This window comes from Athene noctua, chromosome 1, assembly GCF_965140245.1.
Source record: "Athene noctua chromosome 1, bAthNoc1.hap1.1, whole genome shotgun sequence".
NCBI classification, from domain to species: domain Eukaryota; kingdom Metazoa; phylum Chordata; class Aves; order Strigiformes; family Strigidae; genus Athene; species Athene noctua.
Genome location: NC_134037.1, coordinates 75,612,655 through 75,756,833, shown reverse-complemented (window position 1 = coordinate 75,756,833; position 144,179 = coordinate 75,612,655). Strand labels below are relative to the sequence as shown.

At 39.6% G+C, this 144,179-nt stretch overlaps 1 protein-coding gene across 7 annotated transcripts; it reads right to left on the bottom strand.

Annotated features, from left to right (window-relative positions):
* Positions 1-87,723: 87,723 nt before the first annotated feature.
* On the bottom strand, positions 87,724-130,270 carry EPM2A (EPM2A glucan phosphatase, laforin). 7 transcript variants are annotated; one of them, XM_074896610.1, is made up of 6 exons: positions 129,380-129,710; positions 129,231-129,290; positions 128,398-128,587; positions 115,280-115,454; positions 91,032-91,273; positions 87,724-89,618 (listed from the first exon to the last, which is right to left on the bottom strand). In XM_074896610.1, exons 3-6 carry the CDS (start codon positions 128,489-128,491, stop codon positions 89,338-89,340), a joined length of 792 nt encoding a protein of 263 aa, XP_074752711.1. In that variant the 5' UTR covers positions 128,492-128,587; positions 129,231-129,290; positions 129,380-129,710; the 3' UTR covers positions 87,724-89,337. The 7 variants fall into 7 exon arrangements, with proteins under 7 accessions (XP_074752711.1, XP_074752713.1, XP_074752709.1 ...); XM_074896612.1 differs by lacking the exons at positions 129,231-129,290; positions 129,380-129,710 and adding an exon at positions 129,943-130,049; XM_074896608.1 differs by lacking the exons at positions 129,231-129,290; positions 129,380-129,710 and adding an exon at positions 129,943-130,043 and having other exon boundaries at positions 128,398-129,229.
* Between the last annotated feature and the right edge of the window lie 13,909 nt (positions 130,271-144,179).

Here is a 144,179-nt window from a genome sequence, read left to right as displayed (position 1 = left end):
CAAATACGCTGTGCTGGGAAGACTGGACCTTCATTCCAGGACCCCTGGCATCTGTATTTCTTTTTATAGTCTGCCTGAATTCAGCCTGGGTTCAGGATGCCCACAAAACTCTCTGGTCGTCTTCTGTCCCTCCCACATTCTGCACCAGGAGGATGGGGAGATCTTCAAAGGGGAGCCATGAGTCCTTGTGACTGCTTGAGGTGGTGACCTCAAAAATGGGGGTGACAAAGCCTTCTCCAGAGGAGAACTATGAAGGAAGGTTGCTGCAGTGCTGGCCCTCATAGTGCCCTTCTTGTTAGGAGTGCAGACAGGCAGCAGCCTCAGGGTTGAATGTGTCCTCTGGACCAGACCACACTCAGAGCAGATACCACTTAGAGAAACTTTCTGGAGCCATGCCTGATGCTAACAGAGACTGCAGTTGTCCCAGAAAGAAAAAAACTGTTGCTTGAAGGTAGAAGGATAACGTGGAGAGAGTCGAAAATGAGGTTTCTGTCTGAAAAGGACAGTGCTTGCATGTCCTCTGATTAAAAGAGCACCAACCCACAAGTCAGACACCCAGTGTGACTGTTACCACAATACTTGGGGTAACTTTTCCCGGAGTAGGCGCAATACTTTGGGCATTCATATCCATTGATATCTATGGAGATACTCAAAACCTGACTGGACATGGTCCTGGGCAACCTGCTCTTGGTGACTCTGACTGAGCAGGGGATTGGACTAGGGGAGATCTAGAGGGCCCTTGCAATCTCAACCTTTCAAATTCTTAGTTTAGAAGCAGAAATAAAGTATAGTGACAAAACACCATATGCAACTTTTAAAGGGTTTGTAAAATGCTTTGAAAAACAGAGTAGATGAAGTGCCAGGTGGTCAGAGTGATAATCCAAGACCAGATTTATGACATCATATATTTGAAATGAGACTTCTCTATGTCTGCCTAACTGAAAGTACAAATTCTGCCATCAAGTCCTCTACAAAAAGATAAATTACTTTCTATGGCACAGAGCAGATAATCTTCAAGTTCATTTCTGAAACTGGAATCTTGGATCAAAGCAAATACAAACCTCATGATTTAATCTCTTTCAATCTGAACAGGAGAATACTGTCTAACATGCTATTACATGAAAACTTTGAGAAAACAGGATTGTACTAATCAGTATCTTTAAACAAAAAGGTATTGTCAAAAGAGCAGCAAATTATGGAGCCAACAGAAGATATGTCAATACAAAATCAGAGTTCAATATTATTCATACCTATACTTAGGATTTATCCTTTCACTCTGGAATATGCTATCATTATTTCTCTTTCTACCACTAACTTGCTGTGTGATATTCATCATGTAACAACTTCACTGAGGTGAAAGCAACCTAAGACACCCTGTACATATTTCGGGTCAGTTTATGCATTGTTGTACTATTACTTTTTTACTTAATGTTTATCCAGCTTCGTAGGCCTTCTCTAAGTGTGCTTAATTTTAATTATCAGTACAAATGAAAGGAGATTTTGGAGTCTTGGCTTTTTTTGTAGTTATCTATTCATAACAAATATGTAAACTAATACTATATAACTAATATGTATCCCTCTTCTAAAGACTTCCTACAGACCCATCAGAGGGCTGTTTTTCAGATAATCAGAATTTTCTCTCCCAATGACAATTTACTTTGAAACATAAAAAAAACCCCAACAAACCAACAGATAAGCAGTAAATACAAATGAAAAAGACAAGAATTTAAGGTAGCTCTTAAATTTCATGGCATAACAGGTTTCTTTCATACATGTGACAACATTAATTATCATGACTGCTTAACCTTGAGACTCAGTTAAGGCTTTCAAAGTGCTTTTAAATTATTGATGGAAAGGCAGCAAGGAGCAACCTATGATTGAATATGACTTTACACTACAAAAGTTACAGTAATTTAAACTGCAACCCACAAATTAATGTTTAAAAAGAGTATTTTACTGAGCGAGGGCTTTCCAAATAAGGAGGCAGCTCCCAACCCTGCAAATCACTGATTTTTCTCTCATCTGAAACACTCTTTGTCCCCAGTGCTCAAAATGACATACACAATCATTGCTGTCAGACAGTAATGAAGTTTCTGTTCAACACACTCCTTGACATGAGAAAGTCAATGCAACAGCATTTGTCAAAGGAAAACGAGATGCTACTAAATCCTTTGAAGCAGCATCTGACCTCTTCTCTATCCATAGAAAGTGAACAAAGGAATGTGGTCTAAGGAAACTGGAGGACAGCTAGTACTGTTAAGGTCTAATGATACATAATTTTAAAAATCAGCACTTTTTATTCTGGGTATGATTGCAGTTACCATTACTTTGGGGTTAAGGTTGGGAAATTCAGATCATTGAGTGCTCTGTTTATTTCTGAATCTTGTGAGACCTTTACCCAAGGGTACAAGTTAGCATTAGGATTGTGGTTACATTTCAGCAAGTTAATATTCTGATGAAGGTCCAAAAATCAGGAAAACAACGAATTGGGATTCGGCATTTTATTCTGGTTTACAATAGGCTTTGATACCCTGGGGGTAATAATGTTAGTACCAACAATGCAATTAAGGTTAGGGATTGTAAAATAGAAATTATCAGCCATTCAATTTATTGAATGGTTCTGCACATTCTGAAAAGACAGAAAGAAAATAGATATAAAATTAAGTTCAAGCCCTTAATCACATGCATTTACATGGAGTGTCTGTAGCTTAAATTCAGAGCTAGAGTCAGGGTTCAGGCTTTAGACCATGTAGCATAAAATGTTTGTTTCTGGGTTAGTTAAAGCCCTTGGCATTGGAAAGAAAGCTCATAAACACCATAGTACAATATTACTGTACTCTTTGATTTCCTAGGCATCTTGGCTTACTAAATAAAAGATGACAAGAGAGTGAACTCCAGCATTGGTCCCTGAACCATACTTATGCCTTATCAGCAGCTTCTTAACTCTTTCCTCACCTGCTCCAAATAACACTCTTCAAGAAAAAAATTCATGTGTGATTCTAGAGATAGATTACTCCATGGCAATTCCCCAAAGGGCAGAATGGGCAGGACTTCAGAGGACAGCAAGTCTGTCTATTTCTGCCTACATAGTCCTCCAAAATCATCTCCTTAGCCTTTGCACTCACTCCTGTTTTCATTCCTGAGCACACAACACATGAATTGCATTGCTGTTACAAAAACACCAGCTCTAAACATTGCTAGTGTAAGCCTAGAGAGTTATAGTTCTCGAATGGAAAGCGCATAGCTACATGTAATCTAATACTGATGAACCTTTCATACTAGAATTAGGTCTGCTATTTTTATCTCATCTGCGTCATTGAAATATCAAACATTTTGAAGAAGAATCTTGGGGGAAAGAGTCTGAAAAGTCTGTCAAATTAATATGATGGCAAAAGCTGTGTGAAGATATGATAGCTTAAAGTAATTCAATGGAAAGCATGCCCTTAGAACAAGGATGTGACTACTTAAATTACTTTCTTGGTTTAATAGCCTAGAGCACCTCAGAAATGCCCCAAAACTCAATTTCAGCAAAATCCCTCCTTGCCCCAACAAGTTGATTTTGAGATGTCCTGAAGGGCTCAGATGGTGAAGAGAGCTCTGCACTGAACAAATGTAAAGGGAAAAAGAATAAAACCTGGGTTCATACCTCCAATTCTTAATATATAGATGGAAGACCCTGAGGTTACTCAGCAAAAAGCTAACCCAAAATGTAACCTTCGTAAGTGCTCTAAATGTTTTCACCTCAGGAAAAAAGATCCTGGCATTTGCAATACTAAGGTCATTAGAAAAACATAGAAATTCAGATGAATGCCTCGAGGTATTTTTCAGTGTATGATCTGCTTTCTGCTTTTCACAGCTGAATGAGATATTGAAATCACAGAGGTACAGCTGCAGCAAAGCTATCCCAGTAGCACTAGCTACAAAACCAACACAATTTATAAATACATTGTACCCGTTATTGTAATCCCCCACATTTAAAACAAAATTTAAGTATTCCAGCATAACTACTCCATGAAATCTGTCCTCAAATTCTGTATCATCTGACAACAAATTGTCTTCGTTGTGCTATAGATGTAATTGAGCAGTTGTTCTTAGACTGTGTGCTTGAACAAAAAAGAGTCAAAAACATTTTTCAGACAGCCAGCTATTTCAACACCCAGCACTACCCTTCCTTATGGTGAAAACTCTTTCTGAGCTACAAGTACAGACCGTATATCTAGTACCATATACCAAGTCACCCTACAGCGGGAGAAACCTCTAATCTTACTATGATACAGACAGCATCTTAGTGGTGGCAGTAGCAGTTGCTCAGAGGGTGGATAGAGTGAAGGCATTTTTCAACCTCTTGAAAGTCTCAAAACACTACATTTGCGTTGTGATGGAAATTCATTATCGTCAGATGATTGTAGACTGTTGGTACTGTATGTGACAAAGGTTGGTATTAATCAGTTTCTATCACACTGAATCCTTCACTATGGTTACACAGCAGCAGAAATGCTAAGGGCCAAAGGATTATTGAGGATAAAGTACCTACATGCCTAGAACTTGCGTTGTAGCTCTTCAGTATCAAAGCTGAGCTGCTCTGAGAGAGCAAAATGAAGGCTTTTCCATGGTCAGGTCCTACGGGACAGAGGTTCTGCAACTTGGTGGAGTATTATGATGGCATAAAGCATTAATTTTTGCACTTTGTGCACAGATTTCACAATGCCTTTGCAAGCATTCAAATTCACAAATATGAATAGTTATCTATTTCTGTGAATATGCTACCAGCACTGTACCCATTAATCCTTCAGTGTCCATATATGTGACTAGATGGCTACCTAGCTTTGTGGATAAGCAGGATGGAAAATAATCTGCTGTGTACATGGTCCATACTGAACAAGTAAAATAAGCACATTTTTATGACTTAGTAATAGGCTGAGCAGTCAGTTTTGTACTCATCTGAAACCTTCAGAAATGCTGAGCAAGATGTCTAGCTCTCTAGACCATTTTATGCATTATGAAAACAGCGAACCACCCACCTGCTTGCAGCTGTCTGCATGTCACTGTTGCAAGTTCACTTCTGTTGCAGAATCAATAAAGGCTCCAAGCACCTAGATCAGAATTTTTGAGATACACTGAGAAGGTTAAATAAGCAAAGCATATTTTTACTCCTTTTGTCTAAACTGAGGAGATATTTTACAGCCTTCATTACTGCAGCTGCACTACCACCCACATATGGGGGCTGTAGTCACCCAACAGAGGATTCTCCAGAGAAATATTTCTATTGCCCTTGCGGGCAGCTCGCATTTCACTCTGCATCGCAGAGGAGTTACACATCCGTGGGGTTCACCCTGCATCTCTCCCCAGTGTGCCATTTAGCTGCCCAGCACAGAGAGGAAATCTTAACAGTGTTACAGCAATTCTGAAACGGCTGGTAAATACCATACTGTCTCAGTGTTAATGCATTTTCATATGCAGCCCCAACAGAGTCTACTACACGTATCCATATTTACCTACTGAGCTACTTGGGACCTTTTTTTCCTCAGTTTTGCTTGCCCCTTGTTTTCCTTCTTCTCTTCTTGCATTCTCCCCTTTGCCATCTCCTCTTCCTACCCTGTGAAACACTTCTTTCTTCTTCACTCACCACACTCTCCATTGTGAATGTCTCTAATTTTTTAAGTGATTGTTGCAAACAACCCTAATTCATAAATTGTGTTGACTGTCCTGAGAATTCAGTTCTCAAACTCTGTGCATAATTTCCAACTTTGTTGTAATGAAATATAATCATAATGTAAATGTTATCCCCACTGTGTTACTTATTTAACATTTTTCCATCCACCTTAAACTATTATTTTAAAGGGAGAATACATACAACTTTAATATAATTTATTCAAAAACTAGCTTAATCTGACCTATTTCACTCATGAAAAGTTTTTGGGCAAATTAATTATTGGCTATGAAGTTCTCTCAAACATTTACCTTAATAATGCCAGATAGCTCTCTTGAACCTATTTCAATTCTGTCTCTATTCTGACTCTTTTAGTTTAACCTTCTACTCTACTCACAAACTATTTTTTCTGTTACTGATACTTCCTTGTATGAGACAAAGGAGAGTCACAGAAGAGACACTGACCTTCTAAATATTACCCCTTGATCGATCTTTCTATAAATTAACCATATTTTATCAAGGTTCAGCCAATGCTTTTGTTTCCCACTTTTCCTCTGGTCATGTGGGAAGGGCAGAGCACAAAACCTGTGTCTCCTTTATGTGAGAGATGTAGCCATTAGGTCAGTGGGAAATCCTTTCCTGCAGGCTTCTCCTCCCAGCTCCTGGCCCCAGAATTCCCATTTTAGCCACAAAAGTGATCCATCTTCAACCAGTTTGGCTAGTTCTGCTCCAGGGGAAGAGCAGAGGTGGCCATGATACTCTTCAGGCAGACAAGGGAAATGAACTTCAGACTCCTGTTTCCCACAGAGAAATTATTACTGTCTTGTTACACACCAGTGGGGGGTTAAAAGCAGCTCTTTCTGTTCTTTCCAGCTGTGTTTGGTACTGCTACTGGTTGCAGAGGGATTGCAGTCCTATCAGTATGTTTCACATGCTTTGAAGATACCTTATGAAAACGTGTTTCTCAGATCAAAACAATTTTTTTTTCCACTCCAGTCAGATGTTGATGGAACCTTACAAGACTGAGAGACACCATAATCAACAGTGGTCTACATGAGCCTTAAAAGCACAACACAGTTAAGCTGAATTTTGGGAATAACCCGGGATGCTTCAAAAATTGTTCAATGTTTATTTGCATGTAGCAAAGGAAAAAATAAACCAAGAAGAAATTCATACCTCACCCCTTTCCTAGTTATCAGCATGTCTTACTATTCTAGGGTGCCTGCTTGCAGGAAATTGCCTTCTGTCCTTGTTCAAACTCTCTTCTCACTACAACGGACCATTGGTTTTGAACATTATTCTGTAAAGTGAGAAGAATTTACAGGTATTTTTATAGTAGTTAAACAAAAGAGAATCCCTCTATGAGTTGTACCTTAAGTCAAGGAGATACCCCAGAAGTTTCTAACGTCTTCTGTTATTAAAGAAGAATAATATTTTACCATGTGGGATGATGAAGAATTATGTATTTAATAATATTTATTTCAAATCAAAAGAAAAATAATTCCATAATAATAGAGAAGGAAATAATTCATAATGATAATAATTATAGAAGAAATAGATGTAAAATTCTACACAAGCTTCCAGCAGTGCATAAACCCAGTACACTGGGAGTTTACTAGTGCAATGGGAGACATTTGTTAAAACTTTCATGTATCGGTATGATATACCATAATTACTTTGAGAAGAACGGTATCTCATTACAGATAATTATTCCCATTTCAAGTAGCTGTAGGCTATTGAAACTATCAAGGACAACTCTGTGGGTGCTGAGTGTAACCTGGTGATGCACAGGTTTCATCACTAGTTGTGAGGTGCTCCATGGCACAAAGGACCTTATGGCCTTGGGTCCTCACTACCCAAAGGAAACTGATGACAGGGGTTGATGAGTGTCACTCACATACACCAGTTCTCTGCATGTGAGTTGGTGGTATGCAAACATCTGAACAGTCAGCTTTTGTAACTATATATTTGTGACAACAGTGCTAAATTATCTGTACACATTTTGTTCAACTAATTGTGTTCATAGAGAAAAATAGTCCTCAGAAGCTGTTTTCCATCCATGTGCCATTAATAAGCTATGTCTGGAAATGCATTATTGAGCTTCACGCCATGCAGTTGTTCTAAGACATGCTCCACTAGCCCATTGATGCTAGCAATTTGGGCCTTAATGCTTAATTACATCACAGGCATGAGCAGTGGCTGAAGTAACTGGATAGAACCGTGGACAAAATCTTGACACAGCAACGTGAGGTTAATTAGGTAGGACTATAAAAAAAAAAATTAGTCAAATAAAGAAGCATCATAGTTTAAATGTTTTTGGGTTTTTGTTTTGTTTTGTTTTTTTTTTTTAAGTGTCAGTTCAATGAGGTTGGCTGCAATCACTTCTCTGTCCTCATTTCTGAAAAGGAAAAGGCTCAAGGGAGCTAGGCACTGTATCAGTTGAGTATCAGGCTACTTGGATGCCACCTCATACTCGTTTGACCACAGAAAGCAATCATAAGCATACAGTGCCAAATTTAACAGTCCATTAAACTGTTACTGAAGAGAAGGAGGCAAATTCACTGCGAAATGCATGCTTGCTGTCAGCCTCAGAGATGTGACATCCCCCTCCACTGGCATAGGCTAAGAGGGCTGTCAGCTATAAGAGCTCTTTCCAGAGAACTGTTTCTGTTAGACTTGTTACAGCATATGTAAAGAAAACTTCTAGATTATATGTATGGCTGCGGTACAGAGAGCTACTTCCTTGTGAGTCTTGATTTTTCAGTGTTTATAAAGTATGTGGAAATCCTCAGAGAAAAATTTTAAGCAGTGCAAGATAATCCTTGTAAGAATCGACAGGGGGAAGGAGAGTTGTATTACCCTGATTTCTCTTAGAGCCTCCTATCTTCAGCTCACACATCAGAATATTCTGATTACTCCCACTTAGCTCTTTGTTGTATTCTAAAAACATTTCAATATTATAACAACTTCAAATATTTCATCTGTATTTCCTCAGTGTACACCTAGACACATTTCAGCAGACTTAACTTCAATGCTTAGTTTCCCACCTCTTACAGGAAAGGTTGCTGTGTATTTTAACGTTTGCTACACCTACCTCAGTAATATGTCTAAGAAAGTCACCAAAGGGCAGAGAGGTGCCAGATTTACCAATTCAGAAGGCATTGGATTCAAGGACTCTTGTCTTTAATATATATTAAGAGTATGGAATAAATCACCTAGTGGAGCAACTGTCTTACACTGATCTAAGGGAGGCTAAATAGGGTGTTGGTAGGTAGTGATAAATTGGAACCTGAGTTTGTGCTAGTACTACCTACAGAAAAAAATAGAAAAGTGAAAGACTGAAACTTCTGAGTCTTGTTGCACTCATTCACTAATCCTGGCTGCCTACTTACCTGCAGTGAAAAATGTAATCCCTGGGGGACAGGATCTGATTGTAGTTCAAGTGCATTACTATATATTCACTGAGAAGCAGAAGTAATATGATTACCTCAAAATGTGCTAAAAGTGCTTCTGTAATAGGATAATCACTAAGCATAGTTTAATTCTCCCTCCCATCTGTTTTTACTTGCCATCCAATTCAGACCATGTTTCCTGAGAAAAAAACATGGTTTCTCTGGCAGATCTATTAGAATGAGACACCATTAAGGACCACTTCTTCCTCTATAGCTGACCAAAACCTGGTAATTTCTCTGAAGCCACAGAGCATAACCTGTCCACCCCCTCACCCCCAAGGGACAGGAAAATACATACAGAAAACCATAAAAGCTCACTAACACCTGAAATCTGGTGTGTTTTAGAGAATTCTACATGACATACACGTTTGACAAACACATCAAAAATTGACATGTTTAACAAAAAGCACATTTAAAAACAGCAGGAAGCAAGCAAACATACTGTGAAGGAAAGAGAAGCCCACTTTCCCTTTTTCTGAAGTACAAAAAACTGAGTTTGGTTGTGATTGCAGAAAGAAGAACATTTGTTTTCCTACAACAATTAAAATTATCAAATTGTAAGTAAGGCAAAAGTACTACTAAACAAATGGAAACCAATATATTTTATCTGAATAGTTTAGTCAGTCTGTGTGCTTAATAATTCCATAGAGCAACTATATCACACTGATATTGTCAATGAAAGGATATCTTTGTAGGGAGCCTAAAATCAGTGTTTCTCAAGGTAACCTTGGATGAACCTATTGTGCTCCAAAGAGAAAACTTCACTCTTCAGAATTAATCAATGAGTTCAGAGAAAAAACAAAGTCTTAGGCAAGCACAAAAAAAGCTCAAAAAAAAAAACAACCCCAACAAAAAAAACCCCTCTACACAGAAGAGAAGAATCAAATAAGATGAAGAGAAAAATCACCTTTGATTTATCCTTTAATTTGGTTGCAGAAATCTGGCAGGAAGTTTCTGAGATGCCAGTGTAGTTCACAGAGATAATTAAAATATACCTTTTCTTCTAACCCAAGCTCATTGAAACAGCTAAAAAAAGTTAAAACCAAGCCAAAACACTTCCATGAAGATCAATTCAGCCAGAAAGCAACAATTCTTTGCTTTGCTAGCAAAATAACTGTGAAGGGTTCAGCTGAAATGACACACTTCCATAAATTTCTGGGCTGTAGCACCTACAGTTTCTGCCCAAAAAAACCCAAAGAAGTAGCAATGTTTGGGCTTTGGTCCTAAAGCGTATCAGGTACCATTGCAACAATCTTATAGTACAGGTAATTGAATTACAGCCTGTAGGAATCTTCCTTTTTCAATTACTAGTATCGATATAGCCAAATTGTCCAAGGGTTGTTCATATCGAAGCTCAATGTTCTGGAAAGGCAGGCTACACTTATTACAAGGCTGACTTGCTGTCCTAGGATATTACAGTGAACTAATTCATCCGAGTTAAGCACATCTCTGTTTCTTTTAGTAAATAGTCTCGGTGAACTACTAATTCCATATAATCCCACTCATGACAGAAAATTTGACTTGCTCAAAATTAGACTCCCTCCCTTTCAGAGATACATATATAGTTTTTAAAGTCATGGGGTTTTTTTCCCAATCCTCTTTTAAATAATGAGATCAGACTTGCTCTGGCTGATTTTTCTGAAGTAACAGATTCTGACATTCTAATATGCTGAAACTGTAAAATGCTACATTCTAACATTCATCCAAGTCTTTGCTGAGTTTCATCCCATTCATGTTAGATGGGCACCGTTTGAATCACTTGACTTGTTCATCCTGTTATACAGTGTTTATTCACTTCAAACAGTTTTATTCTCTTCTAGTAACCAGTTTCTTGATGTGTGGTTTTATTAGTCTCCTATCATGCCACTATAAAAGAACTATTTTGTCGCTCCTCTCCAAATCTTATTGAAGTCTTTCTGGTGTTAATTTAATTAATATTGTTGCTTAGGTGAGGACTAGACTTAGACATGTGAAAGGAAAAAGTGGGCAATGAAAAAATGTTTCTGGGAATTCTGTCCAAATTCATCAATTCCTCCTTGGCTGCAATTCTGATACACTATTTTAAGTCTTTCTTGGATCAGCAAAGCTGCCAACTATTTTCATTCTAGTGAATTTTGAATTTTTTGTACTGACTTCTCTTAAAGTATTCAGCAGAGGTGTTTTTCTAATTTTGTCACACTTTTGTCACACAAAAATTTGACTTCACATTAAGATCAATAATGTAGAGTTTCCACATGTTCCTTGGAAGATGTTATTTTACAGTAAGGCAATGTATACACAGATATACAATTGTGGCTTGGATGAAGTTTAGTAAAATAAATTTTCATATCTAGGTTTATGTTTTCCTCCATTCTATTTCACAAAACTGTTACCTAAGCTTTAAAATAAAAACACAGCCATTATAAAAGAGAAAAAAAATTCTGATACCCTTTCAAAATAATTTTTTTTTCTGCTTCTGCGGATGTGTGGGTTTTAGTGTCAGGTTCCATTTTCATTCCTGACTATCCTACAAGAAGGAACAGCTCTAAGAACAGCAAAGTAATTCCGCAGTGCCCGAAGGTGAGAACTTCCCACCGCATCTCATCTGACCTCTAGAAATAGCAGGCTATTTCTATCAAAGACTGCAATTCAGCCTCCTCTAATTTTAGTGCACAGCTGCCAGAACACTGCTGGTCAATGGGAAGGTCCAGCCATCCCATCATGTCTATGAAATGGAAGGGACTGGACTGACTTGTGAAATTAGACAAAAAACTGGTGTGAAGGACAGAGAGAACAAACAACAATAAAAGCTGGTGCCATTCCCCCTTGTTGCAATTCCCCCACCCCTTCCAAGTTTTTCAGGATGTTCTGAAGAAACAACTAAATGGTAGCTGGCAACCCAACTGCAACGTATCAGGTGCGGAGTGACAAGACAGAAGAGCTATCAGATATGTAAACAATGTGTTTATATTTCTTGAGATGTAAATATAATTTATAAAACTTGTTGCCCAGAAGTTCAAAACCTAGCAAAGGACAGTAATGACCATCTTCAAAACCGAACCACTAAATTAAATATGACATTAATGGGAACAATTTAATGCAGTTCAGCTCTGCTTTGATGGCCCTTTTAATTAGACTGCTGCTGTGCTGAACTGAAAAGCTGCTGATAGCATCAGAAAACCATAGCTTGCAGTACAGTACCCTATAAGATGTTGCTGGATCCCAATTTGCATGTATAATTAATGAGATACATTTCTCTCTGGGAACCTCTTGCAAGAGCATAATTTGACTCAAGTGTCAGGCAAACACATGGGTGTTCATCAGCAAACCTCTGGCCTATGATCTGAGGACAAGGGCCTTTTCCTCTGTTGGGCTCCAGTGGTGGGATGCTGCGACTGCTGTGACAGCCTTTCCCTGATTACAGGGCTTGTAGGTAACTGGTCTGTTGATTTAAAGTCAGTTTGTCACTGCATGTGTGGATAAGAAGGTCAGATTAATTTAATGGCAAGAAAAGGAAGGGTTACAAATACTTCTCAGAAGCAAACAATGGCTTTTTACTATAAAGCCCCTCTACTGCAATAAGCATGGTTTAAGGAACTCCATATTCTTCCACACATACATAGGAAAGCAAAGATCAGCTCACTAATAAATAACAATGAGACTGAAAATAAAATTAGTCATTTCAGAGGGTCATTTATATGTTCAGCTCTCTGCCTTGTACTTGTTGTCCAGCTTCAGGAAGGGCTCAGTAGGATTTATGAGCAAAGACTTTTGGAGGATAAAGGTGGTGATACAGCGGAAATCTACAAAAAATATCCTAAATGCTATTTCATTAGAAAAAACAATGGAAATATGGCATGATCTATTCATTCAAATGAGAATTAAGTCCATTTCAAATGCAGTATAAATAGCAAGAGCTTCAAACTTCCCTTCAATATTGTCTTATGGAAGATACTGGATAAAATGTCCAAAATAAGTGGCAACATAGAGAAGTTTGTCTGGAAAATTCCATTAAAGCTCTCTCATAAAACAGAAACAAAGGAAAGGGTCATGAAATTGAAAAAATGTAAATGAGAGACAATGCAAAGAAGTTGTTGGCTTGTTTTTTAAATACAATGCTTAATTAAGTTGTGGAACTCCTTATCATAAGATACAAAGAGCTAGTTAGGATTCAGATAAAAGAATTGAGCTTTTATAGCTAAGTCCCTTAAGTCTCATGAGATAAATCAGAATATCATTCCATATGTAAGGGAAGAGGAAAACCAAAATAACTACCCAATATGTATCATCAAATATGGTCTATATGATTTACTGGTTTGAGCAACTCATTATTGCTTCTTGTCCTTTGTCTACATCCTCTAACAGTCTCTTTCTTCTCAAACTTGTATTCTGTGGGTGTTTTTATGTTGTTTAGTATTTCATTTCAGGCTTGGAGGACATTTTTGATGCAAATGTCCCCATCACCTTCAGAACACCACTACACACCTCCTTCTGTAACTAGTGACACCAAGATCCTCTCCATTTTTATGGAGTGCACTTGACAGCATTTGACTGTGTCTGTGTATCTATCATCCCAAGTTCCTCTATCATGTGAACAGACCTCAGATGTTAGGAAAAGACATGTTGAGGAAGGGTCTTCAGAGCAGACGGCAACGGGGGCCAGCGGGATGAACTGCTTGTCATGCCATGGGCAGAGGTTTAAACATGCCCATAGTGGGTTAAGAAAAAGAGTGATCTTTTGGAGGTGTACTGGGGCAGGAGTTCCAGCTTTTGCATATCCAACATCAAAGATCCTGTTTATAAAATGCATCACTATCATTCTGCTAGCAGCTTGCCACATAATACAAGTCTGGTTATTTAGTCTATTGGTCCCTGTCAGGTACTCCTCTTTCTTCTTTTTTCCCATTCATTGCCTTTCTTCTTGTTCATTGGCATGTGCCTCTGCCAGAAGCCTGCTTGCTTTCTGATTTTCTTGTCTCTTTTCCATTCACTGTTCTTCTGCAGAGGATGCAGAGAGGAAGGAAATGTGTGAGGTACACAGGTCACTATAATGTGACCCTCAGAAAGAAATGGAAGTAGTCGTTTGCTTCTCATAATTATTGTTCTGTGAGTAAAACTGAAGTAAAGGCTTGAATTGCCTTGTAATCATTAAGACAAAAGAATTTGTGCACAGCAACTGATATTTTGATTGGATAAAACCCTAGACCCTCCAAAGAAAGCATCAACATGAAGTGCATTATAAACCCAACCAAATAACACTTGAACTACTGAAAGGAGTAAGAGGTGCGTGGTCATCAGACTAGCAGCTGTCTAGCACTGTTCATTTAGAAGCTGTGTACATTATACCATTGATGTAAATTATCTGAACACTTAGATCCACATTTTGACCCACATCTCAGCCCAGAGAAGGGATTGCTAAAAAAGATGAACTAGCATGGAAGCATATCACATAAATACTTACATTATTACAATAAAATATTTTAGATTTAAAATAATCTGTCAGCATCATTTAAAAAAAGGCAGAGGAAAATGAAAACGTCAGGCTGCCATACTTCAGATTTCTTCAGTTCATAGTCTGGCTATCTAAACTAAAACTTTGTTATTATTTAATTTGCTTTCTTTCATTTAAATGACAGTATCTGCATGTGTGGTGTAAGTTAGATTAGAGGTTCAGGAGAAAATTTTTGTTCCCCTCGTACTTCCTTTTTCCAAGAAGGGTTTCACTCTATATGCTGTTTTAGCTGGAGAAGTTGTGTAACCTGGTTTAAGCCTACCAGCAACTGAAGGCACAGGTGGCAACAAGGCAAATGATGAGGCAAATGCATTTGACCAATGCTGAAGAAGGTTGGACAGTGTTAATCCCAATAAATAAAATGACTGACAGTTTGGGGGACAGGATTGTTAATCCCAAAGAAAAGCATTTACTAACCCTATATGAGCATGTAGTCATGCACTTTCCGTGTCTGGAGGAGAATGGAGGCTGATGTTGCGAATGACTGGAAGAGGTTTTTGTGGCCTGCAGGTGCAAACCAAGAATTTCAGAGGAAGCAGCCTGTAAAACAGCACAGGTTTCTGGGCAATCCCCTGAAAAAGCTCAGCAATCATCCCTCTCAGTGCCATTTGTGTTTACAGGCAGACACTTTGGTAAAGAGGACTGAAAATACACCTACCTCAGAAAGTGACTTCCACCTCTCAGCTACCTTTCCTGACAAGTGCTGATGTGTTGTAAACTATACTCCAACAATGTTTGCTGAAGAAACACAGCAATAGGTGGCAGTAGTTCGTGGGGTTTAACACTTGTACATTTAGTTTAATTGGGTCCATTTTGGAGCATCTGCAATAAGTGAGGAAAAGTATCTACATCTGGCATCTAACACAGGATCTAATCATGTAACTACAAACTTCTGCCAGGAGATGAATACTTGTTGCTCAATATATACATATGCATATATACACATATACATATACTTCAAGGCATGTTTTAGTAAGCTGGTTTGTCACATTGACATAATTAGAGGAAGCTATGAAAGCTCTGAGCTAGGAATTGTCTATTTTCTCTAAAAGCTGCAAACCTATGCAAAATTCAGGAAAATCTTTCTTGATTAGGCTTTCCTGATAATTATGGTGAATTATGAGCATTCCACATCTGAAAAATGCCCTTCAAGATAAACTGTTATCTAACAATTTTATCCAAACGGAATATGTTTATTTCTGACCAGTGTCAGCCTATTGATAAATTTAATGCTCCAGATTGTAAGAAACAGAGAAATATAAACATATCTCTGTGTGTGTGGCCCTGAATACACAGAATCAACTGGGTTGGAAAGGACCTTGAAGATCATCTAGTCCAACCGTTAACCTAGCACTGACAGTTCCCAGCTACACCATGTCCTTAAGTGCTATGTTGACACAACTCTTGAACACCTCCAGGGATGGGGACTCCACCACCTCCCTGGGCAGCCCATTCCAACGCCTAACAACCCCTTCTGCAAAGAAATGCTTCCTGACATCTAGTCTAACACATATCTTTTCAAGTAACAGCACTGTCATATGAAGTTTAACAATAAAAAAATAGATCCTTTTAATCTATGTTCAACACCAGTATCAACAGACAGTCATATTTTAAAAGCTTTAAAAATTCCCTTAGTGATGAGTACCTAGAAACTATTGCATATATGGGTATTGAGAGATTTAGCAAAGGAGAAAGACAGAATAATGCCTGTCTGACCACCCCACTGGCCTACAGAGGGACTGGTTCATTATGGCTGATAAAGCTCCTGAAGCATAAACCATCTTTCAGTTAGATGGCTTTCTCCTGTTTCTTCATCTCTCCTTTACACCTTGTACTCCCAGTGGGCTCCTGCCCATAGTGAGGGTATTCTACTTTGAAGTTTCTTTTCCCTCCCACTGCTGTCTTGTACAAAACCAGTTCAGAGAGAAGAAAAATCACTATATTGGGTTGACAGCAGCTCAGTAAACAACCAGCAAATCCCAGTTTTGGTAAAGTGGGCAGTCCAGTGGAGCCCCGAGGGTCAATGTGAGACAATGCTTTCATCACTGTTTGCACTTGCTTACAAAAATACATGAACAGGAATAATTGGGCAGTGATTGTTTCTACTCATGCATACAGTCAGCAGGAGGCACAGGACAGTAAATTAAACAAAATGTGTAGCCTGTGATCTCTACTCCCTGCCTCAGGATAAGGCTTACAGAAGGTTTTTATTGATAGGGTATATGTACACATGGAGAAACTCTGCATTTTGGTTACACATTCCTTTGAGCATCTCAGAGAAGTCTACAGATATTGACTAAGCTTCATAATGCCCCTAAAGTATCTCAGATTTCTGTTCTTATATAACAGATGAGTAGCCCGAAGGGCAGAGAGAAATTTTGCCTAAGGTCATAAAATGAGACCTTGACAGGATTAAGAATAGGTCTCAGGAATCATGGTATGAGTCTTGCTTAAATACACTGTCTCTCAAGAGCAAGAGTGCATATACTGCAATCATGGTTTACATTTCCCAAAGATTTTCTATATGAAATATACTATAACAACTGTCTGAATGCAGAAGAAAATGTGCAGTATAATGCAGAGGCATTTTATGAGATTGTGAGAGGTTTTCCAAGCCAATTGTTTTTATTCTTTTCAAATAAGATGGAAAGATCAGCAGGAAAAAAAAAAAAAAAAAGAATGAAAAACAATCAAGCAGTTCTGTTCCAGCTAATAAATGACAATAAGAATTGGGAAAGGACATGTCACTTTCATCTGCCACAATTTTTCTTTTATTTGCCAAACATCGTACCTAGGGAAACGTGAACGATATGAGGATATCTATCTTCCTGTTCATGATAGAATTACCTTAGGCAATTTCCAGCTAAACAGCTAGAGCTGGTTGAAATGTTTTCGATAAAGAAATTGAAAATGTTTGCAGAATATTTTTATACCTATACAGAGAATTTAAAGTGGATTTACTGTTTTTCACCTTGTCCCTTATACTCTTTCCCTCTCCTCTCTCCCCTTTCTACTTGGAAGTTGGATGAGAGAAGATAAAAAGGGTAAAGAAAGTGAGGAAGAAGTAAGAGAATTTGTATAAAAAAGGGGCACTGGATTTGAACATTATAACTAGCAGTCAAAAAAAAACCCTCCAGAAATGAAATATTCCTGAAATTAATGTCTTGAAGACATGTTTTTCAATTGCATTGATACCTAAACCTGACAAAAAGTGTCAGGCTATATTAATCTCAAGCCAAAAATGTAAATCATTAATGTTACAAGTTTTCTTTTTCTTGCTATACAATGTTTTCAGAAAATTTTTATTTTTATAATAAAATAGCACAGTGAAAAATTTTCTATTACCCCCTTCATTATGATGATTGGGTATTATTGTCTTAAATTTAAATGTAGATTCTTATCTTAAAATATACATAATGTATATTAAAGCTTATGAATTGAGAGTTCTACTAATGCTTCTAAGTTTTTGAAAATTTTGGATGTGATTTGCCACTCTATTAAATCTTTATAACAGCATGATGAATCAGGCCCAGTGTTTTAAATAAGGCACTGTTTCTGAAAAATACAAACAACTTGTGCACATCTGAGTTTGGATAAGTCCAGTAAGCGATTTCCTTTAGTTTTAGGTCAGACCAACCTGCAGCCTCCTGGAGGGCTGTACACTGCCTTTATGAGGGGCTGAATCCCCCTGGTATCATGTTGCAGGATCTCTCACCCAGCAGCAGCTAGAGTCAGTGCTTCACACCCTCCACTGCTCTCCAGCTATGTTTGGGGTATTCCAAAAAAGTAAGCTGCAGTGAATCTGCAGTGCTTTATTATGTTCATGGCTTCTCAGGGATAGTGCAGGAGAGCAGGACTTAAAGGCTAGTGGGACACAGTGACACTCCTGCTCCCTCCTGCCCTTGTATTTCCATGACCAATTTCCTTATTTGTGTTATTTTCTATTCAAGTGTGCACAAAAGCACTACAAAACCGATTGACTCTTTATTTTAAACCAACTGGGAAAAAAAAAAAATAAATGTTCTTCTTCACATTACCCAGGCCACTTGCAAAAAAAATTTGGTTTGCATTACTTATTTATTGTATCGCTTGTGATAAAGTTGTGAGGACCATCAAGAGGACTAGAGATTGGAGCACATGGTGTAGGCTGAAAGACTGTAGCTGCTGGGTTTGCGTAGCTTGGAGAAGAGACATATAAGGGAGATCTAATTGATATCCTCAGCTCCCTAAAGGGGAGGCTATGGAGAATCAGACTCTTCCCAAAAGTGCACAATGAAAAGTCAAGAGGTGACAGTCACAAGTTTCAGGGAAATTTCAACTGAATGCAAGGAAAAATTTCACAATAAGAGTGGTTCAATGTGGGAACAGATTGCCTAGTGAGTCTGGGTATCTCCATCCTTGGAGGTTTTCAAAGCTTGACTAGGAATGGCTCTGTGGAACCTGCTCTGACACTGAAATGAACTCTGCTTTGAGCAGTGGTGGGGCAAGATGACCTCCAAAGAGTTCCTTCAATGTAAATTATGCTCTAATTATTCTACAGGAATGAACCTGAGCATCATTCTGAACCTGAAATAAAGGTAAATACACTTTTAAAGTCCCCTGTGTTTTCCCCTCATACCACGAATATAATTTCTTGCAAAGAGCCGAGTAGTAAGAAAAGTTATTTTGTAAAGTGTTAGAAGGAGCAGTGAAGGTTGTTGGGCATTTCCTAAGCCCAAGTGTTATCTATCTGGATTTCAAAATAGAGATTCACAAAGCAAAAACATTGCTACTTTGAAACTTCCCTTGACTACCATTGCCTTTTATTTCTAATCAACATAAGAAGCTTATCAAAATTTAACAATAAAACAGGTAATGAAATCCCATGCAAAGTATAATGCAAGCAGGGGTTAATTAGAAAAGGAAAAGGTGAGCTTGCAAAGCTGCCCTCATGAAAATCCACGTCTGACTGTAAATGAGGGCTCTGGAAGCATCACCTGCAGTTTTAGCTATAAGCTAAGCTGTACACTGCTTTTCAATTATTGCAAAATCTGTAGGCAGAAAGGTTTGGAAGGCAGTGCTCAGCAAGACTTTCTGAAGAAAGAACATTCTGGAACTATGCAGATAGGAGGAAAATTGGGATTTGGATAACGGAGCAACCATCTGTCATAGGCTGTAAAAAACACACCCCAAGGGACATCCACCACAGCTTTTATCTGGATGTTATTCCAAGTGCTCACAGAGAAGAATTTATTCTGATCAAGGATTTTTATTGCCATTGCTAGTATTATCCCTGTAGCCAGGAGGTGGCAAGAGATACAGGATATTTACAGAGAATAATTGCAATATGAGGAAACTCAGGAAAATACAACATGAGCTGCAGATGGGTAATGAGAATGAGACAAGCCAAAGTCTTTGGGAAAGAACTCTGTCAATATTATTTTATATTATCCTTAATCTTAAAAAACTTCCAAATGACAGCCACTGTAATGCGAACTAGCTTTCCCTCGTGTGACATCCTCCTAGACTGTAAATGTGTGAGAAACTAAGATTTAGTAAGTAATTTTCTGGCTCTAACTGGACATAGCTGGGACATAAACAGAAATGCCAAGCCTAGCTCAGGGTTTTATGTAAAATTAAATATAGGTTGGAATTGATTGGGACTATTATCAGAAGAAATCCCAGAGACCTGTTCAGTCCCACTAGAAATACATAGACTTGCATAACCCTAAGGGTATACATAACCTTAAGTGACCTAGAGTCTTTGATGCTTCTCACTGACATTATCCTACGCTGATGCAAATCCATAAATGTGAATTCGTGAAGTGAATTAATTGGTGACATTACTGCTGATTTATTGCTGCTTTATGAAAAAGCTAAGGTCCCTAGCTAGATTTAAATGGCCTCTAGGAGTTCCTCCTTATGCTTCTGCTACAGGGCAAGCAGTGTGAGAGTTCACAGCATCTGTATCACCCTCAGCAGTCAGCAAAAGTTGGGGGAATATATGAATATATAAAAAATTAACAATATCAAGAAAATATATGAAGTGTATTGTCCAAGTGCTTGTTCTTCTGGACTGAGGATAGTAAACTATGGCCAGTAACTCTTTTAAACCCTTCTTAGATTGCTTAGGACTCTCCATACCCATGCTAGCTGGAAGCAAGGTTTCAACATGGGGGTCATTCCAATTAGATGCTTCTTTACTTGCAGCAGCCCATACAAACTGGAATTAATTGTGAGTCTTGCCATCAATTCAACGTACTCAAGTGTATTTCAATGTTTAATGTTGGCCTCATTCCATACATAGCACATCAGTGAGATGGGTTGTTGGTGGAAAAGTAGAGAAAAGACAGTTTGAGGAAGACCTCTGTCTCAAAGATATCACAGTCTAAGGAATTATGATTGAAAATGAGTATTCTTATGCCATATAAACTGTTCTACTACATATATTTTAATATAAGTACATGAATGTACAGACATAATGCTTGTTCATTAAAATCACCCTCACCTGAAGTCCTAAATCCCTGTGTAGCCCTGCCTCTATGCAGCTTTACTCCTTTTCAGTTCCTCCAAGTGAGATGATGAATAGGATTGTGCTAGACTGATATATGTCACTTCTCAATCACCTTCACACAACCAGTTGTCTCCATTTTCACGGGAGATAAATAAAGGAATTTGGACTTGTCTTAAACGTCCTCAATCACAGCTCTATTTGATTCAGTTCTTTACACGTCACAGCCCTCACTCTTTCTGCTCCAGACTGTAAAGTGTTTCCTTCCTAAGGAGAGTCAGTGTTGCCTCAGTATGGGTGGACATCACAGAAAGATTTTACAGAGAGTTTACAGCTTACACTTTAGACAAGTTTTCCGGGAGGATTTAATCTCTTTTCACATAGTTCAGGCTGCCTTTTTCTGCAGTAAACACCAGCTCAGTTTAACAATTTCTCATTGTTCTGATTTTAGGTGATTTCAAAGCAAAGGTATCTTGATAAGCCTGAGTACTCCATACACATAGCTACGAGCTATGTTTTTAAAATTACAGCCATCATTGGAAGTCCACCTCTCAATCAATGTTTGTCAGTATAATGTGACAGAACAACTCTGCAGACATTTATCATTCTAATTATTGATCAGTAGTACATTATCCTGTGCGCAGTCCTTTGGTACAAGGAAAAATAAGCATTATATAGTGTGCCTTTCCTTGGGAATGTTAATATTACGGTTGATGGCATATTATTAAAATAAGTTAATGGATTTTTCTTTTTTCATACAAGTCTTGATTTTGAATACAGATTTCCATAATGAGGTTTTCTGAAATCACATAAAGCACATCAGACCATAAATAAGAGTAATATTTCTGTTACTGTTTTCTATTCTATAGTTGTGACCAAATTATGAAGTTCCTTAGACTTTCAGGGCTAAACCTACAGCAGCCTTCCTGCAACTGACTTCGTCCAGGTTCTGGACTGATTTTAATCTAACATTTAACCATTCGGTTCGCGTGTCTGCAGTGGGGCTGCGTAATTTTCTATGGAAGATGGAAGAATAGTTGGTCCAAATAAGGATTTGCATTTAAAAATATGGACATCATAAACAACTATTAATAGGAGGAAGAATAGACAGAGTTTAAAAAGAAAACAAACTCACACATAAAAATCATTGTGCCTGCATGGAGGCTTTTGCTTGGACTCCCTTCCCCTTCAAGCCCTCAAGTCTCTGAAGGTGAAAGATCTTCCAGAGTAGTCTGTGCTTCTTTTTGTATCGAGCGCACTTAGGGTAGCAATACAATGCCTGTAATAAACATAGCAAAAGTCTGTGTTTGGTTCTGCAAAGTGCATCCAGCAACGTCAAGACAATAAGGGGTTTGTTTCCTTCCTTCTTCCCCCCTCCAAGGGCCTTTGTATGGAATTTGTAGCACTATCTTGGACTTTCATTTTAATAAGTATCAGCAAAATCTATTGTGAAGATTAACATAAGTGATCACATTGATTTTTTTTTTTTTCGATTTAGTAGTTGACATTTTTAATAGGTTCATCTTTTCATGAAGATTTTTGGGTCTTTATGGATGGAGGGACTCTTGGCTTATTCCAGGGAGGACTGGATCTGTTTGCTTAATTTGCTGGAAAGAAATCTCATATAATCCCATTTTAATATTCCAGGAAAGGTTTTGACTGTCTATCAAGGTATCCTTATCAGTCAGAAAGTCTCCTTTGTCTTTCCTTTTGAATTAACATAACTAATGACAGGTAGCTGCAAAGCTTTGAAGACAGAAGTTACTTCAATCCTTTTTAGTTAGCAATACTTCTTCCTTCATACACTCATTCAGGAAGTTCAAAGACACTCACAACACAAAAAATGTTGACATCTAGGAGGTGTGATTCACTCCTGGCTCCTGCATTGATCAGCTGTCAGGCTCAGAAGATGTTTGCAGCTGCAACTTTCAAGACACAAATTAGCTGCAAAGTCTTTACCAAAGACTCCCAGCTAAGAGGCCGGAGAGGCTGGGGAGCTGGGCAGGGAGCATGGAGCAGTGGATCTGGAAAGGCAGAGGAAACCTGGCAAGAGACTGGTGGCTTTTAAATATCGCAGCTTGTTGGGGGAAATAGAGATAACAAATCACTCATAGATGATTCCACTCTTCTCTCCAACAAGCTATTGCTGTAACTTTCTCATAGTTTGAAAGAGTTGACAAAAGTTCTTAAAACTTTGTATCTGCACATGAACAACATAATGGATATGTCTGAAGTCTGAAGAGTTGTGCCAGATAGTCTCAACAGGGTATGTTTCACAGTGCCTGGTTTGTACTAAACATGAGTTATTGATACAACGTATATTGAATACAGAAAGAGCTGCATAAATTGTCCCTTAAAAAAAAGGAACTTCATCTAACAAATATGGAGAAATGGTTTGGAGAAGGACCGTGTAAGAGAATGAAGACCTAGACCTAGAATCCAAAGGAGGATTCCTTTGCCAAGGTCTGTGGTAAGCTGGGGGCACTGAGCAAGCCTTTGTGACTTACTGCAGAAATGGTCTTTCTGTCACAACAGTCCTGGGGGCCCACCTTGTTGTGAGAAGCTGTCACGTTGCAGCACAGTGCAGCACCTGGGTAAGCAAGGCTGACAGGTGCATTGGCTGAGCAAAAGTGTTCTGGCACTAGCTTCCTTATAGTGCATTTAAGAGTATTTCTCAATGCCCTTGGACATCCACCCCAAGAAGGGCCCTCATGCTTCTTGTCATTGTAGATTGCTAAACTATAATAAAATACATGCATACACAAGCAAAATAAATGATTTTGTCCTTTCTTCCTCCTTTGTCCCTCCCCAACTTATTTCCCTCTTACTTACCTTCCAATTCTTCCTTTACCTTTCCATTTCCAAAAAAAATTCCCATTAAACAAGTATTCAGTATGTGGCAAGTGTTACCCTGGAAATACCAAACACCCACACACCAACAATCAGGTGAAATTAAATCAGAGCAGGCAAGAAAAATCATAAAAGTTTCAGACATTGAATGCTTACGGGGAAGTTGCAGAGACCTGGATATATTAAATCTGAAGAAAGATGAAAGAGAAAACACAGAGTTTACAAACAAGTATGGGATGTTGTGAAAGGAAGAGAAATCCATTAATCTGTCAAACAAGCAGAACTGAAGCTGCAACCTACATGATCATAAAGAAAATGGATGTTAATATTTTCCCTCAAAGGGAAAAAAATATTTGGAAATATTTTTTGCTCATATTCAGAGCAAATCACATCTCAGAAACTGCATTGAGAACTCCTTTTAAGGTAGCAAGAGATTAAAATCTTAAGTAGTCAGAGTATGTATTTGTATCCCAGACTGGCAAGTACTGGTGATGATAATAGGAAAGCATCAGCCTTTTCTGCAGTGGGAGGTGCCATCAATTTTTTAGAATCATTTCAAGCATTTCCACTTAAAATATTTCCTTGCTACTGAAGGGACCTAGGACACTCTCAGCACACCCTTGAACTATCCTGCTCTTTTCTTATGTGATGCAGAAGCTTTTTATGGCTGAATTGAGGTTTATAGCAGAGTGCAAAAAATACTCTGGATGGATTTCTGAGAGTGAGTATGGAATCTATATTCTGTGGACTTGTCTGGGCTAAGCAGCTACCTACCCCATGGTCATTTGTAGTAGTGAGGGACAGGACTGGATAATCCTTCCTGTCTGAAATCCACAGTAGAGAATCATGCACTGATCTGGGAAGGGAATTTTCATCATCCTCTCCAAGGCTTGTAAGTGTTCCACCACTGAACATACAAACATTTTGTTGACTTTATATAAAGACATTCTCTCAACAGAGAGGCAACAAAGAACTAATGCAATACACAACTCTAAAAGCTGTTGCCATGGGTTTTGGTGAAGGTTAGAGCTGAGTTCCATTGCACTGCCATGGGTTAGCACACAGGCACACTGGGAAATACGGACAGGGAGCTGCACCTTGTGGCATCGTTAAATACCTACGCTTGTTGACCTCACAAGGAGCTGTAAGAAAGCAAGACTTCTAAAAGGTTAGCAGCAAGCATTGACTACAAATCCAGTCTCTGATAAACAGCTCACAGAAGGTTTTATGAAGAGTGGTATGCCATAGTCAGACAGATATGAAAGTCTTGCCGCTTTCAGGATCTGGAAGTCACCACCAAACCACTTGGCTCTCTACATGTTTTAATTTATAAAAAGAGATATATTCCTCAAGACTGACTTGTAATCAGACATTTTTTGCTTGCTATGCTATTGTTGAGAAGAAGAAGAGTCCCATGGCTACATCTCAACACATCAAGGACAGAACACTAACTTCTTTTTATTTTAACACTATAGATATGAATCATCTGTAGAAGAACTCTTACACAGAGAATGAAAACTTAAAGGATTCGATATTCGCTATAGTTTAAGTTTCATTCCATGCATGTTCAAAATCTGAACCGGGCCACTAGAGGAATGTATGTTTTCATTGATAGATGGGGAAACAGCTCAGGGACTCCCTGAACTTTAATATCAGCACATGAAATTTCAGTCACGTGTCATTCTTTGGATGCTTTCCATTTTTTCACAAGCTGTATAAAGAACTAATTTGATTTCTCTTTCTTTCTTCTGGTGCAGACATTTAGGCTTCTGAAAATCAGTTAATGGCATAAAGCACTTTCTTTTAAATTCTACCAGTTCAAATCATCATGGGTATGTGCAAACAAAGGACAAGAGGCACAGAAGAGCTAGCATGCTGTACACTGTGAAACTTACTGTTAGGCAATATTAACCCATGGAAAGTGCCATTTTGTTCCACAGAGACACTTTAATAAAAAATTCATTCTCTCACTTTTTTTTTAATAGGATTTATTTCCAGTGCACTACTTATGATAAACTGTTTCAGATAATCTCTTCCTTTTCTCTTTCACAAGCCTAACATGGTTATTTTCTTCATAAAACTTATTCTCCTGGCTTAACTCATCCTCTTTCTTATTGTCAGTGTTCATTGTAACAGGTTATTGAAATATTTAGTCTGCTGAAAAATTGGGTGTACAGTCAGACCTGTGCTGACCCTTTTAGTGCAAAAATTCTTCTGTCCTGGGATGAAAGGAAAGCTGTCATGGACTGGCAAAATTTTCCTTTTGTAACCCTGGAAGCTTCTAACAAGCTAACATCCTCAGTACTGCACTAATAAACTTCTGAAAGTCCTCCCTGTGCTGTTATCATGTAATAGGGCAGTTGTCAGAGCATCTTCCAGAAGACATTGTTGAGTCTTGGTTTGTTGTTTCACTTTATCTAAAATAAGGGAGATCAAGCTGAAATTATATAATTAGTCTCCCTTCAAGAGAAGATGTTGTTGGGCATACAAATTCATAAAGTGGAACTGCTGGAAACAGATGAGGCCAAGAAGTTTTAGGGGAAAAAAAAAAAAAAAAAAAAAGGTCTCTAAATAGAGCAAGCAGCTGCAAAACCAGCCCTAGGTGAGGCTACACTGGCAAAATGAGTCAGGCAAGACTCTGACCACCCACCATCCCATGCCACAGCACCAAAATTTGGGCTTGAGAATTCAAATAGTGCTTTCTCCTTCCCTGCCACATGGACTTGTACAAAGAATTTATCCATGAAAATTACATAAATAACCGAGCCACTAAAATCTGACATGGAACTTTGGGGTGCGTGTGGGTTGAGTGAGTGAATCCATGATGCACTCATGTGGCTGAATGTCTAGGAGAGGAAAAGGTTAGAAAAATCTACACATCCACATTTTGTGTTTTAGGAGACAAGCGTTGGGTTGTGCTTTTTTCCCACTCTAATATATAGATCGTGATAAGAAAGACTGAGAAAATTAGATTCAACGTGAGGAGTAAAGAATCTGTTACTATGAAGAGTAAAGAATCTGTTACCGGGTAGCTGATCAGAGGGGATGAGAAGTGACATTTCTCCAACTCAAAGATCAAGGAACCCAGCAGTTCCACTGAAGGAAAAGAGTGGCCAGAGAGAAGAATGGAAAGTGGGTAAGAGTTGATAGAAAGCATTTAAAGGCTTCTATATATCACTGTATTCAGGAAAAGAAAATAAAAATAAAAACTTAGAGGCTTTCTAAAAGCTCCAGAATTAAAGACACTGCCTGAAGTGTTTGGTTACTGTCATAATGGTGTAAGACACAGAAATTCTATCACTTAAGTAAAAGCAGCTCTCAGGGATCCAGTGAAGAATTGTATATATATCTAAACGTGCCTCTGGGGGGGGGTGGGGTGGGTGGGGGGGGTGAGGGGAGAGAGAAAGAGTCTATTTTACAATCCTTTGAAGTTCTACAAAGGAACTTTGATTTTATTAAGAGGAATTACTCCCAGTGGACCTGACATTTCAGCTTGCAGGTCTGACATCCGCTGACAACAGGTAGACTGGAGAACATAGTTAAGCGGGGGTAGAAGAAGTACCCAACGCACAGAACAGAAGAACTTCTAAAGATAAATACCAGCTAAGCACAATGCCACAGGAGAAAAAATAATGCCAAGGGATGTCAGTGTGTGTTTGTGTAAGAAAGCACCAGTAAGTTTCCTAATGGAAGTCTCTCCACTGTTTTCATGCTACAGGGATGGCTGCTATTTTGTTCCATCTGTATTGGCCCTTGACACAAGACTCAGTCAAAATGCTGACCCCTGTACAGTCAGTGGCTTATTCAGTCTATGTTACAACTGTTTAGTTACGGTGCTGCTCTTGGGACCCACTGTGGCCCTGGTCTGAGGGATGAGGGGAGGAGAGAAAAGGAGGGACTGCACAGCTGCATGGTCATGCACAGCAGCAAGAAGCCCTGGAGGGAAGAGGACTGCAGCTTTCTGGGACCCACTTATATGTACAGTGATTGATGGTTTCGTGGTTGCCTCTCAAAAATGTTGGCTGAGTGGCAGCTGCACCAGCGCCAGAAGCAGCCCCAGGACCTCAGCACAGACATGGCAGGCAGGGGCCATGTTGATGGTTCACAACATGGTCCCTCTGCTCCTTGGTGGCAGAGCTCTGCTCCCTTGTATTCTGCATTGCTTGACTCCTAGTGGGTTCCCATGTACAGAGCATATGATAAAGGACAGAGATTTCCACCAATGTTGTGGCCCTCATGCTTAACATATACAAGCCTGGAGATCCTATCAGAGTTGTCCTCTTAAGTAGTATGTCTTTGAAAAGAGTCTTGAAAAGATCTGTATTAATTCTGTATTACAGATACAATTATTTAGTGTGCAAGGATGAATGCCAGTGTGCGAAAGAGACTCCCCCTGAGTGCAGGTGTTAGGGGGAGCACAGCAGAGTCAGGGCAGACAAGACTGAAGTCAAGAGCTGGAGAGCTGGAAGGACACACTGTGCTGAGGACCTTGGCAAGAGCATGCTTGGGACTTCAGATGAGGGATCATAGCCCTTGGTGTAGCAGGTCATGGCATGAAAGGGCAAGGTGAGAGCATGGGCACAGGCAGGGGTGTGAGGCCAGGGGGGCCAACTCTGCCCAGGGGTACCCGGGCCCCAGGGCAGATGGTGTCCAGATCTGGGTGCATCCAGGGCCCCACTGATCCTGGGGATGCAATCACTGTTGTGAGGGAAAGGGGAAAAGTGCTCAAGGTACCAGCAGAAGAGCAGGAACTGTCATCTAAATTTTTTGTGCTGTCTTCAGAAATCTACTCCACTCCTCAGTATCCTGACCTGCAGACCTAAAATGATGCTGCTTACCTTCCTCACTGGAGCACTGCAAAGCTCAATTCATTAACATTTGTAGCCTGTTTTAAAATCCTTAACGGAAATGTGCTAAAGAAGTGAAACACATTAGGTACAAAGCATGCGGATAATATTGATGCTCATACTAAATATGCTTCAATAAAAGCTTAATAACTTACCAAGAGGCAATAAACCTGAGTGTTACCTCAAATGCACTACACATGGTTAATTTACAATTCCTGGCATGTTTCTACCTTGAAGAGACAATCAGCACACGCTATTTCAGAAAAGGGCTTTAGAGATAAGCAAAATGAATATAATGGTGTCCTTAGCCAGTATAAATCAGCATCACTCCTGTGACTGCTGAGACAGTTTACACTAGCTGCGTAGCTGGGACAGTCGTTCTTGGTGTGACCAAAATGACCAAAATGACCAATTTTGCTCACCTGCTGGAATCTTTTAGCATCAGGGCTCAGAGAGGGAGCTGCTGGGGGACTGCAGTTCCCCAGACCGATTTACATACTCAATTTCAGTCAGAAAGATTATGCCACGTTTGTAATCTTTTTCTGAATTAAAAGAAATTCTTTGAGAGAGCCCTTGGGAATTGAGGGCACAGTGGTATTGTGATCATTTGGAAAACTGCCATAATTACTTTTTCTATAAAAAGAATCTCCCTATCATATATTGTGGAGCATAGAATTTTTAAAAAGCTGAGAAAAACTGACCTGAGTGGATTAAAGCTGAAGGGTAGATGTTTTTAAAGGAATGAGGTAGAACTGGATAAAGTGGGTTTACTCTTGTTGCACTGAAATATTCATTGTAGGCAGCCCTTGTTCGTGCAGTGACTTGAAAACTCTAGGTCCTGCTTGTAGAGGTAGTTCTCTGCTCTCTTAACAGCCTTTTAATGGGCATAAATGATGGAAATACTTTTCAGCATGTTCTTGCGTGGTGAGAGGTCATAAATAATTGCAACCGTATTTTGTGAAGTATGTTCGACTAATCTGCAGGAAGACATCCTGAGAGTTTTTTAGCCTGTTTAAGCTAAAAAAAGAAAAAACAGCAAAGAGAATTGTGCCAATTTCCTCTAAAGATTTGTTGGTTTTATGGTAGGTTTTTTAATATTTTCTTCTTTACTTCACATTGTTTTAACCATTTTTAAAATACAACTGAAATAGAGTTAAGCAAAAACAGTTCAGAAAATTGTTCATCTGTCCTATATAGATTTTCATATATGTTTTTAACTTTCTGTGCTCTGAGCAAGCCTCATGACCTGGGTGAAAGTTAAATACATAAGTGTGCAAAGGCAAAGAACTGCTACCCCCCCTTGTTTTTCTCTCATCCCAGGAAGAATTTCTTCCAATAGTTTTATAGGCCCTCTTTTGGATAGTTGCTTTTCTATACACAACATCCCCCTCCCCCCCAAGTTCCTCTTACTACACGAACTTGCTTCAGAGTCCTTGGTTTTTGGAAGTAGTTCAATGAGCACATCCTGGAGTCTCCCATCCGAGTGTCCTGCTTACTTCCCACTCCCAGCAGCTCATTCTCAGGCCCAGACTACCTATTCCTTGCAGCAATTTGCAATCACACTGTGAAGTCACTTAGAAAACAAACCTATCTGGGAGCAAGCCATTTCTTGAGTTATTTTTCACCCAGTTCAGTCCCATAGTTAGTTCACTGAATGATGGCACAAATAATTTGGCAACCCTAAAGGAAAGGTGATTGATTGGGAAGGGATGAGTGATATCACCTCTTTCGTAGCAGCACTGAGTTATGTCACCCTAAGGTGATCTTCCAGCTACCCATGATATACCAAATGAGATACCAGCATCAAGGTATTTTCATCCTGTCAGAGCGCCAGGTTTTCAAGAAGATGAGGTCTTATCCAAATGTATATTTCTTATGCTCCTGCAATGCTGAATGGCTCAGCCCTGGTATGTGCAGTGGGTTGCAGGAGAAAGGGGCCATCACCATATCCTCATGCAGGGGCTTGCCTCATCATTCCCAGCTTTCTATCAGATCTAACAAACTGATATGCAGCTGATATGCCAGAGACTTCATTTTCAGTCAGATCATTAAACTATGTATACTGTGTGTTTTAATTGAATTAAGCTTGGAAATGGAAGGTCTGGGATCTCAGATGCACAAGAAAGTCCATGGAATTCACTTCAACACCAATCCAATTGTGAGAGACGAAAAACCAGGCCTGCGAGAAACTAAGAAAAACAGCCTGACAAAGCTGTTTAAGCTGAACTGCATCAGTGCTATGAGCCAAGTATATCCAAATGCTGCATACTCCTCTCCAAATTCATTCTCATATCAACTGAGAATTTCATGCTATTTTCCAGAGAAACATATTTTAATCACCATAATTGATAAAATGAAGGAATATGCCACAAAAACGAAAAACATAATCCTCTGAATGTCATAGCTCAGCAGGCAAATGAGCAGGATGCTATTTAAACTGTGAAGTAATGGGCATACCTACAGTACAAATGTTCTTTATCAAGCATCATATCATCATGAAGTTGATGGCAGGCAAAATATGTTGTATAACCTCTTGTAATAAGTGAGACACAAATCCCAACATAAGGAAACAAAAGGATAAGAATTCTTTATTTTCCCTCGAGTCTGATTTTCTTCTCTTTTCCAAATGGAGAAGTGGAGACGGAAGAAAATTTCATTTGAAGGATAAGAAAATTTGTGGAAAGTTAGAATAAGTACCACAAAATTAAATAAGAAATTTAACTCTGTGTCCTAATGAATGAATAAATAAAAATACCAGCAGCACATGCTGGAAAGCAGTAGAAAATTGCTGTGTGGCAAGTTGTGACATTACAAAATAGAGAAGCAAAAATAATGGGGATATCCTTACATTTCACATTGCTGTATTTTTGTTCAAGTCATTTATGTCAATTCATAGCCAAGAAAGACCATAGGTAATATGACTGGTGATATTATTCAGCATCTTCCAGGTAAGGGGATATTTATTATTGTTATTATTATTGTTACTATTAATTACTATTACTATTTATGACTGTCCACAGATATGCCAGAAGAACAAGGGCAAGAATTGTGTGTGTGCATATGTGTGTGTGTGTCTTTAAAATTAAATCTGACTGCATTTTGGGTCATTTAGTAACACCAATAACTTCATACATGGTAACTAAGCATGTAAAAAAGATATATAAAAGAAGAATATAATATGAGTTTTATGGGTTTTGTAACAGGTGACAAAACTGGTTGTAACGGTGACCCAAAAGTCAGTAAGTCAAAACAAAATCATCATGCAAATTCTTTGCAGTATGAAGTTCCTCATGTCATTGGTAAGCAAACTCAATAACTTATTTAATGAACTCAGTCACAGATGGAGACTACACTGGAGACTTTTCAGAAGCAATTCTAAGTCCTTCTCAAAAAGTAACTGTGTCAGGCATTTGGGGACTAAAATTCACATACGATCCCACCTTGAGAGGACACAGAATTGATTGCACATAGCTGTGCCTCATGCAGCTGTTTGTCAAAGCAGAGAGAGCAGGGAGGAGGAACGATGGTTTGCACCTGAAACACCACTGCTTGTTAATTCCTATTGGTTTCATTCTGGGGGAAAACAATCCCATTTCAGGCAGTGTCCTAAACAGTGAGACAAAAATGGCAGTAAATAGACTGGGCTACAGTCTTTTTCTTGATAATCTGTTTTTTTTTCTCAATAAACTGCTCCCAAAATGGGTTTGTGGGGAGATGCTTACACTGAGCTCCCATCCCTCTGCCAGGTGCTCACCGTGGGGGCCTCTCCTTCCCACTGTATCATAGCACGGACAGCATGCTGCTTGCCGAGGAACAGGCCTTTTCCAGACCCTTGGTTCTAATTCGGGTTTAAGATCCTCTGCAGTCTAGAAGGCGCCCCATTGCTGGCTGGGAAAGGAGGTGTCCCAGAGAGAGGGGGCATTGCTGGCTAAGTGCTCCCATCACTGGCTAAGCTGCCTGACGGGCAGAGATGGAAACGAGCCATGAGCTGTGTTTCCTGCAGCAGTTGGTCCCATTCAGGGACACAATTTCAGCCACCCCATGAGCTGCACCCTCAGGGGACTCCAGTGCCCCATGCCCCAGTCCCAGCTCTCACAGAGATTTTGGCAGAAGCCAGGCCAGCACCCTGCTGTCCCTGCTGCAGAGCTGCTGCTGTGCTGAGGACAGCCTTAGACGGGCTTGACCACAAACTTTGATCTGAATGCCCAAAGTCTACTGACAACTCATTTCAGGCTCCCTTGTCTGATAAACTATTCTGAGCCCAGATATTCTGACTCCTAGTTCAGCCGTCCTTTCTAATAAATTTTAAAACAACATTTATATTGCTGTTGTCATTATTTAGAAGGTTTCATTTAATCCTCACAGTTTTCCCTGAAACTTTCACATCAGTCAGTCTTTGAACTCTTTTTGTCAGGGAAATTACAGCTGATGCCTTGGGTTTTTTCTTCTTGAACAAATGAGCTCCGCTCTTTTTTTTTTTTTTTTATTGATAAGGATGTTCCACATATAACTGGTGATACAGGCCTGAAGTCCAGATCCAGCATAGAGAAATGGCTCCTATCCTTCGTACAAGATGATGCTTTGGATTAAGGAACTCTCCACCAAATCACAGGCACACCAGTAAAAATCCCTTTCCTGTGATTTTGCTGAAGTGAAATAATTTACTCCCATTAAGAGTGATAGGATGATCCCATATATGATAAAATATCAGGTTATTTTTATTATAAATTGTATTTTATATGAGGTGATCATAAGCAAAGTGAGGATCCAACTATTTCAGTGTTTAAAGCCACAAAGAATCATTAGATCGTCTAGTCAGGCTTCTGAAATATCATAGGCAATTAAGTTTCATGCCAGTGTCTTATATTAGATCCAAAAGCTTTAAAAAAAAAAAAAAAAGAATTTCAGACATTTGCATCTTTTGAGGAGATTAAACTGCAGGTTGCAGGAGGAATACTGGAGAGACCAAGTTGATGCCAGAGGAGTCATGAACAGCAGAGAATTGATTAGGTGCAGGATGCTCCTTGAAAGCAAATAGTGCCCTCATCACTGAGGAAAGTAAAAACATCTGTCAGTCTTCACTGAGAGTTAAACTGCATTTCTGACTCCCAGCCTGAGCATGTTGTGGGCATAGTAAACAATCTGTATCAGCAAAACAAGGGTTAACAGGGAAACCCAGTCCCACTGACTTGAGAAACAAGAGAGACCGCCATTACAGTCAGCCTAACTGTCCCACAGAAACTGTAGCATTTTGTTAAGACACAACGTTAAAGCCTCTCTTTTAAGAACAGTTTCTAGATGATCCTTTTTCTGATGTGAAATCAAGTCTGCATGAAGAAAGTTGATTGAAAGACTTGACTGCACTTCCTCAGTGGCACTGGCTGGCAGGATGGGTCAGCTCCAGAATTGAATGAGAGGCAACTGGATGAGAACACAGTCCTCAGCCAGGACCCAACAGTCCCACTGGCTGGGTCCTTCTCCAGCTACAACTCTCTAGTAATGGTGAACCTGGAGTTCAGATCACGCTTTAAAGAAAATCCCATTAATATTCACAGCCTTTATTATCTCTGGACATTTTAAAGTTTAAGAAACCTGAATATAATTAACAGTCATCAACCACAGGCTTTGGAATAGCATAAAGTGCGTGGGAAAATGTACAGGAGAATTATTCCCTAGGGAGGGCAGCAGAGAAATGAGCATCTTGTTGAAGTGCCCAAGACAACTAAAAATTAGGGTACATTTATCAAATATTCATTGACTCCATCCTGCTATAAGCTTCAAATATTTAGCATGAAACTGTGACCTACCTTTTAGTGATTCTGAAGGGATTGAAAGATCCCCAAAATCCAGAAGACAGGTAAGGCATCAGGAAGTCAAATGCAATCCAGATGGATATGGGCAAACCTTCATTATAATCATCTCACAGTGAGGCAGCTGTATTCAAGAGAATTGCTCAAGGGAAGAACTGTGAAGAGCTATTCTGTCATCTCACTGCATCAAGACACATTTTCTTTGATTACAGCTAAAATCTATATGCTCTGCTGATTCAGGAACTCTCAATGTATTTAAGTGCTACATTTTGATTACTGAGCAAGGATAAATTAAACAGTGAATGTTCTTGGAGTAGCAAAGACATCCTTCTGGATTGTAAGTGAGCAGTAGTCACCAAAGTCTGGCAGGCACCCATGGGATGCATAAAATGGAATATTCAATATTCTGTTGAATATCCCCTTGCCTTCAAGGGATCCTCCTGCACACTTGCAATTGGTCATCCCCCACTTTACTTGCTGTCTTGAAGTAGAGTGGTAACCCATCCAAAAGCAAACTACGGCAGGATTCAAGTTCCTTAAAGAACAGAGGAGCAAAGTTTCTACCTGATACATTGAACATCCTCAGTCTTTACTCAATTCATTTCTCAGGGTTGGCAGGATGTAGTTTATGCTATCGGAGAAGTGACCTTAACACCTCTTATCACTGTCTCTGTAGAGATCAGCTCTTGATTTGAACGTTTGTCTCATTTGTCAGCTCTGTACATGTTGCAGGAAATTACTCCGGGCAGCTACACCGGTGGGCTGCAGTATCATGTGAATTCAGTCTCCAAGCTCCCAGAGCAACACGGTACACTGAAACAAGGGTGTGACTGGTATTTGGTTCAGCCTGCAAATGAATAAAAGCAAAATGTCATCCAGTGCTTCAGAATGAAAGAAAATAATTCCTTTGGACAGACTGATCTAATTTTATCAGCATTGACTTAAGTGGCAGGCCAGGGTGAAAGTCTTTTGAAATTTCTGTGTTGGATCAGGAGAGATTTGCCAGTCAATACAGAAATAAACTCTTCCCAAGATTTATCTTCCTTGACAGATTATTAGACAGTGGAATCCATAGGTGAAATTTCATGGCTTGTGCTTTCCAAGAGGTCAGACTAGATGATGATAATGGGTCTGTTCTGAACCAAAAAAATATCCATGACTGTTATCACAGACAATATGTTATTTTAAAATTGATTTTAAAAATGGTGAATTGGGTGAAGAAAGAATATTGCATAAAAGTGGAACAGATAATTTAATCTTTGTTAATATTTCTCTACTCTCGCCAGATTTTGTCTCTGCTTTGCAAGAAAAGAAAACATCACAATCCTCTCCTTTCTCCCACACATTTTCTGTTTCAGCATGAAGCTCTGCACAGCTGGATCCAAGGACTGGGATTGCAGGTTGGAAACTCATAAACCAGTAAAGCTATTTTAGTTGTGATATATACTAAAAAAAGAACATATTTGAATAGCCTTTTACACTGTAACACCTCTTAAATATTGTTCCATATTTTCCAGAGCTTTGGTTAAATAGATAATGTATTTGATACATTTCCATGAATCCTATCCATAATTTTTCTGCACAAAATGCAATCAAATATTTTGTTTCATTTATTACTTGACATTATTTAGAACTATCTGATTTGGGTCTTTCATGGTATTTATGTGCATACATTGCAGGCCACACTCAGTACTATATATAAATTCTGAGGATTATTTCCCTTTCATATGTGATCAGGGAGTGACTGAACTCTTCATACCCTGCTACTGTGAAATGGAGTAAGAACTTGCCTCTGATGCACAGACAGTGAAGAATACTAGCAGAGAAGTGCAGGGCCATTTCAGAACTGGTCTTCCATATCATCCCCCTACCCACCAAAAATGAGTCCCATGGTGCAGATCTGGCTTGCCACAGATGAAACTCTCTATCCTCACTTACTGGCTCCAGCCACCTTCAAACACAATTGGTGAACCTCTTAGCCTAGAGCATCGACAAAGCAGACTGCTACCTTAATAACAGAGCTGGTGTAAATTATACTTTTCTGCAAATAAACTCTTTTCATCCTAACTTTTTAAAAGTTCCTATGTTGTTAGAAAGCTACCTAGAACTTGAAAACCAGCATTTCTTTTGTGTCAAGAAGAAAAAAATAATTGTTTTTCAGAGATCCCTCCTTCATGTTCCCAGTTGGCAGTAAGAGCCTGGGCTGTGACAGCATAGCTTAGACTCACAGACTACCTCCTATTCTACAGGTGATGAGTGAAAAAATGGTTATTAAAATAGCAAGTATAAAGCAATAGTGTATTTTCACCCTGTTCAAAGAAAGGCATTAAGAACATAAGACTAACTCTTTGTCATTCCAGGCAACTGTAGAAGAGAGTTCCAGCTTACAATGGTCCACAGCATCCCTGTCCTACATCTATCACCCTAGGCACTGAGACAAACCTCACCAAGCTTTGGATCTGTAAGAACAGATCAGAAGCTACTAGGAGAGCGGGTCATAGGAAATCAAACCACCTTCCCCACTTTCATCTGCAAAAACAAGCTATGCATCAAAGCACTCCTCACTCCCTCCAGGTGACCAGCAGAAGCCTTAAAGCAATGGGAAAGCAATGATAGTTGTAACAGGACAGACACTCCCAGAGCAGGGTTTGATCCAGCTAGAGACTGAGGAGCTCAAAGCCAATTCTGTGAGCACAGCTCAGAAATGCTTGCAGCGAACTTAATGAGAGGCTTTTCTTAATGAAAATTGGCAGCTGGTGACAAGTTCAGTGATTTTGAAGGCATGAATTGTGAGGGAATATGCAAACAGCATTAACAAGAGCCTACTCAGCTTTTATGTGTGTCTCTGTCTACACAACAACCCTGATTAGGTAAAGACAATAATAGCTGTTTGTCTTTGAAGTTACACATCTTGATAGAACAAGGGTTAATGGCTTTAAACTGAAAAAGGGCAGATTTAGATTAGATGCAAGGAAGAAATTCTTTATTGTGAGGGTGGTGAGACCCTGGAATAGGTTTCCCAGAGAAGTTCTAGGGGCACTCTCCCTGGCAGTGTTCAAGGCCAGGCTGAATGGGGCTTTGAGCAACCTGGTCTAGTGGAAGGTGTCCCTGCCCATGGCAGGGGGGTTGGAACGAGGTGATCTTTAAGATCCCTTCCAACCCAAACCAGTCTGTGATTCTATGATCTCAGCTGGGAGATTTGTATCTTTGCAACAGCACAGCATAATTTCTTTTAAGAGGGTTAAGCATCAGTCCTTCCAAAACTAGAAGAGATAGATACCTATTTACTCTGATGCCACTAAAATCCTTGTGAAAAATTGGTGACAGGTTCTTTTTTTTTTTTTTTTTTTAAAGGCAGTAAGATGTAGCACTGATATCACAACCTTGGGCTCCCACTCATTTCAAAGGATCCATTGACTTCATAACTCCTATAGAGAAAAAGGGATCTTAACACACTTCATTTTAGCTAAAGTGAAAAAGCAGCTAAAAAATGACAAATATTATGTTCCTAAAAATGGAAATTGAGTCATTTGGACAAACTGTGACACTCTTGTCTCTCTCCCTGGCAGTCAGAAGACAAAATGTCAGCCTTTTTCTCTAAAAAAGGACAGGCTAGGTGTTAATTCTTGACCCCTATGGCTCACCAGGGATTGTCTTACTGCAGATGACTCATATGACAGACAACTTTATCAGTGCCAGCTCTAAGTTGTCTTTCAGCAGCTTGTTGTCAAGGATCACGGTCAAAATCACATCCTTACTCCTTTTTATTCCCAAAGTTGTGCATTTGTAGTGTCCTTGGAATAGCCTGCTCATGCTCCAGAGCAAGGCTTCTAAACCACCCAAGCAGAGCTCCCAGACAGTCCATTTCACTTTTACTGAACACAAGGTAAACTGGGCTTGTTGCTCTCCTCTTCCAGTGCAAAATGAACAATAAAGATTTGATTATGTTGTGCCATTTTTTCCTAGTGACCAGAACTCTCTGGTTTCCCACTTCTGCATCTGGAGAAATAAAAGAAGATACACGTAACTGCATTTGAAAACTAAGTTATGTGCTACTTTAGTCATTTTACACTAATGTTGTGTTTTCTAAAGGATATTATGGCGAGATGCTGTGTGCTCTTGGGAAGAAGAAACCTTTATACAAAACATGTAATCCATAGAATGTGTATGTTAAGCCATAATCAGCGTGTTTTACTTTTTTCATTCCAGCTCTCCCTCTCATAAAAATCTTGGTTTGCACATAGTTTAAGAACAATCATATTTGAGCATCAAAAACCAGAGTGAGCTAGAAACCCAGCATAGGTGGTCCCAGGTTGAGCCACATCATCACCAGTTACATTTCAAAAGACTAAAATTTGTGCTAACAAGTTTTAGTTAGCACAAGGACACAGCAAGCCAAAAGTAAAAGCAGTATCACATGTGGGATTACTGTTACCACAGGCCCCAGAGACTGCATCAGTACTCATGTACAGCTGAAGTCAGAAAGGGTTCTTGGGGTGTTTGAAGGACTCTTTTTAATGTTTTGTTCATTAGGATGCTTTCCAGTAGCAAGGTTTGCTCTCTTCTCCTGTGGCACCAAGGTCTGCTCATCAAAAGCGTAGGGAAGAGCACCTGGTGTTCAGCCCCCAAGCTTTTTGTGTTTTTTAACATTTTAAAGCTAAAGTTGTAGCAGGTACAGTGTCACCACAGTGGGGGAATGTTTGACTTGGAGGGTTTCATATCTTTAATTATTTCTTCCTTCAGAGAAATGTGTTTGATTTCTAATGTAAGACATGCACTATACAAAAACACATATACAACAGCACGTTGCTTCTGACTTCAGGTAGCAGTGTTTCTAATCTTGTTTCTTTATAAGCACCCTCCAGTGCATGTGATCGGCAGTGATTAACAGTCAGGTTTGTGTCAGACAGTGACAGTGCTCTTGCCTGCCTGTTTCTCCCCAAAACCTTCAAATGGACTTGGGCTGGGATCTGCAACAATTACTGTTACTCCCATCCAGAGCATTGGTTTTGCCAGGTCTGCAAAAGGAAATTAGGAAAATGTGTCCAATGCACTCACTATCTGTTAAAGCTTCAAACAAAACTGAATTTCTCTTTAGGAGAATGACAAAGGTCCAGACCACAGCATCAGAGCAGTCCTTAGCAGAGATTTCTCCCATTCCTTCTATCCTTTCAGGAAGTAAAACATCTGTATCAGCTTGGAAGATGGAAGGACACCCATCAAAGAGAGGTCTGCTTTGAATGAAGTGCAGGAAATAGAGTTATCTCAGGACTCATCTCCCTGACTTTAGACACCTACTTGCCTGGATGTGAGCTGCTTGTCCTTGGCTCTGTTTCAGTCATTGAAACTGTAGTGTGAGTTGCACTCCATTGAGAATGTCTGCACCAGAATCAATTTGGTTCATCCTAAGATGGTTAAGAGTGGTGGCCTGAACTTGAATAGTGGTTGTCTCTTTGCATCAGCCACTCAGGGAGTGCAGACAACTAGTCTATTCTATATGCTTTATTTTGTACAGCTAAACTAAGATGAATTCCACCAAATATTGCTTCTGTTTCATACTAGCTGCTCTGTGAACAATATTAAAAGCCCTTGCCCAAGCATCAGCCCGGGACCCTCAAAATTGTTGAGGTGATTACTAATGTGTTCTGCTGGCTTTCTGTTAGGGTTATGCTTCTAGATCACCTGGTACTTGTGAAAATCCCACCTAGTTTCAAGCCTATTCCCAGACTGGAATAGTTTTTGTAATTTAAAAACATTTTCAGAACTTTCGAAAAAAGCCTTCAATTATTATGCTGTTGGGACAGATTCAAAATCCCAGGTCCAATGTCGGTGACAGTTCCAGCTATGTAAACCAGTGGATTGACACTTGCCTGGCTGAGATCTGCATCTTCATTTTATCAGAGCTGCAACCCCGTTTGCCACAGTTTCTCATAATGACCTCAATTTTTTTTTCCTTCATCTGATTATTTAGTATGTCTCATATACTAGAAAAAGAAGGCCTTCCGCCCCGCCTGTAAAAACGTGCTACACTGTTCTGGTATATTTTACATGTGAACAATCCTGGAGGCAGAAAAACTTTGGTCAGCCTCTTTCTTCTCAGTTTAAATATCATGTCTTCAATTATCACAATATGCAATCAATCATTGATGGAAACATTTCATTTTAATTACATTCAATAACTCCTGTAATTTCTGTATTAATTTTCTTCCAGGCATTATTTGAAACACAGATTTAGTGTTGTGACAAAAGTATGACGTCAATAAGCTCCACAGAAAGCGAAGACTGCAGGAAGCTAAAGAAAGACTTTTTTTGCCTCTTTTTTCTGAGTACAAGCCTTAGGCAATTTTTTGGTTGGCTCTTTGATGAATTTCACTTAACTCCTTTGAACATGAACACCTTCGAACATGAACACCTTCACTCATTTTCTGCTCATGAACCACAAACACTCTAACTTCAAACCATGAGTGTCCTGGTCAAGACTGAAAACTTAATAGCCATTTACCATGTAAAATACACTTGCAGGGGAAATGTGGATAGACTCCCAACATCAAAGAAAACTTTACTGAGACAGAATTGAGAAAGAAGAGTAACAGAGACTTTTCAGATAAAACTGGGAGCTGTTCATGTGGCCAAATTATTAAAACCAACATGTCATTTCCCAAATCAGGAAATTTCATAATCTCACACTTGAGGTTCCATACATCTATAAGAGCTGTGGATGCCTATGAGGCTTGCTTTAGGTGCTTTTCTGAGTAGGAATGGGGTTTCTTCCATCCGTGATGTTAGAAAATCTTTAAAACTTCCAGTGAGAATTGGTGAGAAGTCAAATGATAAGTGAGGTCCTGTTCAATAAGGTAGTTGCCATCTTTGGAAAAAGGTCTTGAAACACTCCAGTGTTGTGATAACAGCTGCCTGAATATTTACAGCAATGCTTGTTGTTGTATAGAGGGCAACAAGGAACAGTTTTGTGTTAAAATGGGCCTCACATAAAAACAGTACAAAGTTTGTGGTCCAGGCTAAAGAAGTACGTGATACTGCATAAACAAATCCTGTGGCTGAGTTTATTCAAGAACTGCCTGATGTTTTGCACAAGGTTGTTCCTGTGCCAGAGGATGCCAGCAGCGTTGCTGAACTAGTGATGCTAGTGATCTTCAGATTATTGGGAGAAAAAGGGAATTTCAAAAGTGCAACAATAATATATATTAAAAAAAATAGGTTGTTGTCAGTAACAGTGGACTCCCTTTGTGTTTTCCTCGTGTGCAAGCACAAACACTTCTACTGCCTCTACTTACTGTGCCAGCCAACAGAACCATGAGCTAGCTGTTCAGGGACAGATCCTGCTACAGAGGAAAATACTTTTTTGGGGTGTACAAAGGTAAAATTACCTTGTGTTAAAAAGCACAGATTGTCCTCTCTGAATACTAGTTTGCATCTTTGTCCTTCCTGAGAAAGTGTTGTTCCATTAAGTATTGTTTTTGCAGATAATTGAAGCAATCTCTATGAATCAATCAAGAAGGCCATGAAGAAGTTGCTAAACTTGGGAAAGGTGAAATGCGAGAGACAGGAAAACCTCAGGTTCACATCTACGGAGGAGTCAGATAACAGCAGGTGGGTCATCGGTTGCAAGAACATGTTTATCGATACTAAGATGTTTTGCCAATTAATTCTCTGAGCATTACCTAAGATCAGAGGGTCACAGAAACTTGGCAGAGACCAACAGGAAGAAAAGGAAAGCATGTGAAACAGGCTAAGTATATCACTGAAAAGCTGATAATCTCATTGACACACAGAGAATCAGAACAGATAAGACTGCCTCTTTCTACCTAAAGTGGAGTTAGCTGAACAGACATAAACCAAAACCAATGGTACCCACATTAGCTTTTTAACTGCTTTTAACCATTTGCCTTAAGCGGTAATCACTTGATACCAAGTGGTTGCTATTTGTGAAAGCAGACATCAAGATCCCCAATGCCTCAGTGTCCCACTTATAAAAGAGATAACACTTATATTAGTGATGGAGAAGACCTCAGGGATGATACACATCATACCCCTTCTCTGTGCAGATTGCCTCTGCATCATACCACTTTTGATACCCCTCTCTTTGCTGAGCGAGTACAAACAGTAGCATACCTGGAGCTGGACTTGCAGATAAAAAGGCAGTACGAGACGCTGACATGCTTTGGAATATTTGGATGAAAGAGACTGTAGGAGTACAAGCAATTACTTTTGCTGTATATTTTGGCTTTTGATTCTATTGAAATGTTCAGATGAAGTGTGTCCTCTGTTACTTGCTGGCTTGTGTTTCTAAATGAATCAGCTGGCATAGGGTCTCCAGGTCAAGGCACATTTTCCTTCTTGTGTGAATAGAGGGTCAGTGTTTAGTTTTGCACTTGGTAGCTGTTTAGCTCCTATGTCTTTCTCACTCAGCAGAGTATCTATACTAATTAAGTATCACATGGTAAGCTGGTTATAAAACACATATTGTCTCTTCCATGAATGTACACTGTATGTGTTTCCCATGGCAGCATATTCAGGTGCTTTGGCATTTCCACACCTGTATGCTAATGACACATTTTAAGTGAGACTTCTTCCTGTTTTCTTCCATTAGTCACTTTACAATGCTTTGAAAAGACAGGCTTTCAGTGCACTCCCATGGGCACAGGGGGTCACAGACACTAATAATGGCTTCAACAACTTTCAAACAGGAGTCACTCACCAGTACTAGTAAACCCAAATGTCCATGGTATGTCTCTTATCACAAGATGACACTACAACTTTCCTGTGCAAAGCAGCTTCATATGGTAATTTTCTTAAACATTCTCATTTTTCTACTATGGAGTCATTATTTGGGATATGACTTGTCTCTTCTGCTGAAATAAAAATATTAGGTAAGACTTATTTTTGGATGTAAAATTACCCCCACCACTCCAAATTAGAAGAAAGTTTCAAAACAAGCAGGCATGGGAACAGCACAGTGGATCCATAGACAGCTAAGTCACAGGAACTTTTCCACAGAGCTGCTTTATGTTGATGTAAATTTCCTCTGCACATTTCTTCTCCAGCAAATATAAATGTTCATGCAGAAAGGACTGGGCAAGACACTAGTTTGGACACAAGCATCCTGTCCACACCACAAGTCATTGATGCTCTCATTAGTTGTACTATATTGGTTCTATGACCTTGATGGGAAAGGAAAAGAAAGATGCAGATGCAAAGGGTCAAGCAAAGTTTGATAATCATGTATGTGAGTAAAATTTACAGTGTTTATTCTAAAGCCAGGACAAAATTAGGTATGCACTATGAAAACAATAACCATCCTATAACCTAATGAAAAGATATAAATTTGTGGTGAATCTGTGGTCTGGTATGTTATAAACCAACTGGAAAATGCTGATGAGAGATGAGTTCTTTCTCTGCTGTTGCAGCTATTTACAGTGTGTGTTTTAATTAATCTCTTCTCTTCATTACCCCTGCCTTTCATTGCAGAACTGACTTATTTTCTCATTTAACAAAATCCAGCCCTCAAACATCCCACTGGCCTCTGGAAAAGGATTAGCCCATTTGAAGTCAGCACTAGGGGCTTCAAGCAGGTGTCCAGAAGCAGGTGTGTACTGCTCTCAGTAATTACTTTCAGCTCTCAATTTGTCCTTCAATGTCTATTTGAAATGTAACCTTAAAAGAATCAAATGACATGTACTCCACATCATCTTCAAAGCATGTCAAACTCAAAGCAAGAGAGGTTACAACACAGTAACTCCTTCAACTTTTCTTGTCGCTGAAAGCCCTTGCAGATGTTTCTGAGATGTAAGAGATTAGGAGGGGTGGAGGTTTTACCTGAGGCATAAGAGTGCTCTTGAGAGAGGCTATGACATGGGTCCATATCAGGATCGCAGCTGAGGAGGCTGTGCTTGGCCAGAATTTGTGAACAGGGCAGCCAGCATCACCTGGCTACAGAAAGATCCAGGAGAAAAAGACTTTCATGCAAGCCATAATGAACCCATATTTCCTTTCTATATCAGGTGGGAATATATCTCAAGTTATTTTAACAATAATACTGTTACTTCACAGTTACTTCACAATAGGTGGTAGTCTCAGACAGATTTTCTTACTTTGGCAAATACATTCTAGTAGTAAAAATTACAAGGGAAAAAGAAATAAATTACAGCTCTGAGCAAACTGATTACAGCAAAGATAGACAGGAATTAGACCATCCAAATTATGCAATTTTAAGTTTTTATGATCACAGGCTAGATGTTGCAAAATGTCTATGACAGATTAGACAGATTATGACATCTTGGCTGCACACAAAGAACTGTGCTGTCCCATCCTCCTGGCCACAGTTGGGTTCGAATCTTTCTTCCACACTAAGTTGGCACATTTTTGAGGACACCTTTGTAACTGTAAAATGGTATCTTGGTTTTGTATTTGCTTATTTGATACTTTTTAGAAAGCATTTTTATTGAAGAAAATTATAAAATTCTCCCTGGGGCCACAGTTAGAGTTTTACTGGGTTTCTACCATCCTGCTCTGAAGTTTTGCAGCTTATTTGGCTTCTCCTACTTTAAATCCATGAAGTCTGTTTTTGCATAGGAAAATTAGGCGGTCTTCATAAGCTTAAAAACAGTTGATCAGGCTTTCTAATTTAAGGGATCCTAATTTGTCACCCCTGTGGGATTCCTGAATATTATGCTAAAAGGATTTTTCAAAATTCTTTACGTTTCTTTATAACTGTGTACAATTCTAAAAAATATCCAGTCAGAACTGTCTTAAATTCAGATGCATTAACCTTTCAAGTAATTTCTTTCACTGCCCTTTTTTTATAGTTACACATTAACCTTTCAAGTAATCTTTTTCACTGCCCTTTTTTTATAGTTTATGCTTTCTAAACACTGATCCAATAAAATGAAAAAGTATTTACTGAGAAATCCATCATTTGCAGTTCTATTTTACCTTAAATTGCCTATACAATCTCCAGTTCCATGATTAAATACCCATGGGGAAGTTAAACCAAGCAGGGCACCAGCTCTGTAGCTGACTTGAATGTGTGGCCACACATGTGCATGGCAATTCCCCACCACTGAATACCAAGAACATGGTTCAGCCCAGGTCTGGGCTGTGCCTGGGCTCATCCTCCCAAATGGGCCTCTGTAAATCTTTAATGTCTCTCTCCAACAGTGAGCAGCTTTTGTTTCCACATGTAGGAAAAATGACTGAGACAAGCAAGTGAAACCCTCGAAGAGTAGTGGATAGCCAGTCAGTTTTCAAAGGACAGCACTCTGAAGCACAGAGAGAGCTCTGCCAGGACTTGTCCATTTAAAAGGCCATTAACTAGCCTGGCCTGGATTTTTAAGCCTATGGTGGACAGCAGCACTGCCAGATATACAAAGTGAGTTATGACGACAGCTGTTGAACAGTGTGCATTTTCACAGCGTCTAAGCCCAGCACAATTTAGCATACGTGTTTCTCTAATCACAATGTGTTGCAAAAATTCACCACATTCAATCACCCACAGGAATCTAGCGCAACTAGTGCAGCAAGGCAAAAAGGAGGGAGGGGGCACCAGGAAGGCTGGCAAGTCCCAATACACACACATAAGCACTAACAAAGACTGCTAGGCCTTGGTATTGCTGACGGGACATCCCTCCTCCCAGGCATCGTGTTGTCTTTTTTTCATCAGTTGGACACTCCTGCTGCTGCAGATGAAATCTCTTCTTGGAAGCAAACCTTCTGCAGGTTTTTGAGGAAGCAATGTTTTATAGTTTTAATAACAGGAGCAGTCAGGCTGTACAATATTTGGTACTACAGAATGACGTGTAGGTAAGGTCACCACAAGAGGAACAAGTATTTCAGAGGATATGGCACTTCAGCAGTCAAAGCCAGGTGCTCGGTGGGTTTTGGTTGAATTTTTGTATAAATGGAGAGGTTGCGCTTTCAAATTGGTCTGACTGGTTGTGACAGAGTGCTCTCGTTCCTTCTCAGAGAGAAATACTACAGGCACTTATAGTGTTATGGGAAGGCTCAATTTCCAAAATACTGGCTCAAGAACAAATGTAATATCAAGGTATTTATGGATATATTAGCCAACACATCTCTTCATCACAGTTACAGACAGTCAATGAGATGTTACACTGTAGGATCTGAACAAGTGAAAAGGGCATTAAAAGAGAGATGGTTAATGGAACAGAATAATAGAAAGCTGCAGAATGATCACAAATTGATTCAGCTTATATTTAAAATCAAAAAATAAACAGGAGTAGGTCTTTAGAGAAGGATTTGGATTTCAGAAGCCAAAATTTATACAATCTAAAGAAGCTAATTAGTAAAATCAGTTGGACTGAGATGATACAGCAACTTGACTGTGGAGGGAAAAAAGAATTTTCTACTGTCTGAAGAGCTAAAAGTAACAGAAATCTTTACCCTCAGCCAGAAAAAGAACTGATAGAAATTGATTCCACTTATGTAAATAAATATCTACCTTTAAAATGTTATAAAAAAAACACTGTATATATTGTACCCTTTAAAAAAGCATTAAAAAAGATTACAAGAGTTAGAAAGGCAAAAGGACAGATCAGTAAGTAAAGCTAGATTTCACAGGTTAAGACATACAAGGGTGAAAAACAGGAACTGCCAAAAATTGATCTAAGCCAGATCCTGCAAGGGATACAAAACCAGACAACAAAACACCCTTTGGCAATATACAGCAGAAGGAGCAAGGGTAAAAGTTGGATTGCTTAGTCCTGATGATTGGGTAACCTGTAGATTAAAGGTTGTCTAGGTGTGATCCCAAAACTAAAGGAACAATTTAACCAGATTTTCAATAAAGATGGATACACTGATGGCAAAAGCAATATATAAAATGGGAATGAGGATATGGAAATTAAAGCTAGCCCCCTGAAGAAAAGAGCAGAACTTGAGGAGGGTTGCAAACGAGTGTGGCAAGGGAAGAAGTGGGAGTAGCCTTCACACCATTAATGAGGTCTGGTACATGATGTAGGTGTATGTGAGCTATTTTTAGGAAATCCCTCAAATCAAATCCAGTACTTTCTAGATGGAAACTACTCAAAAGAAGGAGGAAAGGGGAATACAAGATCAGAAAACTTCTCCAAAAATGATCACAACAAGTATCATTATTTGACTTCAGTAGTATGGCTTTACAACAACTTTGGAAGGAAAAGAGAACAAAATACATGGAGATAAACACAAAGTCACTTACTAATACCCTGATCTCAACAGGAACTACCCACTAAATATGTGTCTCAGGCTGGTTTTCTTGTTGCTCCTGACTCTGCTCAAGTCCAGCCAGTTCCATGAAAAGCCCCGAAACAAGGAGAGCACAGGAAGCAAAGCCATCAAGTACGTATTTTCTGGTTGTATTTATACAGTAAAAGCATACTCTGCAATCACTTAACCTTTCTTTTTCCGTTTCATTCATCATTTTCTATTCTCCTACAGACTGTCTCATTCTCTGACTAGCTGGACAGAATTTTTTAACTTCTTCTGTTTTCAGTTCAATTTTCTTGAAAACAGATGACGAAATTCCTGACTACTGCATTTCAGGTGAGGACTCATCAGGACATTGCCCGGTATTTAAAATTCCCTAACCGAGAAACATCTTTCCCGAAGAATCCTAGGGGTATGTTTTCCTATCTCTATCTCTCTTATGTGTGTCTTGCCAGTTGTCACTGACAAGCACATTGAATTTATCTCAGTCACTTCTTCCTGATCAGCAGAAGTTTATAGCAAGGACTCTCTTGACCTAAAGGGTTTATTTAATGTCCTGTAGTCAAATATTCAGCCACACCTACAATCCTTCTTCCGTCCTTTCCTGCTGATTTTCTTATATTGTTCTGTATGATGATGCTTCCCAATTCTGTCAGTGCTGCACTCATCCTGTATGTGTAAATGTCATTAATGGAAATGAACAGGGTCAGATCTTCTAGGAACCTCCTGCTACTTCATCTTTAAAACTAGCTATTTCCCCTGCAGCCAGTTTCTGGCTGTGCTATAGCTCCCTATGGTAATTTCCACATCTCCAACCCAGCAGTGGTACTGAACTCTAAAATAAATGTCATTCAGAAGTGGTGTGGAGCATCTACACTCATACTGAAACTGTCAAATGCTTTCCAGTCTTTATCAGGACTGTCTGCAAACATGTTTCCAGCCCATGTGAAACGTCTAACCTTGCAAACTATTAAATGCTTTGGTAGCCAGAGGGGGACAGAGGAAGAGGTTTAAAATACAGACACCTGGCTGTTTTGTAAGGGAAGAAACTAATTTCTACCCTAAGAGCAATGCACCATGATAAAGGTTGCAGAGTGAATTATAACAAAGTATATATAGGCAAACACTTAACAGAAAAAAATTTCAGGGCTTTTCACTAAAGGAATTTTCTGTTGATTTTTATGTCACAGTTTCCTGAAAATATTACTGCTTTCAGAAAAGAAGACAGAAGTGCCTTGTTTGTCACACATGGCAAGAGTCTGTCTGGCAATAATCCTGGATAGGATGCCTGAGCATCCTGATCTGACCTCAGCTGACCCTGCTGTGAGCACGTGGGTTGGCGTAGAGCCCTCCTGATGCCTCTTCCAATCTGAATTATCCAATGGTCCTGTGAGGCTAAATTGCCTCTATGCAGCCCTGCAACACAAGCAGAAAGGCTGAACTTACACAGAAGGGGTGTGCCCGCTGCCCAAGTGCACAAGGTGAGCCCCCTCTCAGGCACTGCTGTCTAATTTCTGTCCCACCTCTCCAGGGAAGGATGCCTACCAGGTTTTTAACGGGTTCTATCACAGCTGTGTGAGACTCAACTAAAGTGCTCTGCAGAGGTTTTAATTTGAACAAAGTGAGCAGCAAGAGCTGTGACACCAAGCAAATCTGACCTCTATCAGACACCTACTCTCTGAGTACAGCAGAGTATTCAAGGAAAAGCAACCTTCAGGCTATTCTGATTACCATGCAGTCCCCTGCCAGGACAAAAAATAGACAGTAGAAGTAACTTGCACTTCTTCTTCTTATTGTAGACATGTGTTCCCACCCTGAGCACAGAAAGGGGGGATGAGGAACAGAACACTGCCTGTCTCCTTCCTGAAGCTGCCCTGCCATCCCTGCTTTAGAAAGCAAGAAAAGCAAATAAAGAAATCAAATAAACTCCAGGCCATAGCCCTACTGACCCCCAGGCATAATGTGCTACAACAGAATAAACCTGAAAGAATTGTTGCCAAAGTGTGGTTCCCTGCCTGCTGCTTCTCCAGGACTGCTTTGAGTGATCTGATGAGAGGATGAAAAGAGAAAACGCCACTTGGGTCAGCGTAGCTCCCCTCCAGTGAGTAGTCGTACACCTGAAGTATCCCCTAACAATCCACTGTTGTACACTGGCTAGACAGATGCTGAAAGAAAGCTGAAAAAATACTACAATACACTAAAAAGGTTCAAAAAAACATATTCTGAAAGAGCCAGTAAACTCTACCTCCTGCATTAGAGAATACTTAGAATCAGAGAATCATAGAATCATTCAAGTGGGAAAGACCCTTGGGATCATCGAGTCCAACCACCAGCCCTACTGTACAAAGTTCTCCCCTACACCACATCCCCCAGCATCTCATCTAAACGACCCTTAAACACATCCAGGGATGGTGACTCCACCACCTCCCTGGGCAGCCTATTCCACTGTCTGACCACTCTTTTCTGTGAAAAAATTTTTCCTAATGTCCAGTCTAAACCTTTCCTGTTGCAGTTTAAAGCCATTCCCCCTTGTCCTGTCACTAATTCCCTGTGAGAAGAGACCAGCACCAACCTCTCTACAATGCCCTTTCAGGTAGCTCTAGGGAGTAGTGAGGTCTCCCCTCAGCCTTCCTCAAACTGAACAGTCCCAGCTCCTTCAATCTCTCCTCATAGGATTGTTCTCCAGGCCCTTCCCCAGATTCGTTGTCCTCCTCTGCACTGGCTCCAGCACCTCGATATCTCTCTTGTATTGAGGTGCCCAAAACTGGACACAATACTCCAGGTGTGGCCTCACCAGTGCAGAGTACGGTAGGATTATCACCTCCCTACTTCTGCTGGTCACACCATTTCTAATACAAGCCAGGATGCCGTTGGCTTTCTTGTCCCCCTGGGCACACTGCCGGCTCATGTTCAGCTGCTTGTCAATTAGAACCTCCAGATCTCTTTCTTCCAGTGAGCTCTCCAGCCACACCTCCCCAAGCCTGTAGCGATGCAGGGGGTTGTTTTGGCCCAAGTGCAGGACCTGGCATTTGGCCTTGTTGAAGTTCATCTCATTAATGTTGGCCTACTTCACTGCATGTATTCAACAAGAGATGGCTTGGTCGCATTTTCTAGAGATGATTGGTCTCCAAGATGGGTACTAAGTCCCAAAACTGTGTCCAAAGAGCCAAGAAAGAAATGAAGACCAAGACCTTTGTGACAAAGAAAAAGGCCCTGACTGAGTGTGTGGTATGGGATCTGCCACAGCAAGTGTTTCTTTCTCTCTTGAGGGTAGGCTCTCTCTTGAGGGAATACAGGGAAGACTTGTTCTCCTGGAGCATGTCAAAGAAAAGGGTAACATGCTTCTTAACTGAACAGGAAAAAATATTTAAAACCAACTATTTTTCCAATGAGATGTGGAGCTGCCACAGAGTTGAAAGCTTCTTTAATCAAATTCTGGGGTTTTTTTTCTGTTTTATTCTTCTACCAGAAGACCTAAATTAAACTTCTGTGTCTTTTTCAGCTGTTCAGCATTTCATGGGTGCTGTTATTAGGTACTTGATGACCCCATGGTCTCTGGACCTGCTGGCTAAACCGTATATCTGATGACACAGATATATAGCTTAGTCACTCTTTCTGGCTGTATGTGATAGCACAGCCAGAAGCAGTCATTGCTCCAAAATTTCTGAGTCCATTTCGGGACCATCTTTTATGACCAACATTTTTATTTCACCTTTTAATATGTTTGAAGGTAAAAAACAAAACCCGAGATACTGGAAATTCCCTCCAGATAAAAATTCTGCTTTCCTATCACCTCTACCTTAGTCGGATAAACAGAAAATGAAAATTAAAACATCTCTGCAAAGTCCTCTCAGTTTGGCACAAAGGCAGGATTGAAGCAGGTTAATTTTGAGCTTATTTTATTCTTCCATGTGGAATGCTATGGAACCACCCAAGACCCTCGAGGTTCCTTACCCAGTGGAGCTGACCCAGTGAAGATGTCTCCGGCAGTGTTTGGGACAGCAGGGTCAGCCGTGACTTGTGGCAGCTGTTGGGAAGTCTGAAAGTGTACAAGCTGCTTAGCAAAGAAATATCTGGTAAAAAATAGAATTAGCTTGGGATCGTGCCAGCAGCCTAGAGCTCCCCCACGACCTGCTTTGATTAAGCTGTCAAAACATATTCTTTGAGCATATAGTGTCCTGATACCATGGTGTTTGTCTATGGCTCAGTGGTGCTGGGACAAAAGGATTTAGCTGTCTGCAAAACAAACACACAAATAAAATCACAAAGCAATAGCAGGTGAGACCAAAGGCACAAAACCTTCTTTTCCAGTCGATAACTCTACAGTGCTCACAAACATGTGCCAGGAACCAGGCTATGGAGGAGACACCTGTGTTACTGATTACACTTTGGGATTGAGAATCATTCCCCTCTTGCCAGCAATAGGGTAAATCCGCCTCACTGATTTCCACAGAGGGTTATTCCTATTTATCCCATTATTTATCAGAAGACAGTTGGGATCTTGCTGTGCCATTGACATCCTCTGCTTCCTGTCATCCTCACTAAGTGTACCATGGCTATTCTTAGACAGAAGTTGTTTCCTGATAAACAATAAAAAGAATTTAAGTTAGAAGTACCTTTCTGACGACTTTGCATACCCACACCCTCTCACCAGCCAAGGAAATGCACTGATCTTGGGGCTGGCATAGGAGGTCACAGCAGTGCCATGGGCAGTCTCACTATATCACAGAGCCACAGGGCTCAGGAAAGTGGCTAAAGCCGTAGGTCAGGCTAGATTAGCTGAAGTGGAGCCCAGCCAGAATACAAAGGCTAAGACTAAGATTGTAGGAAATGTCATTGGATTTTTAATTTTTAAAGGTAGGCCCTGTCTTGATCCCTTGTTGTTGTGAAAGGCAGATTATACACATGCATGCAGAGATGGCAGTTATACCTCTGTGTCAAATTCAGTTGCATTCACAATAAATTTTAAAAAACTGTCAGCTAGTTACTATTACTCCCCTCCTAGAGCCCCTGATTGTGTCAAGTTATCAGATTTAGAGAGGACATTTGGTAATTATATTCCAAATCTAATGCTTATTTCTTTTTAAAATTTACAAGCTCACCTTAACATAAAAATTCTCCCGTTAGGGTTTTCTTGCAGAATTAGAAACATAAAAAATGATTTTATAGCTGCAGGAAGGTGTGCTTTCCAAGATGACACTGGTTTATGTAAAGAGATTATTCAAATACAGTAGCAGTGTCTCAAATAACTGGAAGGTTACATTCAGGAAACAAGATCCTAAGACTGCTTAACATCTTTGGAGTAAAGAGATATCACCACCTCCCTGAAACACACTGCTCCCCCTCAGCCTTTTCAACAGCATGCAGTTGAGTGGTGGAGGAAGGTGCAAGGAAAGGGAGCACGAGAAGGAGCAGTCTTTCATTGTTATGCTGAACCATGTGCCCCAAAACATGGTATAGTGCAGGATCATATGAGTTAGTAAACGTACACAACATACAGGTGAGAGGAAGGATGAATATAGTTAACCATGACCTGCAGTCTGCAATCCATTGCTCTTTCCAAGTGATTTCTATTGCTGCAAAATGGGGGAGGGAGACACCATGCCCATGTGGGTATGCTTTAACCTCATCTCCTCATGGTGCAGATGACCCCACAGACCACAGAGGAACGCAGTGCTCTGGTAGAGAAACTCACATGCTTCAAGCTGGTCCCTCAGAATTGTACTTACAAGACCCTATTCGTGCTTACCTGTTTTCTGAAATTTTCTCTAGGAAAGCAAATGTTACCATTGCCAAATGAAGTACGTTGAGGTAAGCAGACTGTCATGGTCCTTCCAAGAAAAAAGTAATTCACTTAGAAGGACTTTTGCCTTATTCCAGCTGTTTGCTGAAACACTTCACATTAGCTGTTTGCTGTCTCAGGCCTTGGTTTTGTTATCCAAGCTGGGAAATGGCAGAGAGTTAAGTGTCTGTAGCATTTTCTGGCATGAAAGGACTCAGCAACAGGGGAAACATATTGTTGAAAGGACCGTTATTTTCTGGTTAGTTTGCTTGGTTTTTAATTGCTTTCAATCACTTCTTTAAAAAAAAAGACACAACTAAAAGTTTACTTCCTAGTGCACTTGTTGCCTCTGCGGAGAACTGGAGGATTCAAAGAAATTTTCTGGACGTTAAGCTTATTCTTTTTCCTTTAGTATTTTATCATATGTAATTACAATAGAGAAATGCTTCCTTCTCCCTCTTCTTCTGTAAGAGTCACCCAGCTCAAAACGTTGCACTGAATCTAGGGAATGAGACACCATTAATGAGCTCTGTAACCACAAAAAAAGAAAGTTCAACTCTCTAGGTGGAGAATTCAGAAGTTTCACAGTACCTTCTAGGACAGCCTCTGCTTTCTGACCTCAAATCTTCAGAATCTGAAACCTTCAAAATTGAACCGGGATTTTGGTGTAGAGTAGAGAGTGCATATTGGCCTTAGGAGGAAAGCAAACTGTGTACAATTGTCTATATCTGCTACCTGGGGTCTACAATATGGTGTTTCCATCAGCTGGGTCAAACAGCTAGAACTAACATACAGGTTTTTGACCTTTTGCCATCTCTGTTTATAACTGCCTCCTAGGCTGGTATCACGGTTGCTATACTGCTGGCTGGAATGGTGGAAACCTGTTTACCTCAGTCCAAACTCAAGCAGTAGCAGAATAGTTAGGTGAGTTACAAGTTTCACTTGTGGCCACATTAGAGACACAATATCAGGATACGAGAGAGGAAACAACTGGAAATTGCATTCTATTTTACTCTGAATATCAGGACTGGCTGAAACATTAAGGTAGGGTTGTTATAGCAACAGGATAGTTATCTCAAAACAACCCTGAAGTCTGATTTCTGCAGAGATTGCTTCAACAAAGCTTGAGGAGTGAGGTAGTGTCTTTCTGCAAAATAACTGATGCAATGCAAAAAACTCAAACAAGCTTTTGGAGATATCAGCCTTCCTGAAGAATTGTTTATGTTCTTGAAAGTTTTTCTGCTTTATCCAATTATTTCAGTTGCCCTCAGAAGAACTTCATATCAAATGCTTCTTATGTCTTTGTCCTGGCTACAATAGTCCTGTGACAGACAGACTGACACACTGAGACACACAAGTGCTTTCAGTGGGACACCACAGTTACCTATCAAACAGAGCATCTGGACAGAACTTACAAAAAATAGTATCTACAGAGTCCAGCTCAACAGAAATACAATAATATTGTCACACTAGTTTCTATGATTAAAGTGATTCCAGAAAAAAACCAAAACAAAACAAAACAAAAACAACCCACCACTTGCAAATGACCAGCAAATGCACTTTTCCCCTTAGTTATTGTATTTATGAAGTGGTGCTGAAAAATCCTGTAGCAGGAGCTTTAGGTCAGGAGAAGCTGTTTGGACTGGAGGAAGGTATGGAAAAGAAATATAGACGAGGCAGGGAAGGAGAAGAAGAAAGATATCAAGTACCAAGGGTAAGACTATGAAACACAGACAAAAATAGAATTTTAATGTCTAGCTGTGAAACCAGGCCTGCAAGAAACTAAAAAAACAGCCTGAGAAAGCAAAAGTTGAGGCTGATTGAAGAAATGCCTCAAACACTCGCAAGACAAAACTATGAGTCACAGGGTGGATAGTGTGGAGGCTGAAGCTGATAAGGCTGCCCGAATACCAAAGGATGCAGCTGGAGGAGGAGCCCTGTGGAGACAGGACGGCTCTGCTCTGGTGCACCTGGACAAATCTCAAGGGCCATCTGTCCGGTGAATGGCCTTTGCTTCATTATCCACGAAATGCATATTCAAGTTAACACCCCTCAATATGCTAACGAAGGCTGACATGATCCTGCTAATTGCATCATCCCATGGAACACCTTACCCCTCCTTGTACATTGGATACGTAGGTATGTGGGCCGACCTAGGGGATGGACCCAAGGAAAGTGTGTATAAATCAAGGGAGGGAAGAAAGGGGGGCCCTGGAGAGAGCAGTGAGGCAAAGAAGACAGATGCAAGCAAAAAAGACAGCTGCCTCCTGGAACCCCTGCTGGCAGGATCAGCGCAGGAACCCAGACCGGTGACCTCTATTTCCCCAGTCCCTCTATCTCCCTCTTTTCCCTTTCCTGTTAAGAAATGCAAGGCATACTGTATTGCTTGCCACAACTCGCTATATACTTAGCCAATTATCGTATGTTCAATTAGTACATTGTGGGTAGTTAATAAATGCTTGGACTTAGACACTTGTTGTCTGCTCCATTGGGGATTTGCGAATCTGAGTCACTTGTCCCCCTCGTCTGAGGGGGACGTGACACCATCTGGTAAAGTGTGAGAAAGTCAAGTCACTGTTGGACATAGGCAAAAAGTCAAGAATGTGGAACGCAAGGAATGCCTCTTCCACATGTAGTGTGGCCCTATTGCAGGACTGAGTGATAGCGCTGCCTCAGTGATATCCAAAAGACCTGTTAAATATAGAAGTTGAATTTAATATGCTTGCAGTCTGTACCATACCTGTGTACCCCTGTTCCCCACAGAGAAACCCTGAGTTCTTTGAGACTATATCTGAGTTTATAGCTCCTACAGGACCTGGTTTAATTCATCTTTTCATAGAGCTCTGAAGGAAATAATTTTTCTTACACTTTTGCATCCTGCATTTTAGATATTTGTCAGCCCCAATGCCAACAAAGGGTTCTTCTACTTTGTCAGGCAAATATACCAGCAGAGCCCAAGAGACCAGTTAAACCCTGAGAGCAAACCTGACCAGAGTCCAGAAACAACCAGCGCAGGGAAAGAAAATCCAGGTAGCCATCAGCAGCAGAACCTGGAGAGGAGGAAATTACCCATCTGGGCACAAACAACAAGATTCAGCTTTCACACAGCAGACCTGTATGATGTACACACTCACTCACAAAGACAACGTGAACCTCTGAATGTCCACAGGCAGCATTATCCACATTTCTGCCAAGCGCAGCTGCCTGTAGATGAAGGCACATGCCAGGGGAGCAATGCACCCTCCCACCTACCTGCAGGTCTGCATCTCAGTGTTGCTCCCTCTGTATCCCAGATGCCCACCCCAGGGGAAGAGGATGTGTGGCTGTATGTGGGTTGCAAGGGAGGGCCTGTGCTGGCTGTGCTGGCTGCACTGTGAGCTAGGGTGAGGTTGGGGAAGGAGAGTAACAAGAGTCAGAGCTGTGCTAGCTGCTGGGATTAGATCTTCCCTGAAGAGAAAATCCTGGAAAGGATTTTAAATGCCCTGGCCACAGGAGCAGGACTACGAATTTTGGCAGAGGCATCCAGGAAAGGCTGTGATAAATTGTGACTCTGATCAGGAAGTAATTTAGCTTAGAGTATAAAACTGTGGAAGCGAGAAACTCTCAAAAAAATCCCTGGATGGGGAAAAAAGTGCAGGAGATGTTTTGTGAGGAACAAGAGCCTGAGGTGATCCTTGTGGAGCCAGGGTTAACCCAGGAAGGTTATGCAACATTAGTGTCAAACTGGTATGGAACACCATAAGCAGGATTAAACAGAGACTGAGTTTTCAAAGCTCTTCACTGGATCAGGTCTCCTTACTCCACATTAGCAGAGCAGATGTTTGAGGCTGCACACCAGTCAGACTGGGCATTTTTCAGACTCTTCCATGATCAGAGGGATAATGAGCCCATTATTTCTCAGTGCTTGTTCTGCTGTTTGAAAACTGCAATATTAATTCAATGGCATGAAGTCTTATTTGGCAGCAAAATGGAAAAGGTACAAATCTCTCGCCATCATGTCCTGAGAAGCTACGTTTAGTTTAAATACAGGGGACAGTGCTTCAAGGGATGAAAGCTCAGTATATCATTCGTGTGCTCTTCCCTGCCCTGCCAATGGTCTTCTGTGTGACATCTTTTAACTGGTCCAAAGTTTTGTCCACCTGCTGACATTCAAGCATATTGATTTCACCACTCCTGGTTTTGGTGAATGCTATCCTTAAATTAAAGGATGCCTTAGTTTGCACGTTGGCTATCATTTTGCAGATGGATTAACTGCTAAACAAGATGGATGAAACTGTAGAAAGCATTACTTTAGATCCACCTTGGAAAGAATCATAACGGAAGACACCAAAATACAGTACATAAGGCACACCAGCATAGTTTTCCTTCTACAAGACCAAAGTTTGCCAACATCTCTGCATGAGGAAGCGCTGTTTAGAGCACATACATAGAAATACTGGTTTCTGCATCCCTGTTTTAAAGAAACCCTTACCCTTCTGCAGTCAGCAGCTTCCTGTCCTGATGTTCACAGCAAAAAACATGCTCTTTCCAAGCTTTTTAAACGGCTTTATAGCATAACACAGAGCAGGCAAGCATAATGCTGTCAGTACAGGTGCAAAACAGAGTGGAACAGCAGCAAGTGGACCCATTATCACCCTTCAGCCCTTTGCTTCTTTTACTAAAGTGGTGATTTCTATACATTAAGTATGAAAATTAAGGATTGCATATATTCTGTTTCAATTTTATTTGGTATTAAGTATGTATTTAAGACAAGCCCTTGGGCTGTTAAAACATCTTCAGACAGACATCCTTTAATAACTGAGGAGAGATTTGAACAAATCACTCAATGGATGAACTAAAAGTTGAATGATTAAAAGGGAAAAGATGTAGACTTATTTCTAATTTTAATAAAACCATAGTGCTTCTCATGGCTGACTTTAAACCTGAAAAGGCAAGCTTTTTCTTCCTGATCGTCTTGCTCATACCATCAAAATGTGACTTTATATGTAAGCACTGTTTATGCACAGGCTGCTTCAGCAGCCTTATTGGTATTCGCCGTTGTTGTCTTATTCCACACTGAGCTTGTGCCATTCAGTATATGAAACATTTCTGTGGTGTAACAGGACTTTTTAATAAGTGATGGACACTAAAAAAAAAAGTTTAACCACACTGTCAAAAATATTTATTACATGTATAATTTGGCATTTTTAACAGACTCTGAGGTGATTTTGTATTAATATCAGGGTGTTTTAGAATTATGAGAATAGCACATTTAAATGGTAAACAGTTGTGTCAGTTTATCTAGTACCTACATTTGCTATCTAAGCTTGTTTCCTGGGAGAATGAGAGAATTGCAAATATTTTTAGTATGAATTTCCTTTATAATTTTCCTTTTACTTCTGGACCTTCCTGTCGCTATCATCACCTTCCAAATATAAATAGATGAAGCAGTTAACATTACTGACTACATATTATACATGGAAATAAGCAATTAACCAAGGTGTTTTTTCTTAATTAGAGATGTAAAAATGATGTGTTTTAAAGTGTGATGTTAGTCATCTATGTGACCTTAGAAAAGCAAGATAGCAACCTAATTCTGCATTCCTGTGAAGTCTCCCAGCAAAATTAATTTAATGGAGTGCCAAGATCAAAGCTTATCTGAAAGTACCCAAGATCACAAAGATGCCAAGTTCATCCACATATCCCCTAAAGCAGTTTCCACAAAAAGGCTGGCCTAGCATCCCTGTTTTTTGAGAGTGGAAGTATAGTGAGATGGTTTGTTCCTGGAGTGAAAGATATTTCTGCAGCTTTAAACAATATCAGGAGATATGACTATCTTGCTGACAGCATTGTGGGCAGTTTAAGAACCCTGGTAAAGATGCATTACTGCATGCCAGAGGCTGATGTTGACATCGGATGGCTAATCTTGGTCTGCAGAGGGAAATGCAAGCTATCTTGCTTGGCATCCAGCAGAAAGATGCTGAACTTGGAGAAAGAGTACCAAGGCTTCAGTCTAGGGGTTAAATACATCCCAAGGTAGTTAAAGGAGGTGAGTAGCCTAGAAATACCCAGGTATGCAGACTTAGGCCCTGAACAGTTTCATGATAAACTACTAAATGCCATAAATCTCTACAGCAAACCTTCTTTATGTTCTTTTCAGGTAGCCACCCCTTCATACAATAACCTTTCTTCTATTGCTCTTGACTCTTTTCTCATTTTCTCTTACTAATCATTTTCTTCTTTCTTGGAAGGAGTAGATTCTTTTCCCTGATTTGAATGTTGAACTGTTTACCTATCTACAGCTGTTTTATAAAAAGGAGAATCACTATATTTGAACTGAATGTAAATTCCCAGGCTTTGATTACATGCAGCACTGAATTTTACATTGGCAGTAAAAATGAAAACAGTAGGTCTTTTTGGATCTGAAAGTGTGGAAAGAAAAGGTTAGGATGCCTACTTGATCAGAGCTCTTAAAATGAAGCCAAATCAAGTTTCTTACTGAGCTGCTCAACTGGAGAGCAATAACAACAAGACATTTTCACCTAGCTTTGAGATATCTGAGAGACTGACATGTTACTGAAAAAGTTAGGAGTCCTGCTCTGGAGAACATCAGAATAGATGGATATTCAGTATAGAAGCTCATCCTAATCACTCTGGTCATTAACCATGGTTGTTTATGAAAAATCTGTGTCCTGAAGAATGGGACAGATATTTCCCATTAAATTTTAACTCAGTCATGCAAGTCTGGGGGGAAGCAAAACCCCTTTCATTGATTAAGGACATTGTGGCATACAGTTCTGCTGTTACCTTGGAAGTGCCTTTTCACACTTGTTGTCAGAAGCAGAAGAACTAACACAGGAATTGAATAGCTTTGGTAAATTACTTAAAAATTTGTTTATAAACTAAGGGATACGGAAACTGAAACTTTTGCTTTAGTGTTTTTAATGTAGCTATAAAAAGATTGAAGTGGCTTTTGAGTTTAGGTTGGACTAAACAGTAGGTATTGAATCCTCCCTCCAAACACAATATAAGATACAGAGTCCACTTAGTTCACTATCCCAGCTCCAGCAGTGAAAGGTAGAAAATGCTTAGGGAAAATTTATAAGGAATAAGGCAAATAAGACATGGACATGGACCTACCTCTTGAAGCTCTTCCAAGACTCTCTGTAGAGTTGGTATCCAGTCCTTCACTTAGGATATAGCTGGTCAAGTAAGACACCAAAGTTTTGCTTCTCTCAAGGTGTCACATCCAAATAGTAGCTCAACCCAGCTTTGGGAGGCTCTTCTTTGCAACTCAGTGCTGTTCATTATTCCCTTATTGTCTGCCCAGATCAGCATACACAAACTGAAAATAAATAATGAGACAAAAATATGATTTCTGGGACAAAGAAATGCCTTATTTTTCCAGAACTTGTGGATTTAATCCAACAGCGAGCTTTGAGGCTACATGATCGTTGTGTTTTCTTGAAACAGTAACACACAATTCTTTAATCCCTGCTTGATTTAGCGCCTGCAAATATAAGCCTCTGTTCAGGTCTTGTCATTTGATACATTTGTTTTAGTAGTCAGTATAATATGAATTGGCTACTAGGAAATGCATATTTGTTTCACAGCCAAGCTGCAATACAAAATATATTTCCAACTCATTTATTTATTATTTTTTCCTGTTTATTAATATATGAAGTCCAATACTATTGCTCTTACTGAAGTCAGTAGGACCGCCTGGGCTAAGGAGTGCTTTAATTTACATGAAGTTATCAAACTGCAGCCTTTGCAACCAGCTTGAATTTAGGAAGGAAATTCTTGCAGCAGCCAGAGAGCAAAGCAACATGTGAAAGATGACAGGAGAGGGTGATGCTGCTGGGCAGCACAGCAGCAGGAGTGGCAGAAAGCAAGGGGTGTTATAGACTTGAAATCTAGTCCTCAGGTGTGTCCCTAGGCCCCTCATTGCTCATGATTACTGGTTACTAGCTATTCTGGTCACTTTAACTTTTACTTCAATCTTTTTCTTGAATGTCCAGGTTGTAGATTGAGGGTGACAACAGTAGTCAATGCTACCTGGTTGTTATGACAATAAATACATGACGCATTCAAATACTAAAGTGAGCAACCCAAGAACTCTATGAGGAAAATTATATTTTTGCATTTAGGCCAGCACTTACACAGGGTGCAGGAAACAACAGAAGGAACACACTAAGAGTTTTCCTTTGGAAAACAGAGTCAGAGATTACAGAAGTAAATCAGTCCTCACAAATTCAGAGAAGGAGGCAGCTTTACACACAATCACAGAATCATTCAGGTTGGAAAAGACCCTTGGGATCATCGAGTCCAACCACCAGCCCTACTGTACAAAGTTCTCCCCTACACCATATCCCCCAGCATCTCATCTAAACGACCCTTAAACACATCCAGGGATGGTGACACCACCACCTCCCTGGGCAGCCTATTCCACTGTCTGAACACTCTTTCTGTGAAAATTTTTTTCCTAATGTCCAGTCTAAACCTCTCCTGTTGCAGTTTAAAGCCGTTCCCCCTTGTTCTGTCACTAATTCCCTGTGAGAAGAGACCAGCACCAAGCTCTCTACAATGTCCTTTCAGGTAGCTGTAGAGTGATGAGGTCTCCCCTCAGCCTTCTCTTCCTCAAACTGAACAGTCCCAGCTCCTTCAATCTCTCCTGTTCTCCAGGCCCTGCACCAGCTTTGTTGCCCTCCTCTGCACTGGCTCCAGCACCTCGATATCTCTCTCGTGTTGAGGTGCCCAAAACTGGACACAATACTCCAGGAGTGGCCTCACCAGCGCAGAGTACAGGGAGACTAGCACCTCCCTACTTCTGCTGGTCACACTATTTCTAATACAAGCCAGGATGCCGTTGGCTTTCTTGGCCACCTGGGTACACTGCTGGCTCATGTTCAGCTGCTTGTCAATTAGAACCCCCAGATCCTTCTCTTCCAGTGAGCTCTCCAGCCACACCTCCCCAAGCCTGTAGCGATGCAGGGGGTTGTTGTGGCCCAAGTGCAGGACCTGACACCTGACACTTGTCTTGTTGAAGCTCATCCCGTTAACGTTGGCCCACAGATCCAATCTATCCAAGTCTCTCTGTAGTGCCTCCCTACCTTCATGCAGATCAATACTCCCACTTAACTTGGTGTCATCTGTGAATTTACTGATAATACACTCTATGTCCTTATCAAGATCATCAATAAAAGTGTTAAACAGAAATGTCCCAACACCGAGCCCTGAAAAACACCACTTGTGATAGCCGCCAGTTGGATTTAACTTCATTGACCACCACTCTCTGAGTATTGCCTCATAGTCCCTTAATTATTGAGGAAATCCGTCTTTAATTTCATGTCATGTTTTGGGCAAAATATTCATCTCTACTTCCGTGGCTCCACAGAGATTTAGGAATGTATTGTGTATGTCTCAGGAAAATTGACCTTCAAAGGAACCATCACATCACAGTTGTCAGAAAAGGTCTTAAAGTGTCAGCTGTACAGATCTTGGAAACATACTGTTGCCCTTTGCGGGCACTGGTGCCCAGGTTGGCAGCATGGCCCAGCTAATCAGCAGGGCCAAGTGCACATTTACATCATGCTGAAATCAGAGATATGATGAGGGCAATAGGAACTTTCTAATTACATGATCGCTTTAGCACAGTGAATGGATGCTACTGGTGCTTGGACTAGCAAGATTTCTTGATGTGGTGGTGAACCAGCAACTGGTGAGATACAAACTGGCTGTCAGTTTGTGGAAAGTTTCCGAGTGTATTAATGCCAAAGAGATCTTTGTTTCAAAAATTTTGAGATGCACGAAAGCAGAAGGAAAAAACCCACCAAATCACCTGATGTTCAGTTCCTCTGAAGTTCAAAGCCAGTAACAAACTAAAGATTTTTAAATCTATTGTACTAACATCTCATTATCAAATGTCCCTGAAATATTGATATGAATAAAACACTTTTAACTTCAGATATGAAACTAATTTTATATTGGTTTCTGGGTGATGGAAATACCTGCCAGAGAGACTGCACAAGGTAACATAGATTAGCCAAGGTACTGCTACAGCTCTGATATCCTGAGGCTGAGATTTAGTAAAGAAAGAGAATGAGCACACATGAAAGTGAGAGCATGTATAAAAAAAGCAAAGTCTGTAGCTTTCACTTTTAAAGGATATGAGTTTCTGGTCACAACATTTTTGCATTCTTTCCTAGCACACTCAAGGGTAGACCTGACACATGCAAATCCCTCTTAATTGTAGGAGGTGCCTTGCACAGGAGAGAAATTTGAAGAGGTCTGGATAAATAAAAACTATTTGTGCAGAGTTTGTTCTCATGGGAAAAGTATCTGTCTCAGCAATCAGGAAGAATCTGCTGCAAGACATGCTTAAAGACGACTTTTTTTTTTTTTTTTTTTAAATACCAGATATTTTTGACAAAATAGCAAATAAGTGTAGGAAGCTTGATTTTGGTCTTCTCAGATTTCTTTGTTTTAGGAGAGTACAGGAACAATTTTATCTCCAGGAGCCCTGCATCCTGGCACATATGGGTCTAGTGAGTGTAGTTTAGGAACTTAGTGATGCAGGCCAAGTTGCTGTGCTGGTTTGAACGAATGAATAGAGAAAAACTAAAAGCACTTACAAGGGGTTTCTACCAAGGGAATTATTGCATAAAGCAAAGATTTATGTCATCCATTAGCAACATGAAAAAAATTAAATGCAAATTTATATAAAATATAGGTTTGTATACCTACACATATTTATATTTTACAAGGAAAGTGTTATATATTTAGCAGGGAAATTAAGATACTTTTTGTCCCATAAGAGAACCAAGCTCAAAGCCTACAGGAAGTTTATTTTGTGTAGAGCTTACATACTGTTAAATGTAATGTGAGAGTAGAAGAGCAGTCAAATTTCACACGAGGGGTCCTAGTCAGAAGTTTTACTATTTGTTTACACTATAAATCCCTACATAAGTCTCCACAGTTGGGGCATGCAAATACTATAAAAATTTGCTAGAGTTTTATTGCCTTGCTGAATGAAAATAAGAAAACCAACAGACAATCAAGCCCAACCTGCAAATGTGTCCTGTAAAACTGTTTATAAAAGCCATTTCCTAACAAAGCAGAAACTTTCTCCTTGGTTTAGGCAATCTATGGAGAATTCAGTGGTGAAACTGAACTCCAGGGGTTCACTTGGGATCCTGAATTAGCATAGCAGTAGGAAGATAAAATCTTTGAATTGCAAATTTTGTTTGATGCACCTAAAGCATTGTCTTAATACATGGGTGACTGACATAGCTGCCACTGTGGTCAGCCAGGAGTGACAAGGGACCACGTCCTTCTCTGACATTGCTATGGCAAGGGTCAGGGTGATCACCTGTAGGGCAAGTATTAAGAGCCAGAGAGCTCAGGAAATTAGTTTCCCTTCTCAGAGATGCTGGCATCATCCCTCAATGTGCCCACAAAGCGTACTGACTGCAAGGTTGCCCAACCTATTAAAATTCAAGTAGTTTTTAAAATCTCAGCTTCACCTTCACCCCCTCTCTTATTTTTTATTTCTATTCCATTTAATTTTTTCTCTCTTTCTTAGTCTTTTGTTAGTGTTTTTACTTTTACAATTTCGAACCTAACACAGACAGGTCAGTTAGCCGTGATACCTGATTAATGCAGGTGCTCACTGTGAAAGACCTTACTGCAGCCTGACAGAGAAAGTGTGGTGAATTAACAGTCTACCTTTAGGAAAACTTTGTTGAATCCAAAATAAAAGAAAGGGGAGAACTTTTCCAAAGAAATTTTACTTTTTAAATTTGTCTATTTAACTTTCACCAGCGTTTAAAAAGGACTCTGACAACAAAGGTGGGTGAGAGCTGGTTGGTGTCCCTGCAGCTCAGTTAACGATTTCAGCAGGGCTCCATGAGCACCTTTGGATCTGATCTTGCATTGATCAAGCTGATATGCTCTTGAAGTAAGAGGACCAGAATTTGTTCTGTGTTCTATCTTTCTTTTTTTCCTTTCCTTGTTTTCAGGTGTAAAGAACATAATCTAATTTTTTCCCCTTTCATCTGAGAAGTTTCCTTCTTTCTAAGTTTTTCCATCTGCTCCAGTGTTATGTACTTACCTATTGCTATTTGTAACACCGTTTTACACTGTGGTTTCAGTTCAGTGAAATAAGCTTAAGTGTTTAACTGCTCTCTTATACAGCAATACCTTAATATGCTAATAGCCAAGCACTTGTGTTGGAACTTCCTTCAGTGAGCACTATAAACCAACCAACCTAGAAAAGTAATTTTTGTGTAGTTAAGCAGTAAAGTGCTTTTCACCATGCTATTAAAATACAGCTAAAAAGCAGTAGTAAAGAATCATAATCAAATTACATTTTCTACAGTATTTCACTACACTGCTACAACTTGACAAAAATATTTTGTGTCATGAAAGATACTTTTGAATAGCAAGAAAGTTATCTTACATTATTTTAGAAATAACATACATTCATTCAGCCAGAGACTGCATGACAGGTCTATATAAACAGAATACGTTTCTTCTCCCAGATACTCCTCCTGTAAATAAATCTCTGTGCCAAATACAGCTCAGACAAGTAGCTCTGATTTCAGCTGGTCTACTTGCATAACTGAAAATTGCTTTCTTACACAGCACCAAATGCATTGGGTTTTCAGGTACCAGACTGTGAGAACTACGCAGAAAACTTCACTGCCTTTCTTGCACCACTGAGAATTGTCACATATATAATTGAAAAAATATACATATATAAAACCACATATATCATTTGGAAATTTATAAACCAGTTTTGTACCTGTGTGGAGATACCTTGCATACTGGAGATGAAATTATCAAGATACATGGATAGTCCTCTCACACTAGGACTGACAGAGCTTCAAAAACCATCTGTCAGCAAACTCTGTGGCAGCATCTTATTGCATGTATTTAGCCAAGAAGACCATGTTTAGTCCTGTTTAGAGATGAGGTGGAAATGATGATGACCACTTTCCTGACAGGCAATAACTTCTTGGTAGCAAAGCCATCAGAACCATCAGTAAAGAAATAGTTCAGTACATAAAGTAATTTCAGGCATGCATATTATTTGCCCAATTGTCTGTAACAGCTCTGGTTTAGCTTATTCTATCAGTCAGTTCTTTAGAAATACTGATAACATTTTTTTCTGAAAAATAGATCATGTCTCTGTCACACTGACGCTTTTTTGAACACTATTTTTCAGGTTACTGTGAAATCCCCTGAAGTCTCTAGACAGTCTGAAAGTGTTTACCTAAAAAGCCATTTCATACAATCAAGTGTCATATTTCTCTTCATTTACATACCCTGTTTTGTTGACTTCATGGAGAGTGTAGCTGTGTCATAAAGGCCCTACATCAGTAAAATATTAGTATGTAAATAGTGACTGAAAAACATCTGGTCAACCTAGCATTTTACTGAAGGCCTGAAACTAAAACTTCCACATAGCAAAATGACTTCCAAGAACATGAATTCCAAGAGAATGAATTTATTCATAGTACGATAATCCTTTAGCAGCAGAGAACATAACTTTATTTTCCCTGAAACCAAGCTGAGGAATAACATTATTTCTGAACTGAGACCCTGTATGTTCTGTTTCAGCATAGAACAAATCATTTATAGCTCTATGATACGGTAACATTTTCTCTTTTGTTTGAGAAAGATTGGCATTCAGTTTACAATAAGCAAGAAGGGTCAAAATACATTTAAAGTTAAAAAGAATCTCCTTTTCCATTGTAATTTATGGAGTAGCCTGACTTCTGAGAGCCCACCAACTTGTTCTTCTCTGTCACTTATTCTTTAGGAAACTGTTTCCCTGCAGGATTTTTATAATGATAAATTTTAACTCTGAAATTTCAAAATGCCTTAAAGTTTTTGTTAAAATTTAGAAGACAGCCAGCACCATCATTTCAGCTTGGAATTGCCAAAATCAGGAACAGTTTCTGAAGGAAACTCTGTAATTTATTTTATTCTATTCTAAAATTCCAGGTATTCTCATTTTTATGGAAAGCACTTCAATTAAAAGTCTCTCTTCTTTCCTAAATCTAAAAATAAAACATTTAAGAGCACAGACAAAATGCAGCCCTGAGCCCTCTTGCTCAGTGACGAGATATATGGTTTGTATTTTTCAAATACTCTCAGTATGAATTAGCTGGAGTCACTTAAAGATGGTGATGAGTGAAATACTGCTATCCACTCGGCATTGAAGGGATTTAGGGTGTGGAAATTAAAATTTAGCACAAATTTAGAGCAACAACAAAAAGAAAACCAGATAAATGCCACAGTCCTGTATTTCAAACTCCCAAGCCCACACAGAAAGAAAAGCATCCCCAGGGAAATCACCCTGCAAAGTCACATTATCTTGGTTTTATTCTGTGACACTGAATAGATCAATTGTTCTCTGTCTTCAGCACACTTCTTGTCTTTCTAAACTGTCCCATCTTTATTCAGTATTGCTTACTATGTGCCCTCTAAATAACATCCTCCATCTTGTTTGACAACTTCCTTCACAAAATAAAAATAGTTTGTAATGAAATACTAAACCAAAGAGCGCTTAAAGCATTTTGGGCCACACAGGACATGAAATGACTCTCCTCTTACTGGTGTGAGTGATGCATAAGAAATCAACAGCACTCCACAAGAGCAAAATAGATACCATGGAATAAGCTAAGAGACTTACAGTGTTCCCTCATATCTTGTTCCTGTTCTTGCTCTTCCTCAGACACACCCCCCCCGCCATTTCTCTGCACCCCTCTCAAGTGGGACATAGATCTAAAGGTTCTCTTGAGAGGTCCTACTAGCTCTGTTTCAAAAGACTTGCAGAAGGGTTGGACATTTTGGGTAGCTGTTGCTTGATTTATTAAGAAGCAAGAATTTTAGTTTGATTTTTTTCTTACTTTGCATTTTCTTTGAAGGGTTCAAAAAGTGTATGCTCTCATTTGTTACCTTTTCCAAGCAGAGTAGCTGAATTCACTCACAGTCCACTCACTTGAAGGAAAAAGCCAGGTTCTTTTTGTAGTTTTTTATCTTGTTTTAAAGCCAATTGTTTGCTTCTGCCAACTCGTAATTGCACAGAAAGGTTGATGTCTGTGAGTATGAAAGGAGGTTTTCTATCATTATGTCTAATGGCTGTTCTGCTCTGTTGGTGATTATTCATTTACCTCTGATGTTTGTGGCTCTTGGCAGTGCTCTAGAAGACTTGCAGCAGTTCGGTGTTATTTCCTATATGTCTTTCACAGAATCATTTGGTTTCTGTTCCAGGAAAATATCAACATCTTAATGTAATTTATTCCTCTGATTAATGAGAGAAGTAAACCCACCTATTTTTCTAGTTTACACTCATTTTATTCAATAAGCTACAGCTGTAGGTATTCAAGAATATTTGTATTGATAACACACCTTGAAATTTTAATCCCTGTGTGGAAAAGAAAGGATTTTTACCTGATTAGTCCGTTTCCTACCACCTACTACAGGAAATAGAGATATTAGGGAAAAGTAAGTTTGCAATAATCAAATAAGATTTGCAAAGTGATATTTTGTCTCTGTGCGCTGTCACCCGTGAAAAGGCAGCTGGCTTTTGTCTGCCATGAGCACTAGCTCTATTATTGGGGAATATAAATTACGACATCCTCTTTGCACATTCTAGAACTGTGCCCAAAACACCATCATTGACTTCAGAGACTAAAATTCACATTCCCTAATTAGTCCATTTTGAATGTCTGTTTAGTCAAATAGTCTTTTTCTATAAAGGCTGTAGAATTAAATGATTGCTTAGTAATTGTGAAATAGGACAAAATGAGTTCTGGTATTTATTGAGGCTGTGCCATGGACATCAGTGGGGAGATATGTATTTAGAGAATATACATTTGACCCAATTAGTACTGGTGAAAAGTATGAGACTGCATTTTAACTGACATGACACCCTAAATAGTTGGATAATGGTCTGAAGCCATAAGAGGCACCCATCCCCCACATTTGGTCTTAGCAGACAGTTTTATGCTTAAAAGGATATTTATTTGTTTAAGCCTTAAAGAGAAGCTTTTTGCTTGAATTTTTAGCAGAAAGAACTTAACTGTCTCTTAATAAGTAATGATTCAATGCATCTTAATCAGAGTGTATGTCCTTCAGAGACTGAAAGTCTTGTGAAATTTCACCTGCAGCCCACTTGTAATGTCAGTTTGACAAAGTTCAGCACTTCTTTGGTACCATCAAAAATGCAGACTCATTTTGTCATCATCTCCCTTATGCTTTCTCTGAAGGACATAAAGTTACCAGCCCAGATCTCTTGTCTGGTTTAAATAGGTATCAAATGTGTAATTTCTCACAGCCGTTATACTCATTATTTACTGTCTCCTTTCTTGTATGGTCTGATATGGTAACCAGTCACTTTTGATCACTGGGAATGTTTTTATACTGTCTTCCTATATAATTTACATGGAGCTTGGCATCTTTGGCCCTGGTTTTCCATGACAATGGAAATATCTGTTCAAATGCAAACTCTACTGCAAAGTGTTTTAAATGACAGTTGTTGAAAGATGACTCGATTTTCAATATTTAGATTGTTCTGCCTAAGGAACTTTAGTTTTCTTCTTCAAGGAGTTAATCTGTTAATTAGTTCAGTTGCCCATCCTTATTAAATGAAAAATAATTAATCCTCCAAAAGCATTTCTTCACAACATTGAAGGATTTTATCAGATCCTCTCCATTACTATGGGGTGTTTTGCTGGGAGTCTGGTGACGGGCAGAAGATGTCAGCATACCATGGATATGGACACCAGCAACTTCTGAATCCAAAGTGATGCAACAGAAGTTGAGAGCTCAGCAGCCCAAATCCTTCTCTCAAAAATAGCTGGTTCTGTACAGCAAACGAAAAGCCAGGAGTTTCAGTGGGGGAGAGTAATAGATTAATTTCTGGATGAACACTATCATCCTGTAAAATGTCCCTCAGGACTGATTCTGTGGGTATGAACAAGAGGCTCCCAAAGACAAATTTTGACATGAAAATGAATAATCTGATCACTCACCTTCCCTCAGTTTTGCTGCTGCTAGTGGGCCTCATATGGGTTTTGGTGGCATGCAATGTAAGGTTCTGGTAACTTTGAGCAAATTTTTTTAAAAGGCTGCATAATTTCATGCATTCACTAACCACCTCTTCCTTCTTGGCATGCTGAAATAATAAGGGTAATTGAATATCACTCTTCTGGGTGTAAGCTAATTGGCTCTGAAAGGATGTTTCTTCCCTGTACACCACACAGCATAATTGAATAGGTAACAGGCATTATGGGAACCTTACACCTTCCTCAAAAATATCAGTGCAGGAGGCAAAATGTCAAATTAAATGAACAAATGATTTAATCCAGTATGGCAAGCCCTCTGCTCCTAAGGTGCCATGGTGAGCGACTGGTTGGATTGCAAGATATACACCTGCCATTGTGTAATGCAGTCCTGAGTAACCCCGGCCATTATTTTTAACCTGAAAGGCCAAAAAAGCCCCAAACTTCTCAAAATGCTCATTTCTATGGCAACTTCCATACAAAGTATTGTTCAGTTGTGAATTAATATGTATTTATGCTTAAATGAGAAGCAGGAGTGACTATTCCTGGTTTTACACCATCCCCTGAATCCCTTTAATCTTCTCTGTGTGTTGCTGAATGTCAGGTAATGGAGAGGCACAGTGTGAGTTCAATTAGTTTAAAATCTTATCAGTGTAATTGGGCAGGACGAGCTGTATTAGCTTGCCAAATAGGACTCAACACTTTGAAGTTATTTACACAATTTTATATTCTTCCAAATGCAATTAATTGCATAACCATTAGCAACTAATATTAATTAATTAACGGGGTTCCAACATAATTGTATGTGATAGACATCACCAAATGAGTCCTTTGAGATGACTGGAAGGTAGGGAAGGGGCATGCTACCATGAATACCAAATCTCCTCAACAGACTGACTCACCTACAAATCATGTTCAGGAACGATTAGAAAAATGGCCAATGCTAAGATGACTCTAGATCACGCACTGCCAAACACATGGTCTCAGCATGGAGACGTGGGATATTATTAAGACAGAATAACCTTGGTGAAAACAGGACTCTCAAAAAGCTATCTACAAGAATGACCTTACTACTTTAACCTGCCTTAAACAAACATCATTTCTCTGACTTCAACAAATTTCTGTCCTTCAAACTCTTTTTTACTATCTAAACATTCTTTCCTACAATTTCAGCTATTTGGGGCTGAAATCTTTCCATGTAACAAGCTATTTACTCTGGGGGGTTTTGCCAAGAAGCCTTTCCTGTGCTTGTCAGCACATTGCTGCTCTGTTTTCTTCGTTTCACCACTAGAATAGCCTCCACCCGAGAAAATCAAGCACATCAAAGGTATGTTCTGGGCTGCTGTGCTTGCTGCCCTGTTCTCTTGCAGACAGCAATGCAGAAGCTACACAAAATTATATCACTGACCATCCAGCTGCTAAATTAAAGTTCCAGAATACTGTTGCTATTGTGCCATTAGAAGTGCCATTGTTTATAGCAGCTCTAAACCCTGAATACCTGTGGTTGTATCAGGTCCTTAACTGCCTTACTAGCTAGAACAGGCTGTTATGATCCTGACCAGTTTTCTGACATGTGTCTGTCATGCATTAGCAGGATACTGTTGTTATGATCAAAACTTTCAGGAGCAAACATTCATTTGACATTCCTGACTTGAGCTACCTAGGGAAACTGCATTTCAGTGGGATGAGTGTGGGAGCCAGGCTCCATCAGTACCCACTGATTTTCTGCAAGGACATGAACACCTCTGAGACTTAGAAAGCATATCTTACCTAGATGCAAATGCAGAAACATCTAGAAATTAGTGGGTTTGGATCAAAATACTGGCTATAGGGTGTGACAGGTAGACCTGATACCTTCCACATGATACCTGTAATACAAATAGGCTTAAAACAGGTAAAGGATGAGATGAAATGAGTTTTATTTCCAGAACATTACAGTATTTGAATACTCATTTTTAGCTACACTTTTATCTGAAGGTTCCCTGCTGTTTCTGCTGTATTCTGCTTTGCTTCTGTCCTTCATAGTGGGACAGTGTTGTTATACACAATTAAACACATTTCCAATTTGTGCTCCTGAGACTGTGGCAGCTGTACTTCAATAGAGGACGAAGACAGACCAGATGGATAGAAGGTGAAGTGCTGTCAGTCCTTTGGGATTGAAGATGCCACAGCAATACAAACAGAACCTATAGTTTATAAGAGAAAATAATGTCCTGACAGTCTGATGAAAGACTAACTCAGAAACCCCTTGTCCTCCCAAAAATTAAGATCTGGGAAGATTGATATGGGAGCACTGTCAAGTACTTAATCTTTTTTATCCTTTTTTAGCTTCTTTTTTTTTTTTTTTTTTTTATGAGAAACCATACCAATCTAATCTGAATGAGGAAAGTCACCTTCCCTGGTGCTCAGTTTCATTTTTCTCAAGCAATAGAAATGAAAATGAAAATTTCATTTTAAAAACATGGAAAGAGGAACATTCTCATGAAGGTAGGAGTAAAATCTTCAACAGCCCCACAAATCAAACTCTTTAAAACTGTCACATCCTTAAAAAATGAAGCCCTTCCAGTCAGGCTGTTCAAACCCATATGTGAGTGCTGCATTTTTTTTTTTTCTCAAAGACCAATAGAAACTAGAGTGACTTAAAAATTAAATAAAAGCATAGGAAGGGAACACTTGAGAAGGGAAGGAGAGGGCAGACAGAGACAAAGTCAAGCTAATTTGGAAGACGCTTTAAGAAAAGTATACAAAGGCTGTTACAACAGTTCCTCTGGGACTCCCTGTTCTGCCCATTAGTCAGTAGTGAAAGAGGGTGCTGATGTGTAGATCAACATTTAAATCCATAATACTTTTGGCAAAGCATTGCTATTATCTTTACCCTTTACTTTTTGCTTTTTACACTGTACCTATTTCACCTACATGTGTTCCTTTCTTATAGGCCAGATGTTGCACATCTGAAGCAGTGGTAAGTCCTGTGAGATCAATGAAACTTTTGACCTGAACTGCAAAGCAGGGTATCATTAAGTTTCCATGTGTTACTCTTTATGATCCTGAGCAAAGCAACCACCTGTGGTGGAGTATGAATTCCCTGATCCCAGCAGTAAGCAACTCTTCATAGCACCTGTTCTAGCCAAGCCAGAAGCAATGAATTGTGTGAATATCTGCTCCCCTGTTGGGTTTACAGATCTGCCCTTTGTGTATATATTACAGCAAAGATTTCCAGTCAGATAGCTTGACATTATTTTACAAATTGACTATGAAGTAATACAGATAAAGGGCAGTATGCCCAGGAATGACCAATTCAAATGTGGCAAATATTGACTGAAACAGAATATTTCAGGTTTGTTTGGATTTTTCCATAAGCACCTGAGACACACTCAGCATTTGCATTCCCAACATCCCTACCTGCTTTACAGACATGCCATCCAGCCCCAGCAATGAGAGGAGCTCATTGCACTGGCTGCTCTGTAGACAAAGCGCTGAAAAAAGTCACTGTTGCCCAAAACCATACAAAGAAATCTGGATTTCTACAGATACATGTTTTTATACAGTTTCAGAGAAGGAACAAAGGAAATAAATCCTGTGTTACTGAGGTCTGTGACCTGAAACCTCCAGGGAGAGAGGATGAGCAAGGATGGAGGAAACCCGCTCTCATACCACATGGTGCCCCAGGGACAGTCTGCTCTGTCAAGTGAGATCAAGATGAAGGCACTTTTAGGCGGGTCTCTCAGGAACTTGCCCTTTCCACAGCAAAATGTTTTCCTGCAAAATGTTATCAGAGCTCCCTGGGCTCTCTTGTCAAGATCTCCCCTTTAGAGAGTTAATCACAGAAGTTATGTGAGATATGAGGTAAACTATAGGGGAGGTTCAACCTTCCTCCTTTTTGTAGTAACTTAGAGATGTTATAATGTGAAATATTATGGCACGAGAATGCATTATTCCCTCAGGAATATCTCAGGGGGAAGTAGAAAAGAATATAGCTAAATTTAAGAAAATTTGGCAGTTACAATATGGCTACTTGCAGGGTAAATGGCTGTCCTTTGCCAAGTGCAAAAGCATTATGATACAGTATACAAGAACAAGCCCATGGCAAAGACAAACTGTAATCACTGCCAAAGGTGGTATTAAAAGAAGGATCTTCTGTACTTTTCTATATTTCTGCTATGTCATACATATTTTTCAGTTGGCAAGACACAGGAAAAAAAATAAAAGAAAGAAACAGCATTTCATGTTTGGGCCCATACATGAACACCAGACTTTGATGAGTATGTGGGTGACAGACTTTTTTATTAGGACCTCACAAACACCAGGATCTGTAAAGCTAAAGCCTTTTTTTTCCCTACTTTCTTGGGAATGCTGGGAACATTTTGACAGAGTTGCTAAACCACACACACGTGCGTGTTTGCACAGTTTCTTCTCCTGGTGTGCTTTGCCTCACTTACTTTCAAGTTCTCTGATCTCCTTTTCAAGCTGCTTTCTCCAACTATTCCACTTTTATAAAGTTAAACAGCAATTTTTCTTTGCATTTCTCTTTCCCTGTCTGCCCAGATGGGCAGTGGGTCAGCTTGGCGGGCAGGCAGGAGGCCTGTGTTCTCCACTGCCCTCTGAAACACTCTGGCAGGAGGCTGAGCAGGATCTTATCACGATATCCCAAATGCATTTTCTGACAAGTTTCAAAACCTTGCACATACAAGGAGGCTCATGTGGGGCTTTTGAAGCATTAATATGCCTCTGGTTTTGTGCCAGGCTGCAACCACTGACATTTCTATAAACTGTCCCCAATACTAATCCCTGTGGACAGCAGCAGGGGCAGGCCATGGTGAGCAAGGGGCTCCCCACACTGGCTTTGCTCCAGTTTTCTCCCTTCCATTCTCCCCAAGGGAAAGAGGTGCCCCAGGAAAGGCGTTTGGACTCACCATCTTGGCCCCAGGGTGTTTCAAGATCATTTATAGCTCTGAGGTGAGGGGCCAGTCTCTGTTGCAAGGCTGCCCTCAAATCGGCTCCTCTGGCACACGGGCGCTTCCCACCAGGAGGGCACAGCCCGTCTGCGCATGATGGAGCTCTCCCAGATTGCAATGAACTCCCACAGCAACTGAAAAATCATCCCTCACCTTGACATCCACTTTCAGGTCATGATTTTGTGTGTCCTGTTTTTTGTGAATGTGTTTCCTGAGGGACTTCAGCCTACTTCAGAATTCCCCCACCGTGGCACAAGCTGTTTGAGGGCAGCAGATGAAGAGTGTGGGAATGGCTGCAAAAGCATGTGCCCTCTTTCCTTTTCTTCTTTCCCCTGTAGCTACCATTTTCAGAAAACCACCAGTAAACTGGTGTTTTCTATGACTGCTATGCAACTAAAGTTTTCCCCTTGAAGTTTTTATTTAAATGGTTGGTCATTTGGTAAAAAGAAGAAAAAGACAACAGAAAAATCAAATTCTTTACATTATAAACCTAGAATGTCTTTCATTCTGAACTATAGCTTTTGCTGGCAGCATTTGAATCATGTGGGGTAAGAAGGGGAAGAAAGGAAACACTTCCCTTCCTCTTATTTTTTTTTCTTTTTTTTCTTTTTTTTTTTTTTTTAATTCTTTCTAGCAAATGTTTGTAAGCTATTGAATAAAACAGGGATTGCACATACACATCTTTTTTGTATCTCATGACAAATGACAGCCTCAAAAGGAGCTGAGATCTAAAAACCTTCTTAGGTTCTGGGGTGCCATCAGTGCTAGCACACAGCACTTCCACACCTTTATGCATCAGCCACCAGGAACAGGATTTACAACACTGTAGACACTTCAGAGAGTTCAGGCTTCAGAACATAAATATCACTTACTGATGTGGATATCTCAAATGCTGATGTGAGCACATGCCACCACTTCTCTCATTTCTTCTGAAATATCAGAGATTATTGTGATATCTTTGGCATAATAGCCTACTCATAAGAGCACTTGCTTTGGATTTGAATGTAAAATCTGCAAGTTGCTTTACCAGTAAGCTCTAGGCTAGGCTGCAGTATACTGGGATGAAGTCACTCACTTCCTCCCAGCTCCAGCATCATGCCGGAGCTGTGGCAGTCTGCAGAACAGATTTGAAGTTTCATTGGGCCAGAGAGAGGGAAAGCACAACAGAGATGTTGATGATGGGATCTGGAGACCAGGACGCTGATGGTTGACAAGGAGCCTGTCAGTGTCCTTCCCACTCTCCAGAATGTTTCTGGCTTGTTAAGGCTCTTTAACATAAATTACCTTGATGTGCTATACAGCTCAGCATCTAGGGCCACATACTGGGAGACATGGTCTTGAAACATTTAGGGCAGAGTGAATTAAGACTAGGGTCCCATTTTCTAGGCCAATATTTAAGCCTTGGATAATCACAATGAACACTACAGCCATCATCCCCCTCCCTATCACCCTGAAAGACTGACTGAAGGGTCAGTCTGCAGCTTCGTTACAAAGGAGAGATGTCTCCTCCAGAGACAGTGCTATGCTTCATGTCCCAGGCAGGCAGAAGTGCTTACCTGAAGTTCTTCCAAGCTAGGGGCAGGCATCAGATTTGCCTCTGCTCTCTGATTTTATATTAGGCATCTCCAGGAGACTCCTCAGTCAGCATGCAGGTAGCACATGGGGCCTGGGACACCCAATAATATACTCTCATCTGGTCCCTAAATCTTAGGTGGTTTGATTCAGTTTTTAGCTGGTAATAAGAAAAACTTACTAAGAAACTTCTTGCTGTCTGCTCTGTAGCTGGGGTATTACAACTGCTGCAGGTCACATACCCAGAAATAAAGCTCTGGGGAAAGGGATGGGAATTGGAACAAGTTTAGGAGGCATTAATCAGAAACATGCTTGGGCACATACATGAGGTCTCTCTCCTTTAAGTTATTCTTCATTACTTCTAGGTCTTTTACCTGTGCATGTATGCATCAGGATTTTTATAAATAAAATAATTCATCAGAAGTGCAGTAGTGCAAGCTCCAGAGGACCCTCACAGCAATGCTAATGTAACAATTGCTTTCACTTGGTTGTTTAATCACTCAGAAGCACCATTTGCTGCCTGCAGGATTTTTGCATCTTCAGGCCTCTGAGAGATGGCCAGATGAGTGCAGGTGCTTACTACTTTCCTCTTCAAGCTGGTGGCCTCTAACCAGAGGCAGTGAACAAATGGAAATCAGAGGTAAGCAAGAGTTAAAAGAATGAAGGCTATGTGGGACTGGCATGCAGCTTTACTTAATGCCTTAATAAGACATAAGGGTTTTGACACAGCAGATAACAAACAAGGTGTTGTGGTTTAACTCCAGCTAGCAATTAATCACCATGCAGCTGCTTGCTCACTCCTCCCCCATCCCAGTGGAGAAGAATTAAAAAAAAAAAAAAAAAAAAAGTAAAACTCCTGGGTTGAGATAAGAACAGTTTAATAGCTAAATTAGAATAAAATATTATAATAATAATGAAAAGGAATATAACAAAGAGAGAGAGAAATAAAACTCAAGGAAAGACAAGTGATGCACAGTGCAATTGCTCACCACCTCCTGACTGATGCCTGAGCAGTGATCTGCCCCTCCCAGCAAACTCCCCCAGTTTATATACTGAGCATGACGTTCTGTGGTATGGAATATCCCTTTGGCTAGTTCGGGTCAGCTGTCCTGGCCACACTCCCTCCCAGCTTCTTGTGCACCTGCTCACTGGCAGAGTATGGGAAACAGAAAAATCCTTAACTTACTACGTATAAGTGCTACGTAGCAACAACTCAAACATCAGCATGTTGTCAACATCATTCTCACACTGAATCCAAAACACAGCACTGTACTAGCTACTAGGAAGAAAATTAACTCAGCTGAAAATTATCCCAGCTGAAACAAGGACACAGGGATAAAGGGAAAAAGTTTGTCTTAAGGGAAGCAGAGATTTAGAAGTGACCTTTTAAATGTCTACACCTAAACAAAGGCTTAAAGCAGGGGGTTTCACTTTCAAACACAACAAAATGAGTTTAGCTCCGCATCAGTGCTGCTGGAGCCCTCATGCTCCGCAAAGCATTTGCAGATGAGCTTGTGTTTAAGTTTGGGCTAAGATTTTGTTTATTCCCACTGGACTTCATCAAGTGCTTAATACTCTGTTATGTGTGTGCTTAACAGAACACATGCTTCTCTGACGGATAAGGTGGAGACAAGATTAATTACACTCTGATTCTTCCAGTACAATAACTAGGGGATATGAAATGCACCACAAAACAAACAAAATAATGTGGTTATTTCTCCAGTGTGTAGCAGACTTGTGGAGTTTCTTGCCAGAGGTTAGTGTGAATGCTCAAATCTTATGCCCACAGGAGACAGCACAAGCACTTGAATAGACATATATTATAGATTACTAAACAGACAAATTACACTAGGGCTGCAAATCCCTTGAGGTACAAATGGTCAAAGCTCTGGGGGCACCATAGTGCCCTCTATATTTGGTCTGGTCTAACTCTGCTCTTGGCTTCTGCTTGCAGCCACTGTCTCAGTCAGGGTGTTGGGCTGAGCGAACCCTCAGTGTGATCTCATGCAGCCGCTCTGTAAGTGAACCGCTACGTGCAGCTATGGCCTAGGGGAGAACAACATTGTCAGCCTTGCTTTAGAAATGCAGAAGACAAGATTAAGTCTCAGACCCTGTTTCCAAGACATCCCCAGGATGCAACTCATGTTTTTGAGCTGAGCAAACAAGGTAGGCCTAGGGATCACCTCAGAAGTCAGAAAAGAAATCTTATTCTCACAGACCCTGGGGGACACCAAGCATAAATCAATGCAATCTCAAGCTGTTGGTGATCAGTTCTTACTGACTGTCCTCATTTAGCCACCCCCTGCCCTGCCGAAGCTCCATCACCAAACAGAGGTCCTTGGACTTCTGCTGCTTCCCCTCCAGGATGGATAATTGTAGTACAGAGCAAACTCAACACAGCCCACTTACTGTGCAGCACTTCAAAACACCTCTCAGAAGTTGCTGGGTTGTAAAATGAGAACACACCTCTCGTAAAGAGGACTGCTTGCCTTAGCATTTGTCTTGGGCTGTTAAAAATGTGAGTCAATATTTTATGAAATTAAACAGAAGAATAGCCTTGAACTTGAGTCTGTCATGGTCAGGCAGCTACTTACACCCTTACTGGTCAGCAGTTAGGGGAATTTGGTCCTGTGTGGCTGAGGCACTCTGCTGCTCACAGCACTACTGCTGGCAACAGCTGTGAACACTGGCTGGAGGAGGCCACGAGCAGAGGGGAATAATAACTGATGGTAATCAGTGAACAGCTTCAACACATCCGTGCCAAAGCATAGGCAATGAAAGAACTAGATAGAGAAAAATATCAAAATAAGCAGAGTGCCATTCATAAGAAACCGCTGTAGCCCTGGTATCTGGTATGCATCTCCAAAGGGCTCTGTCTGAGGCACACATCACAATTTGGTAGTATTTGTGTGCTGAAAAGACCATCCACAACTGTTGCAAGTTGCCAAGTGTTCTTCAAGACTAACTCTTCACTGAAGGAGCTGGAAACACATAAGGGTTTCCTGAGTAGCAACTGGGAAAAAACAACACATTAGTTCAAATTACATCTAGAAGGACTGATGGGAAAATAATACTCCACTGTAGTTTTCAGATTCTTCAGCAGGGAGATTTCTATCTATCTGGTATGATTTCTGCACATCTCTTGGAGGTGATCCAGAGCCATACAGAAACATTACATGGTTTTGTACTTTTCCCACCAGGTTCAAGAATTATGAAGAAATGGGTGAAAAGAAGGAGCTGTCACACTGAAGCTGGTACAGTATTGCTCCGGTATTTGGCAAGTCTGGAATGAGCAGTTACCAAGATAGGGTAAGGAAGTTCACAGAGAATAAAAATTCCACAAGTCAAATAATTTTCCTCAAAACTACTTATGTCGGGGTTTTGTTTTGGTTTTGGTTTGTTTTTTTTTTTCAAATAGAAGAAGCAGGGGCAGAACGCAAGCGGAAAAGTACAAGAGTAAATGTGTACGGACTAGAGAAAATCACATTCATGACTAACACAACAGAAATATTGATAAAAACTGCAGGGTCTCCCCAAGACACTGCAGAGCTCATTGGTGTTTCCAGCCATTAAGTATCTGACACGTACACATTCATTCTGTTAATTTCCAGTCTTGAAAACTCTGATCCTTGGTAGGCTTCCTCTTCATTCTATTTCTTCTCCAGGCAGGCATGTGGCACATGAACACAGAAGCTCAGACAACTCTCCTGGTGTGCACAGCACAGTTGTTCAATACTGTATTTGTATTGAAGTTCCAACACCTTCAATTATCACCCATTCCCTTGAAAAACGAAGTGATTTCAATTTACCACCTAACACAGCTTGCCTGAGTCACAGTCATGTAACAAGCGAGTATCCTTATCCTTTTGTAAGGGCTCAGAACTCATGGCATTTGCTGGGGGCATTTTTGTTGCAGCAAATGTGCCAATTTAGAACTTGTCTCATCAAAAATCAAGGTGGAGAATGCTGCAAAGCACTTAGGCACCAAGTGTAAAGTTTTCAACTTGAAATCCCCAGGACTATACTCGTACTTAAATTTCCACAAGTGATAAGAAGTACTTTGTTAGATCAGTTTCTATCTAAAGTAGGGGTTCCCTGAGCAGAGCCTTTCAGAGTGCAGGAGAATCAGCAGATCATCTGCCTAAACCCACTGCCAAAAAAAGTGAGTAAGGATATGTTGATGTGTGCAAGCACATCTTCTATTTGACTTTAACAACTTTTTCCAAATCATTTTCTCTCCTGTCTTGTCAAATGAAAAACAGGTAATAACAGGATAAGTATTCTGGTAACTACTGCATTTCTCACCAATGTTTGTTTTACAGGTGTGGGTTCTTAAGACAAATTTCAAGACAGTGAACCCTGGATCTTCACAGCACCACACGAACATAACGGTTTCAGAAACAGTTTCAAACCTAGCTATTTTTTGTATTTTCTGTGCTACTCAAGCATATCTTTCAGTCTGGAATATAAGACAGTCATTGAGTAAAAAGATGATAACTGCATATTTTAAGCTCAATAATACTCCAATAAACCATGATGATCATCATTAAAACCACAGAAATTACCCTAGATGTATATCATTTATATCAATTTCTGATATGATTCTTTGGGGATTTGGGTTTTTAAATAAGGGTGCCACTGGAAGACACCTTGAAATTATTGCTATTCAGGAAAGCAAAATAAATCCATGTTTACTGCTAAAATTAAGTTATTGATTTCAGTTCCATAAACAAAAATACAGAAATGGCAGAGCTCAGCATTTTCTAAAGTGCACTCAGGTCATATTACCAGCAATCAAGAGAGACCTAATCAAATTTCTTCCTCTCAAAAATAACGACCTTGGCAGATTTTGTTAAATAGCTTGCTAGGCTTTGCTGTTGCTGTGGATATCATGTGCTTTTGATGATCTCTGGGTGCTGAGATGTATTTGTGTCTCACTGCCACATTCCCTCAGTTCTTGTGCCAAGTGGTGAATGAGATATTTTCAAGTGCACTGAAATAAGAGTGACGATGTGACCAATGTGACCACGGCAGTTGCACTGCTGCCCCCAGGGAGCAAACCCTGACCTCTCCTCATCTCTGAGCCTTTGCCCCAGTTTGTGGCTACTTCCTAGCTGCTCTTGATTCACACAGCTCTGCCTGGACTACCTCCCCTCCCTGTCCTTAGCCTGCATTGCAAGCCCTCACTTTTCCTCTGCTTCTTTACACATCACATGGGACCACTGGAAGGGAGCTCTGCTTCATCTCAGTGGATCACTCCTTTTTATAGTTCACATATTTTCCTGCTCCTGCTTCTAAATCTTTTTCTGGTGGTCTAGTATATCTAGAAATTGCCTTATGAAATCTTTTGTAGTCCTTTGCATGAAAATTACTGCAAAATAATGCATTTATTTTACCATTTAGGAAGTGGAAGATGTCAGAAAATCAGAGCAGCATTTTCTATTTTAGTTGCCCATAGTTGGGTATCTAAACTGTTAAATTAAAAAAAAACAAACCAAAACAAACCAAAAAAACCCACCAAACCCAAACCTAAAACAACGTAACAAATGAGATTTTTAGTGCTAAGAACAACCTATCGTGTTTGCTTTTGTTATTTTCTGAAGAGGGCACTTGGATAGAAAGTGCTTTATAAGGCACCAAGAAAACTACAGTAAGTCTGACTGAAGGTGATGGCATCTGTTCATGCATCCTTATTTTCAGGTGTGTAAGATATCCCATTTGGGAAGAAGGCCAGATGAGAGTCCTAGTTCTTATTGCTAGACCATGTGTTGCCTGTGAGTGTCATCAAACTGCAATACTCACACACGACAGGAAAGTATGCTGGGGACATGGACAAGTAACTCCCAGTGAAATGGAAGCCAGTCATTTAGACCATATTAACATGGAGTTGCAAAGTACTTGAAACAGTGCCTGATCAAGTGCTCACAGACACTGTGGGTGGAGAACAGCAGTTGTCCCATCCAATTACTGGTAGGGGACCGAGGTTAAGCACCTTTTGTGTCATGGTAAGAAACAGAACAACTCAAGTACAGAGATTAAATAATCCATTTCACACCTGCAGAGTCTACCTGGTGTCAGGGCCACTGCTATTCACAGTTACAATTTCCCATTCTGGTGCTCTGGCTATAAGCACAGAAGTTGCAGGGCAGAAGACACCTCTAAGAAGCTTTGCTGCTTCAGAAGACACATGTGAAGACAAAAACTCCATCAAGACATATGTTTGTTTAGACTTCCATCTGGAGCTATCATTTGTTTTAACCCTTAAGCCTATTTTTACCCTTTCCATCAGTTTTCCTACAACATAGCCTTATTGATCCTATTTCAGAACACATCTCTGCGCAAGGGATTTATTTGACTGACAAATCACAGTGCATCAACAACCACTTTCGTGATCATAAAGTTTCACCAGTTTGAGTACCCTCAATGACTTAGTTGCCCAAGAGAGGGTATCCAACTGGTTTGTGTTCTTGAGAGCTTACCCTTCCACATTTCATTCTTTTTACAGTTAAATATTGTAACTGCATTTTAAGCCTAAATAGTTGGGTAGTACCCTTTTAACTGGTTAGTGAACTTTAAATATCAGCTATACTTTTATCTAACACATCGATTATGTTTTCAAGTGAGTTGTGATGTTTGCTATCCCACTACAAAATATCTTTCCCTTTGACATTAGCTAGGATTATACTTTATATATTTTTGCCTTTCTCCAAATATAATCTTTATATACATTTCTTAACCTCTCTGTTTATGTATTTTATTGAATTTTTGAAGATTGGATTCAGTTTTCAGCATTTGATTTGTTGCTGTGACTTTAGGCTGGCTGCCCAACTTAACCATGGCTGCTACCCTTGGATGATGGCCTGACTGTTAATTATTTCCCTGCTGAAACTGCATTACCACAAAACAAATTTTGTTATAACGACATTAAGTAAAGACCATAGAAACCTGCCCAACATCAGAAATTTTTTCTTGGCAGCTGTTTTATGCTTTTTCCTCACATCATCTAAATCAAGAATGAGATATCATTTAATATTTTACCAGCTCATGAATAAATAGGCCTTCTATTTTCCTTGATGTAAATATAACAACATCAGCACTGAAGTAATTATCAAATCATAGACATTACCCTGCAATCGCTATAAATTCAATCTCCCAAATAAGACAACATGTTTAAGCACAAAAAGGTTGAATTATGTATGGCTAAGGTTCACAGTTTACCACTCTTGGTTTGCAGGGTATAACAGTTCTTACTTCCTTATCCCCAGACAAGCCTTGATATGCAAAAAAGGTTTGGTAAAATACTTTCTACTCATCTTTACAAATATAGCATTTTTTAGTCACAAAACCATTTCTAAAACAGTCAAGATTGGAATGAAGGATCTTGAGGTGAAAGGGTGGAGCAAGAGAAAATTAAGAATGAACACCCTATTGGTTCCCTGTTAGCATAATGAAAGGGCCAACAATGTGTATTTTGGCTGCTTATATCACAACCATGCAATTATGCTAATATATGGTGATGTTATTGCCCTTGAAAAAATTGCTTTCCTCTGTTAGTTTAGGAAAAAGATCAAGTATGAAGTCATATGGTTTGGTCTTGCTGTTGGTGATGTCGTTATGTTGCTGAGCAACAGAAAAAGGATTAATTCCTTTATACTTCCACTGTTCCAAAGTCTGCGCCCTCAGAGCAGCTCCTTTCCCTTTAAGCTACATACATGTGGAAAATAAAACACAACTTTTTCCAGAGAATTTTTTAAAGAAATAACTGCAGAGCGTTGATTTATCACTGAGAATGTAAACAGTTGGAGTTGGAGACAGCCTTTTATTCCCTGTCCTCTACTACATTAATCCAATTCCATTTTAGCTAAGGGCAACCTGATGTTCATTATCCTTCAAGAAGGTAGGGCCTGCTTGCCAAATATGTGCTTTTGAAATAGTTATTATGCTTCTAAATATTTCTTCATAGTTTCCTGTTGGACAATCCCAGTGTACTGTTTTAAAAAAAATCATATTTTCTCTTTTTAACTTTATCATTGGTTTGAAACCTCTCACTGCAATTTAATGATGAAGAATAAAAGAAGCAACAGGGTAAATCAGTTATGGCAAATGTCTTTGACTACTTCAAATCAAATTTTTTTTCTCAATTACAGACCAGTAAAGTCAGTGGGTTATATAAATTAGAACACAAAAGGCCGTCATGGTAGGTAATGGAGTAAGTCTGACTGTTTGCATTCTTGTTTTAAACAGGGATTTTATTACTTGCTCTGGCACAACCTACAGCCTATCTTTTTCCTTTACCTTTGCCCAAGGAGGCTTGGATGGCAGTCTCAAATTTTAATTCCACCCCAAAGCAGAGACACTGTTTTGCATGTGGTTTCGTGAAGTACCCACAACTCTGTTGCCAGGTGTGAGACTTTCCAATTACTCTGGAGTACAGCCTGGTATAAAATCTGCAGTCCCAGCCACATCCAGAGCTTCACTGTGCTTGGAGCTATACAAACAGGGAGAGACCATAAGCTTACAACCTCAGCCACTAGAGCAGACAAGTGCCAGCGGGATCAAAGTTAAAAGTGTGAAATAATAAGTAAGGAATAAGGAAGAAAGGAAGGTATTCGACAGTCATGCCAGCCAGCCCAGCCTCCTTTCACCAGGCTGAATTGTCCACCTAAAAATGTCATGCAGAAGATTCTCATTAGTACTTTTCTGATGTCAAAAGGAAAAAGACGCATGAAACTATACCACTCAAAGATTACCCATCCCCTAAGGGGCTGTGTTTGTTATAAAATCACTCATAAGAGGTAGAATTTCTTAGCTCCTTCATGTACATAGCCCTGGGAAAGAATACATACTATTTGACCTAATAATGACATTGAGATACTCTAAGTACCTGGAGTTATAAATATTCCCATTTCATGCAAATTCTACTTTCTTCAATTTAACAGAAGTAAAAACCTGGCTGTAACAGGGCAGAGAATACTGATGATCATACCAGTAGAAAACCACTTCCCCCAGTTGATGCTTTTTAGTGATGAGTTATCAAAATATTTCTACCTGGTTCCTGTTATTGTGTATTTGCTGGGCTTCTTGGGCCCACATTAAAATAACTGTTACTGTTTATCTGTTTCTAATTCTTTTTATGGGAGCTGTTTTTCTCTAAATTTTGTAGCACTGTTACGACTAAAGTAGCAAGGAAATATACAAGTATATAAACAACTGTCTTCATCCTTTCACATAAATTGCATCAAGAGGCTAGTCTGTGGAAAGAGCTAACGATCCAGTCAGCATAAAAACATTTTACAAATTGGAATTCTAATAGATAATCTCTAGATGCAGATTTATCATGTAATTATACAGTTGGAGAAATGGAATATTTTTATATGATTGCTTTTTCTGTTGCTGTAGCCTCTTGCAATGATCTCTTTAGCATTTAAATTCCTAGTTGCATTCAACAGACTAGGCTTTGAATGAATGTTACTCAACAGGGGTGGTCTTCAATAAGGAAGATGGAAAGGTGGCGATGAGAAAAAAAAAGTATGCTACAAACAGGTGAAAAGGGACTGAAAGCCATGGGACCTCTTTGCATTCTTTGTTAACATGATGTTGGCAAGTTGTTTTCATGCAGTTCATTGGCTAATGCAATCTCTATATGATATAGTCCCCAGCAGTTCAGCAGACAAGCAAACTGAAATGACAATAAGCAATGAATCAACAATCCCTTGTCGAAATGACAATAAACAACGAATTAAACCCCCCTTGCTAGGGTTTCTTTGAATCTGTGGCTTCTGTATCACTTGAATTCCTGCCTTACAAATGAAGCATCAGTCTGCTTCTAATAACAATAAAATCAGAATAAGGAAATAGCCGATACAGCATGGCTATACATACTTAGTCATATACTTACCTGTTTGTGCCATGTTATGCACTGTTCAGTCCCAAGAGCCCCAAAAGAGAAATATAGTTAGCTGTGAAACAAGAATCAAATCCACAAGTACCTGTCCCAACATAGTTGCATCTGATGTCAGAAATGCTTGGAAACACATTTTAAGCTTGTGGTTTCAAATATATCTCAACAGAAATGTAAAACTCACTTGAGTTTTACTCTCTACTTCTTATGCCATCCTCCTCCTCTCAGCACTTGATTTTGAGAGGCACATGGTAGCAAAAGCTCATCATTTTTACTTTAAACTCAGTCAAAACAAGGTAACTCCTGGGCACTCAGGTGTAGCTCTGCAAATCTGCATGACAGCCCAAGAGCCAGACAGCAGCACTGACACAGTCCTTCTGCTCTCTGCATCAGGCTAGGAGAAGAAATCCCTTATTTTGTCTTTTGAAGTAGCAGAGGTGCTGTACACATCTTTGCTGTGCTGTTTTTTGAGATTTCCTCCTCGACAGCCCACCAAAACTGACACAGCACAGCAAACAAGAAATGGGCTGTCATCATTAAAGTGGCTGGTCCCACCTCTATATAGAAATATCAGTCATGGCCCTTTTTGCTACTCATGAAATTGGGAGCCAAAGACATATGACAAAATGGACTGCTGGAATTGTCATTATGTTTTTATTTAATAGACAACTTTTCTCATCCATTTTCTAAACAGGCAGTGTTATTTCAAAATATCAGAAGCAAAACCCACACATACAGAATAACTTAAATAAACATTTCCTTTTGAAGATGATTGAAGTATAGGATAAACAAATCTTATGTTATTCTGGACATTCTCCATAAACAGTTCATATCTAATAATTTCTCCATTAAGTGTTCAGATAATCAATATATATCAGCTAAACTACTCTGGCACTGACTGGGTCTTCAGAGGAACAAGTTGGCTGAAAAAAATGAGATTTCACTAAAGAATAAACCTACAGAAATTTCATAATGTTTATGCGTCCTTAATCCTCTGTTCTTTAGGAAATGCCTTTTCTCCCTTCTCTCTTGGACTTAACCTACAGCAAATTGATTTTACCTGAGCAGTACTGAAATCTCTTGGTGTCACTGCTTAGTTTTGCTAAAGGACTAAGCCACCCTGGAAAACATTAGGGATCATCCGTGAAGCCAACTTTAGCCTACTGAGGTTAAGCTCCTGAGAAACCCTTCTCAGAGTTGCTCTTTTTTCCTAGAGAGGAATGTATTCACTTAATTCACCCCGGAGATAGTCCAGCATTAGCTTCAACAGGCTAAATCTAGCATCTGTGAACATCCACACACTGCTTGCACAAGAAAAGACTTTTGCTATAGTGAAGAAATTAATCTAGGTCAACAACACAGAGGTTGTGGTGTCAATCATGTGCTGAGACTTATCACACAGTTCCTACAGGCCCTGTTTTAGCCCAGTAGTTACTGCTTAGATTGACTTGGCACCTAGGCAGCCCACTGTACAGCACTGCATGGTCCAGAAGACCAAAATGTATCTTTGATTAGAGATCTCACACATAGGATAATGTAATAAATAGTAGTCCTTCCCTGCAACAGAGTAAAGCTGCATTAAGTGGATCTGTTTCCTCTCTTCATGACACATCCCCGCTAACGCCAGTGTCATAAAAGAACCTAGCTGTAACTCATAATATTTAGCATTAACTAGATAGGCAAAGAGAGCAAATCTTAGTTCACTGCATTAGACATTAGCTTTTTGTTTAAGAAACTGAGCTGAAAAATCACTTCCCTTCTGGTCTTTTTCACTAATACCACCTGTCTACAAAATTACTAGAAAACACTTCAGTAATGTATACTCCACCTAAAATAACTGAGAAGCTTTAAGATGATCAGCTCCATCCTAAACTGAACCTTAATCCAGTCAACCTTTGCATAACCTTTTTTCTGAGAATACCTTCTTCTTCTTGTCACTGAAATATTGCCAACTACGTTTCACTTCATGTCTGCCCTAAAACCTCAGCTCCTGTAGGCAAGTAGTTAAAAGAAAATCTTAGTTTCACTTTGCAGAGTTTCCAGGTCTCATACTTGCAGCAAAAGGCCTGAAAACATGAAAAATATCAGCTTAAAGAAAGCAAATAAAAAACCCTCAAAGGCACTTTTTAAACAAAATTCTCATTACTTTTATGACAAGTTTATAATCTGAAGAGGAGAGGCAATCATCTGATTCATGATTTCTAAATCCTTGGGGTACAAACATAAGGATTTGTCTTCACCTTCCTTTTCCTCTTCTGCTTTTTACTCTTGTATTTTGCATGAGGAATGAAGATGCCCAAATTTCTGGTAGAAATCATCTTCAGCACGATTCAGAGCTTCCTCGTCTATGTAGACAGCTGGTCTCCGGGAAGCCAAAAAGTACTGCACTTTCCGTACGCTCCATCCCATCACGTACTTCAGCCAGCCACTGACAGCAGCTGTAGACCTGCCAACGCCAGCATTGCAGTGAACATAGACAGTGTGTCCATTCTCCAGCAGCCCATGCAACAGGCAGACAGCTTGTGGTAACATCTGTATTCTTCCTGAGGTTAAAAACAAGGGATGTTAATTTGCATTTGAGAAAGCTAGGTTCATGGTTGAGATTATGTCTCGACAGCCTGATATACTGTGAATCATAATGGCAAACCTGACATATTTGGAGTTGTTTCTTTTTTTTTTTTTTTTTCAAATTACCTTCTATTCTAACGTTGTCTTTTCCTGCAACATAAAGTCAGATCACACAAAGTCTGTAAAATGCCTGAATTCGTCTCTAAATATACATTCTGAGTAACATAGGATGTGTGTGGCATATTCATTTTCACAGGGACTGAGACAAGGCGGCAAATTACATCAAACAGCGTATCTTACGTAGCATTACAGTTAGCACACCAAAAATTATATGTTTTCTAGTACCAGAGGTTTGTGAAGCTACCTATGTATTGCTGCTTTCCAAAACATCGTAATGAAGGCCATTATGTCAATAATAAGTGAGGGAGGGAGAGTAGAAGAGTATTTTCCTGTAGAACTTAATACTGCTACACTATAATTGTGTACTAAGCATATGGTTAAACAACACAGAATATGCTTTCTCACACCCAAAGTGATGAATATACCATATTTCCTGACACCTTTCTTCCTGTTACCCCAGGAACTGAATCTGCAAACATTACAGACTAACTTTTCCTCATGGCACAGACAAGCATTGAAATGAAGACCTTTCAAATCCCCATTTTAAGGTCTCCTGGTTTCCCTGATGTCCTATTACTGATATGACAGTTCTCTATTTGTGGTAGCAGTACTTGACTCTGTTGAAAGCATTCTCTTCTGCTGGTAGACTGTTCACTTGAAAACACACACACTTTCTAACCTATTGGTGGGAAACAAGATTTTAAACTGAGCATTCCAACAGAGAAATTAAAAATAATAATTTATGTTACAACATCAGGTGCTATGGGCATTCTAAATTAATTACAAATAATTATAAAAATGACGATACATTGGACTGGGATGCTATAGTTAAAAAAAAAACCTATTAGTTGGAGGAAGGGAATAGCAGGAACAGACATACAGAACTGTCTCTCCATTTTTAACCAGCAAGGATGGCAAGCCGTCCTGCTGTGCAAGCTTGCAGTCTTCCATCTACACAGCACATTTTCATTATATGGGCTGAATTCAAGCTGAAAGCAAAAACAGTCAAGCAGTTATCAATGTCAGATGGCTTTAAACTCAAATTCACATATGCTGCCAGACACAAAGTATTTTAGATGGCCTCTCTGCCTACAGGAAAATATGAATAATTTGTTAGAGACAACACACAGAGAAATCATACCTTGTGTGTTAGCTATATTTTTATGCAAAATTTACACAGAAAAAAAAAAAAAGTCATTAAAGTGTCAGATTAGTAACTCATGGGGTTTGTTACTATTAATTTACTGCAAGAGTGGCCTGAGCATTACCTTCAGTGCTCATGTCCGGGGTTGGCATCCAGACATAAGCAATACCTTCCTCTTTATACAGTTTCATGAGGATTTCAGGGCTCATGGGTTCCGGGTAGCGGTTGCAGCCCCAGGAATTTTGAACGATATCCCATTCGGTCTGGAAGTTCATCACAGCTGTAACACCCAGCTCGTGCTTCAGCTTGACGGTCACATGCTCCAGCTGCCGAGGGCAACTTCCCAACCAGATGTTTGGCAGAATTCTAGCATTGAGAAAACATTGCAGTGGGATTGATTAAAATACCTTAACAAGGAAACTGCCAAGTTCAGCGGCGTTCCAGCTCCAAACCTGTTTAGCATCACCGCACGAACACTGCTAAGTGCAGCCTTTTCATGTCATGCAGTAAGCAGCTTTTTATTTCATTACAGTTGAGTTGGTAATGTTTGAGGCTGGGGATCAAGTTCCTAACCTACCACAAAGAGACAGACGGTCTGAGAAAAAGTTCAGAGCATAATTAGTGGCACAGGTCTCTGAGGCATCCATCATTAAGCTTGCAGTAGAAGCTTACTAAAATCACAGATTAGAATAAGAAAACTCTGAAGATTCATGCATTTGCACAAAAAAAGAGACCTAAAAGATTCACGACTGAGATCTGAATTACTTTAGTAATAAACCAAACACACAGAACTCTTCCAGCTTTGTAATTGCCACTATAATGAGGAAAGTAGACAAAAAAAACCCTTAAACTACCCTCTGTGAGGAAAGTCAAAAATGAATGAATAATTATCTTCTCATTTTTCTCTGCAGAATTGCAACACATGTCTAGCTTCCCTCAAGGCCTGAAGAACCAGAAATTTTGCAAGAAAACTCAAGAGATATGTGTAGGATGGATAAACATCCACATTTCTGGTACTTATTTAAATCAAAGACTTCTATGGTTTTCCCATTGTTAATTATCACAAAGCTATTGTACGTTTCAACAGAATTTGACACAAACTGAATATTAAGAGGCTTGTTTTCAAATAAGGATTTTTAATCTGAACATGCAATTAAACTGATGGTATCAACAATGGATTATTTGCATGCACAAATTATTAGTGATTGGCTTTATTTTTTTTGTTTGCATAAACTTCTATTTTGAACATGCAATCCATAAACTACACAAAATATCCCTGCAGCTGAGCATACAACTTTGCAAACGTTAACTGCAAAAAATTAAGCCAGTCTATAAGAAAGGCAAGATCCTCAAAAATAAAATGTCTGCCATGCATTTCTTAAAGTCTTTTCCAATTTTAATCTCAGAGACAAATAAGAAAAACTTTATTCAGGAGCAGTTACTCCTATAAGCAGCCCTTCAATCATCAGGTAGCTATTTGCATTCCACTATCACAGTAATAAGCGCTTACTAGCATTTAATTAAGACCTTAGGACAATGGTTAAATCCTGCTATGTTACTACTGAAAGATTGTTAAAAAGAAAATTTCAAATCCAGAAAGCACTTATTGTTTCCTATATTTTGGCTGCATCCACAGTGAGTTACATACCAGCCACACAAACAGAGTCTTTGGCCTTAACAGCCCCTGTTTCAGCAAGACAACATACTTGATCTCAGTATATGGTAACTGAGTCCAATTTAGACAAACATGTTACATAGCAAATAACCATTTCAACTGTGTTTCAAAATCAAGATCGTTTGAAGAGATTTTACTTAGTTGTTGTTTCACATCAATGTTCTGGTCTAGATTGTGGTGAGAGTATCTCCCACTGCTAATAGAAAATGCTTTTGTTCCTAAGCAGCAAGCAAGCTTTGCCCCAAAATTTCAGAAATTAAGATTGAACTTGTTTTCTTTGTTTCTTTTCTCACACTCCTGAACTCTACCTTTATAAAGGAGAGAAGCCATGGAAGGAAAGAAGTTCTAATACACAGGTTTTGGATTTCTTAAGCTACAAATTCAATTCAGTTCATATATTAAGAAATATCAATACTCAGTCAACAGTGGACTCCACAGCAACCTGAAGGAAATGCAATAAAGCCCAATTGTGTATTACCATTATGTTCAAGGTACAATCCCACATACTGGTACAGGAAGGGAGCCTCTCAAAATTGCCGAAAACCATTTTTACCAACTTGAGCATTCCCACTGACCAGGCTAGCGAAGGTCCACTGCAACAATTGCTTCTCTGTCCCTCTTCCCATGTGCCAGCCCCACAGCAAACCCCAACCTGAAAGAGTGATCGCTGTCAGGCTTCTGCCACAGGAATCCACTGCAATGATTAGAGCATTTCAAGGTGGCGAATGGAAGTTAAAGTGCCCTAACAGACACTGATGAATGGCTGGACATGAGTAATGCCCACAAAACTCCACAGCCAGGAAAGAAAAATGGCAATATCACTAAAACCTTGTGACAATATGAGGATATTCTTTCAAGAACAAGAACATTTGTATCCTTCCTTCAGAGGCTTTCTTGGAGCCTCATACATATGTAATTCTCTTGATATTTTGGGAAATATCTAATAAAATAAGATACCTTGACAGGAGAGCAAAAGTGTGTTTTCTAGCATCCGATTGAATCAGGAGTGACTAAAATGTTCCTGAGATAAATAAAATTCTGTGTAGTACTCTTGCTTACAGATAAATCAATGCTTCATAAATTTTCTCCCCAGTGATCATTAAGTGGGGAAACATCACAGTGGTGCTATCTGCAAGACAACTGGGATATACACCATTTGATTTTTTTGTTCCTGTAGCCTAAAGGGTCTCGTCCATGACAAGACTTCCTGTACTGCACAATAATAATTGCATTTACTGAACAATCTGATGGGTTTACCAAGTTTTTATCACTGTCTTTCCCTATAATTAGCCAAACTAGTGGTTGCAGTCAGAGAATGACCAAAAACAATGTATTTAAGACAGCCAATTCTTGTGAATTATTTTTCAGGTCCTAAAGTTTAGTATTTGTGAAGATCAAGATGCAGCCTTGACCTTGGTCTTCAAGCCCCTTATTTACCCACCTCAAAATAACTGTAAAGTCTTGGTCTTGCTGGACAAAGCTCAACCAGTCCTTTCCCAGGAAAACAGTCCATACAGAAAACAGTACTGCAGAGCTGTCCTATTGGTCAATTTATGTAAAAGTTCTGGGATAATCCTACTGCATAGTACCTGTATTTCCATTTGGCTTTATCTGGTTCATCACGTGACTTTGTCTTACATCAGAAGGAAAGAATGAAAGGGTCACTGCACATGCGAGTACAGAAACTGATGAAAAGTTTAGCAGCTACATTTTACACACTGATTTTTGATAGCCCTACTGAGGGCTTAATTACACTGAGGACCAGGGAAATGAACATATTTAAGCAACAACGTGGCAATTTCATTTTTTACATCTCTTTCCTTAATAATATGACTTCTAGTTTTCCTTTTCCAATGCGGCCTTGCCACTGTACTTCAGTAGGTAGCTAGATTTAGCCACAAGAGTATTTGGCATGGGAAAGAGACCTCTTTTACTTTCCCCACTCAGCTGTCATGCAATAGTGCTCTGAGCTCTCCAACAGCTGTTGCCTTCCAGCTCTCATATGGTTGCTTTCCAGCAGCAGATTAAGTGATCCCTATGTATAGTTCAAAAAACATGTAGGGATTATGTGTGATCGATAAACCTATAATCTTTTCATCCATTAATCCTTGTCATATTCCCCAAATATCACAACAGGATGGTGTTTTAACAAAATTCTACATAGAATTCTGTTTTAATATAGAAATAGCACTTTGTCATTGCACATGTTAACTCTCTAGGTTACTAAGGATAGTAAACCATGCTTGGTCCCAGAAGACATGGTCAATTCAGTCAGAGGCAGTTTCTCAATAAAGAAATCACCTAGAGTAGCATAAAAAATATTCAATTACCTTCTGAGATTAAGATTTGTAGACTGTCTAAAAGCCCTTTATTTAAACTACTTTCTGTAAAGTTACTTTTAGCCTTCCCTACACTGTATTTCTCCACCAGTAATATGACAATAATATTTACCGACCTTAAGAGGACTTTTAGGGATTAAATGAAGGAATGAATATCAGAAGTTGAATCTGTAGTATCAAGGACTAAATGTAAGTCAGGTATCTGCTCAGTTTATTGATTTAGAGAGCCCAGACTGAAGGCTGACATGTTAAAAATCTGCTTTTTGACTTATAAACTGAGAAAACCAACATTAATTTATCATTACCAGGGAACAAACATGGAACACTATGAAATCACTTGTACAATTATTTTCCATCTGTCAGCATATTTAAATTATTTTTAATGATGCAGATATATATTGCACTTGGTTGCTTCCCCCCAGGACTCTGCACAGCCTAGATTAAATTATAACAATTCACTATGAATGCATCTGAAACAACAAATGTATTAATCAATGCAAAGAGTCTTCCCATCCTTAAGGAGAAAATGAGTCTGAGGCAATCAAAGATTAGGATTCCAATACTTTTTTTTTTTTTAATGGTGCAGATTGTAATTTTCAGGCCAGAGGAAATGTCCCCAAAGCATGATGTGCTGTACCTTTCAGTCTTGGACCACCACAGACAGTACAAAACCAGCCCAGCAACTGTAGCTGCAGGGATTTGATTCACAGTGGGGGTGACCTGCCCTAGGCGAAGATAGCAGGTTACTGCAGCAGGCAGTCATGTCCTCCTCCACGACAGAGACTTCTATGCTGCTTCTTAAGCAGCTCCTGTGTTACTTTTGTTGATAATGGTTTAAGGCAAATGGGCACCAAAATATAATTTCCTTAAAATGCTGAGCTGTAAAGTGGGATGACTCAGGTACAGTTTGCAGATCTGTTCAATCATCAGTATACTCTGAGCAGCCATTTTATAATCTCTCCTAAGGAGTCACAGTTCTTACAGGAAAGAGTAGGATTCAAGCCTTTGGGGAACACATTTCATCAGAACATCTACAATATTTCAGATGTCCTTTTATCCCTACAGTTGTCAGCTTTAATTAAGAAAGAGGACTTTGCCAAACTAAGGAAAAATACTAAAGTATTTTTCATTGGTTGTTAGCAATGGAGTGATCCATCAACCATGCCATTTGTTTATATCGGTAATATTTTTTACCAAGGTCCAGCGTATTATTTTAAATGAAAAGTGATGGATTGATATATCCTTCAGCACCAGGTCAAGATGAAGCCTGATGTTAAAGCTTGCAATTCACTCCAGTTGTCTGCACCAGTCTTCCTCAGATCCCTCTAAGCATCTGATGACAGCAAGAGCATTAATATATACATACAAAAAGACAGCAATTTAGCTGAAACAACAAACAAAATAATGATTAAATCAGCTGTTTCCTCCCCTAAGGCTTTTATTTCCTAAAGGTGTAACATGCAACTACAGCTACATGTAACTTGCAGCAAAAACTTGTTCTGCATTCCCAGAAGAGCAACATGTATAATTCAGTCAATTTACCCCCAGCATTTTATGATGCTTGTATGCATATGGAGTGGTTTTTGTACTGATGTAGTGCTATTACCCTGACACCACTACAAGCAAGCAGCCCAAGGGGAATGTAGGCTTGAAGTACTACTCAGAGATGGTTTTTGCAGCACTGTAACTACAGGAGACTGCTTCCAACTACATTCCTATTTCCTGCCCTGATGGCACTGGCATAGAACTGCTTCAGAATTTTTTTATAAGGTTGTTTTTTAACGGAAAATTATGATCTGTCTGCACCAAAAGCTTGCATTGAAACTTTCTACTTTTAACCAAGTTTAAACTAGTTCAAAGACCAAATGTCTGATGAGAAATAAAGGGAGACAGAGGGACGGCAGTAAAAACTCTGATATCTCTTTTCCTCTGTCTCACTTGACACAAAAGAGATTTACCAAAGTATTGTTTATATTGCATATTCAAAATGAGAATACAGGAGATTCTACCAGCTGTAGTTGGGATGCTCTTTCATCTGTTCTCTACCCTCTGCCTCGTGTCAAGGCATATCACTTTAAATGGTGGTACCACTGGATTATGATGACCCAGAACTATCATCCTGTCTGTACTCCATCTTTTGCCACTGGCATCCTTGTAACAACATTTGCAACTTATTCTTAGGTACATGCATGCCTTCCTTGAAGTACCAAGTTAGACATCTCTCTTTTCTCCTGAAACTGTGACCTAAGAGAACTTGTTAGAAATCAGATGAGGTTTCTGTACCTATGTCAGAGCAATCTGCAAACATTACTTAGATTGCTATCTGATGTTCTCAAATGCATTTACAAACAGAGGAAGATTTTCAAATGACCAAATTCTGCTCTCCAGTGGAAGATCTGAACACTTTCAAATATTGCTTGATATGTAGAAAGCACACAGATGACTATCCTCACCTTCAGAAATATTTTCCTAACGTCCAATATGAATAGTGCAGTCACAGGTCGCAGTGACACCTTCTTGACTTCATAATGGACACAAAGAACAGATTATTCCCTTCCACTCCGCAAAATCCTTTTACTTATCAGAAAATTATTAGCACACACATACACAGCCTTGTATTCTTCACACACACACACACACACACACACACGCTTGTCATATATTCAAAGCATCTGATGATTCTTGTTTGCTTTTGGATTCTCCAGATGGTCAACATCTTTCTTAAGATGTTATGCCCAGTACTGGAAAGATGTCTTAACATTTCTGAGAAGAACTGAAGATTAGTAACTTCTTGTGCCACAAAGGCACAAGAATCCCTTTTCAGAGCTCCCTCATTGTCCTTTTACAGCATAAGACTTCACCTATATTCAACATCAAATTCTGCTTTCAAGTTACAATCTCTTACAAGAGATGAGACTACTCAAGAGAAGAGTCTGATCTGCCCAAACCAGAATTATTTAAGATTTTATTAGCTACAACAGCCAGTAGTATCAAATAAAACTAAATGAACAAAGGGGCAGATAAGATTCAGAGTTGACAAATGCATCCCAGTAATACATCTTGGAATAAATAATCTCAGCCACTCACACACATCACTGGGTTTTAAGCTAAATATAATCAGTTAGAAAGGGAAACAGTACATGCTTGCAGTGATGCTTGGTGAAAGTGTTGCTTTACAGAGAGGTCAAAGTGGTAATATTAGCCTGTACAAAGAAGTGAATTGAAAATAACAGAAAATTTATAGTAACCTTCTAAAAATCAATGATCCTACTCTATGCACTCAGACTCTGAACTTTCTACTAACTATTCTATTGTATCAAAAAAGATAAAAATTAAAATATTCAAAATACAATAGATGCTAGCTATTTCTTGTGAAAATACTTTCATATCAGGGCAGACTAAGAATTCAGCATTTTTAAGAGAAAATTTGATGACTGCTTAAAGATAAAATATGAGAGGGATAAATCAACTGGCTCTATCTACATAAAAGAGGTAAAGAACTTCAAATTTTATATAGTTTCACCTACAAAGCAACTATAAAGAGATGAGAAAAATGGCATAATTTTTTAAATATTTTTTTTTATTATTATTATTATTCTTGCATCTTCCTCCAAAATATGGACAACGTAGGCGGATATGAAAAAAGAGAAGTCCCTGGTTTGGTTTTGTGCAAGAATTCTGTTTCATTACATTCTTTTAAAATAAAGAACAGAGAGATCTTTCAGAAAAAAATGCCTACTTACCCATGAAATAATAATGTAGAACTAAGGCATTAAAACACTGACATTTCATTGCACATTGCACAGCGCATGTGGGTAAATGGCTGTGGTCTTAGTCCCTTCTCCTGCTGACTTACTAACTGATAAAGTCTTCTTGCAGAAGACAAGCTGATGGAGGCTTTGTGATGAAAGACTTGACTTAACACAGTCTGATGCACTCAATTGACGAGCACACGGACAAGCACCACTGGTCAGAGTAAGAGAGTAAGGTTTGATCATACTGTGGTCTAACTCACAGAACACCGAGATCGAATAGCCAGGCTTAATAAGATCACTCTTATCAATAAAGACGGAATAAATGGCCACAACCTTAGCAGAAGTCATCAGAGAAAAGCACTGATTACTGATAAAATTATATCCTACTGAAATGACACAGCTGCAGACTTTGTTTAAACTACTTATATTTTTGAACAAAAAATTGCTTTTACCTAAATGTCAAATGTAGAAGGAGCACAAGTCATTGCTTATAAATTTGTTTTGCTTTACCACTGAAGAGTGCAGTTTACTCTGAAGTTAAGAATTCTATCTCAGGGCTTTAAGTGAGGAGAATTAAATAGACTGCAACATAGTTCCAAGATGTTTTTTTTCTTCTTATTTGGCACTGTGATGAAAAGTAATTAAGCTCTGGCAAATTTTCTTCTTAGATGTAATTTGGACTACTTATCTAGCCTCTCACTTGGGAGCAAACTTGGCAACTAAAAAGAAACACCTGCTTTTATCACTTTAGAACAACACTTTGTCAGCTTAGCAATATGCAAAGTTTCTCAAGCCCTTGAATTCTGAGTGTTATGCTTAATAGTATCTGATTTATGCCATGTTCACAAATTTATGCATGAACGTGTCATCAAACTACCTCATTTGCTGATATGTAGAGCAAATAAGCCATTAAGGTTTGACCTCAAGCTTACACTGTGCTAAAATGAAAACAAGTAAGAAAAATATCAAACCTGTAACTAAAATATAAGGTTACCCAGACATTCAGCTACAAAGCAGTTCCAGTGGTACAGTGCCATCAGGTTCTGTTGTCCTAGATTTCCACAGCATCAGACTGATGGCACAAAAGGGCTTGACTGTCATCCCTTCTTCACCCACCAGTCTGCATTTACAGCAGGTGGTATGGTGCACTCTTTGGGTTATGAGACAGGAAGCAAGCATGCTAATGCCTAAGCACAGCACAGCACTGCTTTTCTTCTCATTCATAACCTTCTGGTGGACTTTGCACCAGGGATACAGGATAAGAAAGATCCACATGTGTAGAATGAAAGTCAATCACTTAAGAGAAGTTTAGTGTAGATAGATCCACAAAGCTTTATGTTTATGGCCCATTTTTCCCTTCCAGAGCAATCTCAAACATTCCCCTTCAAGGAACATAAGAGCTTTATTAGAAGAAATTCACTAAAACATCTCATAAGGACAGCTGCAAAGATCAAGGGCATTTCTAACATCTTACATCCTGCCACAGCAGGGAAAGTATTTGATGAAAACACATAGACAACTGGGAAGTAAACCACATCCCACACTGCAGAAATTACAATAATGGATATAAGCGGTAGCACTATGCCTGAGAGTCAAAAATAATCATTTTATTGTATTCAGTACTCGTAGACTGTCATCAGGAGGAATGGGAAGAAGGAAGAGAAACCCCTGAAGAGCCCAAAGGAGAGTATCAGAACAATCAGAGATCTAGAAGACAGGTTTTCAGAGAAAAGGCTGAAAGAACTGAGGGTTAATATCAAAATGAAAAAAATGAGATGTTCCAACCTCAATCACTCTGTGATTCTGGGAAAAAGGATAGGAGTTTCCAAGCATGTAAGAGATGCTATAAAGGGGCATGATACTAATTTGTTCTCCAAGTCTGCTATGGAAAGGACAAGAAGAAATGAATTTAAATTGCACTAGGAAAACTTAAATTGAGATTAGGAAAGCTTTTTTAATGGTAGGAATAGTGAGGTAATTGAATGGAAGAATAACAGGGCTGTAGAGTCTCATCACTGAGATGAGATCATATTTAGGATCAGGCTGGACAAACCTGGAATGATTTAAATGTAATTGAGACTACGTTAGAGCAAGTAAATGGACTGGATGCTTTCTGAGGTCTCTTTGAGCCTATGATCTATGATACTATAATTATAAACTTTAATTTCCATCTCTGGGATCACTACCTATATTAATTTATCAAGCTTCATCTTGAAATAATTTAGGTTCCTTCTCCTCCCTGACCTATTTGAAAGGTCATGCCAGAATTCAGACATCATTCCTTTGATGTCAGAAATCTTGTTCTATTTTACACTCTAAATTCATTCAGAAGCAATTAATATCCATTTGATCTTAAATCAGGTTCAATTTCAATAATTCTTCTTCCTCCTTTGTATTAATTCCTGAATGTCTTTTACAAATCATAATATATCCTAATATATCCTCTTTCTCATTTAACTATGATGTCTATCTCAGATACCAGAAGTAGTCAAGCTATGGTAGCAAAAAGTTCCTTGCAAGCCAATTTATTTTGCTCCAACTCCAGTGTCATAAAAGCTACATGGACTACGGAAAATGCCCTCATTCATTCCAAGTTGGCTCAGGCATCTACGCTTTTCCCTGTAGTTTGTGATGAAGGCATATCTTCTGTCAGGGAACCCCTGACACAGAAACAAAAAAGACTGTTAACATAATTTTGTATCTTAAATGGGTTTGCAAAACCGAATTTGCTATTCCCATTCCTCCCATGATGTAAAGTTCTCCTAACAAGGAACCTTGGGGATTTTTCTTGTGGGATATCTACTGACCACAAAATTCCTGTGAAGAAAGCAACACAAAAGAGGCAGTGTATCCCCATTAACAGGGACTGCACCATTACCTCAGAGGTCAATTACTGATAGATGAGATATACCAGCCTGATACAGCTGATCTTCTTCCATGCCAGGAACACGTTCCAGAGTGTTCCTCCTTAGGAAATGGAAGTGCAAAAGGAATCGTAAATCATCTTTGTTTTTCTGACCCAACAACAGATCAAATTTATCTAATTTTGTCTCTAGGATAATTGCGCATGCTCCAATAAATTCAGTGGAATTGCTCTCGTTGAGCTTGCAGTACATTTGAATCTACACAGGGAAAAAAAAACACACTATGAACTCTTCTCCTCCCTCATTCACCTCACTCCATTAAAAAGTTCAAAGCCAATGAACTGATATATATTTTTTTTGATATAATTTATTTTATCTCTACTCTAGATATGATCTAAAATAACTTGGTCACACAAGACTTTACGTACATGACCAAAACTAAATTGTGGAAGATAAAATTTATCCTCCCTGTATTCAAAGTGAAATATCTTATGTCATACTTCACTACATATTTCTACTGTGAAGATAAGAAAGTAATCATTCATCATCACACCCATGCCTTGTAGGACTTCATCAGACTTTATTTTCAAACATACACACAAGGTTTTGACTGATGCTCAAGGAGCACACAGCATGCAGTAGAAAGCAGGATTTGCCTGTGTAGGGAATGACTCTTTTTGTACTTTCATTTGTATAAACGTTATCTGAAACAAATGATGTGCCAGTTATGAAAATACAGCCAGAGAAGAGAATCAGGTTCCAAGGCTTGTACTGAACAACTTGGAAAGGACTCCTTCATTGGCTTGTGAGGACTAAAATACTCCAATTATAGAATCCTGTCTCATGCAACCATGGTTGCCAATGGTTACTTCCTACATATGTCTCCGTTAGGTTGCCAACATTCCCATTTGTTTTGAATTAGAACAAATACTCAGAAACACAAGAACAACAGGCTGCTAAACTAAGCCAGATCGTAATGAGCCATGAATCTCTTGGCATTAGGAATGAGAATTTCTAATGTTAATGCTTAGCAATGGGAATGATGCCGCTGCTGGCACCTTTAAGTTAAAGCATCTTAACAAAATTGACTTAAACTGCTACAGATATACTTTAAGTTAGTCCCTGAGAAATTTCAGGCTTCGCTGGTAAAAATATATTTTGCCTTTTTTCAGAGTTTACTTACTAGCAGCTGCTTAGAAATCTAGACTGCAAAAATAATAAAAGATAAGTCCACTTTTCAAAATGCAGCATTTCAGATCCAATGGAAATGCTTTCCAAATGTTTCAGAAACAAGCACATATCCATGAAAATTACATAATTGCAAAGCACAGGTTATTATAAGGTGGCCTCACAGCATATGCACACCTACAAAATGCTGGAACTCCCTCAGAACGGCAACTGTCAGAGAAAGAAGCACATCCATCCCTTGTGGTACCACTCAAATTCAACAGTTTTGACAGGGTCTGTATCTGTGTTCATTCCAGTTACGATATTTATCCAGAATTTCTAAACTCGCATCACTTCATTTATAATCATTTTAAAGAGGGATGGACACATTTCAGAGTACCACAGGCTTGGGGACAACATCTTAGAAATATTGAGAAAAAATGAATCAATGCATGACCACAGTCAGCTACATAAATATCTAAAATAATGTGTTCCCACAACAAACTCAAATCAAAGGGACAGCAGCTGCCTGGTGCTACCATAATAAAATTGTCAGAAAACTTCATTTCAGCTAACATACCTGATTACTAGACTATAAACATCAAATTAATAACCCTGGTGGATGGGTTGCCAATCTTGAATGCTGAGGCTGAGATTGTAACGGAGCTACTGAGAGGCCCCAGAAGGCCCTATGTAAGTCTTCTTAACACAAAACAGCAAAGTATAGTGGGATCTCTTAAAGACATCTTGGATGTCAAAAGGGAAAAAATAATTTGACTTAAATTTAATGAACGAGCAATGCTGCAGGTTTTATTGGTGTCGAAGACTGACAAGAATTACCAAGGGTTGTCTATCTTTTTTGACTCTTTTTTTTTTTCTTTTTTTTTTCTTTTTTTTCAGATTTCTTTCTTTTCCTAGTAATATCATTTCACCTGCTTGGAAACTGACATTGCAGGGATTTGAACAAATGTAATAATCTACTGTTACTAAAGTTTACATAAATGTGTTTACATTCTTGGCTGAAGCTTGACTTTGTGAATTTGTAAAACAAATTCATATAGATAATAGATACCCTTAGTGTCTAGACCGCAAATACATTTGAGAAGCTTTTTCCTCCTTTCATCTCACAGTATTACAGGAAGCTGAGCAATTCAGTCTTCTGCAGCAAAAGCAGCAGTTAATGCTGTATTTAGGAATGGTCTCTGCACAGCCAAAACTTCAAGCTGGCAGCTGGACTGCAGAAAGAAGGAACACTGAAGAAATTATTGTATTAGGGAAGCTGCATATTCTCCTTATCAGATCTTCACCTTGGGAAAGTGAAGGTGTTGGATATAACTGTTCATAAGAGTTTTAAAAAGGCAGTCTTGGAGAAGCTAGATAAACTAAAATAATAATAATAATAATAATAAAAAAAAAAAAAAAGGCTCTGTAAGCCCACCAACATCTGCACATATATACTAGTGCCTAGCATCCAGTCCCTGAACTGAAAGACAGAGCCACGGAGAGTCTTGCTGGTAGCCCACAGTGGGAGGAAGGGAGGAAGGCAGGAAGGGAAGAAGGGAGGAAGGGAGGAAGGCTTCTACTTCATTATTGATTTTATTTATATTCCACATTTTCCTGTTCCTGTATTAAAACTTAAATACATATTTCCCCTTCTTCCTCTTCTCGCATGCATAAAATCCCATTTATTTCTATTATGAGGTATTTTCATATCAAAGAAAAAAGAAGTTTCATTTAAACTTACAAACCATGGTGTTTATTGAACCAATAAAGAAGAAATCCATGTTTCTTATAACTTGGCAAAGTCTATGACATTTGACTCAATTTTTATCATAGTTCACAAGAGGACATGCATTAAACTTCTGAACAATTGCAGGGATTATGTACCTGACTCCCTGAAATTTAATTTCCCAAAGTACAAGTCTTAAAGGAGGGAACAAGAGATTTTCAGTTCAGACTCTTAATATGTTCCCTGGGAAGACAAACACAGTTCATTTCTTTGGTTTTTGTTTTTTCTTGCAGAGAAAAAAATATATATGGGAAAATACAGCAGTAGTTTGATAATATCTATCTACTTTTGGGAAATAAAATACCCACGTTTCTGAGACAAAATTCAAAGAGGCTAGAGCTACATTAAGTTTCCATTCTAATAAATAATTTTTTATCCTTTAAGTAGGATTCTCCGTATTTTTACATGGAGGATCTTTTTTTAAATTATCCTGTACATATCTAGAGCATTTCAGAATGAAAACTTGCATTTATACCTATCAGCATTTATAAAAATTATTGAGAATAGGGTAGAATTCATAACAATTGTTTCAGCTTGATACTGTTTTAAGTATTTTTTACACTCTTCCCATTTCATTTGAGTTGAAACAACCATGCAGCTGTTTATTTCAGATTTTTCTTACAGGTTACCTGTTTCAGAAATACAGTATACACTGAGCAAGCAAACACCAAACCAGCTGGCGGCAATAAACTATCTGATGGTGTCACCTTTCACATTTGGGGACTGAAAACTTTCTCATTTTGATGCTTTTTTTTCTGTAAGAGTCAGCTGCAGGCTGGCTGGGCTAACCTGCCCTAGTAGATGTGCCTGCAAAAAACGACGGGAAGGGTAGACAGAGTGGGTCTACACTTCAAACACAAGTTCCTGGTCCAACAGTTGTAAATTATGGAGCTCTCTTAGTCAAATTCTTCTGATAACAACCAAATACCTGAATTGGTTCCCCCTGGTAAACTAAACAGCAATAAGGTTGAGTACAAAATCTCTGCTTTTGAAAAAGAGCTTCTGCTATCTTTAGATAAACTATATTTAGGTGCCCAGTGATTACAGGGCACCTAATAAATGCATGTAAAAGCTAAGAGGAAATAAATATCTGCAAGACAACTGGAACATCATCCTTGGTGAAAGAGTGATGCTGCGCCTTCCACATCATCCCGGCTGTGAGTTAAATTGCCCAGGATTTCACAATCTCAGTCAATTTCATTCACAGCCAGCAACACCGGTAAATTGCTTTCCAATGGAGACAGAACTTTACTCCCTCGCTGATGGCCTGAATGTTAAAGAGTAAAGAGGCAGGAAAAAGGACTGAAGACCTCCAGAAGAAATACAGACAAGTTACAGGGACGCCCAGTAAAACAGAAAGGGAAATTCAAAGCAACAATATTTTTTGCTTTCTAACAGTGATACCCCAGACAAAATTCATATTTACTAGACTATCAACAATTGCCTGTTATATCCCACAGAGAAAAACAGACAAAATTAGTATGTTTACTCCTCAAGGTTTTTTCATGGAGGATTCCCAGTCTTCCTCTGGTTTTTGCTCCCAGAATGACACATAACTGTAAGTTTCTCTTAAGAAATAAGGAAATCATTTTGTGCAGCAACATACCTATGAAAAGATCAATTTTAAAGAGCAACAGTGGTGTTAAGCAACTATTGCCCATTACCAGCCATCTGATGAAAAGCGTTCATCTTGCCATCAACAGCCAGTCTCAGCTTGCTGCCATTTTATTAATGAAATACTCATTCCTAAAAAATCATCCCCTAAATAAATAATTCTCAATCAAATGCAAATTCCATATGCCACATATGAATGGCAGAATGGTAAAGAAAAATCCGGAAAAAAAGTCCAGATAAAACACACACGACTATCCAGACAGCACGCTAAGCTCCCTTTTAGCTTATTGTATCTGGTTGCCCGCTTCCTGATTGGAAATTACTTGGTTAAATTACTATCTCTTTCTAGTTGAACCCTCATTTCAGGTTTTCTTCTAAAGCACCTTGCAAGCCACCAGTTCCTGGTACGTGAATAGAAGCTGGTTGCTGCCACGAAGCACCAGCCAGTCTTTGCAGCTCGCTCTCCCTCTGCCATCTCACAGCACTTGATCCAACTCAGCTATACACGTTCTGCCAGGTTTTTAAAATGATTTCCAAAAATTTTTTTAATTTGCCAAATTCAGCCATGCTCAATGTACTTCATATGTATCATTTATACATATAAATTATTCATTTCCCAGAGGAATGACACATCTAATAATTGCTGCCTTGCAGAGCTTTGTGCCGATGTGGCGTTACAAGCACCGAGACTCTTGCTGTGGTCCCATTCCTCCTCCTGTGTCCACACACATGCTGCCAGTCCAGCAGCGGCACTGTGCAGACCCCATAAAGCCCAGTCCAGCCCTGCAACAGACAAAACCATATTAACTTCTGGGATGGAAGTTCATTAAGAGCTTTGTTGCTGCAGAAGCTCTCTTTTGTCTAGGCGGCATTACTGTTTAGAGGTTTTAGCAGCACTGCCAGGAAGCTACTGCATATCCATACCACTTCCCTCACCATCAGAGTTTAGGGAAGCCAACTGGTTCTTCCTCAGCTGACCCAAAGGCCCTGACATTACATCCAAATATGATTCAGACTGTGATTAGGGGAGAAAAACCTTTTTCAGATGTGTAACATCCAGATGATTTCCTTTATCCTTCTTTGCAGGGATAGGGAACAGAAGGAACTTCACAACCCTGCTTTCCTTCATAATAAGTATAACAAAGGCAAACAAGATGTAATTAAGGTACCATGGAAGCCATTTCTTTCTAGTACAGATGAGTGCTAGGCATTACTCTGGGCGATTCAGTAATTTCCAAACTGTGAAAATATTCTGTGTTTCATTAGAAATACATCGTTTTCATCAAAAGTAAAACCCACCTCAAGCAGATCAACACTCCCATCCAACTTGGTGTCATCTGCTCAAGGGTAGGGAGGCTCTGCAGAGAGACCTGGACAGGCTGGAGCCATGGGCTGAGGCCAACTGGAGGAGTTTCAATAAGGCCAGATGCCGGGGGCTGCACTTGGGCCACAACAACCCCCAGCAGCGCTACAGGCTTGGGGAGGAGTGGCTGGAGAGCTGCCAGTCAGAGAGGGACCTGGGGGTGCTGATTGACAGCCGGCTGAACAGGAGCCAGCAGTGTGCCCAGGCGGCCAAGAAGGCCAATGGCATCCTGGCTTGTGTCAGCAATAGCGTGGCCAGCAGGGACAGGGAAGGGATCTGACCCCTGTACTGGGCACTGGTGAGGCCACACCTCGATTCCTGTGTTCAGTTTTGGGCCCCTCACTACAAAAAGAACATTGAATGAGTCGAGCGTGTCCACAGAAGGGCAACGAAGCTGGTGCAGGGTCTGGAGCACAGGTCGTACGAGGAGCGGCTGAGGGAACTGGGGGTGTTTAGTCTGGAGAAGAGGAGGCTGAGGGGAGACCTCATCGCCCTCTACAGCGCCCTGAAAGGAGGTTGCAGAGAGCTGGGGATGAGTCTCTTTAACCAAGTAATAAGCGATAGGACAAGAGGGAATGGCCTCAAATTGCACCAGGGAAGGTTTAGACTGGATATTAGGAAGCATTTCTTTCCAGAAGGGGTTGTTAGGCGTTGGAATGGGCTGCCCAGGGAGGTGGTGGAGTCCCCATCCCTGGAGGTGTTCAAGAGTCGGGTCGACATAGTGCTGAGGGATCTGGTGTAGTTGGGAACTGTCAGTGTTAGGTTAATGGTTGGACTAGGTGATCTTCAAGGTCTTTTCCAAACTAGACGATTCTGGGATTCTGTGAACACTCCCACCCAACTTGGTGTCATCTGCAAACTTACTGAGGGTGCACTCGATCCCCTCATCTAGGTCATCAATAAAGATGTTAAACAGGAGTGGACCCAAAACTGAGCCCTGGGGGATACCACTCGTGACCGACCACCAACATATCAGTGTGATTTGCTGTTATTGACTACCAAGAATTATTCTAATTGCTCTGTAACCTAAAGCAATGTAAAATTCCACATTAAATCACTTCTAAAATGTTATGCTTTTTAGACTATATATATATAAACAGTTCGAAATCATTAATTTATCAATAATGCTGACAACATATATCATGGCTTTAAAAAAAGAGAAGAAAGCACTTCCAAAAAGCCGTTGAATATTAAAGAAGCCTGCCATTTAAAAAATTGCTGACATAAAAATATTAATAGTTCACAACTTTTCTAGTTTTCAGTCTAGTTTGCTGCCAAGATCATTCCCTCCCCCAATTTTATCATATTTACGGAGATAATTTACCATTCATCAGCCATTACTTCAACAACATCATCCCAATGTAGAGAGTATTTGGTGTCCCTCAGCCACTACAGTACACAGAAAACCTGGCAGCATACTGGCTAGTAGCCATTCATCAGATTTATCACACCAGTCACTGTAGGAAGAAATAGTACTGGGAATTCAAACACTGATGACAGTTATGTAAAAATCTTTAATCTAAAAGCTCCATGACTTTTTCCTCTAGGAAAATATACATCACCCATTTAAATGCCAGATTTTGCTTGTTACTATGGCACTCACAAGAAATGTGATTAGAAATGAGTAGCTGAGATCCAGGAGTTCCCATTTCAAGTGCCCAGGTGGCAGGTCACGGTGAGGGAACCAGGGATGTGCTGACAACAGCTATTTGCTAATATTCAGAAAAACTAAAAGTGAAAAATTAGTTTCCTCAGTCCAGTTCAGCCACAGTACTATGCAGGTACCACAGTTTATGATTGCACCACTGGCACATCCTAACTGTATTTCTGTGCACAGTTTATGGAACTGGGATTTGTAGCTAACTCTCTGATAGTCTGTCTTAGGTTAGCCCAGCCAGGTGTCATCCTGCCCATGCAAAATCACAAAACTTGGAAAAGCAGAATCTGCTTTCAAGTTTTTAGCCATTGTTAGGGGGGGCACAGAGCCAGGAGTTCATGAAAGAAAACAGCCATCCAAAGTTGGATAGCCAACAAATGCGGAAGAGAAATGCATTTCTTACCCAATACAGAGATAAATAAATGTAAACAAATAAGGACTTTAAAAATGGATAAAATTCTGACCTCATAATATATTTGTCTTCTCACTCTTCCTCCTATTTCCTCACACTCCCTCTTAATTTTCAATAACTTAAATAAAAAATGCTTAAAATTAGCTTGTTACACTGATTTGAAACCCATTTTCTTCACAGCAGAGATTAGTGAAAGCATTTCACAGCCCCAGTTGAGGGTGATATAGAAAAAAATGAAGATATACAAGGGACAAAAAAAGTAGAATTCATATTTAAACCATTTAATAAAAGATGATTCCCATTGGTGAGTAAACAATGGATCTCATTTAGACTAGTTTGACTATAGCTCAGCCTAATAAAACAAAATTCAAATGAGTGACCAAATGTCCTAGTTTATGGGATAAACATATCACAAAATGTGGCTTAGAATACTTTCATTATTTAATGTATATAATGGCCAGCTAACTCTACAGTTAGAGCCCCAAATATTGAAATCAAAGGCCAAATTCCTATTGATGTTAAGTATTTTTAATCAGGATTATTTTATTAGAATACAAACGAATAGTTTTGTTCTAGAGCTCATTATTTCTTATTCTTTTTTCTAATACTGTTACCACAAGTAGTCTTTAGGCACAGGGGACGGCTAGCTCTCAGCTTTTAATGTTAATTACGGTAATCTCTTTTGTAGCACCCTCTCATGTACTTTTTCCAGTTGCATAATTCAAAGGTAATTCTGACTTCATATTGAACTGAGATGGACATTATTCATTAATATAGGCTAGGGATGGAATACAAGATCAAGATGAACACACCTAGCCCGGGTTACCTAAAAATGGGTGTCTTCAGGCACAGCAATGCTCAATGCATTGCCTAAGTACAGCTTCCCACTGCCATCTGAGACATCCTATAGCATCTGGAACACCTAGATGGGGCTCACAGATATGGTCAACAAGTTATAAGAAATCATGTTCCCGTCATGCAGCAGCTGGAAGCCACACAGTAAACTCTAGAGCATCTGAAATGATGCTAGACATCGACATTCAAGCAACCAGACAGGATGTTTAACGTCTCATTATAAATCAGTAGAGATCTCAACAGCATCATCAGTGGACTTCAGAGCCTAATTCAATTCTCAATTTACTCTAAAGTATACATCTAGTCACCGGTGAGTTAAATTGCTGTATACAGACATATGAATTTAGTTGTCGTAATCTCAAACTGAGTCCTACCACAGATGTCTTTTAAATTTATCTTTACATTCATCAATCCCAGCAGAGTTCTAACATTCAAATAGCAATAACTGCCTTGTATGACCCAGATAAGTTAACAGAAGTTACATTATTTCCCTTCTCCAGTGATTCTGATGCAAAAATATACTCAACCAGCTTCTTGTTTTCCACCCCAATTAAAGATGCATGTCAATGAAGTAAATACTCATTTTCTTCACTGGAGAATTACTATAGACAAAAGGAAACTCAGTGCTTATCAGCAGAATACTGCTTTAGTGACTCCAGAAGGCAAACAAGAAGCATCTGGATTTTGCCCTGCATCATTTCTCATCCACTCACCTATCTACGTTAACATTTTAGCACACATCAGGAGTGCATATTTTATGACTCTCCTGATCATCCCCACTTAACACTTGGCTTACACTATAACCTAAATTACAATAGCAGTGTCAAAGGAAACCATTTTACCAACAATCTACACAGCATTTGTAAAAACTACATCATAAATTAAGTTTAAATTCCAACCAACACAAAACAAACAAAAATAGTATTTCTAAGCACAAGGGTTTATTCTCTTTTTATCTTTTGCTTTATTTTGTCTTAAAGAACAAAATAGGACATAAACACTGATGATAGCAACATATTTGTCAACTTCACAATTTCTTGGATTATATCCAGTTACAGGAGCATCCCACCCACTCCATAAACATTGAATTTTAATATTTAATGGCCTTAATACCTAAGTGCAAAAAAAGCTGCTATAAAAACTGTACCTAAAAAAATTGTTTTCAGGACCCATGGCTACTCTCATGTAGTGACTCCCCCGTTGCATTCTTTTAAAGTTGATTGTGTATTTTCCTCTAAAATGTTTAGCAGTTGTAACAATACTTTAGTTAGAGATTAACTAGCATTGTTGTCTGAGGAATTCACTTACAGAATCCACTGCATGTAAAGCATGTAAAAAATATTTTTCTTCATCAGCTTTAGGAGATATGACCCACAAAAAGCTCACACAATGAATAAAATTACGATTATGAAGACAGTAAATTTGAAAATGTATTATCAAAAATCAGACACCATAGATGGCATCAAATATATGTCCAAAAACAAAGAGGTGGTGGTCATACATCATATTTGAATGAGTAGGCAAAAAATATGGGAACTCACTACTTATCAGAAGTGGATCTGGGAAACTAAAATTAGTCTGAAAATAGAAAACTGTAACTAGATGGATTTTCCTTTTGGAGATATTCATTCCCATAGCACCTAATTCTACCATCAAGCATCATTGTCTCCAACATATTATTTAAGGATTTTGTAATTTCGTGTGTCACTCCCTCTCTTGCTCTTATGCAATACCTTTCTTCTGAGAACTGCAGAATTTTTTATATAAATAATAAGGTATCTAACACCTATGAATTAGGAAGTTCTACCTTTCACAGATGGAACTGAAACAGAGCTAACATGCCCCAGATTTACAAATTTTCTGAAGTCATCTTTTCCCAGAAAAGATTACAATACCTCTAATTTGCTTTGGAAAATTACGGTGTCCTAAGTGAACTCTCCTGCAATTTCAAGGCATCTTATTGCAGTAATACCTAACACAAAAGAGAAAAGGACTTATTTTTTCCTGAATCAGATTTTGGTGAGATGTGTCATTACATGTCCAAAACAAGTGAACACTAATGCAATGGAGGTATCAGTCATGAGCCCACAGCTGCAGGCAAGTTCCATTTCACACGTTAAAAAAATTAATTCAAATCCTGTTATGCTTTAAAAATACATCATATACTCTCCAACCTGAATGACCAACACAAACTGAGTTCTCTAAATATAAGTTTAAATATAAATTCGCTGATTTATGAGCAAATACATCTATATTGAATAAGAAAAATCTGATTCCTCAGAGCATTGCTGTCAGCCTTAGCATTGTTCAGAATGACTTTGGCAACAGCAGGAAGCAGGTTCTTCCCATCCTGCTGCAGCTCATTTAAAGTTGAAGCGCATACTTCATGAAGAAGGAAGGTGGTAGTGAAGCTCAGATCAACTGTTTCTAATTGTTGTGACTAGACAGAGGACAAGTAAAACCAGTCCAAAGACTCACGTGGGAGGCCATTTTGACATAGATAGAACTTCCTCCCCAGCTAATTCGCACACGGCAATCCTATTAAGTGGAGCAACATAGAGAAGGGGCTCACATCAGAAGTTTTCATTGATAAATCACTTCTTTCAAGGTGCCACAGTTCTGTAAAGATTCTACAGCTGGTGACGGGGCTCAGAATTTGTGTTCATAAAGCTCCCCGTGGTACTGCTGCTTCTGTTACAGCATGGAAAAAAGTAACCTTAGTTGGATAACTATGATCCAATCATACACTGAGCTGTTAACCATACAGGCAGAGGGATTGGCTCTTTGCTTCCATTTTGGGAGGGGGTTTTGATTTTTTTTCTTTTTAATTTTTGGTGATATTAATCTCCATAGTACTCTTCTAATCAACAAATCCATTACAAAATGCACACATTTTCATCAGCTCACTTCAGCTGTTCTGCCAAAAAAAAAATCTTAATTAGCCATTTTTTTTGGGCTGCTTTGTTATAACCAGCAGAATGGTGAATCTGCCCCCAACTGTTAATAATTAAAGTCATTTAAGGCTGCATGTCTTCAAAGTATTAAAATAATTATGCAACAGGACTGTTATGCAATATCCTCAATTAATATAGCTCAAAGAAATGAGATAAGAATTACTGAAGATGTACATATAAGCTTGCCTTGCAATGAAGGTATGTGTGTGTGAGAGAATGGAGAAGATCCTCATCTGGAAAAGACTACACAAGTCAGAAAATTTTCTTCATATATTCTTTAGTGGAATCTGCAGCTTTTTACCTAATCTTAGAAACACAGTCACGCAGATAAGGCAGTATTAAATGGATCACTGCTGCCTCTGGAAAGAAAGATAAGTTAGCCTTTGGTACTTAGATATTTGCTTTCTGACAGCTGTTCTTTCTCACAAACTTTCTCTGCGAAGCAAAGATTATTTGGGATTGACAAGTCAGTGCTTTGTAATAAACAAGATCTTTTCTCTGATAGGCTGTTGGAAATGGATGCTTAAGATACAGATAACAGCATAGTCTGTCAGGTGTATTATATAGCTTGAGGGGGTCTCGGGGAAAAGGTACCAAGCCACATGAATACTTACATATGCCTAACAGTGCTTATCATAGAATCATTCTGGTTGGAAAAGTCCCTTGGGATTGAGTCCAACCACCAGCCCTACTCTACAAAGTTCTCCCCTACACCACATCCCCCAACATCTCATCTAAGCGACCCTTAAACACAGCCAGGGATGGTGACTCCACCACCTCCCTAGGCAGCCTATTCCACTGTCTGAACACTCTGTGAAAAATTTTTTATGAATCCATACTATTCCAAAAGATACCAAGAGAGGGAGATTTTTCCCTCATACACTGCAACTCTAATGAGAAGACAATTCTGCTTCCCATTCTGTGGGAGGATGGAGACAAAGAGTAGAACGAGGAGACAAGACAGTGAGGTTGGTGTAGCTGAAACGGTAATCTGGAGAAATTCACACAAAGCAATGCTAAGACCTAATGAACGTATGAGGTGGTTTGATCTCTTAAAAAAAATACATATACCTTTGGAATCACTAACGGCTCTGTAACCAGCATCAGCAGCACGTGGCACACCACAGTTGCCAGTATTCATGTAAGCATTATCAATCAACACACTTGCTGCCACAACCATGACTAGAGATGGGGAAAAAGTTACAAATAGTCCCAAATTCCTCAGTGACACTTTGTTAACCACCAGTGCTAAGGCTGCTGCTCTAAATAACAGCCTGTGCTTTATCTGCAGCCCTAAAGTGTGGGTGCCCTCTTCTCTTTAAGCTTTACTGTCTCCTTCAGGCCGGGGTGCTTCACTGGTGAAGTGAACTCAAGTGAACACCATGGAAGTACAAACATTTTAAGACTTGTATAAGTTTCAGTATTTTTTTTTTAATGCATGCACAGAAGCAGAAGTCACCTTTAACAGTTGTAATTAATGGCAGTTGCTGCCACATATGAGCCATAACGTGAGGCCCTAAAGTTCTGGTGATGGAATATATTCCTTTTCTTTCCCAGGAGATGTTGTCTTTCTGTCCTAGGAAAGCAAAATAATTCCAAAAATACATGCATATTTACCCGAATATATGGACAAGCATCTGAAAATGACAGTTCCTCATAAATTTATCCATAAATTACTACTAGTCATTTTCAGATGTGATGCAACTTAACACACCTGTGCAGGCTGCAGGTACCTTGAACTCAGAATGTCTCCTTTTTATTGTCAAAAGTGACATTTAATTGGAAGGGGTGTTGAATCTTTGTTAAACTTTGCTGTTACATGCATACTACCATTCACCGCTTCACATTCAAAGTTTGCTGACACTATGTTGATACAGATTTTCAGTTTGAATACCTGACACCAGCCAAGCCCTGCACTTTTCTTTTACCTGGAATAATGGATAGCTTGATGTCCTGCAATATTAAAATAGAAGTCAGTTGTATGTTTCATCTCATCAGTATGTCCAGAGATTTCAATCCAGTGTGCTATTGGGAGGCAGTAAACTCCATCTACTATGTTGCTCTGGTTGTAAACACAACTTCGATCATGACAGGGCCCATTACCTAGAACAGAAGAAAGGACAATTGCAGGCTGTGTATTTGGAAAATCTTCTGAAAGATTTGCAGGACATTTGAACTGATTATTTAAGGCCAGAAGTGGTGTTCACTGCCTATTCAAACTGCATTTCTCATAACACATTACTAACACTTGAAATAGTTGTAAACAGAAGCACTGCCACAAAGCAAATATTCAGCATTAAAATAAACTTTTGCAAACTGTTTAAAAAAAACCATTAAAGCTGTATAAGACTCTGAATTCATCAACCATGACACTTAAAATTTGAAGAATAATTAATTTCATTTAAGTTCCTCATTTGATGTCTGATAATATGTGACTTCATCATTTAACATTCTGCTGTGTGACACCCCCTCTGGGGACCCAGCTTGCTGTGGTCCAAGGTCTAGCTCTAACAGAGCACAGCAGCGTCACCTCGCCTCTGGCTGACTTCTAAGGAAATTGCCAAGCTACAAGAAAGACCTCACAGAAAGCACAGAGTACAGCCGTGCAAGATCAGAAAGGTAAAACTGCAAACAAAGGTAGGATGGGTGACACTGGGTTTGTTACCACCTTAAGGGTTCAAGAGGAAAAACACTAGTGTGGAAAGGCATCAAATCCTGAAGAGGAAAATCAAGCAGATGGCACACAGCAACCTGGTAGCAATGAAGACCAGTTTCAGGAAGCAGAGAAGGATGGTCCTCCTCCACCTCATTCACAGCTGCTCGGCCAGCAAAGACCCTTCAGGTGTCCTGTCAGGGACAGGATGCATACCAACACCTGGCCTAGGAGTTCATTACATCCTACCTGTCTTTTATGTTTGTTAACCAACAAACAATCGCTTTGTACTCCAGATGCACATCGCACTTACAGAGTTTGTTCATACATGGTAAAAGTTGCCCACAGCGACCCAGAGAGAGACAGTCACATCTGCAACGGTGAGCAATCACAATTACCTAAAATGGCTTTGTCTAAAGTAAGAATTTTTTCATACAGTTTTCCACTATCTAATATCCATTACCTCTTTTTCTTCTCTTACAGCAATAATGTGAGCTTTAGTACAGAAAACCAATTTTAATACCATGCCAGAGTAGGCAACCAGAATTGAACTGGGTCGTGTCATCAATCAAAAGGTTATCTAGTCTCAAAAATTCAGTACATGTATATTTTCCCCCTTCCCATTTTTACATACGTATTGTAATACTAATTGCCACATAGGAATTATTGTGCAGATTAGAAATGACCCAGTCTGTGGCTTGCTTTTAATGTAAACCTGTTACACTTATACATTATTAATGATGTTAGAACATTTCTGAGTAAAATTATGCCCAAAGGAATATCTTCAATTTCACACTGCACATAAATGCATGACCAGCTTCCAAGCACCACATTTATGGAAATTTGCTAGAGCAAGAGCATTCTGGAAGATGTATTAATGCAATGATTAGCGAATAAGTCTAACATTTAATACTAAAGCTCAAACAATCTCCTTATTTCCAGATGATGTGTCACGTTTTATTATAACGGTGAAATGTTAGTATTTACCAAAAAGAAAAAGAAAATACTAGTCAGAAAACTATTTTCTCTTCCTGTATTGATGAACTATTATGCATCATATGCAATGGTAGGAAACAGCTTTTGATAAGCAAAGTGAGCGAGAACAGTATATAGCTCCTGAAGCTACATCCCTTACCACTATATTTTTATCTCACATTTCTAATTGTTTACACATTCTTACCACTTTTAAACAATACTTGAAGACAGCAGTATACATCAACAAATACAACAGCATAACAAAACCTATGGATGTTTATGACACTTAACTGACATCATGTATTCAGCAAAATCTTTACAACCACCAATAACACCTCTTGCCTTCCCCATTTTACTCTCTGACAACTGTCCGTAGTGATGCATATCACCATGGCCCTGTCCCGCCATCTCAAGGCTGTGACTGATCCCCACCCCTGCCCATGGGCAGATGTCCCATCCCAGCCTCAGCCTTGTCCTCAGGGAGGTGCCCGATGCCTGGGGCTGTCCCAGCGCACCCAGCAGCCTGCTCCTGGCTGCCAGCCCCGTGGGGTGTCCCTGCAGCCCCCAATCCTCAGGGATCTGCCAGCCATCACTGCATCTTGCCAGTTTTGAACCATGTTCTCAGGATCTCTGGCTCTTTTGCTACTCCCAGCCCTATTTTCCCTTGTATGCAGGTGCCATTGTATCCATTCTGGCTCCCTCAAGGACTGCCTCTTCCATTGCTCACAGCAGTTCTTCCTCTCTCACCAGGGTTTCTGCATGAATTTTTGCAATCACAGTCTATGATCGCTTCCTCCTGCTTAATTTCTTCTTTCCTTAAGGTGCTAGTCAGTCCTACAAGACAACAAAATCTCACTCTTCTTTGTTTTCATGATCTCAATTGCACCACAACATATTTCCTACTGTCCCATTTCCAAATGCTGCTGCTTGAGGTGCATGTTCTTCTGTCATTTTCAGTTTTACTGTCCCTCCTCCTTCTCCACCTTTATTTCTTGGCTCTTTTTTTCCTTCCTTCTTTATCATCTGCCTTCTTAAAGGGCAGTAACTTCCTTGCCTTGTAATCTTTTCACCTTCACCATCATTCATTCCCTTAGCTAGCCTACAACACACATGAAAGCAGAGCCAAATGTAAATAGCCACAAGACACTGGTTTCATTTGTTCCCTCATGCAGGTTTTCTCAAATCTCTTCTGAAAAGCTTCCTTCTCTAATTATTATTTGTCACTGTTGATTTTTCTGCATCACTCAACCTCACCTTCCTGCTGTGGCCTACAGTCAAAGAGGAATCTCAAAAGCTACGTTTCAGTTTTGACTGTAATACTTAGGTAAACAATAACAGCTTGCATTTGTAACATTTTTCATGAGAATTGCCTCTTTACTACTTTTTACATTATATACTGATCTATGAATTAACAACCCTCTTACTGAAATGCAATGTCTGTGCAACAGAATGTATATGAGTATACATTCAAAAAATATATTTACGTGTATATATATATATATTCTCGTATTTGTTGAATATATATTCAGAAAATACAGTGATACAATTTCAGACAGGAAGGGGAGAGTGCTACCATCTCTAAGAAATATTAACTTAGATAACAGTATGATCACACTGAACTGTGTTCAGGGAGTTGATTCTCTATTCCCCTTGCAAGAGTTATGAAAGAAGGCACCTGCAACACATGATCAGGATCTCACTACCCAGGTAATATCCAAATGATACACAAGTGCTTCTCACCACAGTTTGCAGCACAAGATGCACTTAAGTTTCAAAAAAAGAGAAAATTGTTGTATCAGTTCACATCATGCTCCTGCTAGCACAGTTTGTCACAGGAAAACCATAATATTTTGGATACCATAATATAACAATACAAGGAAAGTTTCAGTAGAGTCAGGTGACAAGTTTGGAAGAGTAATGGAGGACTCATCGATAATTTGGAGCTACTATTAAAGGGGTAAAGATTGAATTCTCTCAACTTTTATCTTCAGCCAATGAAACCAGCTTTCATTCAAGGTAACTGATCATAAACCATGTTTTAAATAGAAAACAATTAGCAACACTTACATGTTCTGCTAGAAAAATGGTCACAGCTTGGGCGACGAGCAGAAATCATTAGCTGGATAACCCTCAGATCCCTCCTTTTCCACCCCTATCTTTAAACCTTTCCTTGTGAGTTTCCTCTGTCTGAAGCAAGGTGCATCAACCTCATAGTATGAGGCACATCCAAGGCAAAACATGCATTACTCTCATCTTAGCCCCTTGAGCTCTGCTGATGGAGCAGACTCCTTGAACCTCATCTGTGGTAGAGTTACATGACTCCATCAGACTCCGACAAGCCAGCCTGAGACTTCTCACAAGCACTGGAAGAGCTCATGGCAAGAACAAAATAGCTTTCAGAGGCAGGATAAAAATCTGGCACACTAAGTGAAACATTTACTCTCCCCTCCCTCACCACAACAGGCCAAGCAAAGTCCTTTCTGGATTTGGATCCCTGGAGCATGGGGACTTCCCCATGCCCAGAACAGTGAGTTGGGCAGGGTGTTAGCTCCAGGCAGCACCACAGGTCAAAGACCAACACTTCCTCGCTCACTCTCTGGTCCAGGGCTGTCGGTGTGGTTGGCTAGTTTGAGAGGAAACAGTGTGTGATGAAGGCAGCTGGACCAAGCTCAGAGGAATCCGACTCTTCTCAGTGCATCAGAAATGTGTTGCTGCCTTTTGTAATTTCTTGCCTTCTGCACAGGCACCAGAGATAAAAGATAGTGGCCACTGTATACAGAATTGCCTGTATGCAGAGTCTGGACATGCCTGTTCATGTCTGAAGCCACTCACACCCAAACCAACTTCCTACTCCACTTAACCTTAAGTTTCTCCTGTCCCACAGGTCACCATTATCTGCTTTATCTGAAAGACCACCGCACCTTTAGATTTTCTAAGTGACTTCACTAGGAAGTCAGAAGCAGCAGCCTTTCCCCACAGAAACTAAGCTCAGCTTTATTGCTCACTTCTCAAATGCTCAAAGCATTTCATAAAGTAAGTTACCAAAACTGAAGGCCTAGTGCTGAAGTTTAGTTTCCATACCTGAAGCTTGGACAGGCCCCATCAACAAGCAGGGAAGGCACTACTGTGCTGGGCAGCCATGTCTGTCAGGGTGCCTCTACATCACTGTCTGGCATGGCACAGAGAAGGTCCAGGGTTTAATTTCCTGCAGTCCAACAGGCCTCCAGGACCACAAGTGCACATTACATCTTTATCAACAACTAACTGTGCACCAGTGGCCAGTCCCAGGTACATATCACTCATGCAGAGATTGAATGGCTGGAGGACTTTGCATCCCTTTTACAAGCTGGGTGCCCTAGACTTCACTCCATTAGGAAGGCAACAGCTTGAAACATGCAGTGCTGAGCATGAGAGTGTACTGCAGAATCCCTAGGGGGGCTCACACTCAACCCTTTGGTGCATAAATTGTTCATGTAAATACGTCTTTCCCATTACAATGACCAGTCTCCCCAAGCTTACCCAAAACTTGTACAAAGACTTCAGGATACTTTGACTAAACTCCACCGTGACTCCAGAGTGACTCCACAACGTGACTCCACCAGTCTCCAGAGTGGGAATTCACCAGAACTCCTATTTAAAAACCCTGCTCAGGCACAGCAGATGTGAGCCTCCTCACCAGTGCTTGCGAGACAACAAGAGCTCCAGTCTCACAACTCACGTGTTACTCACAGCACACAGAACCACACCACTGGGTAGGCTTCCAGGTACTTTTAATATGAACTGAACAGTTATTTGGGTGAAATTTTAATTTTTTTTATAGTCAAGAAAACATTGTGCAGCCTCAAAGACTTAGGGGAATTTTAACAACATTTCAACTGTTCTGTTCCTAGAGCCAACAGTAAAGAAAATAAAATCTTCCATTCACCTGTTCATCTTTACAGAAAAGAAAACAAGCACAAACGGCTTTTCAGAAAGGGAATACACAACAGGAAACACATGTTTTTACAGCCCAAACCACTTCTAAATTAATATTTTGCTTCATCTTGTTTTTATTTACACTGTTCCAAGTGGCAAAACATTGGTTTTATTATTTATTTTTGGGAGGCAAATACATAATAATCTGAAAACATGTAAAATTCAACCATAAAAAAGGGTAAGTTAAATATCTGAACAGTACTGATTCTCCTGTTAATTGATCATGTGGTCTTTCCTAGTTAGAGAACAAAAGGAATTTGGAAGAGTTTATTAGAAGATACAGGTCCTAGTTCAACTGATAGGGTAGCACACTCTTTCCTTCAGTAAGGTCCAGAATGATTTTATTTAAATTCTTTGTTTGTGAGTCTTCACAGCAAAAATTCTAAAAGAAACATAAGTTTCTAGGCATTAAATTACAAAGTTTCTCACTTCTTTTGCAACCCACCTGTTGCGCTCTCTCTACTGTGGATGGTCGCGAAGTGGAGTCCACTGATGTAGGCAGGGGACTGATGGAGAACAAAGCACCCAGCAGCCCCGCTTACAGCTCAAGCCTCACAGAGGGCTCTTTCAAAATCTGCATGACTGCACATATGGCTCCTGGTTTAATGCATATAAAGAACTATCAAAGTGGCATATGAAGGAAGCTGGCTACAACCAAGCAACCAAAAGATTAAAACCAAAGATCTCCATGTAACTGAAAAATGGCACTGGCAAAAGGTGGAGACAAGAACAAAAAAAAACCCAAAAATGGATGAAACTACAGTAAGAAAAAGATGTCCAAAGATCTAGGACTGGAAGAAGATAAGCAGAAACCAGAAGAGGATCTACTAAAATTTGATCTAATCACATACAGTAACAGAATACAAAGAAAAACCTTCAGTTGCTATTTTATTACAGCTGTACTGAAGAGTTGAAAAAAGTATAACACAACAGTCTGCTAACCACAAAGACTGGACACAGAGGACAACTGCACACAGATTGCATAATGTTCTGGAAGACTCACACTGGTGAAATTATGAGCTTGATCTTAAAAGATAATAAGCAAAATCTGGGTCAATTAAATTTCTCAGCACCATTGAGTGTGGTGAATAAAAAAAAACATGAATGAACAAAAAAAATAAGATTGCCTCTTCCACTGTCTCCACAGAGCTCTTTGCAGCAAAGCCACTCAGTGTACTGCTCAGCCACAGCTCTTCCAGCTACCAGTTTATTGTATACCTTGCTGGAAGTTCTAATTTTTTTCTGTTTTTTCCTGTGTGAGGGAAGGCATGCAGAAACTCCAGGGCACAGCAGCAGCTGTATAGGTACTGTATATCTCATCCCTGGCTGAGCCAGACCCTACGCCACAGGCATGCAACTTCCAAACCTCCAAACTCCAGCAAGATCAGCGTGTTTCTCAGTTCACTGCTACCTTTGAAAAACCACAGGGCTACTTAAATGTCCTTAGACATGCACATTAGCTTCAATGGCAACTAACAAATCCAAGCAGCAAGCAGCCAGGCAATTTTCAGATCATCTACTTACAGATCACTAAGAGCAAAGACTTACTTTTTAAATCTCTGTCATAAATTTTGCATGAACCAGCAGGCTTTACATGTCAAGTCAAGATTTTAGGTATGCCTAAATATTATAAGTAAATACATTTGCAATATTAAACTATGTCCTTTAACAAGGTAGATTAACATCTTGAGTTCATGCTTAGAAATTCCCCTGGAAGAGTTTAATAACATAAGCACTATCAACATTCTGGGGACTGAGGAACGGGAAGGGGTTGAGGAATAGAAGATTTTTAAAACAGTAATAGAACAGGAACTAAAGGAAACATACAGAGAAAAAACAATTCTGAAATGAAGGATTTAAAAGATGGAGTATTTGCTAACTTCCTTTCATACCAACATTATAATGAAGAAAAACCTCAAATCCTATTTTGGACACAATCCCGTTATCTGAACGTCCTACTGCTGTGATATTATCAAACATTAATCGAACTTCCTTCACTACAATGACAGTGCTCAAATTTACTTACACTTACAGAAGATTCTGTCATGAAAGCCTCCCTGCTACCTAACTGTCTGAACAAAATTCAATCTCTGATGTCTTGAAATAGGATCTGTTTCAAATCCACCAAGGCTAAATTGCTATAGATTTGTTAAAAAAAAAAAAAAAAACAGAAGTAGGGAAGGCTGAATCCTCCTTACTGGAACTGAGCGAGGTCAGGTATTTTGGCAGCTTGAGTCTGCCACAGGCTCTTAGACCTGAGTCCCAACTTCCTGAACTCTCAGCAAAGTCCCTGAATAGCTGCCCTCTATTTTTACACCTCTGACAAATAGCACCAAATAACACATCTGAATTCTGTATGTCATGTACTAACCCTTACTTGTATGCTTAATAAAAATACACTTCGCTTTTTAATGCTTTTTCTGCTGTCCATAAACCATCTTCCCTTTAGATTCTGAAAACAGTAATGAATTTATGGCATTATATTATATAAGACAAAATTGTTAATTTGCCACACCTACTTCATTAAGTCCTTTTTCACGACTGGTTTGATTTTCAGAAATATTTCCTTGCATTTTTCAGCCCAAAAAGAGATATCCAAAAAGCAGAAGACCATTTGTATCATATACCGCACACTTATTTTCTACCAGACTTAAAGCAGACTTTCTCATTTATATATATAACCAAGGAAACAAGTTTTAAATCTATTAAAATCCAGGTTGATTTTGAGATTTTTTAGTCTATTAGTCTAGTCCTAAGAGAATTCTTTTTATGGATTTTTTTTAATTATGCCAGAATTAGAACTAAGTGGTTTACAAGAAAGCCCTCCCCAGCACATAATGCTGTTAATCAACAAGGCTTTTTTTCTTCTTTTTTTTTAATGAGAGAAGAGAAAATAAAAATTTTCAAAGATAACTTTCAAAAAGATGTGTTTTATTTCTCTCTCTAGGTCTGCTTAGGCACAGGTGTTTCTCGGTGGGAGCTGCTACCATATTGAGTTTTTAACCAAATGCCCAGTCTAATGATGTAGATGAAGCAACAGAAAAACAACTAAAAGGGAATTCAGCTCGTGTAAAAAAGGAGATTCTTCTTAGACAGATGGTGGAAATAATAATAAAGGAAATGCAGATGATAGAATAAAGGCTGATAGCAACGAAATGTATAATGTAATAAGGTCTTCTTAACTGCTTTGAAACTCTCTATGGCATTGTACTGTATATTAGTGATTGCTACTTTCTACCATACCAGAAAAGACTACTGAACTATAGGCAGGAAACAAGCTACATCAAAACAGTAACCGTGGCGAAATCTTAATTGAAGTATCCTCCCCTATGAGGACAGGCTGAGAGAGTTGGGGTTGTTCAGTCTGGACAAGGCTCTGGGGAGACCTTATAGCGGCCTTCCAGTACTTAAAGGGGGCTACAGGAAAGCTGGGGAGGGACTCTTTATCAGGGAGTGCAGTGATAGGATGAGGGGTAACAGTTTTAAACTGAAAGAGGGTAGATTTAGATTAGATATAGGGAAGAAATTCTTTACCGTGAGGGTGGTGAGGCACTGGAACAAGTAGCCCAGAGAAGCTGTGGCTGCCCCCTCCCTGGCAGTGTTCAGGCCAGGCTGGACGGGGCTTTGAGCAACCTGGGCTAGTGGAAGGTGTCCCTGCCCATGGCAGGGGGGTTGGGACTAGATGATCTTTAAGGTCCCTTCCAACCCAAACCATTCTGTGACTCTGTGATCATCCCAATTACTTTACCTATTACTTCGCAGTGCTTCTCACCATTGAAAATAAATTCTCAACCCACAGTGAGGGCAGGGAGTGACACGGGGAATTGGAAAAGTAGTAAATAAATTTGCATAAAAATTGCAATTATTGTAACTTTACCATTATAAGCACAAATGCTTTAATTAGTCTCTCTCACAGCAGTCTGAGCTGGCCCCTGATTATCTCTGTGGGTAGGAAATGACACCTACCTGCCAAATCCAGAGGAATGCATGTGGACATACTTATTTTTATTCTTCTATTTTTGCAGTTTCACAGGCAACTCACCATTGTTTTATTGATCTCCAGTAGTCTGGTCAGTATAAGCTGGTTAACACTGACATACAGATAGGAAGTAATGAAAAACTTGTTACAATTCATACCATAATCACCCTAAGTATACGTCTTGAGGGTGTCGAAGAACAAAACACCAGGAGCTATTGCACTTTGTAAACAAGTTCTTCTCCGTTCACTAAAGAGGTATTGGGCTGTAGATTTCAAAGTTATCCACTTTTACTTACAGTTTCCTCACATCTGAAAGGTATCGAGGCATCTAGCATTGTCCAGAAAGCAACAGCCTTGCACAAACAAAATGTATATTATGCACAATTATTCAACTATCAACCTCCAGTTGTGCTTTACGTTCCTTCCTAGTCACTACCAACTTCAAAACAAGACTGGGACAGGGGAAGCAAGTAAAGCCCTGGATTATTTTCAAAAGCAGAAGAGATGACACTAAATAGTCATGAAACGTGGAAGTAGCTGGAAGGAACTAGGCAGTGACGACTATACACAGGTGAAACGGCGACACCCAGTGGGAACACTACTGCATAAAATATCTGCATTAAGAGAGGTATGAAGGAATGCTATCCTCTCCACTCTTTTAATAGAGCTGTTACCGAATTTGTGGATCTGTAGACTAGCTTTGAGAAAGAAAGAAATGAGATGCATTTAAGTTACAGAAAAAAGTCGCATCCAACTTTACTTCTCCAGAATAGCCTCAAAGAATTTTTACTTTGCTTTATCCTGCTATGGTTTAGCCCCAAATATTTTCTATTGTTACAGCCTCTGCAAGACAAATGGCAACTAGGTATTAACTTCCCATACACCCTTTAAAAAAATCTCCCCCTTTAAAATAAGAAATTATACCCATTTTGTTCCACGGAGTTGAAGCCAAGAAGTGAAACTGATTTAGGTTTCAACACACTGCCACTTCAAAAATGAAATTGTGATGTGCCTTACTATCACCGAAGTTTTCAGCCAATCGGCTTGACCCTTGAAAGCTACGATCACATTTTACTTGACATTTTCATTAATTATATTACAAAATCATGAAAAACTTTATTACTCCTTAAATGTACCAGACCGTTTGAACTATCAGAAGCGTAAGTTGTCCAACAGATGGCTTAATCTGTAACTAACAAGCTCACAGGAGCATGAACTGGAAATGTTGGAAGGCCAACGTAAGAAGCCACAGGTTGTGTAGCCTGAGCACTTCTAAATCAAACTGTGTTGTGTTGTTTGTTTGGAGCCCCTAAAAAACCATAAAGAACATGCAGGCCGGCATCATGATCACCCTGGGACAGCAGAGGTAAGCATCTGACCCCTCAGCAGCATGCAAGTGCCAAGAAGACACCTCCTTTTCTCTCCTCTCCCCTCCCAAAACTAGAGATGGTTTTCTTGGAAGGAATAAGGCTCTGTTCACCTGTACAAATTACTAGAATGTAGGTTAATCATGCTTTTCAGCTTTAACTGGCAATGCTGCACCTGTCAAGCTTCAAGCAAGCACCAACTACAAACTAATGGTTATGTGAAAATGGATCAACATCTAGAATATAAGCTTACACTTGTTACATATATTTTTTCCCCTTCTCAAAAGATGTCAACAGACTGTATTCCATGATCTCAAAATATAGTTTGGGGCAAATCCTTAGTAACTCTTCTGTCCTTTTATGGAACATGTATCTTGTATAGTACATACAGTTAATTTATACCAGAATAAAGGGGATAAAGGCATAGATTAGTGTTCAAGCATAAACTCACAAAAACAAATTCAAGCATAAGTTTCATCTTGCATTTATTTAGTTTTGACAGTAGGCACAATATACTTTTACTTTCCAAGCTGAGAGACATAAACCCAGTTCTGAAGAATCTACATCAAAAACAATGTACACAGAAAGACATATAGGATGCATTTGGAAAAATAAAGGTGCATACATACATTTATTTTTTTCTAATGGGTAAACTTATTCCCATATTCTAAAGCTCAACATAGCCAACCTGTTTTCCACAGATAATGCAGCTCAGTTAAAACCCTCCTGGATAACAGGCCTTTCAGCTGAGCTCACAGCAGGCCAGCAAAGTACCAGCCGTGAAGAAACCTCACTTGGGCCAGAGCACGTACAATAAATCACGTGATTTGAACCAGAAGAGCCCAATGGCTTTAAGTGACAGGCCCTGGATGCAGGCCAGCATCATCATCACCCTGGGACAGGAGAGGTAAGCAGCTGACCCCTGAGGAGCACAAGAATCTCTCCTCTCCCACCTCATCCTCCTTGAGAGGGAAACTAGTTCCCTCCAGACACAAGTAACAAGCCAGCAATCCCCCTCAAAGGTCAAGCCTTGCCCGAAGGCTTCCTACCCAACCACCTGGCAGAACCAAAAGCCACAGGACGCTGGCCCGTGCCTTTGACTCTTATAGCCCACAGAACCAAAGGCCCTCACTTCATCTCTCAGCTTCCCCATTGCATTGGAACAGCTGCAAGGATGAACTAAATTTATACTCAAAATATATGATGTAACATGTACTGTAGTGTTATAAAAATAATATGCATTACTAGTGGAATTCCCACACAAAGTAGACTAATAAAAAAATTGGGAGCAATTTTCTTAAATATGGCACATTATTTCACATCCAATATAGGGAAACATCTGACATCCATAACTGGACAGGAGTTTCTCTGGTTACAGATGAATGCCTCAACTCATAGACTTAGAGCAAGTATCATTCTGCACTATCCCTCAGAACCATGTCTTCAAAACTGCAGATGTTCTGTAACTGCTAAATGTCTCCCAAAGCGCATCTTAATTCTAAACACGTAGGATAGTAAAGAGCCAAAGCATAGCATTTGCGTATCACAAGAGAAAAAAACAAGGTTGTTTTTTTTTAAAAAAAGTAGTTGTCTTCTCATAGTGTGATTTTTACAAGAATAAACAGATGACAGCCAAAACTTTTATTGATCCACAGTTGAAAAAAAAAAAAATCGTTAAAACAAACGACATAAAAAAGGACTGCAAGATACTGCTTAATTACTAGATAAAAAACATCCTTAAGCTCCCTTCACATAATATGTGAAGACCAGTAAATTTCAAGGATTAAGCAAATTTAGTTCTTTCCTGTAAATAACTACTTAGGAAAAAAATGGTTGATATGACTAATTAAAAAAAACCTCTGCTTTTGGACAGTATGCCCATTGTGTGTCATTCTAGCTAAGCAATAAACTCAAACTGCTGACCGTTCACAATGACAAGAACAAAATCCCACACAGGGTAATCCTAAAACTGCATCAGTAGCACTACTGTCAAAACAGAGTATGTTTATTACTCAGGCTACATTTACTAAATGAGCTCCCAGGTATGGGCAAATACCTTAAGATATCATTACTTCCAAACTAGACAGAAACCATCACCTTTCAATTGCAGAGTCTCTGCAGACTGCAACACTACTGTTATTTCTATATCCTGTGTGGTGAAGACCTCTGTATATACCAATAGCACTGGCATATTATGTACAACTTGGCACCTTCAAAACAGACCCAATTCTGCTTCCTTGGACAGATGCAAAGAATTTTAGTCCATAATTTCATTTTTCCTGCATTTCTGCAAAAGAAAAACATGGTTAAAACATGCAGAATGAACTCTTTATTTTAGATGCTAAATAAAACAATTACTATTACATGGTGTAAATAGTTCTTCATGATGTAAACTTCTGTGAATGTACTATTAACATGAGTCTTTTATTAGTATAAAGAAGAAAACAAATGCAACAGTTATGATGACATGGATGTTTTAGTCTGTATGACAGAATGACAGTCTAAAAGCGTGATATGTACTCTTAAAATGGGTGAAGAGCAACTGCTCTACAATGTGTTATTTCGGTATATGGATTATAAAACTGTTTTATAAATTTAAAAAATCCTCACAGATTACCTAGTCATCTGTCTTCCTTTCACCGAGTAAGATCCATTCCTCAGTGACAAGAGGTATATTTAGAGCTTCATCTAAAGCACACAGTTGTATGTGTTCTCTTTTAAGAGACTTAAATATACTAGAACAGCACACGGAAACTCACTAAAGTTATTCAGCATTTGACAACACAGGAGAAAGTCATGGTAGAAGTACTACTGATGAAACAGCAAAAAGGCTGGAAAAGCCATGACAGAACTTCTTCCTATTTATCTTTCAGTAGTTCTGATGGTAAAATTTGTCAGCCTGAAAATGCCATCATGACATTGCAGCTTACTGAAATAAAGTAACAAATCACATCTTAACGCCTAAGTAGGAAATTCTGCGTTCTTTCCTTCTAGGGGAAAAAAGAAAACAAACGATCAGGACAACAATTGGTAAAGTAAGAAAAAAATAATGAAACTCTTTCAAGGAACGTTTACCAACCCAGAAGAGCAGCTTCCTTCTGCATTCACTCTCCTCCATCACACGGTTAAAAAAATGTTTTTGTTAACGAATGCTCATGTCACGTCATGTCACGTCACGACAGCCTAGGAGGCTCTGCCTGCAAGCGTAACTCAGGCCTTCCCTGCACAGGAGGCGGCCGGCGCCGTCTCCGCCGACGCTCGGCAGCGCCGCTCGGGGTACGGCCCATCTGGCGGGGACACGCCGCCCGGCCGCCGGGCGACGCTGGGGGCGCCGGGCAAGCGGCGGAGCTGCCGGGGCCGCCAGCAAGGCAAGCGTCGCCTCAAGGCGACGGGCTCCCGCCGCCGCTCGGCCCCGGCAGGGCCGCCCCGCACGGCCCCGCCCCGCGCCTGCTGAGGGCCGGCCGCCGCCGCCGGGCCCGCCCCGCCCCGCCCATCCCAGCGCGCGCGGACCCCGCCCCCAGACGCCACGCCCCCCAGCCCGGGAGGGCGGGGCAGAAGCGGCGGCCCCGCCCCGCCCTCGGCGCGTGGCCCGGGGAGCGCGGGCACGGCCCGAGGGCCTGCGCGCGCCCGCCCGCCCGTTACCTTCCCAGAAGTAGGTGCCGCCCTGCCGCCGGAGGAACTTGTACCAGAAGGGGCTGGAGGCGGCCGCGTCTGGCAGCGCCACCTCCGCCAGCCACAGCGCGGGCTCCTGCGCCGGCAGCGGGGCCGTCGGCCGCACCGGCTTCATGGGCGCGGCGCGCTGCGGGTCCCACCGCCCCAGCTCCGGCAGCGAGCCGGCCACCAGCAGCGCGCCGCCGCCCTCCGTCATCCGCGCCGGCAGCACCACGCCGAAACGGAAGAGCATGGCGGGCAACCGCGACCGGCGGGGACAGCCGCCTCCGTTAGGCCCCGCCGCCGCTAGGGGGCCGCGCCTGGCCCGCACTTCCGGCGGGGGCCCGGGCCGGGACGCCGCCCCTGGGCCTGGGCCCGGCCTCGGCCCCGGCCCGCCCGGTTGGCGGGGCGGGGCGGGGCGGGGTGGCAGCGGCCGGGTACCCAGTCCGTCCGTCAGGCCTTTGCCCGCCCTGGGTTTTCTGCATGCGTGTCTCTGAGGAGACTTAGGTCCCAAAATACCGGTTGGGAATTAAAAAAAAGCCTCCAAAAATTAGGCCTGGAACGGAGAATTATCTCTGCAGGTAAATACTGGGTTTCCAGGTTGCAGAAGGCTACACGTTATGTATACTGACTTTAGCAAGGGAGTATTATTACTTGGTTAACTGAAGCTACTGCAGTTACTCCTGAGAGCCCAGACTGAATTTAGTGCAGTAAACATCCTTAAATAACTGCAGTACGAGCAGCATTACGAACAAGGTTTAGCCTCAGATAACACTTAAGTGCCCACGATGTTTGTATCCTTGCAGACAGGCGGCCACTCGTCGTGAGACCAGAAATGTGAAATACTGGGGGAGGTGTGTGGGGTGTCGTGTTAGAAAGCGGTCTTGAAAATTCTGTAGTTCCCAACTGTGTGCATTCTGCTTTGCCCTTCTGGCTGTAATTTGGCAACTCCTACATGTAGCAATACGCAGGGCTTGCAAAGAATGACTGAGAAAGAGGATGCAATCCAAACATTTGTAGGGCGGTCCTTGTCTGAATACACCCATTTCAGAAGCGTTTAGGGACAGAAACAGAGGAGCGGTAACTTTATTTAGGTCAAGTTCTGGGAACGGGATGAAGGCCTTTCAATGAGTCAAAAGAAATCCTGCCTCAAAAGATGGCTGCTTGTTTCCTGTGTTCAGGGGTGATGACACACTGAAGTCTATGTACTGCCAAATTTATTTTTAAGAGTGCTTTAGTTCATTTTCACTGGTCCTTACTGAACTTGTGTAGGGGATGTGCCGCAACTTTTCCAGACATAACCTAAGCTAAGGGAATGCTGGCTGTCCTCCATGCATTTCTTGTAGCACCAGCCTTCACTGTAGCGCTGCTGCCTTGTGGAACAGAGCATTACATTTTAATCTTTGCTTTTGCACAGCCTTACAGTCGAGTTACCCATAGCCTATCTCATAACTGTCTTTCAAATATCTACCCCTTTACAATACACTTAATTTTAGTATTACGGACAATACAGAATGTAACAATGAACTTCGGGGTTTTATCCCAAAGTTTGAGCTTGACAGTAGTCCTAAAAGCATGCCAGCATATCATACCTGAGATGAGGAACTAGGAAATTAAAATAGGATATAGAAATTAGGCCCTTAAGAAATGAAGGTATAACTTAGTTTAGAGATAAAGATGGAAGAGATCAGGTTAGGGGCTAGAGGCCCATTAGTTAAAAGATAACTAAGATTAAATAGGATAATAGATCATAGATGATGGGCCAGAGAGCAGAACAATATAGAAACCTTGATTAATAGAAGCTATGAGGGAACGCTTCCTGATGGAATAGGAAGACAGCCCTAAAAACTGGTCAAAACCAGTGGTCTGGCCTGAGTCCAGGAGGCTACAGAGACTGCACAAGAAACTGAGGTAAAAAGTTCAACGATGAGGTAGAGGAGCCACTTCATCTCTGCGACCCCAGCCCACGAGCACCAGGACACACTGTGCAGACATGATTAGGAGACCGGGGCAGAACATATTAAAATAACTTTCAGGCTCATTATAATACAAAGCAGGGATAAGTCATGCATATGTATAGATGTATTATGAATATGTGATGCTTTGTAACAATAAAGCCAAGACAAGGTGCCACAAGAGGTGCACATGTTTGTGGTGGAGCGATCCCCCATGCGCCTCAGCGCCAAATAAACATACCCGCTTTATAACCTTACAGGTTGTGGATTCGTGTTTCCGCAAGTCACGCCTACGTAAAACCATATGCTTCTGTTGTTTCTAGTCACAGTCCCAGCTAGGAAACTGCAGGATCCAACAATACCTCTGACTGATAGTTCCCGGCTGTTGCCTAAGCCTCAATGTAAAGAGAAAACCAGCAACACATGTGCCTTTAGAGAAACCTTAACTTCTTTGTGCCTATAAGTACCGAGTCTTCATCTTAGACCTATAAGCCACACAGAACAATAAATTGTTCTTTAGACTCTGATGTGCCAAATACTAGCTTGAAAAATATTTCAGTCCATTTCTTCTCCAGGTTCTGCCTTAATCCATTTTGTGCCTGTCAATATTGGATGTTAGATTAAGGTTAAAGATGATAAAGTGATAAGCTTGACTTCCTGCTCTTTCCTCAAAAACTCTACTGCAGATTAGAGTTAGCATTGAGAGATCAAACGCAAAAGACTGAAAAACTTTATTTATTGCTGGATCTTGCAAGACTGGGGTAAAAACTAGAACTGGAAATTGGCTTGGGACTCAGAAGTCCCATGGCTTAGGGATAGTGGGAAGAGCAATTTTTATTGATGAAATTGTGGACTGAGTGAGGGCTGTAGACAGGATAAAATGGATTATTGTTAGATCTGAGACTGGTGAGCTACAGTTACCATAAGGTGTGGACTTTGCTCAGAAGCAAAGGCAAAAGTGTGTTTTTAGCATTGCTAGATTTGCATGGTCTATGGATTTGTCATCTAAACTGGAATTTTGGCTAGAGTAAAGGCGGCAGGCAGGGCAGATGTTACATTTACTGTTATTGTTTGGGACCACAGGAGTTGACGAAGTACTTCCACTGTTGGGAACCCTAAATTTAGTTTTAAGTGTCACCTGAGGCCTCCCAAGGAATTAAAAATATAGTAGTTTCCTTTGCCAAAATTACCTCTTATCCTAGAGGTCTGACCAGTGCTCTTCACCTGCAGTCTTCAACACTGCTCTCAAACCTGAAAGTCTTCCCTATAATCCAGTCATCTTTTATAACCACAAAATTAAACATGACCATTTCCTTTTTTTTTTTCCTATATGAAATCCTCATTCCAATTTAGCAAGCCTTACAGGTCCCATCAAAAATCTTTGGCATAAAGGGGCCAAAACCTTAATAATCAAGTTGCTTCTAACTGTCCCAGAAACTATTGTTGACTGATCATTTCTGTGGGGACAAACTAGCATCTTAGTGGTCTGTCTAAATTTTAATAAACAATTTTGTGTCCTTTGGGTCCTTAACAGCTCTTTAGGATCTAGCAATATACTTAACCTACAACATCTGCTGAGTGGACACCTTGATTTACCTCAAATCTAACAATAAACTAGCAACACAGGGATGCTTAGTGCCTAATTTATTGTAAAGCCTTCAAGCCTTACTGTCGCTGGTACCATCCCAGGTGTTTGTCGATGCTGACTGTGTTTCTAACCGACTAAATGGGAAGAATTATATGAAAAAGACAAATTATTTTTCCACAGCATTAGTATCCAAGAAAGGCCTATAGAGATCGTAATCTCTGCAAGAATTAACAGCTTGGTGGGATTTCTCCTAAAGTGTACTGATAGGCCTAATCTTATGTAATTTTCAGCTAGTTAGCACTTATGTCTGGTTTATTATCCAAAATGTGTGCAGGTGGTGGTAATTTCACAGGAGGAATCACTGAGGCTGTGTGATTCCAGTTTAACATCAACAGTTAACATCTTCAAGTTTATGCTTAATTGCTGCAGCTAAAAGGGTTCTAAGGAAAAGTTTGAATGTCCAGAATTTGGAGATGTGATTGTATTTACATACATAAAACACATTTAAAGGCATTTTCTGTTGCTGTGTACTAAACTTTTGCAGAATCACAAATCTGCTGAAACGCTAATGTTGAGATTCTGAGTTCACAGAAGTCCAATTACTATGGATGATTAACCGGTCAGGATAGATAAGTTTATGGTTTTCTTAGGCTACAGAAGTCCCTCTAATTTCTTATACCGTTTCTTCCGGGCATAAAATTGTTCTGGTATTTTTGTGAACTCAGTTTTGAACCGTTTGTCACATTCAGGAAATTTGGACAGAGTATTACTGGCTGAATTTATAATAAAACCACTAATTAAGAAGTTTGACAGTATACAACAGTCCAAAACTCAATTTAGCAAGTGAAGGGTCTTATTTTTCCACAATATTCTTATTTGAAAAGTGTCTAGTAGGTATAGAAATAGCACACAGTTAGCTGAACAATGTGAACACTACTAAAATAACAGATGAACTTATTACTTCCATGTTGGGGTAGCCTGTGTCTGTAGTGTACATGTTCTTTACTGATTACAAAGTTTTACACCATGGGCCACTTTTCTGCTTGGCACAGCTTTATCTGTTGTTGCTGTACAGTGATCTCAAAGGATAGTATTTCCAAGTAGGGAAATCTGTAGTGAAGACAGAGTTTGAAAAACAAAACCAAGGCACAAATAGTGAAAGGATCTGGTTGGAGAAGGGGGTGGGGGGTAGGGGGTGTCCCTGATTGCAAGTTGTGAGTGATGTTTATATTAGCTGTGCTCCTTCCTAGACTAGCCTTTCTTCCCTTTTTAGGTCATTTATTTTCTTGTAAAGAGACAGAGAAAGCGTTATTGCAATTTCCAAATGTTTGTGGTAGTTGTAGAATAGAGAAAGGCAGCACACTGTACGGCCTTGCTTGTAAAAGGGAAAACACATATTATTTGGTAAACTGATTTAAATGTATTAGTGATTTGGGTAGAATGTTCATTGCTGAAAAATTTAGACAGCCTATGCTTCTTCAAAGAGATTGAACTAAATATAAAAATAACTAATGCAAATAATTTAAGTCCACTGTTTTAAGTGAAAGTTGATTATGCTCATTAATAATTTAAACAGTGATCTCTGAATCCAAACCTTCTAACTGAAGTCTAACTGTCCTTCTCATGATAATTCTGATAGAAGTATGAATGCTTTCATTGTTTGTTCTGACAGCATAGCAGCTAAGAAAAGCTGAGATTTTACCTTTACAGTCTGAAGACTGAAAGAAGACTAAGCAATTTAAGAACCTGTTTCCAGATAAGCACTGCTATTCTTATTTTTTAGTTTTAGGTGCTGTGTCAGAGCAGTGATAACAGCATGAACCATTATAGCTGCTTAGTGCTAGTAGCAGCCTTTTATGCAGAAGAATACTTATGCAGAAGATTACTACAGAAATTCTGGCATGACTGACCATTTTAGGAGTTGAGTTGGAAAATGATATTGTAATAATAGGTAGAACACCACAGAAGATTATTTTCATTTTTGCATGGGGTTTTGTACAGTGTATTTCCTTAAAAAAACCCAGTTTGTTATTTTTAGAAGTAACTAGGCAGCACAAATAATGCAATAACATTACAGTAAATATTACAGGAACGCATACAGGAATAACTGTTCTTGTAGGTATGTCTTTTCAAAATCCAATAAAAACATAAAGCCATCTCTGCATCCTCCCCAGACTCAAATGTTTTGGGAGCTGGAGAAAGTCCCAACACATTTCAGCAGAAGGCCCTTTCAGCATGCCCTATCAGCCCCATCAGTGCCCCAGACATCAACAAATACTGCAGACAAGCCCTGCACACAGCTCCTCTCCTGCCTCAAAGGGACCCACACAGTTCTGGGAGGGGTGCTCCAGGCCAGCCTTGCATACTGGGGGAGCATCTGCACCAGGGTAACGTGTCCCCAGGCAAACCCAGAGTTCTGGTCACCCTACCAGCAATGGAGCTCTTCTGCCTGGCACAAAGGGACAGAAGAGAGGCCAAGGATTTACTTGGAGCACTTGTGTAAACTCCTCTAGGAGAGTCGAGATTTGATGATCGCAAAGTACCTTGAGCTTCTTGAGTGAAAACCAGTATGTAACAATAAGTTGTTACAAAGTGAACTCATAAAGTACACTGTTTGAAACCAACCTTTTACCACAAATGGTATATCAAGTCTCCCATTAAAATACCTACCTTAGGGAAAAGAAGTGTTTCAGCCCTTTTGAAACAAGGCACAGTGTAAAACCAAACACTATGCCTGCATGGAATACCAAAACTTTACTCCATTATTTAGGAGAGCGTAATCTGAACCCAGATTGATGTGCAATATGACAGATGAAATTTTAAGTAGAAGAATGTGCCTTTGTGGAGACTTACATAATCCTCCTACTTTCAAAAGTAGGTACACATAGGCTCTAGTAACTGTGCTCCAATCTAACACACCATGTGTAACTGAGCATGGTTTTGGTGTTCTTAGGAACTGGGCCAGACCCAGTACAGGTTGATAGAAAGTTCCTGTATGTTATACTCCTGTGACCATTTTAAGAAAAAGTTACTGTTTAGTTTTCATTATGCAGACTTTTTTCTTGCAAGTGTTTTATGTATGACCAACAACACTTCAGAAAGTCACACACAGTGTTAGAGGGCAAAACATTTGACAGAGTCTTTAAGATCACAGTATCACTTAAGTAAATTATGCATAATTTGCTATCTTCAGAGTATAAATTACTAAATTATTGAGCTTGAATTCAGGAACAATAAAAATCCAGTTGCTGTTGTGTGAAAGGTGAGAGAATGCACTTGTTAGTTTGTGAAGAAACCATAGGAAAGAAAGTTAAACAAGAAAAGTTTCTTTTCAATGTGATCTTAAACAATACAATGCCTCCAAAGGTGACTGGAACTTTGTGCTTTAAAAAAATGGAAGTCTTGCAGAAGAGTCTTCTGACTAGACTTTAAGGAAGTTAGAAATAGAGCCATTTCATTCTATAATAATTAAACTGCTTTGTTCCCTTTACTGTTTTTTTAAAATAAAATTAAGCAAACAAACTGAGGGATGCTATCCCTCAAGTCATGACCCATATAACAGAAAAGGGAACAAAGGATGAAATCTAGAGATGATTATTTATTTAAGTATACAATTCTCAGTGGCTATTATATGCTACTCATAATACAAGAAATTCAACTTATTAGTGACTGATCTTACAGATTAATTTCTTTCTCCAATTATATTAAAAAATAATAAAATCTTAGATCTTTTTCTTAGACTGAAACTGGATCAAAAAAAAAATTCCAGAAGTTAGTTTTAGATTACAAATTATCTTTAAGGTCTAGGTAAAGTGGCATCAGAAAGTAAAAAAAAAAAAAAAAACCCAAACAAAAAACCCCACAAAAAACTCCCCCACCAAACCAGAAACCACCCTGCTTCCTACCTGACAGTCCCACCACAGACAAAAAATAAGAGGTTCTATCATCAGCCAAATCTAATAAAGTAGATTTGATGCTCAAGTGTACCATAGTGACTTAGAGTAAGTCTACTTAGTAGAGAGTATCTACTGTTATCTTCTTTCCCTGTATATATGTTGCTGTATCACTGTATCATTCCAATACATTGCTACTATTTCCTCATCTGCTTGGATTCCTGTATTTAGTATTTTTTCAACTGTACATTTCTTGTTTCTCTTTTAAAGAAACTTTATTTCAGCTGGTTTGGCAAGCTTCACTGAATTCACTTACTGACACACAGTAATCCTTGCTGAGGAACAAACGCTGTTTTCATCCAGCCATAAAGAAACCCTTGAAAATAGGAATTGCAGTCTAGAATGAGTGTGTAAACAGCCTGCAACTTAGCAACCTTCCACAGGTCATGGCAAGAGCTTGTTGCCAAGAGCTAGAAGATGTGTATGACATACTTTGGAGACTAGATCATAGACAGAGGACTCCTACTACTTAATTTGGTGTGTGTATGTTGCTGGGTACCATAGTGACCTGTTTGCACTTGCGCTTGAGTTCTCCCACAGATGCCTTCCCATTAGCACAGCCAGTCCCTCAAGGTATTCCCAACACAGACGCCACAGCTGGCTACTCAAGAGCTGTACCTGGCCCCTAAGGCACCAGCTGATAACCACTTGGGTTTTTTTTCTTCACCTGTTTTGAAGGAATAACAGTTTGGAGATCAGCCCAAAAATAGATCAGTCGTGTTAATGAACAATATTAGAATGGCCTTTGAAGTACAGTATGTACTTCAAATAGTCTCTCCTTGTAGAGTTACACTTGTATTACATATACCTATTACGTTGTCTTGAATACTTGTGGGCACCCTTCCATTTTCAAAGGACATTAGCCTTCTCAGTACTTACTTTTTTTGCTCCTTACTGCATGAAAATATAATTATACAAGGTGTCTGAAACTTCTTATGTCTTCTCCCCCCAAATTGCTTTTAAATTTACTGAAAAATAACACCTAGATCCAGTTGTCCTACTTACAGCTTCCTTCTTGGTTTACTTGTATACATCATCTGCACACTTACATAGACACAATATTCTAAAGCTAAGGTCATTACGGAAGTCTTAGTGCTATAGAAAATATTGTTGCCAAAAGCCTCTCCTATTCTGAGATAAACCGAGATAGAAAAGGTCATAGATTCACACCTTAGTAACATGCACCAATTTGGCCAAAACTGAATAGTTCTTGAGTACGTCACTCACAGCCTCACATTCCAGGTAAGTGGAATTATTTTCTTAAATTACCAGAATTAGTTTTTGTTTGATAGCAAATTCCTTGACAGAGAAACTTGTAGAATAAATATATTTTTAAAAATTTTTTAAAATACATTTATTTATGAATTGTTAGAACTTCAAGCCTTCTTTGAGTTCCTACCAACCAACCAACTATTCTTTGTAGTGTGTAGTCATAGTTCTTTAATAAACACATGTAGTAGAATATCGTGTTCCAAGTTCTCAAGAGCTTAATCTTGTTTTAAAAACAGTTCTTTATACCACATGCATTTATGAGTATTTTTAATTTATTACTGATTACAGCTATCGTAGTGGTTAAAATGTTGTTAAGGAGGAAGAGGGAACAGAGCTGTTAGACTGGCGTGATGGCCAGTCTGGACTGACTGGGGCAACACAGTGAGGCACTTGCTAGCAGTTACTAGAATTCCGTTGTAAGTATTCACATTCCAAATGACTTAAACTGAAAGCAACAATTAAACTCTGTGTTTTTAGTTCTACTTTAAGTATGAATATGTAAATAAAGTAACTTTTTTTACCTTAATGATCAATGATACTGATATTGTAAATATTCACTACCCTGACTGCATCAAGTGGGATGCATCTGTAAGCATTTCAAAAAGATCTAGGTGAGATAGCTCAATCTATTGCTTCCTGTCCTGGTTCAGCTAGGATAGGGTTAAGTTTCCCCAGCAGAGAAGGGGGGAGGGACCCAGTCGGGTTATTCATACCATACTGATGTCAGGTCCAAGCGCAGGAACTCGCTCCTTGGTGGCTTTGGTAGCGGGGAGCACACGGCGGGCTTGTTCTGTAACCATTTGCAGTATTTCTCTGTATATCTTTGGTCTTGCTTACTGTTATTGCTGTTTATTGTTGCTATCATTGCTACTGTTGTTGTTCAGATTATCACACTGTTGTATTAAATTTCTTCTTATTTTACCCTGGGGTTTGTGCCTCACTTCCAGCCTGACCGGCTGAGGGTGGGGGAGGGGCAACGGCAGCATGGTCTCCGGTCCCAGCAGGGCCTAAACCACCACACTTCCATAACCAGAATTTCTGAGAGTAGCAGCAGTCCTGACCTAGAGAATATGACCAGTGTTATTGCACAGTTCCTACTCACCAGGAGCAATAAGTGAGGCCCTGACTGTGTTCCAAGTATAATGGACCACTTTGCCTTTGCGTCCCAAATTACCTTATTTTCAGCATTACACTAATTCCTTTCAACCTACATAGATCAATATATAATAAATAAGTGAAAATATTGACAGGACTTTCTTCAACTATATTTCTAAGAAGAGATTATGCACACAAAAGGCACATTTAATATTTGCATGTTGATCTGTGTGTTCCCTTAGTAACTATCTACAGATACTTGCTTGTCTGTATCTGCTGTTCTACTGTGCGATGGAAGTAAACAGTCTGGCAAAGTTATCAACATAAATATCTTTGAAAAAATCAAGCCTGTTGCCATGTGTGACCAGCTGAATGACCCACACTAGAGTTTGCTCAAAGCCCAGCACTGCAGGTGAGATGGCAGTCACGGACCTACCCACATTCATACAAACCACTGCCTGGGGGAAAACAACTTCCCTATTGTTTATTCCAGAAAGATCCTATACTGAACAAGCATAACAAATCTTTTTAGACTAACCTACTACAGAACCACTGGTTGCCTGCCAAGTAACTGAGCCAAGGTGGCATATTCCGTTGGAACAACTAAATTAGATTAATCTTCTAATGCTTTTAATATTTTTAAGAAGAGAGCACAAATCGGTATTGATATCCTTCTGGTCTCCAGTCTTTGTAGGGAAAATTAGATCAATCTGTCTTACCAAATGAGGTTCTCTAACATTTTTAAATGCTAAACCTTAGAAGGTAGGTGTTTCTTTTTTCATATTTAAAAAGTGTAAAATAAAAACCACTGCCACTGCCTTCATTTACTAGTAGAAAGATTCAAAGTAGCTCTAGTAAAAGCATTCCGATTTGGAAGTCTAAGGCTAAGACTTAATTATTTGAGGCAACAAATAAACCAGTACCCTCTATTGATTTTATCAGCACATAAAGGATTAAGTCCCTCTGGAAATACACCTTTCATTTCCTATGCTCTTAATCCATATATCTGGATATTTATCATCAGTGCAAGTTTCAATTTAAGATTTTATGAAAATAAAACTAAATGCTGTTTATAAAGCTATTAAAAAATGGTCTTTTCAATATGTAACTTAGGCTAGTGTGACTGCAAATTATGAGTCTCAGTGGGGACAGCCAGTGGGATATTATTTTTAGAATAATGCAAGGAAAATAACAGAAATTAAGAAAAAAGGGAACAGTGCAAAGAAATTTTTCACTGTCTGGACTATGTAGACTTTGAGAGGGTAATAATTTTGCTGCTGCTGCTCTCAGCCACGCTTTCTGCAAAGCTCTATGGATTTCATCAAAGCTCAAAATCAGCTCAAAATTTAAATAGCTAATTAAACTTTAGCTTCTGATTCAGATATTACAAAAATTTTTTGAACACTGTGATTCTTCTCTGCTGTTTGGAGATGCTTGCAAATATATCAACTTCTTCTTTAGGTATGTGTCATCAACCAGAGAACTATAAAACAGAAAGCTACCTCAATTGTTACTTGGCAGCTGACTAGAGTGATGGATGAATTGCACATTATCACCTAGAAGAGCTTATTTCAGACTTGGAGAACTAGTACTTTGTTCTAGAATTGAGATACATTTTAAGCAGCAATCAGTCTGACCTGGATTAGAAGAGCCTGCAAATTGCATGGATGTCCACTGAACCAATTCGTTTCCTCACAAACACCTCTTTTATGTTAGCGTTATCATATGCCAGAACATGAATGTGTACAATATGTAAATCCCTGTAGCTAGCAAACTTAAGAGTGTTCTACTGAGACCAAAAATACTCAAAAAAAATCTGTTAAGAGTTATATTTACATAACAAGTCCAGCTGGCATCACTTTTCACTCCAGTGCTTCTAAGTCAGATAAACAAGTTGCTGGCAAGTCTTTTCTAAGTGAACAAGTTCTGTTAAGGCTTCTGTCATATCACTAGAGAATGAGTGGGTTTGTATTATATTATTCTGTATTTATTAATACTTGTTTTGGTTAGCACATCTTTGTTCAAACGTTACTACCTGCATAAATTCAAGGAAATAGAAACCAACATGTTTGATATATTGATCCAGCTAAGCATAAAATGAACTCTGCAGGAATTTCACAGAATTACTGTAGTCATAGTCTTAGCATCTCACTTCATTTCAATGATTGCATCTATATGATCCATAGGGAGCAACAGTGATTTTCTTCTTCTTCACCTCATTGCATTACGGATGTGTTTGTCAGAACATCCCCTCGATGCCTGACAGCAACTTTAAAGGTCTCTGAGCATCAAGCAGTGTTTTGAAAAAAAACACTACTTCTATTGTTAATCCCATTTACACAGATGTAAAAACCAAATAGACCAGCATTTAATGCCACAGAGGGAAACAGAAGCGACAGTAAATCTGCTGGGAGAGTGTATTGGCAATGATGGGATCACTGACAGTACAGGCTGGATTTTGACTCCTAGCATATCCCATGGCAATTCCTCAATCAAATTATTTGTGGAGTCATGTGTTAGCTGAGTTGTGGTAAATGACCAGATAATTTCTCTCAATCTGCTCCAGCTGCAAAGTATTACACATCTGCTAACACTACCATGATGTCTCACCTGATTCATGGGTAAATCATTATACTGCAGTACCTTGCAATTATAAACTCTGTGGTCAGGTACGTCTGGGAGGAGGGAACTCCCTTATCATGGGTGAGTCCCCAGATAATGATGTGCAGCTGGTAATGTTCTCACTACTTTCTTCAGTCTCTCCTCAGGTTAGTTTCAGCTTGAACGCAACTCTAAAATGTTACCTCCACAGATGCAAGTGGTCACTCTAACCTGATACCCTGCATCAAACTGAACAAAAACATTCTCATGTGACCTAACCATGAGGTACTTGCTCAAGACCCAAAGTAGCACGGCACACTTCAGTTGGCCACTTGTTACCTTTCCCTGAGCTCTGTTAGGTCACCACAACTGCCAGGGAATACGCAACCACTTAGTGTTAATTATGGTAGTTACTGAGAACAACGCACAAAGTTGTCATCAATTAAGAGTGGCCTAAAGTTCAAACAGAATATACCAAAGGCAGGCTGTGCTCTAACTCTTTCTAGAGTAGTGCTTCTCAAACCCGCTTTTGCTGAGAGCATCCCTGTGGTCAGAGCAAAAGTAAAGGCCAGCTAAAATCTATCTTAATTGGCAAAGCATAAATTATCCCATATTCTCCACCTATTTTGAAGATTTCTTACTGACATTTTATTTCACCTATGGATGTTCTGACCAACCTTGTTTAACACACCTATACACAAGGTAAATATTTCATACAGATTTCTCTTTTATTCTGGAACTAGGTAACGTAGTGGAGTAATTTAACATCATTCATTCTGTGAGGAAAGGTGAAGGCACGAGAGAACTCAGAAGCAGCTCTCACAGTGATTATGATGTGAAAAACAGCACCTTATTATTGAATGAATGATCCTTCTCTGCTTGATTTGGAGACAAGACAAACTGGATCTTCCACCTATGAAATGCCCTAACCATTCAGCTATTACTCTGAACATCTGTATCTTGCTTTCTTGACATAAACCATACCGAGAAGTGAGCATTTCATTCCAAAGCAGAAGGAAAATATAGATTAAAAACTTTTTTTTTTCCTGCAAAACATAATTACAGCTTTCCAATCGAATGATATTGCTGAGCAACATTAAACCACACAACCCACTTTACTCCATCATTAACACTGCAATCCTGATGACAAATCTAATTAAGGCTTCAACACCTACTCTGGATCAAAACCCCGAGTCACAACTGTTCAACCACTTGAGTAAGAGGAAACAAGAAAGTTAGCTATTAAAGAGCTAAATCTTTTGAGTGGTGCTATTGTCTCCAATTCACACTATAAATACATAGGCATTCAATAATTTAAAACAAAGTACTTTTTAGTCTGAGCTAGGATCTTTGTGAAATGGTCAGGCCCTTCCCTCTCTTATGCAGCAGGGGTGGTGTTCACCCATCTTGCTGAGTCACAGAACTTCATCATCTCATACAGGGTGCGAATAAACACAGGAAGCCTCGATCTCAGCCCTCCAAGCCCTTCCAAGTTGCTTTCAGCTTCCAAGCCCCACTGGGAATGGCATAAGCATGCACGTGGACAATCCATCTCAAGTAGCCTTCCAGTGACTACATAATAGTCCTTTTCCTACACACATGTGATTTCTCCTTTTGAGTGGAGACAACCACACCTGAGAAACAAATTGCCACTGACAAAAATGGGGTTTGTCCTTTGGTTTGATCATGGCTGGCTGACAGACACCTCCCCAGCCACTCTTTCACTTCTCTTCAACAGGATAGGGAGAAAAAAAGATGGAAAAG

Coding starts and splice junctions, on each gene's coding strand:
- EPM2A (XM_074896605.1), bottom strand. CDS start 130,204: ATGCTCTTCCGTTTCGGCGTGGTGCTGCCGGCGCGGATGACGGAGGGC. Junction 115,455..129,942: donor CGGCACCTACTTCTGGGAAG/GTAACGGGCGGG, acceptor CTTCTGTTCTAG/GTAATGGGCCCTGTCATGAT. Junction 91,274..115,279: donor CAAGCTATCCATTATTCCAG/GTAAAAGAAAAG, acceptor TCTCAATGCTAG/AATTCTGCCAAACATCTGGT.